This window comes from Neovison vison, chromosome 6 (genome assembly GCF_020171115.1).
Source record: "Neovison vison isolate M4711 chromosome 6, ASM_NN_V1, whole genome shotgun sequence".
NCBI lineage: Eukaryota > Metazoa > Chordata > Mammalia > Carnivora > Mustelidae > Neogale > Neogale vison.
This window is the reverse complement of record NC_058096.1, coordinates 143533302-143675368: the sequence shown is the minus strand read 5'-3', so window position 1 is coordinate 143675368 and position 142067 is coordinate 143533302. Positions and strand designations below refer to the sequence as shown.

The following is a 142067-nucleotide window of genomic DNA, read 5'->3' as shown; positions in this document are numbered from 1 at the left end:
GTGATATGGGTCATAATGTGCGTATTATCAAATTCTTTGCATGCCATGTAGCTCTTAGCCAGAGATGCCTTAAGGAATGTGCTTTTCCCTGGAAACATGTCCCTTACAGTCCCAATTTTCCAGTTAATTTTCTTTTTTTTCCCCCCAGATTCTCTGTGTTCTTTTGAGTGCAGAGTGGTGTGTTAAAATGAAAAATTAAAAGTTTGTGTATCTAAACAGCAACATTAGACAGCTACAAAATGAAATAGCCTACCCCAAGTTGAGTCCAGCCTGAAGTCCAGACTCTGGTCAGGTTTCATCAGAACAGTCTCCTGAGAGATTGGTATGCTTCATTTAGGACTCCTCTCTCTCTCTACTGAGGTTTTACAGATTATTAGCCATTCTCACCACACCAGGATGGGAATCTTAAAGGCTATGATCCGCTGATCAAAGTCTAACATCATGATGGTAGCAGCTATTGATAGGGGTTTGGGTTCCACATGTAGGTGTTTGTCAAACTGGTGGGATGGTCCACTTGAGATCTGCACATTTTACTGGATATGAATTTCCCTCAAATATTTTTTTGAAAGTTGGTAATACTAAACTCCAGTTCATGGGGTTCATGCTGAAAGTTTAGGGGTACAGTGCACTATCATGGTATCTGCAACCTGCTTTGAGATGCATCAGAAAAGGTAAATTCGGGCAGCTGGATGGTTCAGTCAGTTGAGCGGGCTGCCTCTTGATTTGGGCTCAGGTCATGATCTCAGGTGGTGGGATCCAGCCCTGCAACCAGCTGTGCACTCAGCTTGGGGATTCTTTCCCTCTCCCCCTGCCCCTCCCCCTGCATGTGCTCTCTCTTTCTAAAATAAGTTAAGTCTTTAAAAAAATTTTTAAAGATTATCTCTCTCCTTCTCCCTCTGCCCCTCCTCCCCTCCTCCCCTCTTTTAAAAAAAAAATTAGGGGCACCTACGTGGCTCTGTCTGTTAAGCATCTGCCTTTGGCTCAGGTCATGATCCTGGGGGGTCTTGGGATGGAGTCCCACATAGGGCTCCCTGCTCAGCAGGGAATCAGGGAGTCTGCTTCTCCCTCTCATTCTGCCCCTCCTCCTCTCCCTCCCCCTGCTCATGCTCATGTGCTCTCTCTCTCTCTCTCTCTCGCAAATAAATAAGTATCTTTTAAAAAATTGAAAATAATTTTTTTAATTAAAAAAAAAGACAAGGTATCTGTGAATGGACAAATAGGTAGGTGAACGGATTAGGTGATAAAGTAATCCATAAAATAATAATTGTATGTAGGTAGTGAGTGTAGGAGTGTTCACTGGGCAATTCTTCCAACTTTTCTGTTTGTTTGAAATTTTCCATAATAAAATGTTGGGGGAAAACCCTAGCTTCAATATTAACTCACCCATCACCTTCCCCCTGTGCAGCCAGCCTCAGAATTCAGGAGGCAGGCAACTGTTCCAGGATGTTTCGAAGTAGAAGAAAACAAACTCATTTCAGTCCACCCTGAAAACCATCACTGTCTGAATGGTGAATGGCTTGTGACATCAACTGAACATTATTTTTCATTATTTCCCTGCTCAGAGCACTCAGATGACACACTGCCTTAGGCTGTGGGCCCACAGTTTCAAGGCCTATTCAAATTGTGTTAAGAACACCAGGAAGGGACATTTCAAGGGCAAAGGATTCAGGAGGCTTGTTGCCTCTTCGTCATCAGGCTGTTGTGAGCATTCGGTAAGTTACTGTGTGCAGGGCCCTTTTACAAAGTGAGTACCAAGAAAATAAAAGGCAATGTTTTGGTTTATAAAGTATTTAACACTGTGAAAGGCTTTCAATCTAAAATGGAACCAGAGGGGGGCGCCTGACAGGCTCAGTTGGTAGAGTATGAGACTTGATCTCCAGGTTGTGAGTTTGAGGCCCACGTTAGGGACACACTTTACTTAATAAAATAAATAAGTAAAATAAAATGGAACTCGAGGATATGCAGTGGAGAATCTCCCACACGCATCCTCAAAAGAGCAGAACTTAAGAACAGAGGATGATTTCCTGTAAATGCCTGATTTATAAAAGACAAAGACTTATCTCCGGACCAATGAACACGCACTGAGAATCTCTTCCCATCTTCAAGCCGATGAACTTTCCATCTTCAAGCTGCTTGGACTCTGGCTACACTTCCTTCTTGCCCATAAATACAGCCCACCCCAAGCCCTCAATGGATTCACCTGTAACTTGCTACAGCATGTGTTTCCTGAATGGCAATTTTTTTGCTATTCCCAAAAAATTCAATTTCTGGTAATTTGAGATTGCCTCAGTTTACCTCTTTATTGAAGTGAATACAATTTAGTTAGATAAGGAAGCTCAATTAGAAAGTGAAGGGCTTGGGGAGTAGGAATTGTAGGGGGCAGTTTGACCACTGGAGTTTACTTCTGGCATATTAATACTATAGAATATTATTATGCTCCTGTTAAAAGAATGACCTTTATACAAATATAATAGCATAGCTAGATCTCCAAGAAGTATTGTTGAATGAACCTTGTACAGTAATAATACCACTCATATTAAAAACTGAAACACTGACAGGTAAGCCCAGTTTTGTATATGTTCAATAAGGACACGTAAAAATGTAAAAGCAAGAGCCACAGTCAGAAAGATACATGGCAAACTCTTAAATGTATTTATCTTTCACTGGGCATCCTTGAAAATGAAACTGATTTTTCTTGGGATGCCTGGATGGCTCAATCGGTTAAGTGTCTGCCTTTGGCTCAGGTCATGATTCCAGTGTCCTAGGATGGAGTCCCGCATCAGGCTCCTGCTCTGCTGGGAGCCTGCTTCTCCCTCTTCTTCTGCCCGCGCCCCCCACCCCCCGCTCCAGCTCTCTCTTTCTCAATCTATCACTCTAAAATAAATAAAATCTTTTAAAAATAAATAAATAAAAATAAAACTGATTTTTCTCATTTTTTAAATCCCTAGTTCCTCACTCAAAGTTCTTATTAAGACTGGTAGTTATTTCTACCTATAAACTCTATGTTCCATCTACTCATATTTCTCTTCATGGCTATCATCTCTTGCCCAGACTACTAATAACAACTTCCTAACTGGTCTCTCCGCTTTTACCCTGGCTCTATCACAATCCCCTCTTCAAAGCACGGAGTTCTAAAACTGTTAAGTACAAACCTGATCCCACAGTTCCCTGCCTGAAACCCTTAAACGGCTTTGCACAACTTTTTAAAAACAGTCTTGGGAATACCTGGGTGGCTCAGTCAGTTAAGCATCGCCTTCTGCTCAGGATCCCAGCGTTCTGGTATTGAGTCCCGCATGGGGCTACCTGCTCAGCGGGGAGCCTGCTTCTTTCTCTGTCTGCAGGTCCCCCTGCTTGTTCTCTCTTTCTCTCTCTTCCCCTGTGACAAGTAAATAAATAAAATCTTTAAAAAAATAAAATACAGTCTCAATTTCACCATGTGGTTGGCAAAACCCAACCTCTCCTAAGCCCTTCTCCCCAGCGATTGGCACACGCCCCCCAGCGATTGGCACACGCCCCCCAGCTCAGGAAGCTCTTTTCCTGCCACTGGCCACGGGGCTTTCCCATTGGCTCTACTGCCTGACGCCCTTCCCCAGACGCGCGGCTTGTCTCCGCGCATCTAGTGTGACTCGCTCAGACATAACTTCTCATCCGAGAAAGGCAAATTTTGTGACCATCTATTATTACTGCAACCCCCAGGACCTTTTTGCCATATTCTTTCCTACCAAGCCAACACGGCTTCTGTAAAGCACCAACAAGTGTGAAGGCACAGGGAGATTGAAACTGTCCCCGTGGAGGGTCAGGAGGTATCTGAGTACCTTCAGCCCAGAGTGAGGCCAGTGCCTGGCATCCTTTCCGACACAGCCACCTGTTTTAGAGATAACAGCTTGATAATGACTGTAAAATAAAGTCATGTGAGGGACACCTTGGGGCAATGTCCCCCTGGAAAGAGTGGCTGTAATTAGTGGACATTTGTTCTAATAATCTCCAAAATAAAATTTTTCCTTCTAAGGAAAAATTACTGGAAAACAATTATAAAATAATTCCTAGTGTTCGGAGACATAAATTATTTTTGCCTAGTTTTCAAGCATTTATGCAATCAAATCCTCATTTCTACAATGAGTCTTAGCCGTGCCCCAAATACCATTAGTGCCAACTTACTCATTTTTATTTTTAATTGTTCCTAATAACAACTTTCCATATTTAATGTGAATAGGCCTAAATGTGTTTGACCAAGCATTGCCCTTATAAACAGAGGTCTTTCCCCATTGTCATTGTTTTTGTCTTAAATTTTAACACATATGTTTGTTTTTCAGCCTTTCTACCATTTACAACAAAGGTACAAAGTAAAAGAAATGAAGATGTCTTTCTTCTGAATTCAGGCTCAGTGGCTGACTGCTTTTTTAGGGCAATATGTGAGTATCTATCTCTTTGAATAACTTGAAAATTATATTTAAAAAATCAAATTTTGGGGGCGCCTGGGTGGCTCAGTGGGTTGGGGCCTCTGCCGTCCACTGGGGTTGTGATCCCAGGGTCCTGGGGATGGAGCCCCGCATCGAGCTCTCCGCTCAGCTTCCTCCTCTCTCTCTGCCTGCCTCTCTGCCTACTTGTGATCTCTGTCTCTGTCAAGTAAATAAATAAATAAATCTTTGGAGGAAAAAAAAATCAAATTTTGGGGGAACCCAACTCAGTCAGTAGAGCATGCAACTCTTGATCTCAGGTTTGTGAGTTTGAGCCCTATGGTTGAGGCTATTAAAAAAAAATCAAATTTTCAAAGAACCAAACTTTGGTATGACCTAAATTTTCTATAACAATTTTCCGTATCAGAATAGAGTTATCCCCTCACTTTCAGAAAGTTCACATTCCAACCCTTCACCTTATGAAAGAACTAAGTTAGTGTGGTAATGGGCTTTTTAAAAATAAAACCAAAAAGCCTCTTCAGATTTTTTTCAGTTCGTGAAAACAGTTGCTGGGATATTTATTCTATTTTTTTTAGTAGACTTTAAAAAAAAAATCTTTTTTTTTTAAGATTTTATTTTTTTATTTATTTGACAGAGAGAGATAGTGAGAGCAGGAACACAAGCAGGGGGAGTGAGAGAGGGAGAAGCAGGCTTCCCGCCTGGAGCCCAATGCATGGCTCCATCCCAGGACCCTGGGATCATAACCTGAGCTGGAGGCAGACACCCAATGACTGAGCCACCCAGGCATCCCTAAGATATAACATCTATTAAGTGTATTAATTGCAATGGTCCCACTCAGCGAATTTTTTTATATGCATATACTTGGCCACTCACCATGCAGATTGAGATATGGAACACTCGCAAAACCCGGAAAGCCTCTCTTTTGCCCCTTTCCAGTCAGTACCCTAAGGCAGTCATTATTCTGGCTTTAATCATCATAGATTAGTCTTGCCTATTCTTGAACTTCATATAACTATAATCATATAGCATGGACTCTGGTTGTTAAGGCTCCTTTTTGAATACAACTATATTTATGACATCATCATGTTGTTCCATGTAACCATATGTCACTTCTTTTTACTGTTGCATAGTATTCCATTATTTGAATATACTACAGCTTATCCTTTCTCCTATTGATAAACATTTCCAATTCTTTACTACTATGAATAAAGTTGCTATGAATATTCTTTTGTTTGTTTGTTTGTTTTTAGAGATTTTATTCATTTTAGAAGGAGAGAGGAGCATGAGAGCAGGGGAGGGCCAGAGGGAGAGGCAGAAAGAATCTGAAGCAAACTCTGCACTGAGTGGAGAGCCCAGCATGGGTCTCAATCCCATAACCTTGAGATCATCACCTGAGCTGAAACCGAATCAGACCTTCAACCAGCTGAGCCACCTAAGTGCCCTTATATATTCTTACCATGCTTTTTTGTGCTCATATACACTCATTTCTCTTATACCTAGGAGTATGGTTTCTGGATCAAAGGGAAAGTGTACATTGAGCTTTAATACATGTTTCCAGTTTTCCAAAGTGGCTGTATCAGTTTATGCTCCCTGCAGTGTATGAAAATGACAGTGTTGCACATACTCATCAAACTTCAGTATCATCAGTTTCTCTTTATTATTTTTTTTTTTTAGATTTGTATTTATTTGACAGAGAGAGACATAGTGAGAGAGGGAACACAGGCAGGAAGAGTAGGAGAGGAAGAAGGAGGCTCCCTGCTGAGCAGGGAGTCTGAAATGGGTCTCGGTCCCAGGACCCTGGGATCATGATTCCAGCCAAAGGCAGACGCTCACCGACTGGACCACCCAGGTGCTCCTCATCAGTCTCTTTCATTTTCACCATTTTGGTGGTTGTAGAATGGTATCTTCTTGTGTTTTTTTATTTTTATGATTAACATAAAATTATTACTTGTTTTAGTCCTTGTGGCTTTAATTAGCATTTCCAACATGCATAATAATGTTGAGCACATTTTCCTTTGCTTATTGACATTTTGGATTTCCTCTTTTGTGAAATAAATGCCTGTTCTGTCTTTTACTCACTTAAAAATTAGTTTGTTTTTTTTTATGATTTAGTAGATTTTTAATGTATATTTCTGATTTGAAGCCTTTGGTGGATATTTATGTTGCAAATATCTTCTTTTAGTCTGAGGCTTGATCTCTCACTCTCTCTCTCTTTTTTTTTTTTAAGATTTTATTTATTTATTTGACAGACAGAGATCACAAGTAGGCAGAGAGGCAGGCAGAGAAAGAGGGGGAAGCAGACTCCCTGCTGAGCAGAGAGCCCAATTCAGGGCTCGATCCCAGGACCCTCAGATCATGACCCAAGCTGAAGGCAGAGGCTTAACCCACTGAGCCACCCAGGCCCCTGATCTCTCACTTTCTTAATACTATCCTTGATAAAGAGAGACTTATAATGATCTGATTTATTAGTATTTTCTTCTTTTATGTTCCACGTAAAAAGTCTTTGCCTAACCCAGTTAGTTCATGAGGATATTCTTCTAAGTGTTCTTTGGGTCTTTTTTTTTTTTTAATTAATTTATTTGACAGAGAGAGATCACAAGTAGGCAGAGAGTTAGGCAGAGAGAGAAGGGGAAGCAGGCTCCCCACTGAGCAGAGAGCCCGATGCCGGGCTCGATCCCAGGACACTGAGAACATGACCTGAGCCGAAGGCAGCAGCTTACTCCACTGAGCCACCCAGGCATCCCTGTTCTTTGAGTCTTAGAGAGAGAGAGAGAGAGAGCCCAAGCAGAGGGAGGAGCAAGCAGAGGGAGACGCAGGCTCCCCCCTGAGCAAAGTAGGACTCGATACCAGGACCCTAGGATCACGACCTGAGCTGAAGGCAGCTGCTTAACTAACTGAGCCCAAGTTTTATTTTTCTTATCTTTCACAGTTAAGTACTGTTGCATCTCAATCAGTTGCTGAGTCTAGTGTGAGGTAGTGGGCAGCATTCCTTGTTGAATGTTTGGAGCAGGGGTGCCTTACAGCATGACCTCATAGGTCTGTCATTATAGCAAGTTCACTGTAGTGCTTTTGAAGAACAGTCTGGCACCTCGTTAAAGATTGCATGTTCTCTAGTTTTTATTTTATTAATATGTCAATTATTTATTTGACAGAGAGAGACAGAGCAAGAGCGGGAACACAAGCAGGGGGAGTGGGAGAGGGAGCAGCAGGCTTCCTACTGAGCAGGGAGCCCGATGCGGGGCTCGATCCCTGGACCCTGGGATCATGACCTGAGCCGAAGGCAGACGCTCAACCAACTGAACCATCCAGGCACCCCTCTGTTCTCTAGTTTTTAAAGCAGCATTGCCCTTGGCCTTAGGCAAGAGGCCTACTCTGAGACCCATAGTTTATAGCATCTCTCATGTCATAAACACTCAAAAACAGAGTGGCAGAGGGGAATCTCTGTCACTCGTCACTTGGTATGAGCTCTAGACAGGACAACCCTGTAAACCTAGGCATTCATCTTTTTACCGAACCATATTATGCTCTAAGGAGACACACTTCCTTGCCTTCCTTGTCCTAGATCCTCAGAACAGAAGGAACCTGGATCAGAATATTAAGAAGTTTTGAGTATGAGAGAGCATAGTTTGTGCAGGGAGGATCAGAATGGCAGGGATGCTTAGGTAAGAGAAAAGACAGATTAACTTGTCAAATCCTCCTTCTTCGCATGAATGCAAAAGATTCTTGCCTACAAAGTATTGTTTCCCAGAGGGCCAAGCAGCCGTTGCCTTGCTTTTCCTGGGGCTCCAATTCATGCTTATGAAGATCTTCATAAATTATCACAAGTGCTCACTAACGTTGTAGTGTCTGAGGAATATTTTGTAGTATTAGACAATTTTTTACCCTTAAATGTGTATGTATATAGATCTAAACATTACATATGGGAAGAATGACAGATTTTTTTCCATTGGCAAATATGTGAATATTAAATGTGAACACTGAACAGTTTTATAAAATTATTTAAGACTTAACGGAACTTTCTGAAAAGCTAATATACCAAGCAACTTATTTTAATATCTTTGACTAGAAATTTGATAGAGATTGACTATAACTTGATTTTGCCATTTAGTTTTGGTAGGTCATTTTGACTATTTTAGAAGAAAGATAGCCTTTTTTAAAATGTGAAAAATTATTTTCTTTTTTTACATTTACATTCACATTTTTAGAAGAAAATACATTCAAAATATGTACACTTTACATACAATTACATTTGGCTATGTACCTGTATTACTTTGAATTAAAAAATTAAAAAGGGGCGCCTAGGTGGCTCAGTGGGTTAAGCCCCTGCCTTCGGCTCAGGTCCTGATCTCAGGGTCCTGGGATCGAGCCCCACATCAGGCTCTCTGCTCAGCGGGGAGCCTGCTTCCCCCTCTCTCTCTGCCCGCCTCTCTGCCTATTTGTGATCTTTCTCTCCGCCAAATAAATAAATAAAATCTTTTTAAAAAAATTAAAAAGAAGAGGGATGCCTCGGTTGCTCAGTCAGTTAAGCAGCTGACGCACTTGATTTCAGCCCAAGTCATGATCTCAGGGTCCTGAGATCAAGCCCTATATCAGGCTTTATGCTCAGTGGGGAGTCTGCTTGAGGATTACTCTCTCTCTCCCTCTTCTGCTCCCTTTCCCCACAACACATGCCTTCTCTACAATAAATAAATAAATCTTTAAAAAATAAAATTAAATTAAAAAGAAGAAAAAGGAAGTCCATGAAAAATAAAAATAATTTGTTTGGCAAATTGTGCATATTCAATAAATATTAGGGACCCCCTTCTATCACCCCATCTTCCTTCTCTTGCTTTTAACTTGACATCAGATTAAAAATCGTTTCCTTCTCTCTTTTCTTCCTTTTCTCCCCTGAATACAAACATACACCATCCTGTTAGAAATTTGGTTGCCTTATGGAAACAAGTCTAGAATTTGGGAGAAAAGAGCAGAACTGACAGGAGACATTAGAGGAATCTAGCTGTAGCCAAATAGAAAAATTAGATAAAAGTTCAATCATTTAAGATGACCAATACTTTCAGTAGAATTCTGACATATGACTATGTCAGGCACCTCTTGGCCCAGTGAGAAGTCAGGGACATCTTGGAAATGTGGGTATGACAACAGGGAATTTAACTGACTTTTACCAGCATTTTGATTTACAGGCTGGGCTGCTGGCCCTCATCAAAACAAAATGTAAGTTTAAGGAAGTTAACTACTGGCCACATCAGCATATCAGAAACATACCTGAAATGTTTTATTTATTTATTTTTTAGGATTTATCTATTTATTTGAGAGAGAGTGAGCGAGGGGAGGAATGCAGAGGGAGAGAATCTCAAGCAGACTCCTTGCTGAGCAAGGAGTCCGACCAGCCTCGGGACTAGATCCTAGGACCCTGAGATCATGACTGGACTGTAATCGAGAGTTGGCTGCTTAACCAACAGAGCCACCCAGATGCCCCCAAACCTGGAATGTTTTATAGCTGGAATCCAATTTTTGAGACAATTCATGAGAAATTAAAATTTGCTCTAGCACTTGACAATAATAAAACAAGAACAGCTAACAGTTTGGGGGTCCTTACTGTATCCTAGGCCCTGTGCTAAGCCTTTTGTGCAAAACATCCTAACTAATCCTTACCACAATGTTCAAGATACTATCCCCATTGTAGGGATGAAGAACTTAGGCCTTAAAGAAGCTATACAATCAGCACCAGAGTCTCTCCTGTTCTTAACAATGTTAACTTTTGGCCAGTAACAAGCACAGCTACCATTGAGAACTAAAGGCCTGAACACGTGTTCTCACTTAATCTTCGTAACAACTCTAATGGAGAGCACTTAGGGATCCTGCTTAGAGATGAAGAGCCTTCAGTGCAGCACCTAGAAATTACACATAATGGAGAAAATAATCGTAATGGCTGCAGGGCTTCTCCCTGGCCTCCTGATCTGAAAGCAGAAAGGAGAGTAAACTTCCTTCTTTCGACCTGCTGAGAATCCTGTGCTCTGTTTAGTAGAACTTTCTGTGATAATGGAAATGTTCTTCATTGGCACAGTCCAATATGGTAGCTACTGACCATGGACTTGTGAAATGTACCTGATGAGATAGATGAATGTTTAATTTGAAAAATTTTAATTGTATTTAGTATTAACTAGTTTCGTATATTTCTTCTATTTTAAGAGGCTCCACACCCAACGTAGGGCTTGAACTCTTGACCCTGAGATTAAGAGACCCGTGCTTTACCAACTGAGTGAGCCAGGTGCTCCTTAACTAGTTTGAATTTAAACAGGATGCATGGCTAGTGGCTACCATATTGGACAACTGGCATGGAGGGTAAGACTGCTTGGTGGCCAAGTTCTCAGCAGCAGAGTCCAAGAGCTTCTGATACCACATTCTCCTTTTTCTTAGTCCTGTCATTGGCCAACTTCTGGGGAATGTATCTTCAAACTAAGGCACAGCTAAGAATTGAGAAAGAGAGAAAATAATCAGGATCTTTTTTACTCCCTTTATTTAAAAACTGAATATTTAAGTGCTCAAACACTTATTTGTTCATTCATTTAACAAATACTTGTGGAACTCTCCTTACATGGTAGACCATCGACTATAAGTCTAAGCATTGGCTCTGGGGTTAAAATGGCAAGCAAGGCAGAAATGGAGAGACAGACATTAATTCATCACACAGAGACATCATTAGAAACTCTAATAAAGTATAAGGAGTTGAAAATGTGTTTGACAGGATGGAGGATTGTTTTTTTTTTAAGATTTATTTATTTGTCAGAACTAGAGAGCACAAGCAGAGGGTAACAGCAGAAGAGGGGGAACCCACCCAGGTGCCCTAGATGGAGACTTGATTTGAGGCCTCTGGAAACATCCTTCTGATGATGTTGAAGTTCTCCTCATAGAAGTAATGTTTTAGCTGAGAAATTAAGAATGAGCTAGAATTAGTGACAGTGGAGGGAAAAGCATTCCAGGTGGAGGGAATAGCATGTATAGGCTTGAGGTGGGCAGAGAGTGGACATGTTTGAGGAACTTGCAAGAAAAGGAAAGTGGGGAGAGATGAGACTGAAGAGCAGGCTGTAGAGAGCCCTGCTTGCTGTATCAGGGTTTTTGACCTTTATCCTAGAAGCGGTGACTAGCTACTGAAAGGTTTTCAGCTGAGGAGTGACATGATTAGAAAATAAACTTAAAAAACAAAACCAAACAACAACAACAAAAACTTGGCTTTTAACAAGGGCTTCATTGTTCCCTGTTCCTTCCTTCCTTCCTCCTCCAGCAGCCAGGCAGGTGACTTCCCCAGACACAGGGCTGCAGCTGGCTCCAAAGGGAGATCCTCAGAACAGACCGGAAGTGCTTGGTCCTGGGCCCAGAGGATGAATGGAGCTAAGCTGTGTTCTTTCCTCCAATGCTCTGTGTGCTCTCTCTGTGTGTCTCTACCATTAAATAAATACTGGTGTATTTTTAAAAACTTCAGCCAACCACCCACTCCATTTTCTCTGCAGCAAGCCCAGAAGCCCTCAAACAGTAATGAGCTATACCAGGATCTCTGTGATATCCAAAGAGATAGCTCCTAAAAGACTACTAACTCTTAACTCTTCCACTCAGGCTGGTGCCAGCTGCCTCAACTTGTACAAGCACAGTTGTGGAACATATAGGAAACTTGAATTAGACAGTTTAAGCTGAACCAGGGCAGCCCACTAGAGAGCTTGGCTTTCTGCATTTTCTAGTCTGTTCTTCCTGTTGAGCCACATGCAGCTGTTGGACCTTTAGCTGGGAAAATGACAAACTGAAGAATTGAGTCCAGTGGAAAGAAGGCAAGAAGAGTCAGTCTGAGACAAAAGTCTTGTGAATGTATTGGAACTTCAAAAGTTTCAAACCAGAATCCAACTTCCTGAAGCAACATGAATCACTGCTTCTTCCAAAGTGAATTGACTTTACCTCTGAAAGAGGTAAAGATAGAAAAGTCACGGATTTTGCTGGTCAACACGCTTGAGCTTGATCGTCAACTCTGCCACTTACCCTAAGCAAGTTAACTCATATTTCCGTGCTTTGTGTCTTTGCCTGTATAATGGGTTAATAGTGTCTGTTTAGGGGCACCTGGGTGGCTCAGTGGGTTAAAGTCTCCACCTTCGGCTCAGGTCATGATCCCAGGGTCCTGGGATGGAGCCCCGCATCGGTCTCTCTGCTCAGCAGGGACCCTGCTTCTTTTCCTTTCTCTCAGCCTGCCTCTCTGCCTACTTGTGATCTCTGTCTGTCGAATAAATAAATAAAATCTTTAAAAAAAATAGTGTCTGTTTACAGCATCATATGGTTGTAGGGCAATGTGATGAAATGATTAGAAATAGTCCCTGCACTGATATTGTTGTTATCCAGTACTGCACCTGTGTGTCTGTCTTCTTCATGATATTGACCTTCTCAAGAAAAGACACCTGCCATTGACCTTTTTGTCTGGTAGCTACTCTTGTAGGTGTTCAGTAGATAAAATGAAATAATTAATATAGCCATCTTATAGGAAAAGGAGCATCCTCTTGTATGGTTAGCCTTCCCAAGATAGTCTATCTTCTAATTTCCTACAACCTTTTCATTTGCTTTAGACATGAATTAGGAAAACAAAATTATTGGATACCTTTACAGAAAATTATTTTCCTAGAGTGTTTCTACTTATACACATACATTATTTAATTAGTAAAATTATTTTTTAGTATTTTTAGGATTACAGAAAACTTGAGCAAAAAGTGTAGATTTCCCATATACACCCTAACTCCCTTCTTCCCTTGATATTGTTAACATCTTGGATTAGTGTGATACATTTGTTACAATTGGTGAGCCAATATTGATACATTATGAACTAAACCCATAGTTTACATTTAAATTCATTCTTCACATTTTACATTACATAAGTTTTGGCAAATATATAATAACTTGTGTTCATCATTATATTATCATTCAGAGTAGTTTTACTGCTCTAAAAAGCCCCTGTACTTCACCCCTCCATCCCTTTCTTTTCCCAATTCCTGGCAACCTTTGATCCTTTTATTATCTCTATAGTTTTGCCTTTCCTAGACTGTAATGTAGCTAGAGTCATAGGATATGCAGCCTTTTTGGATTGGCTTCTTTCCCTTAGTGATACGCTTTAAAGATTCATCCATGTCTTTTCCTGGCCTGATAGTTCATCTCCTTGCATCACTGAATACTATTCCATTGTATGGATGTACCACAGTTTATTTATCCCTTCACCCACTGAAAGACTTCTTGGTGGCTTCTCAAGTTTTGGCCGTTATGGATAAAGTTGCTGTAAACATTCACGTGCTGGTTTTCTGTGGATTTCTGTGGTTTTCTGTAAGTTTTCAACTCATTTGAGTAAATACCTCAGAGTGTAAGTGCTCTATCATATAGTAACAGTACACATACGTTTTGTTTTGCAAGAAAACTGCCGAACTGGGTTCCAAAGTGACTGTCCCATTTTAAATTCCCACTGGCAAGAGGTGAGAGTTCCTGCTGCTCATCATCTTCTCTTTCATTTGGTGTCATCGGTGCTCTGGACTTTAGCCATTCTATTAAGTAGTGATAGTTTGTTGTTTTCATTTGTGTTTCTCTAATGGCATACAATATTAAGCCTCATTTTTATGTTTATCTTATTTTCCATCTGTATTTGCCATCTGTATGTATTTTTTTTTTAATTTTCTTTGGTGAAGTGCCTGTTCAGATCTTATGCCCATTTTTAAATCCAGCTGTTTGTTTGTTTTATTGTGGGGTTTTAGGAGTTCTTTCCATCTTTTGAATACCAGACATTTGTCAAATATGTGTTTTACAAATATTTTCTCCCAATTGTGGTTTGTCTTTCCATTCTGTTAGTGTATTTTGCGGAGTAGTTTTTAATTTCAATGAAGTTCAACTTACCAATTTTTTCTCCCATGGATCAAGCTTTTCATATATAAAAAGTCGTCCAAAGCCAAGATCACTAGATTTTCTTCTGTGTTAATCTTTTAGGAGTTTTAGAGTTTTCTGTTTCAAAAGGTTTTATTTATTTATTTGAGAGAGTAGTTTTCTGTTTTAAATTTAGGTGTTTGAAACATTTTGAGTTAATTTTGTGAAAAGTGTTAGGTCTGCCTCTAGATTTTTTAAAAAAACATTTTATTTATTTATTTGACAGAGAGAGAGAGCACAAGTAGGCAGAGCAGCAGGCAGAGAGGAGGGGGGGAAGCAGGCTCCCTGTTGAGCAGAGAGGCTGATACAAGGCTCAATCCCAGGACCCTGAGATCATGACCTGAGCCGAAGGCAGAGGCTTAACCCACTGAGCCACCTAGGTGTCCCTGTGTCTAGTTTTTTTGTTTTTTGTTTTTTGGGTTTGTTTTTTTTTTAAAGATTTTATTTATTTATTTGACAGAGAGAAATCACAAGTAGATGGAGAGGCAGGCAGAGAGAGAGAGAGGGAAGCAGGCTCCCTGCCGAGCAGAGAGCCCGATGCGGGACTCGATCCCAGACCCTGAGATCATGACCCGAGCCAAAGGCAGCAGCTCAACCCACTGAGCCACCCAGGTGCCGCATGTTTTTTGGGTTTTTTTTTGCATGAGGATGTCCAGTTTTTCCAGAACCATTGTTGAAAAGATTATGCTTTCTCCATTGAATTGCCTTTTGTCCATTGTTAAAGATCAGTTGATTATATCTGTGTAGGTTTATGTCTGGGCTCTCTGCTCTGTTCCATTGATCTCTTTGTTCTTTCACCAATACCACATTGTCTTGGTTACTGTAGCGGTCGTGTAAGTCTCGATGTTGGATAGTGTCAGTCCTCCAACTTTGTTCTTCTTCTACAGTGTGTTGGCTATTCATATATTTAAAAGTATGTTTATTGTTTTCAGAAAAATTTTACATTTTATTAAGAAGAAATAAACAACACAGAAAAGTAATACATATGTGCAAATTTACTATTATAGAAGATAGGTTTCTAATCAATTAAGAAAAAGGATAACAACACAGTAGGGAGAAAAGTATCTCAATCATCAGTTTCAGAGAGAGAAAGTATAGTGCCCAGTATTTGTAAAAGTGTCAACCTTCCTCTTAATTTAAAATGAAAATAAATACCAGTAAACTCCTACTTTTCTTTTTTTATGCCCATTATTAATCAGGGTAGAGGAAAGGAGACTCTCTAAAAATGGTGTAAATTGGTATAAAATATATAGGTGGCTATTTGGCAAAATTTGGAATATGTGTTCCTTGTGGGAAGAAATTCCTTTTCTTCAAATGGTATCCCCAGGCTAAAAACAGTGTCTGATACACAGTGTATCTTCAATAAAGGGTGGTTAAATAAATTTGAAGAATGCAAAATGCACTTTGTCATTGATAGAGGAATTTTACTCTTAGGAATTTATCAAATGGGTATATGTACAGGATTTTTTTGTTGCAGCATTGTTTTTTGTTTAGTGTTTTAAAGATTTTATTTGTTTATTTGAGAGAGAGAACACAGGAGTAGGGAGGAGGGGTGGGAGGGCAGGGAACAAGCAGACTACCTGCTGAGCAGGACCTGGGTGTTGGGCTTAATCCCAGAACCCTGGGATCATGACCCAAGCCAAAGACAGATGCTGTTGTCCAGGGGGTCTCTTTTTCGATGATGGACTGAGGAAGGAAGAAAAAAACATTTTCACTTGAGAATCCACTTACTTGCTTGCATTTTCCACTATAATAAGAACAAGTACAAGTTTTATGACTTTTTCTTTTAAATTGATTTTTTTAAAGATTTTATTTTTAAGTAGTTTCTATACCCAAGGTGGGACTCACAACCTCAAGATCAGGAGTCACATATTCCACAGACTGAGTCAGTCTAGAGCCCCAGATCAATCCATAAATCAATCTGTATTTATTGTTCAAGTATAATTTATTTTTTTTAGAGATTTATTTATTCATTTGAGAGGGAGAGAGAGAGAGCACAAACAGTGGGAGGAGGAGATGGAAAGGGATGGCCTTCCATGAAGAGGAAGAGCTGGAGGCTAAGTGGAGGGAGCCAGGACCAGCTGGAACCTGCCAGGCATCTCTGAATCTACTGGTCTTCTCACTGAACCATGATGGCATTCAGCTATGGTGCCTCCAAATTCCTTTCTTGGCCAACTCTAACCTGGAACCACACAGGGAAGAGGATTCTGTGAAACAGTTTCCAGCTTAATCAAGGTAATGCTAGGAGATTCTGGAGGAAATGTAGTGAGTTCCATTTTGGACATGTTAACTTTGAGTTGACTGTAATACATCCCCACGAAAATGTCTAGTAAGCTGTTGTCTTGTCTAAATTTCTTCAATATGCAAACAAATTGCTCTAGAACTTTAGTTTGAATCCATCCTGGGGTGAGAGGGTGGAATGCAGTTTTGAATTATAAGCCTAGGAACTAAAGGTATTGGCCAGGAGTGAAGACAATCTCAAGAAACAAAAAGACAGTTCAAACAAGGTCTGGGAGTCAGGTAATGACTTAGGGCAGTGAGATGGAGTGGGCAGACCTTGCAGGGCAGGTAGGAGGCAGCCTCCTGGAGGGATGGCCTGAGATACCTTACCTCCACCGACTGAGAAGAGAACTGGTGTATACATTAATCGTAGCCTTCTGGAATCAGTATTTTGAAAGTGCCATACTTCTAAGAAAAAAACTAAACTGGATAGGCCCTCCTCTTATTTTTTAATCCTAGGATGCAGGCATAAGACAGTATATTTAATGAATGATTCTCATTTTTGAAATTTCAAGCACAGGTTTGTTACTGAATACAGTTTTTGCCCTTCCACCTTCATAGTCCTTTAGAATCATAAAGAGAGTTCTGACCGAGGTTCCAGGTGATGTCGTGAACATTCCATGTGGAGAGGTCTCCCATCACATCTGTGGGACAACGCCCCCAGCGACCACCATCATAACCACCTCCAGCCATCACCATTACTATCCAAGTTGGAGGAACAGAGACTGGGGAAAGGTGGTAAAGAGAAGGCAAAGGGAGGTAACAATTCAAAATGAGCAAGGAAATTAATAGTGCTTTCAGGTAAATTTTCATTTCTATTGGATGACAAATGTAGTCAATGAACATTTAAAAAAAAAACTCAAGTGTAATTAACGTACAGTATTACATTCGTTTCAGGTGTACAATGTAGTGATTCAACAGGTTTTTTGGTAAAGATTTATTTATTTATTTATTTGAGAGAGAGAGAACATGAGCAGGGGGAGGGGCGGAGGAAGAGTCAGAGAGAATCTCCAGCAGACTCCACAATGAACACAGAGTCTGACCCCGGGGCTTGACTTCCCAATCCTGACATCATGACCTGAACTGAAATTAAGAGTCAGAAGCTTAACTGACTGCACCAGGCCCCCAGTGATTCAGCAGTTCTGTATATTAGTCAGAGCTCATCATGATAAATGTGCTCTTAACCCCCACCTTTTTTTTTTTTTGCTTGTTTGTATACAAGTTTGATGAGAAAGAAAACACAATTATAAGAAACCAGAATACAGCGGTCGCTCAGGCTGAATACACTTGATAACCCTCCTGGGCAGAGGGCTGAAAACTATTTGGCAGATTCCCTAAATCAGTAAATGTAATTGATCCCAATGTAAATGATCAAGGCCACAGACAGACAAGTAGGATCCCATGGAGAGTCTAGGAGGTGGGACTCTGTGAAAGGTCCCACCTGTTTCCCTCACCGCCCCTCAGGTAACTGTCGATTTATTCTCTATACTTAAGAGTCTGTTTTTTGGTTTGTTTCTTTTTTTCCTTTGTTCATTTGTTAAATTCCACATGTGAATCATGTGGTATTTATCTTTCTCTGACTCACTTCACTTATCATTATACTCTCCAGATCCATGTATGTTCATACAAATGGTGAGATTTCATTTTCTATGGCTGAGTAATATCCCAATATCCCAAGTTTTATATACATACATATACATATATATGTGTTTGTGTGTGTAATATCCATATATATGGTTATAAGTAATATAAGTAATATCTATAAGTATGTAGTACTTATAAGTAATATTTATAGCTATATATGGATATTACTTCTTTATTCACTTCTCTATCAATGGACATTTAAGCTGCTTTCATAATTTGGCTATTGTAAATAATGTCCTCCATACTGTTTTCCACAGTGGCCACAGCAGTTTGCATTCCCACCGACAGGAACAAGGGTTCCTGTTTCTCCTCATCCCTGCCAACACCTGCTTTTTCTTGTGTTTTTTTTTTTTTTTTTTTATTTTAGCCATTCTGACAGGTGCGAGGTGATATCTATCTCATTGTGGTTTTGATTTGCATTCCCTAACGTTGGGCATCTTTTCATGTGTCTGTTGCCATCTGTAAGTCAATAAACAATTTTATCTGCAATGTTCTTTTTCCTCCACTTTCTTAGTTATCAAATGAAATCTTGGCTTCCTGTTAGACTAAGTATATGAGGAAATGATATATTCTTCTGACTACCTTATACAAAAGAGGGCTTCCATCCCTCTCTATACTCTTATTCTGCCTTGTTTTTCTTTCTTTCTTTCTTTCTTTAAGATTTTTGTTTATTTATTTGACAGAGAGAGAGAGAGAGAGAGATCACAAGTAGGCAGAGAGGCAGGCAGAGAGAGAGAGAGGGGGAAGCAGGCTCCCCACTGAGTGGAGACCCTGATGCTGGCCTTGATCCCAGGACCCTGAGATCTTGACCTGAGCTGAAGGCAGAGGCTTAACCCATCTGAGCCACCCAGGTGCCCCTCTTGTTTTTCATGTTAGTACTTACCCCAGCTGGTATTACAGGTATACATGTTTCCTTTATGTATTGCCTTTGTATCAGAATATAAGCTTCATCAGAGACCATGCCTGTTTTGTTCACTGTTGTATCCCCAGCAAATAAAACAGTACTTAGCATATTGCAGACACTCAAGTATTTGTTGACTGAATGAAAGACACATTACACGCTAAGCATAGCTTCATGTGAGAGAGAACTGTATTATGGCTATTCCCCATATACAAGAAAATAAACTTCTGGAGTAAAGGATTGACTCTAAGTCAAATGACAGTAGTAGTGTGCCTTATAGATTGTCCCAACAGTTCATCAAGCCTCAGGAAAACTGCGACCTTTACATGAACATTGCCAAATAATAGCAAATAAAAATATTTGTAATACGTTTTAGCCAAAAGAGCTCAATAGCTTTGCCAGTACTCATTTCTCTCCATACTTCTCTGCTTGCCTGTCCAGTTCCTTCCCTGGGTCCTCTTCCTCCTTCCTCCTGCTAACTAGTCATTCCCTTGAATTTGCCTTGGACTCGCCCTGTTGATCTCTCTCCACTGTGAGTTTTTCTGGGTAGGCTGCTCAGGTGTCGTGATGCCACTCATAGTTAGATGAGCACTGTCCTGGACTTCATCTGACCTGTTTAATTCTTTGCATGAGCACATGAATGGCTCTGCAGACTCCTCCCTCGAAGCTTCAAGCCTTACCTGTCTGTGCGTCTTTAGCAACATGTGCTCACCGTAGGTGGGCTGGCGTAGGTGTTGAAGAAGTGAATGGAGGGGGTGCCTGGGTGGCTCAGTGGGTTAAAGCCTCTGCCTTCGGCTCGGGTCATGATCCCAGGGTCCTGGGATCGAGCCCCACGTCGGGCTCTCTGCTCAGCGGGGAGCCTGCTTCCTCCTCTCTCTCTCTGCCTGCCTCTCTGCCTACTTGTGATCTCTCTCTGTCAAATAAATAAATAAAATCTTAAAAAAAAAAAGTGAATGGAGGCTGATCAAATTTGTTTTTGAGACTGAAGTGTTTATCAGTGAAATTGATATAATTTTGGTTTTTGCTTTTAAATAGTCCCATAAAGATAATAGAATGAAATAAGACAAAGTTGAAACAAGAATGGAAAAATATTGATAATGTTTGAACCTGGTGGTGGGCATATGGGGGCTTATTATACTCTTCTATTTTTGTGTAGTTTTAATTTTTTCTGTTTAAAAAAAAACACACAAAAATTTGTTGTTGAGGGAAAGCCAGGAAGGCCTACAAATATGCTAATATTTTCAGAAGCATTTATGAGGTGGAAATTTGTAAATAGGGGTGTCTGGGTGGCTCAGTGGTTTAAGCCACTGCCTTCAGCTCAGGTCATGATCCCAGGGTCCTGGGATCGAGCCCCGCATCAGGCTCTCTGCTCAGCGGGGAGCCTGCTTCCCTGCACCCCCCCCCCCGCCTGCCTCTCTGCCTACTTGTGATCCCTCTCTCTGTCAAATAAATAAATAAAATCTTAAAAAAAAAAAGAAATTTGTAAATAAAATTTTACAATAGAAATGAGTTGCTATATTCAGTACAGTTGTGCCCTTCAGGGAATTAAATACAAATAAAGAAAGCAGCAAAACATTTTAAAATTTTCAGAGCTTTGCTTGTTTAATTTTAAATCATATTGCTATATGTAAGCCATAAATGAAGGTTGCTAAAGCCCATTGCCAATTACATGGTACACCATCTTATTTATCATAGAAAATTTTCATCCCTAGATATAAGACTTTTGCATAGCATATAGAATGAAAATTCTACTGGGAAAAAAATCTTAAAGATATTTGCCTATTTTCTATAGTTATTGTATTGCTTTACTTATGCATTCATTTTTAGTTTACATAAGTTTCTCAAAATGGTGTTCCATTTTCTTTTAAGTCTTCATTTATTTAATCTCTACACCCAACGTGGAGCATGAACTCAGGACTCCAAGATCAAGAGTCCCAGGCTCCTCCAACTGAGTCAGTCAGGTGCCCCTAAATTGTGTTCTGTTTTATGTGTCCAGTTTATTATTATTTGTTAAAGTGAGTAATCATTGTAGTAAGGCAATTATATATACAGTTTACCACAACATATTAATAAATACATATAACACAATTCTCAAACACTCAGATTCAGGTACTGCTATTAAAAAAATCTTCACCCAGGGCACCTGGCTGGCTCAGTCAGTAAAGCAACTCTTGATCTCAGGGTTGTAAGTTCAAGTCCCATATTGCGTGTAAAGATCACTTAAAAAAAAAAATTCCCATTGACTTACTGATTTTTTTTAAATTAGGGTTTTTTTTTTTAAGATTCTATTTATTCATTTGACAAACAGCGATCACAAGCAGGCAGAGAGGCAGGCAGAGAGATTGGAAGGGAAACAGTCTCCCTGCTGAGCAGAGGGCCCGATGCAGGTCTCCATCCCAGGACCCTGGGATCATGACCTAAGCCGAAGGCAGAGGCTTTAACCCACAGAGCCACCTAGGCGCCCCATTAAAATTAGTTTTATATAGAATATATTTTCCTCTAAGCGTTACAATTTCATGTGTTCATGTCATGTGATATGTTTTAATTTGGTTCAGTCCTAAGTGTCCCTTTTTGCTTAGAGTAGAAGGTGCAGGCAGTTTTTGAGCGTCCCCTATTGCCAATTGCTTCACCATTTATCTCATTTGATGCTATAAACAATCATGTTCATTTACAGATAAGAAAGCAGATGTTCAGAGAAACTTAATAACTTGGCTAAGGCCATATAATTTCTAAGTGACGACAGGCTTTTTTTTTTTTTAAGACAGTTCTTTTTTTAAAATCCAAACTCTACGTTGCTCATAGTATATTGTTTTGTCTGTCCATATTCAAACTTTCAGTATGAGACCATGACTTAGTATTGAGTAATAATGGCAGATTTTAGGATGGTCTACAAAATTTACATTTCAGAAAAGATGACAGATACATTTTATAGGTAAGTATATTTATGTAAGTTATGTTAATACTATTAATGTATTATTATATATTTAATTATTATGTTTAATATAATAACACATTATATACGTGATATAATTATCATACTTATATATTATTGATATATGATAATTATAAAATGACACATATATTACTAATATATTATAGTATATCTTATATATACATATTTCAAAAGACAGATAACAGGCCACTAACCAAGACTGGGATTTGGGAGGTGGGAGTGAGACTGGAGAAAAAAGGTGAAAGCTCTTTCATTTCTAGTTTGTCCTTCTGTCTTGAACTTAAAAATGATTATGTATTACTTTTATGCTCAGAGATACTATTTTGTCATCAGGACTAAATATATTCATTTCTTATTTTAACAACTATAAGCGTTCTTGAATACCTGTTACTATGCTTGGAATATTCCAAGTCCCTATGGACCTCAGACATTCTTATTGTTGTAGGCGTATCTAACACATTCAATGTACTAAGATCAAATACAACTTCTGTGAGTTGAGTTGAAGTTAAATATAACTTACATGAAGTTGAGTTGAAGTTAACATGTCATATGTCATAAACATTTAAAGCTACTAACTAGGGGCGCCTCGGTGTCTCAGTGGGTTAAGCCTCTGCCTTCTGTTCAGGTCATGATCCCAGGGTCCTGGGATGGAGCCCCACATCGGGCTCTCTGCTCAGCAGGGAGCCTGCTTCCCCCTCTCTCTCTCTGCCTGCCTCTCTGCTTACTTGTGATCTCTGTCGGTCAAATAAATAAATAAACTCTTTTAAAAAAATAAAGATTTTATTTATTTTAGAGAGAGTACACCAGCAGGGGGAGGGGTCGAGAGGCAGGCAGAGGGAGAGAATCTCAAGCTGACAGGGTGCTGTGTGCAGAGCCTCATGCAGGGCTCAATCCCCCCATCCTGAGATCATGACCAAAGCCAGAAAAGTTGGATGCTTAACCGATTGAGCCACCCAGGCACCCCTCCTATTCATTTTCCTGTGAAACCTTTAAGGAGAGGAAAAAAAAGTATTTTCAGCAAGATAAAATGGAGTACAAAAATAATTATGCTGAAATTTTAAATCAAATAGCTAGTTTTCAAGCATAAACCTTCACATGCCTGGGATACAAGCTTGTGCTGATTTCTCTGAGTATTTGTTCTTAGATTTCTAGTTGACTTCATAGAGACTTTGCCCAATTTTATTCAGGCATACAAAGTTCAATCACCAATTTTTTGAGTACTTTTTGTGCGTCTTTTTTTTTTTTTTTAGGAATGATAAAAAGTTGCATCAGAATATTCAATAGTAGGCCCGCATGAGAACCTAAAACAAATTCCAAAGACAAGGGTCTGCTTGCAAGGACTTTCAATGTGTTGGGGCACATGGGTGGCTCCTTGGGTTAAGTGTCTGACTGTCCACTTGGGGTCGGGGCTCAGCTCATGATCTCACGGATCAAGAGATCAAGCCCAGAGTGGGGCTCTGTGCTCAGTGGGGAATCTGCTGGAAGACTGTCTCCCTCTGCCCCTGCCAGGTGCTCACTCTCTCCAATTCTATGATACATAAATAAACCTAAAAAAGAAAAAAGCTTTCAATGTGTTTTTCCTGGCATGTCAATATCTTTTGTCCTGTTTGCAGAGTGTTTTGGAAATCAAGGGAATGGAATGAGGGAAAATCAACATTTGAATCAGAAAGTAACATCTCACTTTCATTGAGAAGAAGGTGTTCTAGAAGGAAGAAGAAGGACAGACCGTCAGGAGACTCTGAAGACCATGAAGAGAAGCGTGACCAACCGACGACAGTTCCCTGTTCCATATGCAAGCGCGAAATTGATCTACCTGATGTTTTCCTCCATAAAAAGCAGCATGTGGCTCTGGCCGCCCTAGGGTTTCAATGGATGAGTACAAAGAAACCAGCGCTTCCACTGGTTTCCATTCAGAGACAGTTTATGATCACTAAACTACTGTCATTTTCTATATTCACTGAAAAAGTCCTCCAGAGCATTAATAATGCTTTTGAGCTACTTTGGAAGAAACAAATACCAGCATACTATAAGATCATGGATAACATTCACAGGAGTTCCATATGTTCTCAAGCAATTTGTCATGGATTGATTAAAGGTGTAGCCATTTGTGAAGACAGAAATTCTACATGGAAAGCTGACATGAATGATAAATTCACTGTGGTGAATAACTTTGGCAATAAACCGGATGTGTGTTTTTTTGGTTTGTTTGATGGACATCATGGCGCCTCAGCAGCAGGCTTGACTTCAATGGAACTCCCAGTTTTACTTCTCCATCAACTTTCCAGATTTGATCCTTCCTACCAAATGACTCCTGAAGAGCAAAATGTAATCAAATCCTTTCACACAGTATTTAGGGAAGAATACATAGCTATAGAAGAACTTTTTTCCTCCATAAAGAAAAAGAGAAAAAAGGTGAAATGTGAGTATGAAAACATACACAAAGCCTTTGCGAAAGCGTTTTGGAGAATGGACAGGCTTTTACGTCTTGGAAGGAATGAAGTGTCCAGGGTTCGATGGAGTGGCTGTTCCGCAGTTACTTGTATATTGGAAGGCAATATTAAAAAACCCTATACTGAGAAGAACTGGAAAATCAATAAAGCTGATGACTTGGCAAAGAGTTTCCCTTCCCAGATGATGCCACGAATAACGTCTGGAGTACTCCATATTGCAAACACTGGTATGTACATGGAATAGTCTCATTACACCTTACAGTTATTTTTTATCCCTGGCAGCAAAACTCCTCTTGCTTCTGGAGCTATTTAGTGACCTATGATTTAGTGACCTACTAATCCCTTGAAATTCCATTGACTAAGAAATAATCAAGAACCACAGTTTTTTTTTTTTTTTTTAAGATTTTATTTATTTGACACGGAGAAAGAGATCACAAGTAGGCAGAGAGAGAGAGAGAGAGAGAGAGAGGAGGAAGCAGGCTCCCCACTGAGCAGAGAGCCCAATGCAGGGCTCGATCCCAAGACCCCAGAATCATGACCTGAGCCAAAGGCGGAGGCTTTAATCCACTGAGCCACCCAGGCATCCAAGAACCACACTTTAGATGCAGATTGCAGGCACAAAAATAATTGTAATTTTTATTTCCCCAAGAAGGAACATATATGTAATAATTTGACCAAAACATTAAATTTTCTAAATGGGGTACCAATATAGCTGTAGATAAAGGCAAAGCAAACATATGACATTTGCTTAGATCTGAATGAAACATAAAACATTTCCCATACTTCCCTTTTTCAGGAGAATGGAAAGTTTTTTGAGGATTGTTACAAGTCTGGTTGTTTAAACTGGTCAGGTATTCTGATAACACATTTTAGAGAAAACAATAGTTTGTGCCTTTACTTGTGCCTATACTTATAAGTTTATAAGTATATATTCCCTTCTCAAACATTTGACTGTGTTTTTAAAATTGTATTTCAAGAAGCAATCCTTTTAGGGCTAAAGTTCTACCTTAGGAGGTTGCCAAAATGGAAAGCCCATATGTAAAACATTTTTAGCAAAGTTAATCTGAGTTCCATGAGATGCTTAGTCAAGTTTCCACTACACCTCTCATCAACAGAATTATTATTATTTTTAAGTAAACCCTACCCACACTGTGGGGCTCAAACTCATGACCCTGAGATCAAGAAATCTCTTGGTCGGGCACCTGGGTGTCTCAGTGGGTTAAGCCTCTGCCTTCGGCTCAGGTCACAATCTCAGGGTCCTGGGATCAAGTCCCGCATCGGGCTCTCTGCTTGGCAGGGAGCCTGCTTCCTCCTCTCTCTCTCTGCCTACCTCTCTGCCTACTGATCTCTCTCTCTGTCAAATAAATAAATAAAATCTTAAAAAAAAAAAAAGAAAGAAATCTCATGGTCTATTGACTGAGCCAGTAAGGTGCCCCTGTATAGAGTTGTTATTATTATTTTTTTGAAGATTTTATTTATTTGAGAGAGCAAGAGAGAGCATGTGCAGGGTGAAGGACAGAGGGAGAAGCAGACTCCCAGCTGAGCAGGGAGCCTGATGTGGGACCGGATTCCTGGACTCTGGGATCATGACCTAAACCGAAGGCAGATGCTTAACTGACTTAGCCACCCAGGTGCTTGATAAACAAGGACAGTTTATTTATTATTTTATTTCATTTTTAAAGATTTTATTTATTTGTAAGAGAGAGCACAAGCAGGGAGAGTGGCAGACAGAGGCAGAAGCAGGTGCCCCACTGAGCAAGGAGCCCAATACAGGACTTGATTCCAGAACCTTGTGATCATGACCTGAGCTGAAGGCAAATGCGTAACTGAATGAGCCATCCAAGCATCCCTAGAGTTATTATTATTTTTTTAAAGATTTTTTTATTTATTTGAGAGTGAATGACAGAGAGCACAGAGAGAGAGAAGCGGACTCCCTGCTGAGCACAGAGCCGGAAATAGGGCTGGATTCCAGGATCCTGAGATCATGACCTCAGCCAAAGGCAGATGCTCAACGAACTGAGCCACCCAGATGCCCCTGCCCTAGAGTTATTATTAATAGTAGTGTCCACTTATTGAATAGGGAATATAGCCCAAGTTTTCATTTAGTCTTATGAGAACCCTGGTGTCTAAAGATATCCTCATATCTTCTAAGTATTTTTTAAAAAATGCATTCGATATATAACATGGTACAAATTTAAAGTATATTTATATATTGTAATATTGCCATTTGGGTGATAATTAGCACTTCTATAATGTTACATAATTATAATTTCTTTTTGGTGGTTGAAACAATTAAATTCTCATCTCAGCAAGTTTGGTGATTATAACAGTATTCTCTATATTCCCTATACTGTACTTTAAATCTCCAGGATTTACTACTTGCTCCAAGTTTGGACCCTTAAACATCTGTTCTATCTCCCACCTCCCCCTTTATATCTAAGTGTTGTTACCCTACTTTTCCAGAGAGAAATTGGAGCTCAGAGAGGTGAGATAATTTGTTCAGGGTCTCGGAGGTAGTAGGTATTGGAGCTGGAAATCAAGCCCACTATGTCATGCTGCATCTGAAGGGAATTGCTTCCACAACCAGAGGAGGCTGGATCCGAGCAAGTGGGATGTGTCTGAGATGGTTCCGAACCAAAACCAGATAATCACAAAGATTACCACAATGTCCAGGTCCCTGGATGTAAGCCTGTTTCTGATCAAGCTCTGGTTCTGAGCCCAAGATGAGTACTCCAAAAAAGCAATAAAAAGAAGCCAAGTCCAATGCCAGTTTCCTCAGAATTTTGTCATTTCTCAGACCTTATGCTGAGATGGCTTCAGAGCAGGTCTACTTCATGCACAGTTTTCGGATTTTACACCACTCTGGGAACTGACCCATATTCTTGGACGTGGGACCTCCATTAGAAAATGTCATTATAGGAGTGCCTGGGTGGTTTAGTTGTTAAGCGTCTGCCCTCAGCTCAGGTCATGATCCCAAGGTCCTGGGATCAAGCCCCACGTCAGGTCCCTGCTCAGCGGGGAGCCTGCTTCTCCCTCTCTTACTCCTCCTGCTTGAGTTCCCTCTCTCTGTGTGTCTCTCTCTGTCAAATAAATAAAATCTTAAAAAAAAGAAAATGTCATAATACATCAGGGTTCTTGTAAAATTGAAGGAAGAATTATGAGACAGTGAATAGACACTATCATTAAATGTCTAATTTCCTATGATTCACTACTTCCAGGATCACTGCTGTCCGGCTGGTTCTAATCTCCAGGTCAGACATTTGTTGGATCTAATTTTCAGGCTTACATAATTGTGTTAAACTCTTTTCATTTAGGCATCCTTTATTTTAATAGAAACAAATATGTAGGGAAAAGTTCCAATTTGTGAAAAGGAGGTCGTGATTGCTCCTGAGAGAAAATGATTTAAATCGGTTACAAAAAGTAAATTTTCACAGAAATTTATCAAGAGCATGTGTTGTATTTTATATAACAAGACCTATAATTATAGCACGGGAATTTACCTTTCCTGTATTTTTCTGTATTTCCTATACAAATTTATTTAAATTTGTAAAATACCAGGACCATCCCAACTCAGGAATTAAATAAAACAAAACAAAAACCTCACTATATAATGAAACATGAGTGCAGTAATGAAGCCACTGAATAAATTTTTGAATTCATGCATGTGGGAAAAAATATTTCCAAACTGACATTCTTGACTTTTTTATTCTTAGTGCTTCCCATTTATGTTTCATTTTATAGTTTCTCTTGGTGCTCTATTTTATTTCAATTAATCCTCATAGAATCAAAACACTAACAAATATATTTATACAGAATACATAATTATACTTTTCTCCTAACCTTAAATAAACCATAAATTTTACACTTCTAATTAACCACACTAGTTCCTTATAAACATAAGGGATTCTTATCTGATCCCTTTGTCTCCCCCAGTGTTTTTATTTTTAATAGCTTTATTGAGATATAACTCACAAAGCACACAATTCACCCATGTAAATTGTGCTGTCCCAGATGTGTGCAACCATCCCCATAGTCAATTCTAGAACATTTTTGTCCTCTTAAAAAGACACCCAGTACCCTTTAGAAATCAGCTCTCTAACCTGCCATTTCTCCAGGTCCAAGCAACCACAAATCTACATTCTGTCTCTATACATTTCCGTATTCTGGGCACTTCCAATAAATGTAATCATAGAATTTGGGCCGTTTTGTGACTGTCTTCTTTCACTTTGCATGTTTTGAAAGTTCATCCATGTTGTAACAGGCATGAGTACTTCTTTTTGTTGCTGGGTAATATTTCACTGTGTAATTATGCTGTATGTTGCTTATCCATTTATTCAGTTGAAAAACATCTGAGTTGTTTCTAATTTTTGGCTATTATGATGAAGAATGCAGGCATGGACATTGTACATAAATTTTTGTATGGACATGTTTTCACTCCCTTGGCTATATACCCAGGAGTGGGATTGCTGGGTCCTAAGGTAATTCTACACTAAACCATTTGAGGAACTGCCAAACTATTTTCCAAAAGGCTGTACCATTTCACTTTCCTGCCAGTAACCTATGAGGGTTTTAATTATTACACATTATCCCAATGCTGTTTTTCTGATTCTAGCCACCTTAGTGGGTGTGAAGTGGTATTGATTTGCACTTTTCTGTTGACTCATGATGTTGACTATCTCTTTATGTGCTTACTAGTCATTTGAATATCTTCTTTTGAGAATTGTCTACTTAAATCTTTTGCCCGTTTTTAAATTGGGTTACTTATCTATTGAGTTGCAAGATTCTTTTTTATATTCTAAATACAAGTCCCTCACCAATTGTATGGTTAGGAAATACTTAATATATAAATAAATAAATATTAATTCTGATAATTAATACTTATCTTCTGAAGCAAAAATTTAATTTTGATGAAATCCAATTTATCAACTTTTTTGTTTTGATAGTTGTAGTTTTGATGTCGTCTATGAAACCATTGCCTAAACCAAGGCCACAGAAACTTATACCAGTATTTTGTTCTAAGAGATTTATATTTTTATCTCTTACATTCTGGTCTATTATCCATTTTGAATTATATGTCATGTATATGTATATGTATATGTCATGGGGTAGGGGTCCAACTTTATTCTTTTCTTTGTTGATAACACAGTTGTATATTATTATCTCTTTTACTACCTTATTTTGAATTGATTTCTTTATTCCTATTTATCTCATTTGTTAGGTTGTTAGTTATAACTCTTTGTTATACAATTTTTAAAGTTTAACTTCTCAGAGTCTACCGTCAAATGATATATACCACTTTACATATAGAATAAAAACCTTACAACAGCATAATTTTATTTCTTCCCTCTCAGACTTTTTTGTTCATATGTGTGTGTGTATGTACATACACACACACATATATTTATGTTCATATATATATACATATATATATAAACGTGTCTCTTTTTATACAAGCATACCTAGGAGGTACCGTAAGTTTGGTTCCAGACTACCACAATAAATCAAATACTGCAATAAAACAGGTCGGATGAATTTTTTGTTTCCCAGTGCCTGTAAGTTATGATCACACTGTATTGTAGTCTATTGCATGAAATACATTATGTCTAAAAAGGCAATGTGCACACACTAACGAAAAGTATTTTATTGCTAAAAAATGCTTATCATCTGAGGTCTCTCTCAATAGTGAGTTGTACTTTTTGGCAAGTAGAGGGTCTTCCCTTGATGCTGATGACTGCTGGCCGATAAGGGCGATGGTTGCTTAGGTTTTGGGTAGTTATGGCAATTTCTTAAGTGAATAAAGTTTGCCATATCAATTGGTTTCCCTTTCATGAGTGATTTCTCTGTAGCACGTGACACTGTTAATATATTACCCACGTAGAACTTCTTTCAGAATTGGAGTCAATCCTCTCAAACCCTGTCATGCTTTATCAACTGAGTTCATGTGATATTCTAAATCCTTTGTCATCCTTTCAGTGATCTTCACAGCATCTTCACCAGGAGTAGATCAGATTCCATATCAAGAGAACACTTTCTTTGCTCATCTGTAAGAAGCAACTCGTCATCCATTTTGTTTGATCAGGAGACTGCAGTTACACAGTCCCAGCTGCAGGCTCCACTTCTAATACTAGTTGTCTTGAATTTCTACCATATCTGCAGTGACTTACCGCACTGGTCTCGAACACCTCCAAGTCATCCATGAAGGCTGGAATCAACTTCCAAACTCCTGTTAATGTTGATATTTTGACCTCTGCCCATGAATCATTAATGTTCTTAGTGGCATCTAGAATGGTGAATCCCTTCTAGGTTTGAACTTACTCTCCCCAGATCCATCAGAAGAGTAATTATCTATGGTAGCTATAATTTCATAGAAGTATTTAATGACTTGAAAGTCAAAACTCGACTCCTTGACCCATGGGCTGCAGGATGGATGTTGTGTTAGCAGGCATGAAAATATTAATGTTCTTGTACATCATTAGACCCCTTGGGTGACCAGTTGCATTGTCAATGAACAGTAATATTTTGAATCTTTTTTTTCCTGAGCAGTAGGTCTCAATAGTGGGCTTAAAATATTCAATAAACTGAATACACGCACGATCATCCAGGCTTTGTTGTTTCATTTATAGAGTATAGGGAGAACGGATTTAAGACCATTTTTTTTTTTTTTAAGATTTTTATTTATTTGACAGAGGCAGAGGCAGGCAGACAGGCAGGCAGAGGGAGAGGGGGAAGCAGGCTCCCCGCTGAGCAGAGAGCCCAACGTGGCGCTCAATCCCAAAACCCTGAGACCCAAGCCAAAGGCAGAGGCTATAACCCACTGAGCCACCCAGGTGCCCTAGGATTTCTGGGATGGTAAATGGGCACTGGTATGTGAATGGTTTACTTTATCTATTCAGCATCTGTCTAGTTTGTACATATTTGGGGTTTAAAAAAAATATTTTATTTGACAATGAGAGACACAGCGAGAGAAGGAACACAAGCAGGATAGGTGAGAGAGGGAGAAGCAGGTTTCCTGCCAAGCAGGTAGCCTGATGCGGGGCTTGACCCCAGGACCCTGGGTCATGACCTGAGCCGAAGGCAGATGCTTAATGACTGAACCACCCAGGTGCCCCTCGTTTTTTTTTTTTTTTTTTTAAGACTTTATTTTAGAGAGAGGCCGATCACAAGAGTGGGAGGAGGGGGCATTGGAGGAAGGTGAGGGAAAGCGAGAATCTCAAGCAGACTCTGTGCTGAGTGTGGAGCCTGATGTGGGTCTCTATCTCATGACCCTGAGATCATGACCTGAATGGAAACCAAGAGTCTGAGCCACCCAGGTGCCCCAGTACATATTTGTTATTAATAATTCCATTCAATGAGGCCCCAGAAACTACTTTTGTACTAGTGATGCAACCTTACATAATTGGTGAACTTCATTCTTCTTACGTATTTAAAACAAGGTATCCTTACCTTGAGGCTGTATTAAAGCAATCACTTGGTAACCTTGAGAAGAGAAAGACAGGAGCTTGAGGTGGTCAGCAATTAAGGAATTATGAATAGTAGAAAAGTATTGGGAAAGCTATGACTGGTCTCTGGATCTAGAATGAGCTCATTGGACAGAAAACTAGGGCACTAGAAAACAAAAGTAGTTTCTGATAATTATTTCCAGTTCCATCATTTTTCTTTAAAACCTAATTCAGGTGCTGGGATAGAGTCCCACATTGGGCTCCTTGCTCAGCAGGGATCCTGCTTCTCCCTCTGCCTGCCACTCCCCCTACTTGTGCCCTCTCCCTCTCTGACAAATGAAATAAAATCTCTAAAACAAAATCTCTAAAATAATAATTCCAGAATCACCTTACTCTATGCAGGAAAAGAAACCATATTCTTTTTTTTTTTTTTTAAAGATTTTATTTATTTGTTAGAGAGAGAGAGAGAGAGAGAGATACAGAGCGCAAGCACAGGCAGACAGAGTGGCAGGCTAGAGGCTAGAGGCAGAGGGAGAAGCAGGCTCCCTGCCGAGCAAGGAGCCCGACTCGGGACTCGATTCCAGGACGCTGGGATCATGACCTGAGCTGAAGGCAGCCGCTTAACCAACTGAGCCACACCAGGTGTCCCAGGAAACCAACCATATTCTTAAATAACACTGACTTTTTTATATGCTTTACCTTCCCTCTATCCTTTTTCTGGGTTATGTTGGTGGTGAACTCATATATTGTTAGGCTCTAGATGTACAATAGTGAATTTGAGTTTCATGGTCATACAGCTTACAAAATGAACAAAGGGATCTTTTAAATAATCGATGAAAACTGGCTCCCCATCAGCAAGGCTCTCATACTGATCATCAGTAGAGTCACAAACCTGGTGCCCATGCATACGAATTCAGCCTTTCTTGCCAAAATTAGTCTTGCAGAAAAACTGGATAGAAGTTGTTTCCCTGACTTCATTCACATAATTTCATTACGCTTCCAATTTAGGTACACCTCAGTTTGAATTTCCTGTTTGTTCATGCTCCTCCTCAATTGCTTTTTCTTTCCCCAATAACTATTTCATTTCTCAAGCTCTAAGTTATTGCTCCTTACTACTTTAAACCCATTAATCTACTTCATAAGAATTAGTTTTTTTGTAAATGTGTCTGAAATCAAGTATTTATAACTTCATCTCAATCTTTGGATTGCCTCTCTTCTGCTTTCCCCTTCATGGAACCCAAAGGGAAAAAACAAAACAAAACAAAACACCTTTATCAAGTTTCAACTTATTAAAATCACCTTCTTAAATCTTCACAGCAACAATGAAAAAATAACACTGCAGGTAGAAAACTCAACTCAGGGAAATAAAAGTGACTAAATGAAGGTCACACAGACATCAAGTTGGAATTAAAGCCCAACCAAGTGTGTCAGACTCCCAAGTGTTTCCAATTCTCCACGCTGTTTCTTCCAAACCAAGCTATTTCTGGGCACTCCTGTTTCTTTTTCTTCCACTACATATACTTTTTCTTCCACTACATATACTTTTTCTCCCATTTTCCTCCAGTTTTCTTAAAAATTTCCTATTATCTCTAATGGTGAGTGGCTTTATCTGAAAAAAAAAAATCTTGATCTTGCCCATTTAGATCTAGAATTCATGATTCTAAGGTCACTCCAAAGTTTACAGGAGTACTCTTCATTTTTGCAAGTTGAAGATAATTCAGCAATTAATTGCAGGAGGCAGTCACATCATTGTTCTCTGTATAAGGAATACTTTGCCTGACTACACATACCATCTTGAAAAGGGTTGAGTATCATCTCAAAGCAGTTTTTCTAATCCCCGTATAATTAATGTACCTCTTACAGTAATCCTGTTCCACTTTTGTTCTGATAATACTTTCTGAAGGGCACAATCTCTCCAAACTGCTGAAGCTGGTCTAGGAATTTGAAGTACTGATGCCCAGATTCACAGAAACTTTTGTATGAGAGTCTTCAGATCAGCTCACTGTCTGTTCTCCTTCCCTCTCGAGATGTTACACGAATGTTTCTTTAAAGCCAGTCTTTGGGACGCCTGGGTGGTTCAGTTGGTTAAGCGGCTGCCTTTGGCTCAGGTCATGATCCTGGATCGAGGCCATCAGCGGGGAGCCTGCTTCTCCCTCTGCCTCTGCTTGCCACTCTGTCTGCCTGTGCTCACTCTCTCCGACCAAAAAAAAAAAAAAAAGCCGGGCTTTAAAAATAACTGTTTCTTTCCCCTTTCGGTTCCCCAGACACGTGGACACAGAGTGTTATTTAAATCTTCCTCCAATTTCCCCTCTTCCTTGGGACTTTTTGTTCATTAGTCTCTTAACTTTCAGTTTAATGTAGTCATCTGCTTTCAACAATTCCACTTGCAGCTGATAGCATATGCAACGTAGTCTCAGGCAACAAGAAAAAATTATTAACTCTGCACATAACAATTTTCCTTCTTGTTTGTCCCAACAGTACTCCTCCAAGGCTTGAATCTTATTTACCCTCTACTTCTTGGACTATGCATGAATAGTTGAGTATAGTAAGCACCTCTTCCTCACGTTTTTCTTCATGTACCATTCACATAGGAAAGATGTGAATTATTCAGAAGGCACTATTTCCATTTACACCAGGATGAACAAACTGTCAACTAACTCAAAGCGAGACAGCAAGTAAATGGTAGAGTGAGAAGAGCAACCAGGATTTAATGACCCTTCTTCTAGAAGTTCTACTGTACTCAGTCCAAGGGATGTTCACAACAGTAAAATAAGCCAAAATGACACTTCCTACATCTAATGAGTAACTGGGAAATGGGAAAAAAAAAAAAAAAAAAAGGCAAATAGTGCATAAGGTTATGCTTACCAATTTCTGCAGAGGCAACTAAAATAAAGATACCAGCTTACCACTTTTCACTGTAACAACATAATTGTATTAAATTATTTTCAAATCATACAACAGAAGAACAGTACTTTTTCTTTTACTGAGTGGTCTTTGAATTGCCGCATGCAAATAAAACATTTAGGAAATCAGTCGATTTAACTATTCTGAGCCAAATAATGTCCCCTGGGTTTTCAGACCTATGGTCGCAACTATTTCTAGTGTATGTACACACACAACAGAAATTTTCTGAAATTTAAAAGAAAGAAATTTAAAAGAGGTATTGAATCATATGTCCTCCTAACAGAACATCTGACTACCCAGGTGGCATGTTCATTACCAATCCATGCTGTTTTGCTGGTACAGTAATAATTTACAATTCAGCAAAAGTCAAGAATTATTTTACCAATTTATCTTCTGCAGAGTTTAAGTAAAATGACCAGAAGAAAAGACAAGTTAATACAAAATAACCAAACTACAGACAAGTAAGAGGTCATGTAGTTTTTAGGACTATCACTTACACAGTTCTCTGGTTTTAAAAACATTTTCCAGGGACACCTGGGCGGCTCAGTTGGTTAAGCATCTGCCTTCAGCTGGGGTTATTATCCCAGGGTCCTGGGATAGAGTCCCACATCAGGTTTCTTGCTCAGTGGGGAGCCTGTTTCTCCCCCTCCCTGCTACTTCCCCTGCTTGTGAGTTGACAAATAAATAAAATTAAAAAAAAAAAAAAAAAAAAACAACAACAACAAAAAAAACAGTATCTTTTGAACTCCCATTACTTAAGGAGCCAACAGGTTCAGCCTATGTCTGACACTGATGCTTCATCAACTTAAACTCTTTAGATCCAACCATACTATAGTTGGGTAGACTTTAGCCTTCTGAAATCTCAATTTCTTTACCTCAAAAACAGGATTAGAATTGAACCCCTGTAGCAACAAAATTCAGATTCCAGGTATAGTACCATGCTTGAAACCAGATATTCTAATGTAAATTTTGCATGATCCCAAGGATTTTAATTCTCAAAGGTACTGTAATATTCAAACATCATTCAAACTCCATCTCAGAATAATTTATATACCCTCTTATAAACAATGATTCCTTATCAAGAAAAACTTGCTTATGCTTGAATATACAATCATGTTCCTGAAAACTTGGGGAAAATTCTTTTTTTTTTAAAATGATTTTTTAAAATAGATTTTTATTTATTTATTTATTTGATAGAGAGAGATCACCAATAGGCAGAGAGAGAGGGGGAAGCAGGCTCCCCGCCCAGCAGAGAGCCCGACATGGGGCTCGATCCCAGGACCCTGAGATCATGACCCGAGCTGAAGGCAGAGGCCCAAACCACTGAGCCACCCAGGTGCCCCGAAAATTATTTTCTTAATAAACTAAAAAAATTTTTAATAAACCAAAGGAAGTTTCAGTAGTACAACCATCCCTTAATCTGTTCAGATTATGTTTAGATTTTTTTAAGATTTCAATGAAGCACACATCACAAGTTCATCTGAACCATGATAAACTACAATCAACTTTTAAGACTTCAGTTTTTAATCAAAGGGTTTAATTTAATGTTGGCTAGCTATTTTCCATGTAATACATTAATAATACATATTTTTTCTTTACAGGGCTAATTGACTTAATTTCTCTTTAACCACACAACATGAAACTAGTAAGACTGACATTAACAGTGGCATTATAATTTTCTTCATCGCCCACACCTATAATGTGCTTAAGTTTTAAGTTTTACCAGGTACAAAACTATCAAACTCCACTTTTTAAAAAAAAAATCAATGCTTGTGTTTTTAATTAAAAAGGCATTTATTTAAACATTTAAAAAATGTCTACTCTATAGAATATATGCTGGTCATAAAAAAGTTCAACTTTTGGCTCTATAAAATATTCAGAAGCTGTTTCATAAAAAAATTAATGGTTATTTTGTATTTGTAGTTTTAGTTATTTTAAGTGCAGCATTTTAAACACCAAGTTACTTAAAAATGAGGGATAAACTGGCCTCTCAGTTTCAAATGTTAATTACCAGAAGTCACCTAGTATTATCAGTATTTCACATTACATAAAAAATATTTTAAAATGGCCTTTCTACTTATGCACTGAAACACAGAATAAAATTAACAGCATATTTTGATACAATTGGCTGTTAAATTTCTAAGATCAATTTTTTTCTAATAATCTTCTAGGTAATGTACAAGCAATCTTATGCAGAAATGGAAGAGGCTTTTGCATAACCAAAGAACACACTACGCGAAACATAACCGAAAGAAGACGACTACTTCAGAATGGAGCAATGATCAGTTCAAATGAACCATATGGGCTCCTAGAAGGGCAAATAAAAACCACACGAGGACTTGGATTTCATGGAAATCTCAAACTGAAAAAATCTATTATACCAGCACCTCAAACTATCTCTGTCCCTATTGATGATTTATGCCAATTCCTTATCTTAGCTACTAATGGACTCTGGGAAGTTTTGGATACAAAGGAAGTCACTGCACTGGCAATGACAATATTTCAAGTATATAAAGAAGCCTATTATTCTAACACACAAAATCAATCTTTACCATCCAAAGAGCCTTTCCCAATCTATGAACCAAGCAATTCTGTATCAGAAAGTAATATCCATATATTGTTTCAGTATAAACCTGAATCTACAGAATGTGTATCAACTATAAATTCAAAGGAAAATTTGTTTGACTCAACATGTTCTAACCTTAAAAATGAACAAAGATTTCTACCAGAAATGAGTAATCATGATCTTTACAGTGAAAAAGTAATCAATGGACCAACCAGTGTAGATGAAGTGTCCAAAAATTCAAGTGAAAAAGAACCACGCACTGAAAGTTTCTGTGAAGGTGCAGCCAAATATATTAGCCATGAACTTGTAAGTGCTGCTTTAGTGGCTGGCTCCAGAGACAACATTACAGTCATGGTAATACTTCTCAAGGGAATTGAGTATCAGTTTCTGACTGACAAAAGATAAAGTTCCAATTATCAAGAGTATAAAAATGTAAAGACAATTCTTCAAAGAACCAGATATTAGGATAATACTTCAATACCACATAAATAATTTTTAAGACTGTATTAAAGAAACTATAAAAGCATATTTTAGGTTACATAATAGCATTTATATATGTTCACTGTTCCATGCCAAAAAAGAGAAAAACAAGTACTTGCTTTTTTATACCACTTTATTCCAACCTGAGCACCTCAATATAAAACTAAACACTGGTGAACTGTTTTCCTTACTAATTCTGAATTACTGTAATGTACAAGTTCTGCTAGCAGTTCAACACTTAAATAGATTAAATCGTCTCTGACACATGGTAGATTTCATATAATGAAAATACCTAGAACAATTAGTGCAATATACTGAACTGATCAAAATAAAATGAACTTTGGAAAACAAGCCTGCAAGATTGTTACTAACATACTGCAATACTTATGTTACAAATTACTGGTACATTGTTTATTATGGTTCTATGCCATGTAGGAACAACAGAAGCCCCTTCCTTTCAAAGGGAGAGAAAAGGAAAAATTAGCTGTTTTAGTAACTGTACATTTTGTATACTTTTAAGTAATTCTTAAATATTACAGGAAAGTAATAAACATATATGGAGACTACAGTGCAGTACCCTATTTACAGTACAGCTGAAGATCGAATTTAAAATAATCAAGTTTGAATGTACATAATTGTTAGTGCATTAACTGTATTATGTCCAAAGGGAACAAAAGCTCCCTCCCTTCCCCCAAACAATAAAACCTATGTAATGGCCAGCAGTGATTAAACAGAAATCACAGACACCTGGTTCGTTCCACTTCTGCTGAAGAGCTCACATGTTTGAAGGGAACACTATCCATTAAGTTGCATTTATCAGTATTCATACTCTTAAAACAAGATGAGGTTACATTTGACTTTTTTTTTAACCCCACTAAAAATATCAGGACTGGCTATACTTCAGATACCACTAATGTTCGTATTTTCCCCCCTGAAGATGTGGGACTGTTTTCTTGTGGTTAACTTGTTAAAATGTGGAATGTACATTTTAAATATGCATACTAAGAAATTACCAGTTGCCTGAATACTGTAGCTAAGCATAAATATTTTTAGAACCTCCTTCTAAAAAAAGACTGTTTTTGAAAAGCCCAAATTAATAAGTTCCAAATCTTTTACATATAAGTGGCTGGTTAACTGTGGGTTTACATCATCCTTTGACTCTATCCCTGGTGACAAGAAATGATTCCCTAACCGTCCAAGGAAACAAGCGTACACACACAGCTCTCATTCCCCTCTTCTACTTCTGAAACATTAGTCAGAGGGTCACATGCATGTTATTAAAAATTAAGTTCAAAACACTTAAAATAATTCTGTATTAGAAACTTGACTCTATCATAAGTCTCTTCTTTTTGGAAGTCATACTGGGCTGGTTAAATGCTCCAATTCCACTGTCATTAACATTTAGGAAGCAGAAGAAAATTCCAGCAAGTTCAAACTGGAGGTTTAGTTACTACAACACTGACTCCTGGTTGGCTGCGTGGGTTCAGTAAGGTCTACTCCTCTTCCTCTTGCAGAATTTGCTCCTGGATTCTGTGGTTCATTCTTTGGCAACTTTTTAGCTGAGAGATAAATTATTAAAATACACACAATTAGAATATTCATGTTAGAATTATTTTCATCTGCTGACTTATGATCCCCCCCCCCACGCTTGGTTAACCCAAACTATCACAGAGCTATTTGCTCATTCTTTTGAAGTGTTTATTAAGTATCTACTAGATATTACCAAATACTATTCTTTGGTCAGTCCTTAGTGAGGTTAGTGGGTTGAGGGAAGGGTAAGATGAGGAACAGTTAGAGACATACAATTAAAACTTAAGTTGACTAGAGCTATATTTAATTCTTTATATTCAGTTAGTACACCAGAATAGTAGTACTTTATTTCATTATCATTAATACCTCTACTGTTTAAAGAAAATCTAAAAGTCAATAAAGATGATGGCCAGCCAATGTTTATAAAGAATCTTAGCTTGAATCAATGATCTCTGGACTGCTACATAAATACTTTTTCACCAGTAGCTCTGCCTACTCTAAGCAGACTTCATTCTGAATGGTCTACCTCAAAAAACTTTCCCAATTCTGGGCTGCATGATCCTGGCTTGCCACGTCTGGATAAAGTCCCCAACAAGCAGTTATAGTTTTAGCTCTGCTAAGCTCTATATAGCTAATGGCCATTCTCTGGAGCCTGGATTCCACTGATTTAAAAACATACCTGTTAGATGTAGTCTGCTTGAATCCCAAAGATTCTTCATATGCTGCATTCACTGAATATTAACTATCTCTAGGAGTACCAATTATAAAGGTGACCAAAAATATTGGTCTTATCAACCCTGGGCAGAGACTACTATGGTTGAATTCTAGCTTTACCTTAACCATGACTCAGGTTACCCAAAAGTTGAACATGCTCTACTTCAGTATCTAAACGCTCAGTTGCACTTTGGATCTTTTATTTGTTTTAATATTTCACATTAACATTAATCATCTTAAGAATCAAGGGAAATTCTGGAAGAAAAGCCTTCACCTTGGGCTAATTCCCTAGAAACGGTGCTAGGGATGGTAGGGTAAATGGTAATAAAGTGGCAAATTTCCAGTGAAATATATTTTCAAACAAAGGCTTATAGGGATGATAAAGAGTAAACTAGCATTTATAAACTTTACTATAATTAATACTCTTAGATTTTGAACTGAGATTTCTCCCTTTATCATACTTTTCAATGAGCTTTCTATAATTAGATCTGAAACTACAAGGCTGAAGGAAATAAAGTAGAATGAGAAACTTTTAAGCTTCTGCTGGTAAACTTTTACTGTGAGAAGATAAAATAAAACACAACTTAAGAGGTCACAGAAGCAGTCTTCTGTCTCACATCTTATTATTACTTATCATATTACTATAGTAAAGGTGATAATATTTGTTTGGTATATGGAAACTGGAGCTTACCAATTTGCCCCTAAATCAGGATTTTAAGAGGCTAAAAAATCCCAGATCAAGTTCATGAAGACGTACAATGAAAGCCATGTAAGCAAAATCTTACCATATTGAAAGCAGATGATAAATTTATTATAGACTTCCTCCCACTAAATAACTACTCCCTATAGGAAGTCATCAAGAGTGAAAATAACAAGTGCACTGTGTGATCTAAGTTACTAATCTGGTAAATGAAATAGGCCACAATTCAATTTAATGCTTGGTATTTCTTTAGAGGAAAGAAACATTGTAATTTCAGGAAAATAGCAAAGTTCTAATACATAGGTTACTTTGTGACTGGAAAAATATATTAGCACATCTGAATAAAAAGCACGAATTGAATCAAGTCCAAAAGGGGGTGCCTGGCTGGCTCCGTGTAACATGTGACTCTTGAACTTGGGGTCATGAGTTCAAGTCCCACACTGGGCACAGATTACTTAAAAATTAAAAAAACAAGCAAGCAAGCCCACCTGGTGGTGTCTTAATACCATTAGAAAAGTTTAAAAGTTCAGCCTGATTTGATGGACCTATTATTTTCTTGATTTCTGTTACTAGCTTTTCAGATATGATTTCTGGGTGTAATCTTGTGATCTATTTATAAAAAGAGCGTATTGTCACACAATCCTTCACAATTATTTCCCTAATAAACTTTGAGCCTGAGCTTTTCAGTAAAATATTTTAGTGTACAACAGTTAAGTTTTTTTCCTATTGAGCCTAAATGGGCTACCATTAATTTCTCTCACTTAGTGGAAGATATTCTAACAGTATTTGTAGCAATTCAGCCTCTGAACCAGCTGTTACTTGGTTAATTTGCATGACTTCAATAAAAGGAATATTTCTTACTTGGGCATAAGTCTGTGGGCACCCCAGTTAATAAAAATGTTTTGGAATGAGAAGAGTGCTTGGTGCATGAATAGTGCATAGACAATAAAATGCAAGAGCCACAAATGTAGACAACTTCCCGATGTAGGACTTGATCAATCCCAGAACCCTGAGATCATGACGTAAGCCAAAGGTAGATACTTAACCAACTGAGCCATCCAGGTGTCCCAATCACGAGTTTTTAAAAAGAAGACAGTTAAACCAAGTATGCCACAATGTAACTTGCTTACATCTACAGCTTGGAAAAAAAACTTACCTATTGCCATGAATATTTCATTTACATTCATCGATGTTTTGGCTGATGTCTCCATGAATAATAAACTGTTGTCATCTGCATAGGACTGTGCTTCCTGTTTACAGAACAACAACAACAAAAAATGATATACACCCTTTGCACATACCTGACTTATTTTTGTTAAAGAATAAGAAGCTTCTTTATTACCACTCCAACTTGATTACCTATAATCAGCAACAATGTAACAAGCAACTGTTACTAATGAAAGGTAAGAGAGGTAAGGGAACTCCTGTATGTACCTTTTCAAATTTCTTTTGCCTTAACTTCTTGCACTATCCCATTCTGATTCTTCCGGTCTCACATTAAATTTGATTTCAAATGGTAAGTTACAGAAGGTGGAAAATTAAAATTTTCTTCAATCTCCTGGGGGCGCCTGGGTGGCTCAGTAGGTTAAAGCCTCTGCCTTTGGCTCAGGTCATGGTCCCAGGGTCCTGGGATCAAGCCCCGCATCGGGCTCTCTGCTTGGCGTGGAGCCTGCTTCCCTCTCTCTCTCTGCCTGCCTCTTTGCCTACTTATGATCTCTGTCAAATAAATAAATAAATAAATCTTAAAAAAATTCTTCTTCAATCTCTATGGCACATTTTATGCTTATCATTTGCAATGAAATCAAAGGAATCCAAATATCTAATACTGGCCTCAATCACTAAATGGCTAACTATATGTTAATTTTGAATATGTCATAAATCATTCCTTTAAAAATATTACTACTCTATATTTTTGTCATGCTTTACAATTTACACGTATTATTGCCTTGATCCTCAAGTTGTTGTAAAGAGCAACCAATTACCTTTCCCATTTAATGAAAAAGAGGAGTTTCCTTTGAACTGTTCTGTGGGAAGGCCACTTCTGACTATAACTTAACTGTTCTGTCTCTCCCCTATGATGTAACCATCTTAGAAAGAATAGGTTATTATACCTCACATGATCGTAACCAGAATTAAATAAAATCACACGTGCAACATGCTCGGCTTACTAACTACTGGTGCCAAGAAATATTAGTTCCCTTTCTCAGCCCATGTACTCCATCAATAGCCATCATCAAAGACAATTTTCCCATCACTCATATTATATATATAAAATGACCACAACAGGGAGCCTGGGAGGCTCAGTGGGTTAAGCCTCTGCCTTCGGCTCAGGTCATGATATCTGGGTCCTGGGATCGAGCCCCACATTGGGCTCTCTGCTCATCGGGGAGCCTGCTTCCCCCTCTCTCTCTGCCTGCCTCTCTGCCTACTTGTGATCTCTGTTTCTCTGTCCAATAAATAAATAAAATCTTTTAAAAAAATAAAGATAAAATAAAATGACCACAACAAACTTTTCTGACAGAGAAGCTGAAGGGGAAGAGAAAAGAGAAAGTTTAAAAATGTCTAACTAGAGACATCTGTTTTTAAGTAATTGTACTTTATCTTGTAGTAGGGACCATTCTTAATTAGTTACATTAAATAACATATAAAACGGAATTTTTTTAGCCTTTGTTATTGAAGGATCTTTTTTGTTGGTTTATTGAAGATTTTTTTTTCATTTATTCATTTTGAGGGAGACAGTGAGAGCATGAGCAGGGGAGAAGGGCACAGAGGGAGAGGGGGAGAGCGAGAAAGAGAAAAAGAGGAGAGAGAGGTTCCCTGGAGAGCAGGAAGCCCAACATGGGCCTCAGTCCCAGGATCCTGAGATCATGCCCAGATCCGAAGGCAGAGGCTTAGGCAACTGAGCCACCCAGGCACCCTTTCGAAGGCCCTTTTAAGGACCATGTAAGTGAGGGGCGCCTGGTGGCTCAGGTCATGATCCCAAGGTCCGGGGACCGAGCCTCATGACAGGCTCCTTGTTCAGTGGGAAGACTGCTTCTCCCTCCCCCACTCTCTCTGTTTATGTTCCCTCTCTCACTATATTTGTCAAATAAATAAAATCTAAAAAAAAAACCCCACATAAGTGTAAGCTGTATGATGTCTGTGTGTATGTTGGTATGTTTATGTGTGCTGAAATAAATACTGGCAGGTAAATAAAAAAGGTTAGGAAAGATACCAAGGTATGTGGGGGGGTGGAGGGATTAGGTAAGAGCTGATCACCTTTTGCTTTATATATTTCGGCATTATTTGTCAACAATTACTTCTTTTGTAATTGTTTAGATCAACAAAATTTTTTAATTTAAGAGACGTAGGGAGGGGGAGAGAGGGAGAGAGAAAGAGAGTCTCAAGCAGGCTCCACACCCAGTGCAGAGCCTGATGTAGGGCTTGATCTCATGACCATGAGATCATGACCTGATCCAAAATCAAGAGTCAGATTCTTAACCAACCGAACCACCCAGGAACCCTAGTCAACAAAATCTTTGAACCAATTTATGTATTACAATGTGTCAGGATATCTAAAAATTCAGATTTATCGTGAGAAGCATTACATTACATAGAGTAGATCTACATTTGCTTTAAAAATTGTTTTCTATTATTTGCATGGTTTAAAAATTATAAATGTAATTGATATGTGGACACAGAAGAAAAATTTACAATACACATGTGCTTTCAAACATACCTGGAAATCGACAGCTCTTTTATTTGCAAGGTCAGCCTTGTTTCCTGATAAAGCTATTACAATGTTAGGACTGGCTTGCCTCTGAAGTTCTTTAACCCAGTTTTTGGCTCTGGCAAAGGACTCCTGAGAAACAAAGAAACAGCTATTTGGCACATGCTCAAAAAATGGTTAGGGAGCGCTTTTGTAACACAAGGCTTTGAAGACTCTTCAATGCGACTCTTGGAAAGAAATTCTTAGGACTATTATATTATTTGTGACACTTTAATCTCTCTTTTCTTAAAAATCAGCTCTTCTAACTCATAAAAGCTTTGGCAGAAATGTCGTAATTGGCTATCAAAAAAAAATGATTTTAAAAAATCTTGAATCAAAATTCTGAATACCAAAAATGTATTTTTAAACTATTCTCATTGTTGGATACATTTCTACTTACCTCGTTTGTGATATCATATACAACTATGGCTGCTTGTGCTCCTCTGTAGTACATTGGTGCTAGGCTATGGTATCGTTCTTGACCAGCTGTATCCCATATTTCAAACTTTACTGTTGTGTCATCAAGACACACAGTTTGGGTTAGAAAAGCAGCTGAAAGAAGAAAATGTCTGGAATAAGTTTATCATTCTTACCCTAATATTTTCATAATACAGAGAACACCTAGAAACATGATATATTGCATAGCACAGTCAATAGTGGCTTTAGATACTTGCATGATCTGGGCCTCAAAGTTTGATACCCATATATGCTTATGTAAGACTTATGTAAGAATATACAGATATTCTTGAAAAACTGCATGGACGGGGGAGGACACACAGAGGAAGGATTGGCATACCTATATAACTCTCATCTACACTGTCAACAACACAATGCCCCCTGCTCCATTCTCCTAGTAGTTATTGGCATATTTGGGAATTTAGTCCCATGCCTGTAACACTAAATATTTTTTGTTATAATCTCAATCTAGACTTAATGTGTTAAATACACTGTTATTATCTCCTAGCTGTTTCAATCCTTGTACAGATTTTTTTGCATTTGTGCTTTTTCATTAGTTCTTTTCTCAGATTTTAATAAACCCAATATCAAAAGGCACAAGCTCTACCGACTCAGCCAGCCTGACACCTCAAGAATGTATTACTTTATAGTGATATTTTTGCTTTTAGGGTTAAGAAGTTGTTATCCAATCTTGCAAATTATGATATCACTTATTCTCTGAACTGCTTGTTGACCATAGTATGAAGTAAAATGTCCATTATGATCCTCTTAGTTCTAAAAATAAACATCAGGAAAAACAATGTAATGGATATTTACAAAAAATGAAAATCCATCAATTTAATCAACAGACTTGAACTTTAAAATAGCAACTGTTAGACTAAGTTTCTAAGTGTTGCTAGCTGCACTAAGATACTTGGGAACAAGACCTACAACATGTAGCCATTTTTAGCAGCACACTGACACCTTAGTTCTTTTCCTTCATTAACTTTGGTAGTTAACCCTCTGCTGCTCTATAATTCATCATGGTAGTATGCCCCTCCTTTTTACTTTTTTACTTTACTTTGACTTTTTACTTTAGTTCAAGAGTGTGATGTTCAACTCATTCTCCCAAACTGGCATGGAATTAAAATTATAAATTGATTTTTTTTCTAAAACTCTGTCCTATCATGCAAGAGAATTATGATCCATTTCTGTAAACGGTAGTTTATCTAGTGATGTCAATATTTCATAAGCGATTCACTAGTTAATATCACAACTGCTGAATAAGCCAAGTCTAATTAGATTTTTTTTCTTTTTTAAGATTTTATTTATTTGAAAGACAGCCAGTGAGAGAAAGTGAATGAAAGGGGAGAAGGCCAGAGGGAGAAGCAGACTCCCTGTGGAGCCGGGAGCTGGACGCCGGACTTATCCTGAGACTCTGGAATCCTGACCTGAGCTAAAGGCAGTTGCTTAACCAACTGAGCCACCTGGACACCCTAATTAGGTATCTTTTACATTAAATATAACATTTATTTTCAACCGTATTTTTATCACCATGGTTGTTGGCTTTATATTAGCAAATATAACCTCAGTTTTGCAAACATCTTAATTGGAAATGTCTTTAAGCAGATTCTAATTAATAGTTCTGTGAATTCTCAGAAGTGGCCAGACATAATTAAAATGTATTTGAATTCATTGAACTTTTTAATATACAAAGTTAAGAAATATCCATTTTCTTAAATCCTGTATTTATGGTAAAGAATTCCAAAAAAGGACTACGTCACTTTTTCAGTCATGAAAGGTTCTCCTGCAGAGTCAAGAAAAACCTCTTAAACCCTTTAAATTAAACCTCTAAAACAGTACTTCTTCCATAAAATGAAAAGAAGGAAAAAATGGATGACAAAATAAGCCATTTCTCAAGTACAGTTTGATGCACCTTTAAAAAAAAAAAAAAACTGGATTACAATTTGCATTCAGACTTTGTTTTCTATGACCACAAAATATACTAGTAAAAACATTCATTTACACTTACATAAATCAACCTTAGGTTCAGAAACATAACTACTAGTTATACTGCCTCAAAGGAAATCTGATTCTCAAACACAAGACATCACAAAAGATTACCAGTCTTTTTTATAAATGTATATACAAAAATGACAAGTAAAATACACCCAAAGAAACTTCCACAAATACATTAAAAGAACAACAGCTATTACCAAGTAAGATTCAGAAACATAAAGCTATCACACCAGCAGGCTAAAAAAGAAAAATCATGTATTTAAATAAATTACAAAAAGGCATCTGAGGCAGTATCCATTCCTAATATACATGTAGGAATCTTCCTCAAAGTTTATCAAGTGTTCATTCTATCTGTAAGCCTGAAATTAGCATTTTGATAATAGTACAGCTCTTAAGCAGTCTAAATCTAGAAACAAGTAAGACTGTCCACTATCAGCATTATTTTTCATTATTTCAAATATCCTTAGACAGATTTTTGAAAAGAGATTACTTGTATAAGACTGACTAGAAAATGCAAAGGCATCAGCTAAAAAAGTGCAGATAATGAGTTCTTTAAATAGACCAGAATAGATTAAAGTCAACATCCTTAAAACACACAGCAATAACCAGGTTTTCAGTGTTATGCTGGGAGAATGAATTCCAATCATAGACAAAGAACAAGAATAATCAATTCACTCAACTCTTAGAAAGCATTCTTTATCACACCCTATTTTATAGCTACCACCTCTGTGCAATGAATATTTTCACAGTTTTTGTAATCACTGATGTATATAATCTTTTTCTTCTAGACTGGGCGTTTCTTGAGAAATTATTGTTAGCTATTCTTCATATGCAACATCTAATAAAAATCCCAGGTCATAAAACTATTCAAAATGTTCACTAAATGAAGTTCACAAAAGATATATGGCATTATTTTGGGGGTATCTTAGATAACATTTGAATAGACAGTTTCCAAATGGGGAAAAAATGACATTTCTAAAGGCCTCTACTCAAGTCATTATATAACTAACACAATCTCAAACAAAATACCATCAAGATCTTTTTTAACTTGATAATACCATAGTTTTGTTCATATGGTATGATAAACAGAGTATAAGGTTGGAGGAGGAGAAAAGGACCAGTATTTAGCGGCCAGGGGAATGGGTTTTAGGGTACCTCAAAAACACATTAAAACAATTAAAAGTGCTGTAGGGCCACAAGAACAGAAATATTATCTGTTGTGGGATAATCCAGTATTATTACTGATGCTATATACTGCAAGACCATCATGATTCCTTAAAGATCTCAAGTTTTCAAATACTTCCCCCATAAAAGTCAGTGCAGTATAGCTGACATCTTCATATTCAATGCTTCTAAAATTATACGGCTAGTCATTTATAAGGTTATAAAAATAAATTCTGACACTCAAAATATAAACTACTACATCAATACTGTTTTAACATTAACCACCACAAACTTACCTGAATCTGCACAACCACTTTAATTTATCCAAAACGTCTATTTTCTGGCTAAGAACCACCACTTTCTTAGACCTCTTCATTTTCTCTTCACTTCATCACCAGCACTAGCAGTTGGTTTTCTTTTCGGGCCCACATTTCACAAAGAAACAGCTTTTATCACTTCGAGAGTTACTGTGTACGCGACGACAAGTAGAGAAAAACAAAGCTGCGTTGAGATGTGGGTGCTGGCCTGTCTAATAGGCTCCCTCTATGAGCTACATGATCAGTTCCTAATGGAAAGGCTGGCAGCAAGCAAGTAACATTTCAGTCTCAGCAAAACTACAAATTAGCGATTCACAGACCTTGTAGTGAGCTGGTAATAGCTGAAACTGTAAATGTTAAATCTGCAAATACCAAAGGCCTGTAACGGGTAAGACCTTCATAAATAATAAGTACGGAAGAGACAATGTAATATACTGGACCAGAGAAAAAATATACAAAAGGTTAACAACTAAGAAACAAAAAGTTTAACCTAATAACTAAAATGAGTCTACAAGAATTAAATAGAAGGGCTTAAAAGAGAAAAATCAAGGAACCAATACCACCCCGACTTCTTTTCAAATTTTATAAGAATACCTTCTTAGAACTGACTATCCCATGAGACTATCAGTTCGATTACATAAAAAAATTGAGACTTTGTCTGCAAACATGTATCATTACTCCAAACACAGGAGTGAAGACATTTTAGGAAAATTTCTACAGTGGATACTAAGAGATTAAATTTTAATATATAGAGAGCTCATATAAATTTTAAAAAACTACAAAAGCATCAAGGATAAAAGTGTAAAGAAAATTTGCAACAGGAATAGAACATAAAAAGTCAATATCACTAGTAATACAGAAAATCATCCCTAAAGCAAAAAGTTGAAAAGAAAAGGGCCTTTTTTTGGGGGGTGCCTGGGTGGCTCAGTGAGTTAAAGCCTCTGCTTTTGGCTCAAGTCATGGTCCCAAGGTCCTGGGATGGAGCCCCACATCGGGCTCTCTGCTCAGCAGGGAGCCCGCCCCCCCCCACCTCTCTGCCTACTTGTGATCTCTATCTGTTAAATAAATAAAAAATAAAATCTTAAAAAAAAAGGCCATTTTTTACCTCCTATCTAAGCAAAAAGGAAAAAAAAAAGTGTGTCAAAAACATATTGCTGGTGACACTGTAGTTTTGAAAACAATTTTGCCAACACATAGCAAAACTATAAAAATGCTCATACTTGTTAATCTAACATCTCATGGAATCTCCAAAAGATGGTTATGGGGAGCAGGAGAGTAGGGAGAACAAATCTTTATGCTTAAAGAATTTTTGTATTTAACAATTAGAAGCAATCTAAGTGTATAAATAAAAAGAAAGCGGTGTCCTGGGAGGTATATTAAGTAGCAATTCAACATAAAAATGGTTATAAAATGACCTGTTTAATGGCCAAAAAGTAAAAAAGAAAAAAAAATTAATTAATTTAAAAAATATTTAATTTCCTGATAGAGATATGGTACATCTATGTAAAATCATGCCCAAAAAAGCACAGAAGTGGGGGGGGGGCACCTGGGTGGCTCAGTGGGTTAAAGCCTCTGCCTTCGGCTCAGGTCATGATCCCAGGGTCCTGGGATGGAGCCCCACATTTCTGCTCAGCAGGAAGCCTGCTTCCCCCTCTATTTCTGCCTGCTTCTCTGCCTACTTGTGATCTCTATCAAATAAATAAATGAAATCTTCAAAAAAAAAAAAGAAAAGCACGGAAGAAATTAAAAAAACAGTAGCGTCCTCATGTAGGATCATGATCGAATGTTCTCCCGTATGTAATACTTTGAGAAGCAGTAGATTGTGGCCTTTTAAAACTGAAAGGTAAGACTGTAATTGCCAGAGAAGAGCAGGGCCTTGGTTCAGTTTCTCAGAAGTAGATCATAAAATCCAAACTAGAGAGACTATTTGGAAGTGATTTACAGGAGAAACAAAGGTTTTTAGAGACAAGGAATTTAATAACTGAGTTCAATGGATCTGGATCAACTTCAAGATGAATAACCAATCAGGGAAAAGGATGGCAGGAATTAACCAAGTAGCATCAAGAACCACGTACCAAAATTATCAGGGTAGAAACTGGCTTTGGGAAATACCCACAGCAGTAATCTAATACAATGGATTTTCTCAGATGAGCACTGACTTCATATAAAATTATATATAGAGGAAAAAAATATGGATATTCTAGAGCTGACAGCAGACAAAATAAAAAAACTGCCCATTTTTACTTCCCATTAAAATCATATGTGCATAGTGAAGAATACCCAAGTTGACTACGGCAGCAAAACCATGTATTCAGTAAAGAGTTACAGTTCAATTAATGTGAGAAAGAGAAGGGTGATAAATACTAATTGCATAGGATTCATTTCTTAAAATTATCAATGAGCATGTGGTAAGAGATTAATATCTAGAATATATCTTAAAAATCCTACAATTCAGCAACATGAAACATCCACACAACACAATTAAAAAAAAAATAAGCAAAGAAATTTAACAGATTTTTGTCCAAAGAAGATATACAAATGAGCAAGAAGCAAAGATGCTTAACATCACTATCAGGAGAAAAATGAAAATTCCACAATGAGATACCACTTCACACCCATCAGGACAGCTATTAACACAAACAACAGAAATCAAGAGTTGGCACGGATATGGAGAAACTGGAACCCTTGTGCACAGATGGGAATATAAAATAGTGTACTGCGAGGGAAAATGGTAGAGATTCTTGAAAAATATCAAACAGAATCACCATACGACGCAGCAATTACACTTCTGATATACACCCAAAAGAATGTTCACAGCAGCATTAGAAGAGCCAGGAGGTGGAAGAAATCCAAAAATCCAAAATGAATATCAGTGAAAGATAAGCAAACTGTAGTATTATACATGTGACAGATCATTATCTTGCCTTAAAAAGGAAATCCTGACACATCAGAACATGGATGAACCTTGATGACATGCTAAATGAAATAAGCCAATTACAGATAAATACTGTATAATTTCCTTTACAGGAGATTCCTAGAGCAGTGAAATTCATAGATGGAAAGTAGAAATGGTATTTGCTATGGACAGAAGTGGGGAAGCATGGCTAAGTTATTGTTTAATAAGCAGAGTTTCAGTTGAGGGAAGATGAAAAGTTCTGAAGACAGGGAGTATTGATGGCTATACAAGGTTAATGTACTGAATGCCACAGAACTATACACTTAAAATTATGTTTAAACTGTAAATTTTATATTATGCATACTTTACAACAGAAACCATTTAGCAACATCTAAAGGTAACTTAGATGTTGCCAAATGAACTGCAACCTTGGAAAATATTAAAGGATACCTGACTATCCTAAGGGAATCCACTAACCAGGACATAAAGTAGTCACACCTCACCTGTCAAACATTACACTAGTATTTCTGATACTAAACTAATGCACATTCTTAAAAAATTAGTCTTAAGAGTTTGAGTTTAATTAATAATAAATTTGTGCCCCAAACCTGAATACCCTAGAATGAACTGATAAAACCAGGATCTGAATCTAAAGACTAAGAGCCTGTGCTTGCCCCACCACGGGCCCAAACCTTTAAAAATCTTTACTCAATAGACAATGATGCACCAAATAATAAATTGGAAGCAGAATGACTGCATTACAAAGAGGAAAGGCGAAAGAGATGGGAGAAAGGGGAGAGGCTGTTAGAAGTTATTAGGGGTGCCTGGGTGGCTCAGTGGGTTAAGGCCTCTGCCTTTGGCTCAGGTCCTGGGATCAAGCCCCACATTTGGCTCTCTGCTCAGCAGGAACCCTGCTTCCCTTCCTCTCTCTCTGCCGGCCTCTCTGCCTACTTTTGATCTGTCTGTCAAATAAAAAAATAAATAAATAAAAAAATAAATAAAAGAAGTTATTAAATAGTATCAGACAAATGCTCTCCAAAGAACAGAGAAAAAGTTAAGAAAATTACCTTAGCTTTACAGGGTATGTGTGTCTATGAGAGACTTTTTATTATGAGACATTTTATCTGTGGACAATGGATATTTTATTAAATAGTTTAAATAATACTTTATTAAATTCCCATAAAATTCAAGGAAAAAATGACTTCTGATTTCTAATTCTGCATGTATGGAGCTTAGAAGTCACCACCCTATCCTAACATGCAAGAAGATGAACAAACTGAAAAATCAACAATTCTTCTTAGATCTGTAAGAAAAGTGGGGTCATAGGGCAATCTACTGCTCCCAAAATTAGAAAAGTGGATATGGTAAGGACACATTTCAGATCAGAAGGCTGAGGAAAACCTGAACTGTAATAAACAAACTGCTGGAAATTAGTGTAGACAAGTCAGTTAAAAACTCTAGAGGAAGCAAAAATAAACAATTCAGACTACATCAAAAAAAAAAAAAAAAAGCTTTTGTACTGCAAAGGAAATCATCAACAAAATGAAAAGGCAACCTATTGAATGTGAGCAAATATTTGCAAATGATATATTCAATGAGAGGTTAATATCCAAAATACATGAAGAACTCCTAAAACTTGACACCCAAATAATGTGATTAAAAAATGGACAGAGGACCTAAATATGTTTAGAAGACATACAGATGGCTAAAGGACACATGAAAAGATGCTGGACATCACTCATCATCAGGGAAATGCAATTCAAAACCACAATGAAATATCACTTCACACAGTCTGAATGGCTAGTTAAGAAACAATAACAATTGTTGGCGAGGATGTGGGGAAAGGGCAATCCTAGTGCACTTGCTGGTCGTGCAGCATTGGTGGTATAGTGGTGAGCATAGCTGCCTTCTTAGTGCACTGTTGGTGGGAATGTAAACTGGTACAGACACTACAGAAAACATTAAACATTAAAAAAATAATTCAAATACTAAAAACAGTTAACAGAATTCAGTAACCCCACCTCTGGGTATTTACCTAAAGAAAATGAAAATGCTTATTTGAAAAGGGGGAAAGCTTGTACCCCACTCCCCACCCTTCTCTTTAGTGATATACCTTCTCAACTGGCTTCAAGAACCTAGCACTTAATGCTTCCTGAACAGAACTGCCCAGATCTTTAAAGGATCACTGGCTGTGAAAATGACTAATACTTAGCAATAAACCCATCCACTAAGTCAGCTTAAAGCGCTAATATATGAGAATTTTAGAACACAGGAATGGAAAAGGACAAGTTAAAGAAAGGACAAGAGGGGTGCCCGGGTGGCTCAGTTGTTTGAGTGTCTGCCTTTAATTCAAGTCATGGTCTCAGGGTCCTGGGATTGAGCCCCATAACAGGCTCTCTACCTCCCCCCCCCCCCCGGGGGCCTGCTGCTCCCCCTACTTGTGCTCCTTCCGTCGAATAAATAAAATCTTAAAAAAAAAAAAGAGCGAGCGAGCAAGAAGGGAGAAGAGACAAGGAAGACTTTAACTCTCAAGAGTAACTGTTACAGGAACCTGCAATCCCAGAATACAATTATGTAAGCCAAGCAATGCCTTAAGAAACTGAAGTATCTCCAAGGTAGGAAAAAAGTAATGAGAAGACTGAAATCCTTTTGATCCCACCATTATTTGATAAAATTACTTTTGGTTCAGTAACCACATCTAGAAACCTTAAAGAAGTACGTCCAGAGTGGAAAAAAATTCTCAGAAAATAGCCACAATTAGATGATTATCTGAAACAGCAAACAAAAATACAAACATTAAATGTCCAACAGTATGAGTACAGCTAAAGAATGTGAAATTACCAGTTACTAAAATAAATACGATATAACACAGAGATACTGAGAAATTACCATTAATAAATGAAATGGTATATAATAGCATGACTATTACAAATGAATTCAGATTATCATGGAGCTATAGTTAACACAGAAAGGAAACACAATGGACTCTAAAAATATAAGATTCTTGATCTCACTCATATTATGGGAAAAAGTACAATAAAAAATGCAGAATAGTAAAATCTACAAGTCCCTTGAGATCGTAAAATAGAGTAACAGACATTCTGTACACTGTTGTTGAAGGGCTGTCTGGAAAATTTTACCAGAATTAACAAATGTATGTAACCTTTGACAAACAAAGGCAATCAACTTCTAGAAATTTACATAATAGCAATACTTGGGATATATGAGAAATGACTATGAATTATTTACTGCACTTTGTGTTAACAGCCAAAAATACAAAACAATGTGCAAATCCAAAACTAAAGAACCGATTTAAATATTGATATGATTTAAACATTGATATGATCCGTGCAATGAGATACTGCTACAGCCAAGATAAATGAAATGCCCTTCCTAAAATGATATGGATAGATCTTTGACAGATTGTGTTTTCCAAGATGGCTTCAACAACATTTCCTACACCACATTCTTCTTACATGACACCTACACTCCTTTGAATCTGTGTGAGCCTGTGACTAGAACACAACTGATGCTATCTATGTGACTTCTTAGGCTAGGTCATGATAGGTCACCCAGCTTTACCAGGTACTTTTTGGGACACTCATTCTTGAACCCAGCCATCATGCTGTGAGGAAACCCAAGCCAGGTGGCAAGGACCACATGTAGGTGTTGTAGCTGAGGCCCCAACTAACAGTCAGCAGCTGCTGAGCTGATTCTAGCTCTAGCACCAACAGCAACCCATGAGAGATCAGAAAACCACCTACAAAGCCCACTCAACTCCCAGAACCATGAGAGAGAGAAAATGGTATTGCTCCAAATCATTAAGTTTTGTGGTCATTTTTTTCTGAGCAATTAATAACTAGGACAGTATTAGAGTAAAAAATACGATACAGTACAGTGGCCCTGATGTTTCAAATTCCACAGGATAGAGATTATATAGATTTAAAGTAACAGCAACCTCCCAAGGACATACAACGAAGTTACATTGTCTCTGGGGAAAAGAATTGAGTGGGGTAGGAGAATATAGAAGGGAGAGTTTTCAGTGTATTATCATATAGCTATGGTAAGGTCCATATGAAACTCGCAAAAACACTGAAAAATGCTAAAGGTGTCCAATTATTACATATAGACTTAGTTCCATATCAATAGATTATCCTCTTCTGAGTCCAAAAGCACCTGCTATCCAGGAATAAGTGGTCCCTCATCCTGCTTCTACTTATTCTTCCACATCTATATTACCTTGGAAAGAGGGCGAATGCTGTTCATCAACACTAACTTCAAAATAATTGAAGTAATTTTGTATATTTGTATATTCTGTTGTATAAAAGTAGTAAAACATGAGCATAATTCCTTATTTCCAAAATCCAGTATGTGACTTCAGTAAGCACACTCTCATCTTGAGGAATTTAATAATTTGTTTGCTAGAATTCGTATTTGTATCAAGATAGCCAATGATCAAAATTCCAAAACTTCTGGAATTATTCCTATTGCTTTTCTCACATTTACACATTCTTATCCTCCTCCACTAAGAGGCCTGTCATAAAAAGCTCTATGATGACTCCAAATTATGTCATCCTATAATAAATTCAGTGTGTACCACAAAATTGCATATAACATCAGATTATTATGGTGTAAGACACAAAAGGGGAAAAGAAACATTTTTCAACAACAAAACTTCCTGTTTATTTTTATCAAGTCAGAATTCTTATTCTATTAAAAGCAAATTTTAAAAAAGGTTCTCACCCCACCACACCCAATCATTATCCAGAACAAGTATCATTTATAGGTCCCTGCTGTCTACAAAAGGTCAATTATTCACAAACCTTACATGTTCAGAACAGAGTCAACAACAGAAAGGTAGCAAAAATAGACTGAATGCAGCCAAAATACATGTGATCAAGTCCAAGCATCAAAGCTTTTGAAAACTTACAGAGTTTTCCAGTATGTAACTGACAATACACTTCCTTTATATATACATATACGTCCTCTTTTGGAATATATAATAAATAAAACAGGAAGGCCAACTGGAAATTTAGACATAATTTACATAGTTTTATGTGGGAAGCCTGGGTGGCTCAGTTTTAAAGCTCTGCCTTTGTTTGGCTCAGGTCATGATCCCAGGGTCCTGGGATCTAGTCCCGTATCAGGCGTCCCTGCTCAGTGGGATGCCTGCTCCTCCCTCTCCCACTCCCCCTGCTTGTATTCCCTCTCTTGCTGTCTCTGTATGTCAAATAAATAAATTCTTTAAAATAAACAAACAAATAAATAAATAGTGGTATGTAATACCATTTTTCATTCCTTATGTGTACTCAATCTGTCTCCCATCCCAAACCATAAGGTCATCTTTAACTTCTAGTACTTAGCACAGTGTTAAGAGCTGAGTAAATTCATTGAGTAAATGAATTTTAAAGAAGTTTCACAATCTTACTTCCCAGTATGTGACAGAAAAAAAGCAGCAAATTAGTCAATCAATAGAGGCTGTTCACTATAGTTAGAACTAACTGGCAAAGATCCTATCAAACTGAAGTGCTTTGAGCACTTCAGCAGCATCAGAGGACAATAAATGAATTAAGTAAGATGGGACAAAATTTTTAGAAAGTTAGCTTTAGAAGGATCCTTATTTAGTTCAACCCTCTCATTTTACAAACGGGTCCCAGATAAGTGTTCATAGAAAGGTACCAGAATTAGAAACAAGCTTACAGACTCCTAACTGACAGCAATATTTAGTAGTCACATGTAACACTTTAAACTAGGATACTGGAGAATAACGATGTTTAGACTATTAAAAATTCATTTTTTAGGGCAAACTGGTACAAACTGATATAAAGTAGCAAATCTCTACCAACTTCTCGGAGTAATACAACTTATCTCAAAAATACACACTTTCTAGAAGTGAACACTATCATGCATAAGGATATTCTTCCACTTGAAACCAATGATTAACTTTGACAATTTTAATTCTGTGTTAGAAAGAACAACGAACACTTCACTGTTTTCCTCACCAATTGAAGACCATATGCTAATGGTCTATCTCTAGGTTTTCTGTTCTTTTTGAAAAGTTTTTTAAATTGAAGTGCGCCTGGGTGGCATCCAACTCTTGCTTTCTGCTCAGGTAATGACTTTAGGGTTGTGAGATCAAGTCCCACATAGGGCTCCATGCTTAAGATTAAGATTCTCTCTCCTTTTCCCTCTGCACCACCCCCTTACTTGTACATGCTTCTTTAAAAGAAAAAAAAAAAAAAAAAAAAGCACTTTTAATTGAGAGCAATGTGTGGATGAAAAAAGATAAAGGTAATAAATGCACAGATTATAGTACAGGTCTTCCTGGACTCCTGATGGGGTTATTCCCAATAAACCCATCGTCAAGTTGAAAATATGGTAAAAGTAAAAAATACAGCTAACCTACCTTAGTTTACATGTGCTCAGGACACTTATGTTAACTTACGGTTGGGCAAAATCACCTAACACAAAGACTATTTATTAACACAGTATTGAATATCTCATGTAATTTTTTGAATACTGTACTAAATATGAAAAATGAAATGGTGTTACCGGTACAGAATGGTTGTTTCAGTTATTTACCCTGTGATCTCGTGGCTGACTGGGAGTTAGGACTCCCAGCTACTGCAAGCATCACAAGAGTATTATACTGAATATTGCCAGCCTGGAAGATAATCAAAATTCAAAGTATAGTTTCTACTGTCTGTATTGCTTTCATACCATCATGAAGTTGAAAAATCTTAAGTAGAACCCCTGTGAACTGGGGATCATCTATATACAGACTGGTTTTTCTGAAGGCAAACAAGTGAAGGGCAACAGAAAGCTTACTACTACAGGAAGAACATGACTTACTCAGATTCAAATTTTCTGGCTAGGCTTTCTTTCCCAGTTTAGGAAGTAAGTTTAATATCCGAATACATTTAGTATTCTACTAAACAGTGTAATTTCTCCCTCTGAGAAAATTTCCACAAATAACTTGGTTCATGTGGGTGGCCTGCATTTAGTGTAATATACATGACTAACCACTTTTGTGAAAACCAATAAATGGAGGGGGAAAATTAGTAAGAATTTACCATGCAGAATTTTAAGAAACTTAGTTGTAAATGCTCATAGTATCTACTTGAATGAATCTGCAAAAACTTCATTTTTGGAAGGCTCAAATTTAATGCAAGTATTTGCTTATAAGGTTTTTAAAATCTTGGGTTAAGCATCTGCCTTCGGCTCAGGTCGTGATTCCAGGGTTCTGGGATCGAGTCCCACATTGGGCTCCTTGCTCAGCAGGGAGCCTTATCCCTCTGCAGTTCGTTCCCCCTGCTTGTGCACACGTGCTCTCTGACAAATAAAAATCTCTAAAAAAACCTCTGGTTTGTTCCTATAATTTTTTTTTTTAAAGGATTTTATTTATTTGACAGAAAGAGGCACAGTAAGATAGGGGAACACAAGCAGGACAAGTGGGAGAGGGAGAAGCAGGCTTCCTGTGGAGCAGGGAGCCCAACGCGGGACGCTATCTCAGGACCCTGCGATCATGACCTGAGTTGAAGGCAGATGCTTAACGACTAAACCATCCAGGCGCCCCTGTTCCTATAATTTTTACACCTGATCTTAGCCAAAAGGCCGAGAAGCGACTGTTCCTATAATTTTTAATCAGAGGGTTTGTCTTCCAATAAAAGAAAATCTAAACGTAAATTTTTTCACATTGTCAAATCCTAAATCAAACACTGTGCACTACATGGAATAGTTATGATTCCAAAATAAATGTCCTGTTTTGACAACAGAACAGTGACAAAAATGACTCAGCAAAAAGCAATGGTGGTGATGGTAGTGGTAGCAGCTAACATTTAATAAGCATTTTACTCTATGCTAGGCACAGTAGCCAAGAAATTTATATGTACTTTCATTTAATCCTCACCGAAACCTTTTCAAGTTAGGTACCATTATTTTCCTTTCTGTAAGAATAAAATAATGCTGAGTATAAGTTGCCTCAGAATATGCGCCATGTACTCAAACTATAATTAAAAAGGCACTTGTTTCTCTAACTTAGGGTATAATCAGTCCTTGATTACTTGTGACACTAAGGGGGAGCAGCATTGGTACAGATAACTGAAAACTCCAGATACTCTAAGTTCCTTAGGAAAGACAAGAGAGAGCAACCTAGATAAGACAGAGAAGGGGCCATATTCTCTTAAAGGGCCCAACAGGTTAACAGACTTGTGGAAAGGGTTTCCATACAAACAGATACAAATAATATATAATGTAACTGGACAAAATACTTATCTTCAAACTGGAGCAGTTGGATAAACAACTTATTTTTAGAAATCCTACCCAAACTACAGTTCCAAAAAAAAAAAAAAGGCAATTATTCCAAGAACCTCAGTGTAAAAGTAATATTGACTACTCAGAACACAAAAGCAGTTGTTCTCAAACTTCAGCACATATCAAATCACCTGGAAGACCTGTTAAAATGTAAGATCACTGGTTCCACTTCAGGATTTTGATTCAATATAGGATATAGGAATTTGCACTTTTAACACATTCTCAGGTAATGCAGATGCTTCTGGAACAGGGAACATTCTGAGAACCACTGCTCTAAACCCAAGTTCAAAAATTACAGTACCTGCAAAGAGTGCTGTTAATGTTCTCATGTATAGTTCTATAACCTAAACCATGTGTCTTCTATTCCTCTGATGACACTGCCTATAAAATTAAACTGTGGTACAAAACATTTATCTTTCAGGGGCACCTGGGTGGCTCAGTGGGTTAAAGCCTCTGCCTTCGGCTCAGGTCATGGTCTCAGGGTCCTGGGATCGAGCCCCGCATCGGGCTCTCTGCTCAGTGGGGAGCCTGCTTCTCTGTCTCTCTCTCTCTCTGCCTGCCTCTCTGCCTACTTGTGATCTCTCTCTCTGTCAAATAAATAAAATCTTTAAAAAAACAAAAAAACAAAAAACATTTATCTTTCAAAAGAAAAAAAGAGTTGAATGACTACATCTTATTTCACTGCATACCCTTATGCTGCTCTTACACTGAAGATCTATCTACTTGTTTATAAATAATACTTAAATGTGTTTAAAAACAAATTCTGGTTCTTTTTTTTTTTTTTGACAAGAGTAACTCACTTGAAATCTGTAAAGTCTTTAACTACTCAAGGTGTTAAGTGAAAGATGGCCAGCCCTATCCAACAAATATTAACTGAGTCAATACTAAGCCTTCAGATGAGATAGCAGGAAGGGAAGACAACCACCTGAGCCTTAATATTCCTTGCCAACCTTCTGGGCTTGTCTTAATAAGAATAAAAAATGTCATGCAGACTTTAAACCCCTATAAATAAGCTATAACTCCCCAAAGTGCTACACCCATCACCTAATGACCTAACCTCATTGTGAGTGTTACAGGATCAAGGGACAATTGTATGTGAAATTGAGAGACAACATGGATTCTTAAATCAAACTTCCATGTTTAGAAGAATCACATAAACTACCCTGATATTCTTTATGAATGTAAGGTTCTAGAATACACAAATTAAAGAGTACAACATATGATCCCCACTGTAAAACACAATCAGAAGAAAATTTTAATTGAGCTCTTCAGACCATAATGACTATTACCAGATATTAACAATCAAAAAATAAAGCACAGATGAAATGCAAAACACTGGGCCAGGTTCATCTGTTAGCTAAGTCTTATCTCACATCAGCCAAAACAAATACTTATTTCTTAAAAGTTACAGACCTGTGGTATTCATCATTAAATAGCTCAAACCTTGAAATTCTTAAATAGACTACTACTATAATTCCTAAGGGTGAACAGCACCCTTATGCTGTTAGCAAACAGCATAAAAGAATAGCACTCCGTTCTCTGACACATTTTTGTCACTGTTCTGTTGTCAAAACATGACATTAAATCCCTGTCTTATACCTTAATCTTACACAATGTTTTATGTCAGTAATGTCTCAAAACCAAACCAAATACCGGTGCTCACAGCTATAATAGTAATGGCACTTCATACCTCCTAAAGATATTACTATGTAGTCAAGGTAGTTAGAAAGTATCCAACCACCACTGGCACAGAAATTTGGGTATAAATTCCTTATAGAGTTGGTTTTAAAAACAAGATTTGATCTGTACAAGTAGAAAACATTAAGGAAGCTTTACATGTAGGAACAAAAAACCTGAAAAACTCATTACTGAAATGTAAATAATCTAATTTGTATTTAATGGAAATGCAGACTATATATATGCATACACACATATCAGAAAATATGTGTACTTATGACATTGATACAGGATTAAATTTTTCTTGTAAATGTCCTGCTTGAAATGTCTATTAGGAAAAAATACATTCGGATGATCATAATATTAAAAAAAAAAGATTCTCGTCTTAAGCTTCTGAGGCTCTTGCAGTTTCCCAGGAATTAAGTTCTTTACTATAGCACTTCAGTTTTTTTGTTATTTTGGTATGTATTGTGAAAAGGGGGAGGGTGGCATTTATCAATTCTATCTGGCCCATGTATTTATAGCCTCAAACTCATATGTACTTTGGGAAATGGTGCCACTGACAACCACTCGAGAATTGTTATTACCTTGCCTGATATTTCATTACTAAACCAGATGTGTGCGTCTGTGTGTGTGTCTACACATACATAAATGTATGTGTGTGTGTGTGTATATATATATATACACACATATATATGTACGTATATATATATAAATCTATTAACAAAGAAACCACAAGAATGTATATTATGTATATTACTCATTATTATTATTCATTAGATTTCTAACTCAAAAGCTCCATACCATGGACTACATTTTTCATGCTCATTATAAAAACACAAAACACTAGGAGCACCTGGGTAGCTCAGTCAGTTGAGCAGCTGACTTGATTTCAGGTCAGGTCATGATCTCAGGGTCCTGGGACTGAGCCCTGTAATGGGTCCCCTAATAGGCTCCATACTCAGCAGGGAGTTTGCTTGAGGATTCTATCCTTCTCCCTCTGTCCTTACTCACTCCCACCACTGTGTACACACTCTCTCTCTCTCAATAAATCAATCTTGAAAAACAAAATACAACAAACTAAAACATGTAACACTGTGTAACTTGACAGATGTACAAACAAGAGATTGACAATCACCACCACACTTCTCTGAGTCTACTGAAGTGGAAATATCACCTATGCAGGATGCTTCCTGTATACAGGGAAAGACCAGGAGGTAGTCTACTTTTATAAACTATTTTATTGTAAGGGTCTGAACTATGAACAAGATCCTCAAGTGTACTTGAGAACATACACTAAATGCAGGACAGGAAGTTCCACTTCTGAAAGATCTGAAGTTGCTATGTGTCAGTATCAGTCCTAAGTATCTCAAAAGTTTGACTTTTTATATGTAGGACATTAAAATATACTATGTATACCCTTAAAAATATAGTACTGCTTAATTATATACCCCTTGCAAAAATATTGTAATCTTAAAACCGTGTTTCCTCTGGTATACCCAATTCAAAAGCTTCATTTGACAGATGAAACAGGACGCTTGGAAAATGCTGTTCTGGGGGTGCCTGGGTGACTCAGTTGGTTAAGCCACTGCCTTCAGCTCGGGTTATGATCCTGGAGTCCTGGGATCGAGTCCCGCATCAGGCTCCCAGCTCTGCAGGGAGTCTGCTTTCCTCTCACTCTCTATCAAATAAATAAATTCTTTAAAAAAAAAAAAAAAGGAAAAGGTTGTTTTGCCCCACTGCTATATAATTGTGAATTTGATTAAATTCAATTTATCAAATTTCCTGTCTTCTATCCATAACACTGCACTATTAGCTGTTACCTTTCTCTTGCCTCTTACCTTCCCCTCATTTCAGCTCTACCACAACCACTGTATTCAGTGCACTCTACCTCTTAACCTTTCTTTTGTCTTTCTCTCCAGGTCCCATTTCCCTTTTTTGTCCCTCTTCGTTGATCATTGACTTTTTCTCTTCCTTCACCCTAGGAGCACTCTTAAACAAGTTTAATAAAATTTAATTAATTTTACTAATCAGTGTAATTTATAAATAGTCCAGTTATTTAGAATTAGAATTTTAAGGTTAACTTTCATTATTTACTTTTACTATTTTCTTACTCATCCTAAAGCACTAAAACATGTATTAATTTGAAAAAGCCTCTAATCACTATCAAGGAATAGGCATCAGATCAAATCTAAATACTTGGGATATTGACTCTCTTCATGCTTGCATCTGTATTCCAGCTTATACACAAAACCATCTTGGGGATAACCAGGAAATCAAAATATAGGAAGATACTATCTAAACAAAAATCAACGTAAGTTTTAAAGCCTGAAGTCTGCTGAACAGTTTTCTTCACTATGCAACCTATTTAGGTATTCATCATCAAACAACTAGAACCGCAAAATTTTTGCCAATGTGTAATTTAATTAAATGAAGGGAAAAAAGAAAATCTCACCCCCTATGGTACTCTCTTGAAATTCATGAAACTGGCCCTTCACAAAACGAAGCACTAGGCTTGATTTCCCAACAGCAGACTCTCCCAGAAGTACTAGTTTGAACTGGCATATTTTATTTCCAGTATTTGGCCCGTTGGGTCTTGTTGCTCCTCGATTAGCCATGTCCAAATTTGAAAGAAGTCCCTAATTTCCGTCTCTTAAATGAACTTCCAGGATGCAAGGTGTCAATTTTTTTCTTTCTAGATGTAGAGAAACCTGTAAAGAAAAATTAAATACACAAATCAGGAAACAAAACAAATTTAATGTTAATCACTTCAGCAAATTTTGCCTGTACCATATTATTGCATGATAATCTTAACATCGACATGACATTGAATGTCATTTAAATTAACTACCTTTGTAATAATATAAAGGTATGAGATTTAAGCCTAAAATCCTGCTGTAATTTTCAGAATTTTAAAAAAATTCTATAGCTAATCTTTATTAAAGACTTAACTTTGTGCCAGGTAGTTAAGTATTTAACATTTGCTCAACAATCCTATAGATACTACATCCCTTAAAAATGAGGAAACCGGGACAGAGAGGTTCAGTAACTTGATTGAGGTCATACAGTTACTGTGACAGAGTTGTGACAAAGCCATGAAAAAGCTACGTTTCAAACTCGTCAACCTGAGAGATGATTCAAGAGTTTAGGTTCTGGAGCCAGACTAGCTGGACTAGAATAGTTTTAGGGAAAATAAAGTTCATAAATGGAAAGTTCTTACAAAAGATCCTAGAATACAGTTAAGAGCTCAATAAATGTTGGTTATTATTATGGGAAGGCACCTGTAAAATTATACATTTTTTTTGTTTAACTAATGGTAAATTGGAGCAACAAGTATTATAAGGCTCTCAGGTTTGTGTGTCCAGTGGCTAAAAGACTTAGAATTGTTTCATGTGCTCAAGTACATTATACATGGAAGTGTTAACAGAGGTCCTCTATGTGGTAATCTTATTAGTGTCTTACTTTGTTAACGCTATTCTGTAGTTTGGACCTAACAATTAAATATGTCACTATTTTTTATTTAACACATCTAGAAGAACTTAGCCTAAATGGCAACTTCTCTTATCACCTAATGCTAATTTTCAATCTCAAAGGAATAAGGAAGGGAACATTATTCCAATCTACTCACAAATCACAATGGTTTCCTCCCATCTTTAGCTACAATCTGATCATGTGCTCCTTAAACCTGATGATTCCCTCCTTAAAGTAACTGTTAAATTTATTTAGGTACCTCATGTAAGAAATCTGCCATCCCTATGAAATGAGTTTAGATAAAAATCCCTTTGGACAATGAATTCATTAATAAATATCCAAGCGATCTTATGTTGGAGACAACAAAATCACCACTGACTTACCTAAACGGCAGCTTTGTAGAGTCCTTTTAGTAATGCATACCGAACTATTCACACTTGAAACAAGATGTTTGAGTCGCTTCCAAACAGTAGGGATGTAAATAAAACATGACTGGCCACAAAATAATTTAAATTGGCGATGGGTTCACTTTACTCTTCTCCCTATTTCTGTACATTTAAAAATTTTTCTGTAATAAAAAATGCTCCGGGGCGCCTGGGTGGCTCAGCCATTAAGCTGCTGCCTTCTGCTCAGGTCATGATCCCAGGGTCCTGGAATCGAGCCCCCGCATTGGGCTCGTTGTTCAGCAGGAAGTCTGCTTCTCCCTCTCCCACTCCCCCCTGCTGTGTTCCCTCTCTCGTTCACTCTCTCTGTCAAATAAATAAATAATATCTTTAAATAAGTTACATATCTACTGGAGAATTAGATGACAGAATCAATCAATCTACCTATCTATCCATCCAATACAGGGGCCAACACATAAAAGGGACTGAAAATTGGCAATTAAAGGGGCCCTCTGATGAAATAATGACCAAGTATCAACAGAATATCACCCAGAATGAACATGTACCAACACACTCAGATATTTCAATACCAACAGAAACACTTCCCAATTGTTTCACTACCTCCAAAACAGCAAATTCAAATACTTGTCAAGGACAACATGCTCCGAATTTCCATGGTCCAAAATTTCAGGAAAAACGACATTCCCATAAAAAAATGATGATTTTAGCTTTGCCTTCTAAGGGTTAAAGCTGTTGGACTAGAACTCCCTCCAACACTCTCTAGCAGAAAATAAATGTAATTATAAAAGATGCAGGCAGCCTAACATTAAGGTTAATGTATTCACTAGTTTTGTTTTGCAGAACAAAAATTTTGCATAAAATGCTTTTTAAATCTTTTGAAAATTAAGTGGTAGTATATAAAGGTCTCTAGGTATTCTTTAATGAAAAGAGTATTAACAACAGCAGCTAACATTTACCGCACACTTATGTGCCAACCACTATTCCATGAATTTTGCTTACAGCAACCCTATGAACTCATATTATCCCAATTTTACATTAAAAATAAGTTTCTGAGCCCTCCTGAATTATCACAGTGCTGTACACGTGTTTTTTTTTTTCTAACTGGTTATGACACTGACAAAAACCAAAATTTGTGAATTATGACGTTCACAGCGTACAGTCTAAAAGTCTCGGGAGGGTAACCAGCTTCTAAGGGAAGAGAACAGCGGGACAGGTTTCATAAGGTCTCTCTCTACCCACTGTGCGTGCTCAGCGGCCTAGTTGTCTTGAGTTCTTTAAAGTTGCGGTTCATCACCTTTCATAGATGAGACAGCCCCTAGGCAGACTATGTTGATGAGCCTCCTCCTCCCTTCATTACTGGTCTTTGGAAGTCGAAGGTAGGCGGAGCTCCCCAAATTCACACCTGCTGTAGGCCCCAGTTCCTCCTTGGAGAGCACCTGAGTAACTGATAACCAAACTCCGGATGGCCCGAACAAGCAGGACCCGCCAGGCCCCCTGGCCATCTTTCCCATCCTGCTTCCCCCACCCTGGCCAGGCTTCGGCTGGGACCACCCCCTCCAGGACTGCCAGGACAGGGGCCAGACGGAACCGCGGCCTCCAGCACTCTTTCACGGCGCCATCTTGAGAAGGGAAGAGGGTGACACCCGTCGCTCCCTCAGTCAGTCCACAAATCCCGATCCCCAGAGCTCTTTGAGGAATGAATCACCAGGGCCGGCAGGACGAGATGCCCAGCTCGACAGCTCTGGTCCAGGGCACTGGGGCCAGGTGAAGAAGAATGGGCAGGAGACACAGTGCCGGCAGGGCCGCGGACAGACTGAGAACAGCGCATAACCTGGGGTCCCGGCTGGCTCTTGGCAAGGGAGGGAAGGTTTGGTTACCTGAGACGGCAGCACGCGGAGCCGCGGGGCTGAAGCCTCCCGGCAGCAAGTCCCAGGCGTAGCCCGAGAAGAGGCTGAAGCTGTGACGGTGGCTTAGACGGTGGCGGCGCGTCTCCTCCTCAGGCCGCTCCCCTCAGACTGGACCGTGCGGGGATCGTGCCGTGGTGCCGCCCCCGTCCGGCTCCGTCTCCGCCTCTCTCCGCTCCGCCTTCCTCTTTCCTTTCTCCTCCTTCACCGCCGCCGGCGCTCGAGTTCCGACTAATTCTTCCTCCTCCTCCCTCCTCTGCCTCCTCCCCTCAGGCTAGCCGCCGGCTCTGCCCCGAACCAAAACACAAACACTCAAGTCCCAGCGCGGAAGCCACTTCCGCCGCTCGGCGCCGGCCTCGCCGCCACGTCGCTGCACGTCGCGAGCTACGCCCCTTCGTCACTTCCGCGGTAGCTAGCCCCACCTCTCCGTCCGCTCCCCCGCCCCTTCTCAAAGCCCTCTCAGCTGGGGCTGGTCTGCGGGGCCGGCTGGGGCGTGTCATGTGACCTCTGCGTTCAGCCAGGGGCGAGCCAGCCTTCTTCCTCCATCCCACGTCCCAGGCAAGCGCGGCCCCGCCCTTGCAGGCGCCATTGTCATCGGGGTGGCGGTCCTGGGCTTCCGGCGGTAGGGTGGGGGAATTCTTTTATGGCCTTGATTTTGGGGAAGCTCGAGAACAGGGGTTTGTTGGTTTCTGCCCATGTGGGGTGGAGAAATTCCTTTTGTGAATGTGAGCTCACAGTCCCAATTAACCCTACTCTGCAGCACCCCAACTGTGGTAATGCGGCTAGGGGGCTTTTTGGGGAGGACTTTTCTAGCCTGAGAGAGCCTCCCCAGCCCTCCGAACGTGTCCTGAGGGGAAGCCTGGGTCGTAAAGGTATTTACTCCTGCGAAGAGGATTAGAACCTCCCCATACCAAAAGTCTCTAGGCGAGAAAATCTTAAAATAATAAGCTTTTATTCAGTTTACCTGCTTGTGGTGGTGGGGGGGGGGGAGAAAACCTTAAAATAATAGCTTGCTTTTATTAAGGATTTTCCTTTGCGAGTTATCCTATTTTACTTTTACACTACAAGGTCTCAGTCAAATGAATATCTGAGACTAATTGCCTTCCTAAATTAGAGTATTAGCTCCCCAAAGTGGTCCTCAACACTGTGTAGCACAGTGCCTGACAGCCGGGATTCTCTAGTCATGGTTGTGTGATTAGTGAGTGAGGCGTGCCTGTTTTAAAGGTAAAGAATTTGAAGCAAAGAGATGGTGTAACTTGTCCAAAATCACCACTGCTAGTGAAATTGTATTCTAACCTGCAAGCTGGTCCTGAGTTCTTACGCAGGATTCCAGTAAAAAAACAAAACAACAAACCAAAACCTCAAAACATTATCCTCCGCTGCAGATCCACATAACACACTCTTCTTTGGTTAAATTTCATACAGTAGTTTCCGGCCAGGTATCTGAAACAAAACAAAATAATTCATTTTGTAATTTGGTAGAATGTTAAATTGACTTTCCTTCAGGGTAAGGGCTACTTTACGGTTTTGCATGTATAGCCCTGTTTTGAGAACATCAACATTGTCTAGGATGTATACTTAAGGCAAGGTATCCTGGGGATTCTCTGTCAACATTATGCAAGGAAGATGATTTGAACCCTTGAACAGCCAGTCTTCTAGATCAACTACCCAGTTACTAACCAGAAGAGCCTAATGTGTCATACCTAGATGGTATCTGTGGCACTTTATCCTCAAGAGCTTGTTCCAGTGTAATGTGTTAGTCATGTTAGCACCTCTTGGACAATCCAAGGAAGAATCAGGAAATAGGCTATGTCACATCAGTTGTGGCATGTTAACACTATATCCCAAACCAAACCTATTCCAGCCCAAACCTCCTGCTTAGTTGACTGGTATTAACAGACTTCCAGTCACCTGGACTTGAAAGGGGAAAATCATCTTCCCCCTTCCCACTTTCCTTCATAAACCATTTTCCATTCTAATGCCCCAAATTCTCTAATCCCCAAATCTGCAATCTAATCCCAACACCTGTGATCTAATCCTAGCATTATGGTAGTGTTCATATAAACTGAATTAATGCATAGTCCCATCTTTTCAATCATTTTTTGCATTTCAGCCAGTAACTCTCCTCAAAAATGTTCAATGATATCTCACTTGCAAAGTCCAAAGTTCTTCTCTAGGCCCAACCCACATTTCTGTCATTCTATTTCTATAGTTTCCCTCTCCCCAAACTCTTGCTTTGTACCCTAATCATACCAGTATACCCAGTGTTCCCAGAATGTTGCCTGTGTGTTCTCATCTTGGCATATTTAATCACTTTGTTCTCTCTCTCCCAGAACACAATTAATGTTCATCACTGCAGGTTTCACTTTCGCCAAGAAACCAAATGCTCTTGATCACATCTGAGAATATAGTTGACCCTTGAACAATGCAGGTGTTAGGGGAACCAACTCCCCACACAGTTGAACATCTGCATGTAATGTTTGATGCCCCCCAAAATTAAATTCTAGTAGCCTATAGTTGACTGGAAGTCTTACCAATAAAATATTTTATAAGTTATATTTATTACATATTCTACTCTTACAATAATATCTAACTTCTTAATTTTTTTTCTTTTGGTATTTCTGGGCAATATCATTTGCAAGTTTTTTTCAAAATTTTGCAGATCTCCAAAAAATCTTCTGATATATTGAAAAAAATCCACATATAAATGAACTAGCACAGTTCAAAACTGTGTTGTTCAAGGGTTAACTGTACTTCTACGGGATTTATCTTTTTCCAATAGTTTCAATACTTTTACTCCCTATGATGGTTCTAATATCTATCTGCTTTATTTTATAGTGCCTAGACTTTTCTCCTCACATTTTCATTCCCATTGGGGAATCTAAAACTCATTGGGGGAGGGGGCCCTGGATGGCTTAGTCGGTCACAACCTTAGAGTTGTAAGATCGAGCCCTGAGTAGGCCTGCTGACGCACTGGGCATGGAGCCTGCTTAAAATTCTGTCTCTCCCTCTTTCTCTGCTCTCTTCCAATAAATAAATAAATAAATAAAATCTTATTAGGATTTTAAAGTTCTTAAAGTTTAGGATTCTAAAGTTCTTAAAGTTCTTAAGTTCTTTACTGTCTTAAGTTCCAAGACAGTAATTTATTTATCATTTCAATTCCTCACAAAGGGTTTTTGACAATAGGGACCTCAAAATATTTGTGAACTTAATTGCATTTAAAATGATGAGCATTTGACTGAGGAAGTCCTCACAAATAACACATGGATACTGTAATTTATAAATTGTTAGGAACACCCCATTTCATTGTTCTAGGATAATGCTTCCTCACTTATTTTTTTCTACCAATTTTGTCTTTTAATTTACCCCCTTCATAAATACATTTCACAGTATTTTACAGTTTAGTCATAATGTTTGCCTTGAAGAGGGCTGCTCCCATGGCAGCACTTCTAAGTTCCACTGGCAGTTTTGGAGAGACTGATATGCCACAGTACATCTTTGCTCTTGGTGCTGCCACTCATAATATGCTTGTGTTTTCTTCCTCACCCCTAGGTAACTGAAGATAACAGATAATTGTATATTTTTAGTGTCAAATGTGGAATCCTATTTATTGATATAATTTGTTAAGGAAGCTACAAAGTGGATGGGCCTTAAATGAAGTTAACAGACTTGAACACAGCCCTTATTGCTTCCTTTGCTCTCAAATCTCTAAATACCCATTCACAAATTCCTAGTACTTTGCAACTATCATCCCCAGCACTCTTACCTATCTGTATCTTCTACTTCTCTTCTGGGAAATGTTTCCACCATTGTGTAGTTGAAGAATGAATCAAAGATGGTAATGTTCTTTTAACTGGGACTATCTGAGACAAACCTAAAGGTAATTCTAACTGAAGGAATTGCAGGCATAGTGATAAGGCAATGAGAAAAAGACTATGGGAACAGAGTTAGTCATGTTTAAAAAGCAGGGCTTAAAGCAAGCCTCAGTTCAAATAACTTCTAAGCCCACAAATTCTAAAGCAGCATCCCTTTATAGGAAAGTATTTTCTTCACTACGCTTGTCAGTATGTGAAATGATCTTATTTATTGGTTTACTTGATGGTTATCCATCCCAACTAGAAAGTTAAGTTCCAAGAGATAGGGATTGGCTTGTATTTCACAATATTCCTAGCATTGACACAAAGTAAGTACTTAATAGTTATTTGTAAAATGAAAGAATTGAATGAATGCTTATCTATAGACATACCTTCATTTATATGCTATCAAGTCATTTAAAATGCTTAAGGGGAGAAGAATATTTATATTAATTATCTGAAAATTACAGTATACAAATTTTTTCAAATATGAAATAATATCTCCTAAGCATTTTTTTTTAATTTTAAATTTTACAAGTCCTTCATAGTTTCTAAAAGACTGGAATCCTATAAATTCTGTTCTGATTCCAAGCTAGGTGCTGTATTTCCCATGAATGTGTAGAACATTACAAATATTCACCAAATAGACTTTCATTGACAAAGGGGGCTGCCTGGCTGGCTCAGTCTGAAGAGTATGCAACTCAACTTTGGGGTTGCGAGCTCAAGCCCCACCCTGGGTGAAGAGAATATGTAAATAAATAAGTGTAAAACCTGACAATATAAAGAAAATCCCATGCTGGGGTTCCTGGGTGGCTCAGGCTGTTAAGCCTCTGCCTCAGGTCATGATCCCGAAGTCCTGGGATGGGTCCCTGCCTAGGGCTCCCTACCCAGCAGGGAGTCTGCTTCTCCCTTAGTCCCTCACCCTTCTCTCACACACACTTAAAAAAAAAAAAAAAAAAAAAAATCCCGTGCTTAAAACGAGTTTGAGTTTGCCACAGTATTTTAAAAAGTCAGTATGCATTACTGTGTAACACATCTCAAACTTTATTTCAATGTTATTTAAAGCTTGGTTATTAAAGTGTAAATGTTCTCAAAGACTTCGTTTCTTTTTTTTTTTTTTAAGAGTTTATTTATTTATTTGACAGAGAGAAATCACAAGTAGATGGAGAGGCAGGCAGAGAGAGAGAGGGAAGCAGGCTCCCTGCTGAGCAGAGAGCCCGATGCAGGACTCGATCCCACGACCCTGAGATCGTGACCTGAGCCGAAGGCAGCGGCTTAACCCACTGAGCCACCCAGGCGCCCGTCAAAGACTTTGTTTCTGTACCACAGTTACCAAATATAATAACAGAATTCAAGATAGTTCTTTAGGCTAAAAGAACTACATGCAGTACGCATGTTCTTGCATTACGAAGGACCTAAAATTAATGGTCACCACCAGAAAAATGGCTACTTATTCCCTGTTCGCCAGTATAATTAATAGGCAAATGGCCAGGAGGCGGCCCGAGGCTAAACTCATCCTAGGGAGAGTGAGTTGCTTGCAAAACGGAAGAGAAGTTGGTGAGCATTTTCTCTAGTGCCCAAGACCACATCCTTCAAGTTTTCTTGCCCTTCAGATCTAGTAAGGAAGGAGGAAGAAAAGAGAAGAGAGGGAGGGAAGGAGAGAAAGAAAAAGAGGGAGAGAAAGGAGAGGGAGAGAAACGGACCGAGACAGAGGGAGAAATGGGTAGAGACCAGCCTGATGAAACAATTGCGCGCCAAGCCCCGCCCCTGTTTCCTAGGTAACCCGGTAAACAGACCCTCATCTGCTTCTCCTCTGTGAACTCCTCTACGCGTAAATTGGTAGCCAGGAAGCTGTGGGCAGGGAGTCCGAGTGGAGATGTGTTCTTTCGTGAGAGTGGGGTTCCCTAAAGGGTTGGGGCACCCCAAGGGCTTGGGAACTTCCGTTGAGCCAGGTGCAGTTTTCCCCTTAGAGATGAGTGCAGCTGAAGGAATGAGGGTGGCTGAGAGGAAATGTCCCCAGAGTATGGAGGTTGGTCTCACAGACGAAGGAAAGGATGACTCAGGAGAAAGGGGGTTCCTCATGGGAACAAAATCTCCCACGGAGTTAGGGTTCAGAGTGGGATTAGGAAAAGAAGATTCCTCATGTAGGGAGAGCCTCCTGGATAGTAATAAATTTGAGGAGAGGATAGCATCACCAGAAACAAAATCTCCATTGAGCAAGGAGCTTGAAATGAAATTTAAAATACAGAATCTTTCTAGGACCCTCCCGGAGAGGAGTAATTTGGGAGTCTATGGGGTCTCAGCCTCCCAGGAAACAAAATCTTCTCTAGGTATGTTACCAGGACGAATGGGGTTAGAAAATGACTGTCTTCTGGCAGGGTGGTCTGGAAGAATGATACAGCCTCACTTGGGCATGGTATGCGAAAATCCACAGGCTCTAGGGAGCACGAGAGGTTCTGTGGCTGGTTCCTATGGAGGAGTAAGGGCTTCACTGGGGAAGCAGCCTACTTTGGATATAGAACCTAGACAGGAACTGGGAAAAGAGACCTGTGTGGTGATCAAGCCCAGTGCAGAGATGAAGCCTCCTGTGGAGGTGGACACTGGTCTACCCAAACTAGAAGAGCCAGGGCCCCAAATAGGTTTGGTGATAGAACCTTCTGAGAGCCAGTTTGCCCAACAACCTGAAGAGAGAAAGGAGGCTGAAAACACTGAACCAGGAATAGAACCTCCAGATCGCATCAGACCCATATACTCTGGGAAATTTTTTGATCGGATGCGTTGCTGGCCAACTGTAAGTTTTTTTCTAGTACTTTCCCTAAGAACTTTGTATATCCATGTCTTTATCAAGATGATAAACTGATGAGACGTGTTTGGATTCATGGAGTCAAATTGCAAAGATTTTGCTGAGCTGCTGATAATTCCTTGTCCCATTGGATTCTTTCAAGCTTTCACTTTGATATTTTCTCATTCTTTGCCTCCCTTCCTAAATGTCAGCTTTGTTTTCTGTGTGTACCATACCGATGGTTCCTCCTGACTTCTCCTTTGACCTTCATTTTATTGATCAATCTTTTCACCAAGATACATGTTGTATCTTATTCGTCATATAATGAAAGAAAAAATCCCCATTGATTATATATTCTGTGATTATTTATTCTTCCAGCAAAGACTTGTGGTGGTGGTAGCCATTTTGCTGGATACAAGAAAATATACAAGAAAAACCACATTATTCATACACTCTAGGTTTAGACACTCATTCTAATGTTAGAGACTGATAACTGAACAAATGTTATATAGGTTTCCAAATGAGTAGAAAACAAATTTGATTCTTCCTTAATAGATATATACTCTAAGCACAGAGCTCAGTGGAAAGATTGGGCAACTCTGTTTGAAGGAGATGGGAAGGCTTTGCAGAGCAAGTAATATTTGAGCTAATTTAGAAATATTTATTTAGAAATATTTAGAAATATTTGAGCTCAGGGAACCTGGGTGGCTCAGTGGGTTAAGCCTCTGCCTTCAGCTCAGGTCATGATCTCAGGGTCCTGGGATTGAGCCCAGCATCAGGCTCTCTGCTCAGCAGGGAGCCTGCTTCCTCCCCTCTCTCTGCCTGCTGCTCTGCCTACTTGTGATCTGTCAAATAAATAAATAAAAATCTTTAAAAAAAGAGAGATACAGATGAAAACGAAATATGTGGAAGAAATCTAAACATCCAGAACATATGGAAACAGAAGCAATGGTGAATAAAATTTGCCTTTTGGAAAGATAATTTTGATATCAGCAGTAATGGTGGAAGGCTTTATCAAAGTAATTATGGATGAAAATTCATGTAGAGTTAGGATAGAGAAGAAAGTACAATTTTGAAGGCTTTGTAGGAGATATTGTTAAAAATTGCCATCCAGGGACATCTGGGTGGTTCAGTTGATTAACCCTCCAACTCCTGATCTCAGTTCAAGCATCCATCTCAAGAGTTGTGGGTTCAAGCCCTGTGTTGGGCTTTGTAGTTGGTGTGGAGCCTACAGAAGAGGAAGGAGAAGGAGGAGGAGAAGGAGGAGGAGAAGGAGAAGAAGGAGGAGGAGAAGGAGGAAAAGAAGGAGAAGGAGGAGAAAAGGAAGAAGAGGAAAAAAAATCTTTAAAAATAAAATAAAATAAATAAAGTTCTTAAAAAGAAAAAAAAAAAAAGAATTGCCTTCCAGTTGTTCTTCTATGTGGTGAAAGAAAGGAAAGCTGATGGATGACTTAGGGGTTTCTAGTTTGATAATGATCTCTTCTGGTTTGGTGGCAAATGAATATCTGGTGTTGGCCATCCTGAATTTGAAATATCTGCAAGATATCAGATGAAGAATCCAAGGTTATGGTTGGTAATGTGAGACAGTTGGAGCCATGGGTAGGATAGGAGAAGAATCTAGGCAAGAACCTTGGGAAACATATTTATGCAGTGGTCAAAGAAAGAATTGTCAATTAGGAGCTTTTGAAGAGTGGGTCTTTACCTTATTTATTGTGCAGCTTCATGGCATATCATAATGCCTGGCATATAGTGGTCATTTAGTAAATATATGATGAAAGAAGGCAGGATGATTAAATTGGAGAATGAACAGAAGAAAAAAGTGAGTCCAAGAGGGTGGTATTGAGGAACATAAAAGAAGCATCCTTGAGGTATTCTGAGAATAAAAGACTCCACACACTGAGATTTGACAATACAATTCTGCTGAAAGTGGTCAGAGGGATTCTGCAGAATTTTTTCTATGTCTACAGACTTTTTGTTCCCCTTGGGACTCAGAGTGTTTGTTCTTTTGTCTTGGACCCACTTTGCTTTCTGGTTCCCTTATTGGATTTCCCTAGCCACAGTCTTTCATTTGACCACACCTGCTTCTTCTTTCTGGATTGGTCCCACAGTCTATGGCTTCAGACCTGATCTCACACATGGGCAGATACCAGCTTCTGGTTTCCAACAGAGGCAATTCTAAACCTGTGTTTCCTCTTCCTCTCACATCCTCCTTTCTGTGTGTGATAGGACAGGGTAGACAGTTTCAAGGAGAAAGTGACTAGCAGTATTAAAACACCTGTGCTAGGGTAAAGAGGATACAGATTAATTAGCTTTGGACATTAAGGAAATTAGCAACGTTGGTAGAATGGCATAATGGAGAGAATTCATATTCCAATATACTGAAGAGTGAACAGGAAATTCAAATTGAAGAAAATTATTGTGAATTTTGTTTTTTCCTTAAGTGTTGACAGTGAAAAGAAGGGAGTAAAGACTCCACTTAGGAATTTTTTTATTTATTTAGTGAATCAGTAGAGAAGTTTAAGATAATACAAAGGAAATAATGGGTGGAACCAGATCCTAGATAAACAGGAGGAAATGAAATCAGGGTACAAGTCAAGAGAAGTCAAGATTAGTGTGGATTAGAAATAATAATTTTAATATTTAAATATCCATTTTTACTATAAAACAAAAATAACAATATTTTAGAAAACTTAGAAAACAGGAATGAAAACACCCAGAATCTTATTACCCTCACATAATGCCTACCAGTATTCTGCGGCATTCACATGAATGTTTACTAGCAGTTTACCATATCAACATCACTACTCATGGAGCTTTGCAGGTATAAATTCTTTGGCCTCCATAACGAAACTATGAGACAGCTGATATTATTAAATTCCATTTTACAGATGAGGAAACTGAGGCAAATTAGATAATTTGGCAAAGGTCATATAGCTAGGAAGTGGTAGTCTCAGGATTTGAAGTCACAACTTCAGACTCAAGAGTCTGAATTCTTGACTATACTACATTTCTTGTGACACTTTTTTCCAAATGTGTTTTTAGGTAGTTGTTATGCCAAACATACAAATTGTTTTTCTTGGTTTTTCAATAATTATCATTTAATACAACTTCAGTGTTAATACAGAGACCTTAAAAGATCTTTCAATGCTAAAAAACAGTATTTCTTTAAGCTAATATATGATTTTTAGCTAATTTACTCTCGTGTTGGACATTAGATTTTTTCCATATTTTTCTATAAAAATAGCCTGTGAACATCTTTATGTATATATCTTTTTATATATCTTGGAATATTTCCTTAGGATAGAGTTTCAGCAGAAGCCAAAGGATGGATCTTTTTCTAGTTACTGTTGCCAAATCCCTCTCTAAAAGATTGTACCACAGAATTTTAAAAATTAATAATGATTTGTAAGGGTGCCTGGGTGGCTCAGTGGGTTAAGCCACTGCCTTCGGCTCGGGTCATGATCTCAGGGTCCTGGGATCGAGTCCCGCATTGGGCTCTCTGCTCAGCAGGGAGCCTGCTTCCCTCTCTCTCTGCCTGCCTCTCCATCTACTTGTGATTTCTCTCTGTCAAATAAATAAATAAAATCTTTAAAAAAAATAATAATGATTTGTAAGACATTGTTTTAATTCACATTTATTGGATTTGTGATGAGACTGAAAATTGTTCCGTAAGTTTGTTTCATTGTTATTCTTATATCTGGTCATCTTGGTCAACTCCTGTTTGTCTTAATTGCTTCTCATTATGAAGTGACCTCAAGGGGTTTGCTGCTTGGGGTACATCAAATTGAGCACAACCCAAGGAAATATTGAAAGCAAAGAACTTTTTATTGTTACAAGAAAGAAGACAGGGAAATAGCTCTCAAAGCACTGTCTCCCTTGGGGTTAGTATAGGAAGCTTTTATTCAGTGTATTAGGGGTGGGGACAGGGAGTTTGCATGCGCACTGCATGCATTGTATGTTCGGAAAATGACAGAAACTCTGCTCATAGGAAAGGAACTTAATATTATAATGAACTAAAGGTATCCTTAGGACAGCTCAGAGGGGTTTTCTGCACAGGTTCTCACCTCCATCCAGTTCAGCTCAAACTGGCTCAAGGTGTTACCATGCAGGACCCACCTAGCAAGGGGCTAGCTGGTGAAACACCTAGTTAAGCATCTCCTTGGCTGGAACTGTTGGTTCTGCAAAACAAAACACATTCCTTTCCAGCTTTTGTCCCTTCCCCTCCTCCCTTCTGCTGATAGTTTTCAAACCTCTTATTTGAGTAACCTCCCATTGGGTCCTACCTAACAATTATTTCTTTTGGATTTTCTAGGTAGGCAATCATATCGATACTTTCTTTCCTTCTTCAGTATGTACACCTCCTATCTCTATTTCCCATCTCATTGCATTGCTTATGACCAATAAAGCAATATTGAAAGTGAGGTCTCTTTTCAAATTTTAATGGGAATGATTTTTACGTTTCAATGTCAAGTATTATTTTTGCTGGAGACTTCTGATATAGCAAATTAAGGATACCTATATTCATTCCCAGTTTGCTAAAAGTGTTTAAAAATTAGGAATAGAGTTTGAACCTTGAAGAGCTTTTCCCCACATTTGCTGAAATATGTGTTTTCTAAATTAAAACCATTAATTTTCTAATAGCAAACCATCTTCATATTTTTGAGCTAAGTCCTACCTGGTTTTAATATATTACTATTATAACATATTCCAGGATTTGATTTGCTCGTATTTTGCTAGCATTTTTGCGTCTATGATCCCATGTAAGATTGAACAGTAGTTTTCTTTTTGTACCATATTTCTTTGAGTTTGGTATGAGAGTAATGTTGGTAAAAGGATTTGGGAAGCCTTCCCTATTTCCAGTTGTCTTTATGCTTGTAACTGTTTATCCATTATGTATACTACCTATTTCTTGGTAGGCTTGGGTAGAATTCATATAGCTGAAAGGGGAAGGACAGGAGATCCCTCAACATCCTCACCAAGGGATGAGATGGTTACCTGTTTGGTGACCCTGAGTTCATACAGTCTTAACAAAGGAAGGAAGTGCATATGGATGAGTTCAAAACCCAGTTTCACGCACATGACTGTGAGGAGTGTTCAGATGGAAATTCCTATTGTGAAGAACCTGCTAAAAATCCTTGAGGGCAATTGCTTTGCATTAAGGTGTATTCAGGGAATTGGGGAGCTCATCTTAGTCAGAGGCCTTTCTGGTGTTGAGGGAAGGGGAGCAGACACATCCCATGGGAAGGACACTCATCCTGTTGTTGAAGTTGCTGCCCAAAGTTGGTGTTGAGCTGTATGTGAAGGTCTGCTCTGATGGATTTATGAGACCCCCATTAAGCCTTCTAGTCCTGCTAATAAAACAGTCATTGGTGTAGTACAAGGACCTGTATTCAGGAAAAGTTTCCAAGAAATGGTGGCCTGTAGAGAGATTTTTAGAGTGTCCTTCAAGAACTGAAAAGGTTCTGATAAAGAGAGGTCCTCTCTGTGCAGCTCATAAAAGGGCTCTTGGCTCTTAGCACTCTGGTAGAGATCAAAATCTCTATAATGGTTATTTCTCCAAGACATCCTGAGACTGTCCCTTGATCACCATTAATGCACTGACTGTGACAGAAACATTGAGTTATTAGACAGAACTGAACCTTACAAAGTGCCTTGGCAAACGGTATTGAGCCCTGAGGTACAAAGGGGAAAAAGGAAGGAAAGGTTCAAATAAAGGTTAAAAAAACTATATTGTCTACAATGACTTGACAGTATTTAGGCATTGTAGCTACAAAAATACCTGCTTTCAAGGAACTTAGAGTCTATGGACCTGAGATTGACAAATGATTTTATAATATAAATGTCATGTGATGGGGGTGCCTTATTTTTCATATTCACTAAGAGTACCTCATAGCTATTCACAGAAAATATCCATTTTGTTAGAATTTGCAAAGAACCAATGTCTGTAGAAATCTGAGAAGTTGGTGGTTTCATTTGCATATAGGTTCAGGGCCTTCTGAGCAGAAAGAAATTAATGTTATCACTCCTAACTTTTTCTCTAAGAAATTCAGAATTAGGGTTATCTCTGGGTAAAACAGAGTGATCTTGACCAAGGCCCAGCGGGAGAGATGGGACATTATGCTAGCCCACACTGAGTTTGGGAAGAGGAAGGTGGTGTGATGATTATGGGTCAGTGGGTCTTCAGTAGTTAAAAATGTCTTATATCAATCTTCCTGAGTTGACCTGAATCTTTGGAACCAGTCACATGAAATGATCACTGAAAGCTGTAATAATGGGGACTGACTGGGGTGGTGGCCAAATGAGGCTGGACTGGTGTGATTAGGAACTGAGAAAGGGGGTGGCTGAGCGAGGAGTTGGTCAGTGCAGTTGGGAATTTGGTTACATACAGAAGGCTGAGAAAGTAAGTGGGTATATTGAGGACAATAGGAGCCAGGTTTCTCACTGAGAAAAAAGTTGCCCTAATATGAAAAGGAGAAGGATAAAAGGAATCCTGTGTATTGGATTGTATTTGGATGTATTGGTACAACCTTATGGTATGTGTCCATGTCCAAAGCCATATCTATGTATCTACATGTACTAACAAAATAGAATATTATAAAATTGATAAAGATGCTAGTATGTGGGGGAGTGTATATACACATACATTTCTTACCTCTGTCCTCTAAGAGGACCTAGAAGCAATGTTTATCTGGTAGCAATGAACACACCAAAACCAGATCTTGATTTTTTAATACCATTCTGTATTAAAAGGAATCAAGACTCTGGAGGAATGGCTGACTCTGGGGTTGGTGCACTACGGTATGATCTTGAAACACTTTAAGAGCCAAAAACTAAGAGAATTTTCAAAGAATAATTCAAATGTGTTAAAGGGGCACAGAAATAAGCTTGAAAGAGCTCTTAGTAGACCAAACTGTTATATTTGGGACTCAATTGCCATTGAGTTAAATAGACATCCATGAGCCCAGACAAATGTAAATACATGAATGATTGAATAAATAGCAAGAAAAGAAAGCTTCCTGGTAGCATAATGCCAATTAATAAAAGTGGATGGAATGTTAGAATTAGAACATCACCATTTGGCAATCATCTCATAGTTATGATGATTTAGGCAAGAATTATCAATGGATATTAAATAGTAGGTGAAATTTTGGTGAGGAACTAGATATTTACATGAATAATTATTAATTACAAAGGAAACATAACTTTATAGAAGAGAAACCTAGCAGGCATCACCTTCATTTAGTAACTGAAGTTAACATTATCAGTAATAGGACAGATTAACAGTGTGTCCTCCCTGACAGAAGAATACAGCAATGTTTCTGTGATATCCCAGACAAAAATGTATAACTTTAATCATAAGAAAACACTAGCAACCTAAACTGAGGGACATTTTATAAAACAATTGGCCTGTCTTCAAAAAATGTCAGGGTCGTGAAGGACAAGGAAATATTAGGAACTGTTCCTAACTGATGGAAACAAAAGAGACATGGCAACTAAATGCTTTGCAGGTGTGGTGGCTATGCAGGTGCGGAGGTTCCTGGCTCCTAAGTCCCTTCAAGAGGACCTGCTGTGGGGAGCCTGGCCAACTGATAGCTTCCTCCTGCTGCCCCCATGAAGCTATTGCCACACTGATGCTCCCAGTGACTGAACGTGACAGGGATCCTAGGACTGGACTCTTTACCCAACCGGATTTCTTCAATGGGAAACTTAGTCTCAGAAACCACTCAGTGGGCTGGCCCAAATTTTCTCAGAACTGTGAGGTAGTCTGAAGCTCTTCTTCCTCCTCCTCCTCCTTTTTTAATATTTATTTGAAAGAGAGTGAGCGTGCACACACATGAATGTATGAGCTTGGAGAGAAACGGAGGGAGAGGGAGAGAAAGAGAATCCTAAGCAGACCACTGGGCCAGACGTGGGGCTTGATCCCAAGACCCTGAGGAGAAATCAAGAGTCGGTCACTCAGCCAGCTGAGCCACTCAGGTGCCCTTCATGCTCTTCCTTCTTAACACTTCCTTCTCTCGCTCCTTTCACAGGGGTATCATAGTCTGAAAGTTCTCCCTACTCACTCCTCCCCTGTTATCTTTCATTGGTGTTTTCCCTAATAAATCTCTTATATGCCTAACCATGGTATCTGTTGCTCAGAGGAACCAAACAATCACACTGTACTCTTGGGTTTGTTCCTTTTGTTATAAAGGACAATATTGGAGCAATTGGTGATATTTGAATGGTGTCTGTAAATTAGATACTAATGTTATATCAGTGCTAATTTTTTGATTTTTGATGCCTGTAATAGTTTTTTTTTTAAGATAATAAACCATAAGAAAAAGTAAAATAGGGAAGAGAGACAACAGTTAAGAAATTTCAGTAAACTTTAGGGGCACCTGGGTGGCAGAGTTGGTTATGCAGCTGCCTTTGACTCAGATCATGACTCAGTCCTGATCCCAGGGTCCTGGGATCGAGTCCCATGTTGGGCTCCCTACTCAGCGGGGAGTCTGCTTCTCCCTCTCCCTCTGCCCCTCCTTGTGTGTGCAATTTCTCTCTCTCCCTCTAACAAATAAATAAATAAAATATGAAGAAAAAAAGAAATTTCAATAAACTTTAGAAAAGAGGCAATGGATATATGACAACTGATTTTGTAGCACAGAAGAAAATGAAATTTTAGGGAAATGAGGTGGTAATTTCTACCATGTATGACCTAGTTTGCCTGGAATAATCCCTGAGAAGCTCAGGCTTTGGAAGAAAGGGTAGTAAAGCTTGGATCTGAAAGTCAAGATTAGTTGAATGTTCATATTCAGCACAGTTTGGTTTCTAGGTCCACTTTTCCATCCTATGCTGTCCTGACTTCCTACCTCTCCACACCAAATCTGATTCCCTCCCTCCCAACAAATCTGTGGATCTATTTTCTCAAAACAGTTTTTAATGTCAAAGATGCCAAGGCCAAGGGAAGTCAGGGGTATAGGTCTATGCTGAAAATGGGATATTATTTCTTAAAGATTTTATTTATTTATGCCAGAGAGAGAAATCACAAGAAGGCAGAGAGGCAGGTGGTGGTGGTGGGTGGCGCTGTGGGGAGGGGAGCAGACTCCTTGCTGAGCAGAGAGCCTGATGCGCGGGGCTAGATCCCAGGACCCTGGGATCATGACCAGAGCCAAAGGCAGAGGCTTAACCCACTGAGCCACCCAAGCTCCCCAAAATGGGACATTAGTAAGTCAAAGTGTACTTTCTTTAATGCAGTTTCCCTAGCTGCTTCTCCCAGTGGGCTCCAGGAGGGCCAACAGCGAGGAGGAAAGTCAGCCCTCTCACCAGTAGGCAGTGCATAGAGGCAGTGGAGGATCATGAGTAAGAGGAGAGATTTGAAAGCCAGCCTGCTTTGGTTCAAGAATCTGCCAGTATATTAAGTAGTATAATTCTGCCACTCAGCCTCTCTGTGCCTCATTTGCACACCTACTTTGTGGAAATAATTGAGTACTAAATGAATTAATACAGGTAAAATATACATGCAAATAAATACATATAAAACACTTAGAACAATGTCTAGCACATTGCTATGTGGTCTGTAATTATCAGCTCTTATTACCATTATAACTATTCTCTGGAAGTTCTGAATATTCTAGAGGGAAAAAAAAATGATACTGGGGATTCCACCAAAATAAAGGCTGCCTCATTATCTGATCACCTTATAGGAAAACCCAAGACTCAACAAATCCTGCAACACACACACAGAGCTACTAATCATCTTTGTAGTGCTTAACTTTTTAATATAATGATCAGACTTCGACTTGAAAGCAAGGGGCCAAAACAAGGTAATAGGAAACACACAAACACAGAGGGAACAGAAGAAAATGTAAACAAAAGAGATTACTTGAGAGATAAAGGATTTTGCATCCATACAATGAGATGGCAACTTTTAAAAGGACAGAACTTTAAATAAAATCTTTAAAAAAAAAATAAAGGACAGAACTTTTCAGAACTAAATATAGTCTAACTAAAAATTCAATGAAATCAGGAGGATAAAAAAAGGCATTTCCCAGACATTAAGACGAAGATTAGAAATATTCAGATACATTTGATTAAAAGTAGGTCCAGAAGGAGGGGTGCCTGGGTGGCTCAGTTGTTGGGCATCTGCCTTAGGCTCAGGTCATGATCCCAGGGTCCTGGGATTGGGCCCGAAGTCCGGCTCCCTGCTTGGCAGGGAAACCTGTTTCTCACTCTCCCACTCCCCACCCCCCTGCTTGTGTTCCCTTTCTTGCTGTCTCTCTCTTTGTCAAATAAATAAATCTTTAAAAACAGCAATAACAAAGAATTATGTACAGAAAGAGAAAATAGATAAAATGAAGTAGAGAAAGTTACCAAGGAAATACAGCAAAATTTCTTTGAATTTAGGATACAAATCAAGATTACAAGGAGTTAATTCCAAATGAAGGAAAGAGAACCCATAGCATGCATCATTGTTACAAAATTTCTGAAAACTGGGGATACAGAGATGATTCTAAATACTTCCACATGGAAAAAAAAAGTCACACACAATGGAACAAAATTCAGAACTGTATTAGACTTTGTGTTTTTTAATGTCTGTTTTTTTTTTTTTAAAGATTTTATTTATTTGACACGGAGAGAGCATAAGCAGGCAGAGTGGCAGGCAGAGGGAGAGAGAGAAGCAGGCTCCCTGCTAAGTAAGGAGCCTAATGTGGGATTTGATCCCAGGATCCTGGGATCATGACCTGAGCCGAAGGCAGCTACTTAACCGACTGAGCCACCCAAGGTCCCAGAACTGCATTAGACTTCTAAACAGCAAGACCACCTCTTTTTTTTTTTTTTTTTCCCAAGTAATGTCTTCACCCAGCCCACTATAGGCCTTGAACTCAGAATCCCAAGATCAAGAGTTGCATGCTATACTAATTGAGCCCACTTGGTGTCCCAGATCACTTTTTTTTTTTTTTTTTTTAAGATTTTAATTATTTGACAAGCTGGTGGAGCAACAGGCAGAGGGAGGGGGAGAAGAAGGCTCCATGCTGAGCAGAGAGCCTGATGTGGGCCTTGATCCCAAGACCCTGGGATCATGACCTGATCCTGAGCTGAAGGAGATATTTAATTGACCGAGCCATCAGGTGCCCCCCACACCACATCTTAAGGGACATTGGATAATGCCTTCAAAATTGAGAAAATTGTTTGCGACTTTGTGTTTTATACCTAGCCAGACTATTAACCAAACATAAGGATAGAATAAAGATATTTTCAGGAATCTGTTAAAAAATTCAACTGAATAAATTGGAAGATCTAATGGGCTTTTTGCAACAAGTCATGAACTAATCAGCATCCCCTTTGGTAAGTGGAAAAGAGCTCCCAGGAGCTGTACAAAAGGGAAGGTTTTTATGAGCAGAAGGGGTGGGGACAAGGAAGTCATTAATAAAGAGAAAAGATTATTACAGGCAAGGTCACCTTTCTTTGGGAAAGGGTGGGGTCTATCAAGCAGATGACCTTAATAATGTTGTTCAGGAAATTCCAGAGTGATTGATTTAAAATTCCATTCCTGGGACTGGCTGAGACTGCAATTAGGTTAGATATCAAGTCCTAGTTTGCTGACATGGGCTAAACAGAAGTGGCTCCATTTTGAGCCCATTTTTTTTTTGTTTTGTTTTGTTTTTTACAGATGGAATCAGAAGTTGACTTTTCATGTATTCTTTCTTGGTCAATGACTAAAGAAATTACTTCAGTGAAATGGGGGTATACACCCAAAAGAGTAATAGTTGGGTTTTAGGGAATGGGCAATTTAGCTCTGAAGAATGGCAAAAGAAAAATTCCCAGGACAAGAGCTGTGCTCCAGACCTAAAAGTAACCAGCTAAGATTAAACCAGGAGGAGGAAGGGTTATAGGAGAGAGTTTATTTAAAAAACAAACAAAAGTACTCTGGAAATTTGACAGATCAGTTGGAGCATTTGGAAAAATTTAGAAATAGACATGTTAACAAAACAAATGCAAAGGCTGTGACTAGGAAAAATAATATAACATGATATAATATAATATATATAATATACTTTCTTGGTACAGGAGTGAACAGTTATGATAATATAAGCACCATTGGATTTATTAAAAAGTATATTGTACCCATATTAAGGATGAGAGAAGGGAAGTAGTGGTGGTGGAGGAGAGCTACAACCTTCTCCATCATAAAAGGGTAGCAGTTATCTGAAATTAATCTGATTTTTTTTGATTATCTGAAAGTAACCAATATATAACAGTATAAGGGTTTAGAAACATGAAGATAAGTATCAGAAGAAATGGCTTAAAGTATAGAAGATAGCTAGCCCTAGAAAGTAGAACTAGGTACAAATGGAGCAGAGAAATGCCATTTTTTATTACAACCCTTTGATTTTTGAGCAAAGAACGTGTATTACTTAGACAAAAGTTAATTTTGAAAGAGAAAAAGAAAGAAAAGAAAGAAAGAGAAAGAAAATAATAACAGGCTTTCATTTTTCTAGTGCTTTTGAACCAGATGTCATCCTCTCTGTATCTGTATTATGTATAAATGTTTGACTTGAAGTTGGGGGTACATGGGCTTATCCTTCTGGGTGATAGGTGCTAAAACAATGCTATATGGAGGTGAGTGATAATTCAGGTGGGGAGACCTTTCTGCAGGAACCCCAAAGATGTAGATAAATATTTCTTATAAAACAGTTTCTCTTATCTTCCCTGGGTTTGAGACTTTATCTACCTCTCTCTCTCTCTCTCTTGCCTTAGAAAAATCTACCAGTAATTGTTAAAGTATTTATTCCAGGCTGGCCTTAGTTATATTGTGCGGCATTAATGTAAGTTTGAACCCAAGAGTTAAGGGTGCAGCACCTCTTTCTCTAAAATCAATCTGTGGTCGAGATGTAGTAACTGGAAGAAACCTTTAAGAGAAAGAGGACAAGATTTATGTGATTGAAAACCCATTGTCTTGCCTATATGGATATTTTTCTTTGTTTACCAACCTTGGAAAATATGACTTATTTTTATAAATGAGGTCAGTAGTAGAAACACTGAGAAAAATGGAACTCCAGCTGGGGTTTCCTATATGACTTTGCATGCAAGGTTAGTTTCATGTCACAGATAAATAAAACCTCCAAGGTCAAATTAGTGGAAAATCACTAAATGATCCTTCCTTTCGAGATTTAAATGTACATTACTAATCCAGCATTTCTCAAGTTTTTGCCAGCAGAATTAAAATATATATATATATCCATTAATTATAAGTGTTCATGGGACTAAAGTTTGGGAAACACAGTGCTAAGGAGCTCTACCCATCCCTGGCAGTGCAAGAAGAGGTCCCTGCTAGGAGTTCACAGTAGAAGAGGGTGTGTTTTTTGGCTTGTTGGTGGGTAGGGTTACACTTAATATTTGGTTACATTTCTTGGCTGGATTCTAATACCCCCTGTGGCTACAAAAAGTCTCCAGGAAGATAATTTTTCTTCTCAGGTTAGGGAGGTCCTTAGGATCACTCTAAACCACCTTTTAGAGTTCAGGAAGTAAAACGTAAGATGACCATCAAAGCTGCTCCTAAATTCTGTCTTGGGTCTGAATGTACTTGATTATCATTTTTAGTTTCCAGTGCTCTTGCTGCTATTTTTCTTCTAGTTGATGTTGGTTATAGACTTTTTGGTAATTTTATTGCTTTCTTTTGCCTTGTAAAAGAGCAATACATAGTAATAAAATATTGAGAATAGTACAACCAAAATAAGTCACTTGTAATTTCACCTCTCACGCAGAATCACAACTAGCAATTTTTGTCTATGTATTCTGTACGTACTGCTGTGTATTTGTATCATGCAAATTTACATCTTTGTTTTAATTCCCATTTTGCCATGAACATTTTTATACCATTCAAAATTATTTATATACATCATTTTAAATGATTCTACAATAGTATATCAATTGAAGATACTGTAATTTATTCGCTTATTATATTTAGTTTGCTTAATTTATTTAGTGTGTTTAATTTATGTGTTTACTAATTATATTTAGTGTTTAATTTATTTAGTGTGTTTAATTTATGTGTTTACTAATTATACTTAGTGTGTTACATTTATGTCTATATAGATAAAACACAATTTCATTGTTTGCCACTTAGTGGACCAGAATGAAAAATGACACAACAAATTTTCACCAAACTTGGAGAGTATGTTTGGAATAGCTAGATTCAAAGTGTAGGCTTTGAAGAAAAAAAAACACATTTATGTTGTGGGGCTTGGTAGAGAAACTATAGGGGAGGAAAAATAATTTTCTTTCTATTCTTCTGTGTTCTTGGCTGAAACCCTCTGTTATAAAAGACAGATTAGAAAGAGTAAAACAAACAGAAGTTTTAAAATATATATACCTCATGAATACATGGAATATACCCAGAAAGACTGACTAACTCCGCGAGGTGGCCCAAGCTACCTCCTTAAATACCATCTTAAGTTAAAGACAAAAAAAAGATGTTGGGGCAAAGGGAAGTCAAGTTTTGGGGAGTTGCCAGGAGAACACTGGTAAACAAGGGTAAAATTTGTTAAGCAGATTTAAGTCAGCCTTCGCCATTGATACGACTGGAGACTTAGAGTCATTCTTTTCTTCCTGGTACAGAGAGGGAGATACCTTTACAAATAATTTCCTTTGTAAAATGTAAATATCCCTTATGAAAGGGTAACTTCTACTCTTGTTTTCAGCACTTCTTTCTCATCTGCTATTTCTTAGAATAATCAGCTCACAATAATCTTTATTCTGCTACCCTTCATACCTCAAATTGGTGAATAGGCCTTTGAGAACAACTGAAATAAAAAAAGATCCATGACTGAGGTGGGCTGAGGGAGAGTTGTCAGACATATTATGACACTCTAGATAGAAATCAGACAGGTGGCTCCGTAGCGCAATGGATAGCGCATTGGACTTCTAGATAGAAATCAGACATAATGGTTTCCATTTTTGTGTCTCCAGTCAAATGGCATGAGGACATCTGATGTCCTGCTGATTTGTAGTCAAATTGCTTTCATGTGGGCAAGTCTGTGAGGAATTCTAAGGGCATTTCTGTCCAAAAAACGTTTACAATGATGAAAACCGAGATTGTCTACTGTCAAACATTTGGAAGGGAAGCCAGTGAGAGCCAAATAGAATTACCCAACAGGCCACAGACTGATTGATCCATCCATCAATCCATCCTTCTTTCTATTTCTCTATCACTCACATAAATAGCTGCCTGAGTATCCCCATGTTCTTTAGCCTAATGAGGCCATCTTTCCATTGAATATTTAAAAGAATGGCTGGAGCTCCCATAGCTGGTATAGCAGGAGAGACTTTATGTTTCATGATATTTCTGAGATTTCTTACAATTTTTAGCTGAATTAAAAAATCACTTGTATATCTCTTCCCTTTTCTGTACTCTGCTTTAACCCAATTTACAACACAGTCCCTATCCTTTTTTACGTAAGTTTTTTTTCACATAGTGTACTTTATGAGTAAAATTTACTTAAGATTTGGCATTAAAGCTGGACTCCTCCTCATTGGCTGATTTCTTGTCTTATGCCTCCTGGCCTCTCACTAGCTGCAAGATCTTTTCTTCCTCCCACCTTCTCCTCAGTCTTACTTATTATTTCCTTTAACCCTTCCTTCCTTAGTCTAGCCCATCAATAGTTCATATATTTTTTTAAGATTTTATTTATTTATTTGACAGACAGAGATCACAAGTAGGCTGAGAGGCAGGCAGAGAGAGAGAGAGGAGGAAGCAGGTTCCCCGCTGAGCAGAGAGCCCCATGTGGGGCTCGATCCCAGGACCCTGGGATCATGACCTGAGCTAAAGGCAGAGGCTTTAACCCACTGAGCCACCCAGGCACCCCAATAGTTCATATTTTTACCTACTTTTTAGCAAAGCAGTTAAATTCTCTGTCTAGTCGTGTCTGTGGGCTTCCTCTTTTATATCCGGAGATGTTATCTAGATACTCTCTCAAACCGATGGTTCTCCCCCTAGAGGAATTCTGCACTCAACACTTAACATAATAAAAACCTTCCACAACCCCATCTATATCCATGTGTCTCTTTATATAGTTATTTTTTTTTTAAGATTTTATTTATTTGTCAGAGAGAGCAAGCACAAGCAGGGAGAACAGCAGGCAGAGGCATAAGCAGTCTCTCCATTGAGCAAGGATTCCAACGTGATCCCAGGACCTTGGGATGATGATCAGAGCCAAAGGCAGGCGCTTAACCAGCTGAGCCACCCAGGTGTCCCTATACAGTTTTTAAAAAAGATTTATTTATTTTAGAGAGAAAGAGAGAGCATATTCATGGTGGGCGAGGACCAAACAGAGAGAGAGAGAGAAAGAATCTTAAGCAGACTCTGAACTGAGTACAGAGCCCAATGTGGGGCTGGATCTCATGACCCTGAGATCACCACCAAACCAAAACCAAGAGTTGGACATATGCAGACACCTCATGTGTCTTTATTTTCATCCAGCCATCCATGTATTTAATATATCTGTCCCCGTACCAACATCTACACATTTATCCATCCACCCAACTGTTAATCTCTCTGCTTTTTTCCATCCTGATTTCTCCATGCTCCTCCGAAGATCCAAAATACTCATTATGGGAAGTTTTTTTCCCTTAGTTTTTAATTTTTAAAATTTTATTTATTTATTTGAAGATTTTATTTTATTTTATTTTATTTATTTGAGAGAGAGAAATTGAGAGAATGAGTGGGAGGAGGGGCAGAAGGAGAAGCTGACTCCCTGTGGAACAGGGAGCCCAATACTGGACTTGATCCCAGGACCCTGAGATCATGACCTCATGATCATGAGCCAAAGGCAGACGCTTAACCAACTGAGTCACCCAGGCAACCTATTTTATTTTATTTTTTTGTTGCTTGGCTATCAGAGTATTTAAAAATTCTTTATTTAAATTCAATTTAGTTAACATATACTTTATTATTAGTTTCAGGAATAGAATTTTTTAAAAAAAGGAATAGAATTTAGTTGTTCAGCAGTTGCATATAATACCCAGTTCTCATTACATCAAGTGTCATTCTAATGCCCATCATTGAATTATTCCTTCCCCTGCCCCACCTCCCCTTCAGCAATCCTCAGTTTATTTCCTACATTTTATTTCCTACATAAACATCACTTATACTCCCCCCCATTTTCATCTTATTTTCTCTTCCCTTCCCCTATGTTCATTTGTTTTGTTTCTTAAATTCCACATGAGTGAAATCATATGGTATTTGTCCTTCTCTGACTTATTTCACTTAGCGTAATACCCCCTAGTTCCATCCACATTGTTGCAAATGGCAAGATTTTATTCTTTTGATGGCTGAGTAATATTCCATTATAGATTCCGTTATATATATATATATATATATATATATATATATAACATATATACACATATATGACACACACACACAGGAGAGAAAGAGGAAACTTCTTAAACTGTTGGTGGGAATGCAAGTTGGTGCAGCCACTCTGGAAAACAGTTCCTCAAAAAGTCGAAAATATAGCTACCATCTGACCCAGCAATTGCACTACTCAGTATTTACCCCAAAGAAACAAAGGTGGTGATCCAAAGGGGCACTTGCATCCCAATGTTTATAGCAGCAATGTCCGCAGTAGTCAAACTATGGAAAAAGCCTAGATGTCCAACAACCAATGGATGAATAAAGAAGATGTGGTGTATACATACACAAGGGAATACTATTCAGCCATCAAAAATGACATCTTGCCTTTTGCAATGATGTGGCTGGAACTAGAGGGTATTATGCTGAGCTAATTACTTAGCTTAGTAAATCAGAGAAAGAAAATTTTATATATCTCACGGATTTGTGGGATTTAAGAAACAAGGCAGAGGATCAAAGGGGAAGAGAAGAAAAAATAAAATAAGGTGAAACCAGAGAGTGAGACAAACCGCAAGAGACTCTTAATCCTAGGAAACAAACTAGAATTGCTCGAGGAGTGGGGATGATGGGGTGGAGTGGCTGGGTCATGGACATTGGGGAAGGTGTGTTGTGGTAAGTACTGTGTGTTGTGTAAGATTGTTGAATCACAGACCTGTACCCCCGAAAGAAATAATACATTATATGTTAATTAAAAAAAAACCAAAACTTATCCTTTCCAGAAGTAACAATCAGCTGCCTCGAAATGACAAAGGAGAAATAGATAAAAAGTGCGCTGCTGGGAATAATTGTAATCTTTGCCTTGGGCAAAGGAAGGACAGATAAGACCCAAGTTAAATTAAGTGAAGGAGAGCACCTGGGTGGCTCAGTGGGTTAAGCGGCTGCCTTTGGCTCAGGTCATGGTCCCAGGGTCCCTGCTCTGCGGAGAGCCTGCTTCTCCCTCTTCCTCTCTCTCTCTCTCTCTCTCTGTATCTGATGAATAAATAAATAAATATCTTTTAAAAAAAGAAGTCTAAAAAACAATTAAGTGAAGGAAACCAAGTGCATTGGGGCCATTCACTGAAGGAGCTTGGCCAGAAATGACATATTTGCCTATGTGAAAAGTTAGGGTGTTGGTGGAAATACACTCATATGCTAACATACCACACACACACACACACACACACACACACACTCAGAGGTACCTAACATTTTATCTTGAATTTACCTTGAACACAGCCATACTCCCATTGTACTGATGACCTAGTACAACTGATAAACATTATTTCTGAAAGTTGACTCCCTCAGCATGTCACAGAGACCCCATAACTGGATGGAATCACTGACAAAGCTAACACTGTAAAAAAGGTATACTTATATATATTTAGCTTTAATGTTTGTATTATAAATCAGGATTACTTTAGATTTGATGTATTGCATACTTTTCTTAATTGTGCTAAACCATTGAAAGTAACTTTCTAGCATTAGATGCATAGGCAAGATTCAAAATAAATGCCATTCTTCAAAATACTCCCCCTCTTTCCTGACAATGACCAACTACTTGTTTGTTTGTTTGTTTCTCCCCTTAGGCAGGAAAAGTTATTCCTGTTGGAGACAGAGTTGCAACCTGTTTGACTGAAAAACTTCCCAGGGTGAGCATTTTCAATAGGCATTTTTGTAAACCCTTAGGTTTGTCTCTTAAGTTGTCTCAAGACAACTCTCAATGCTCTTTAAGAAAGCTGTATGAACTTAATGTGGTCAATTTTGATTCTTTACTGCACTTTGAGAACTTCTTATGATTTTGTTCAAGGAAGTGAAAACTCCAGGCTTACAATTTTTAGCTCTATAAAAACCATTGGAGATACCTTTTATTTCTATAGAAAATAGTCATTTATGGTATGCTTTTTAACCTGGGTACTTCTTGGTTGTTTTCTAGATATAACTTTTGAAATATGACATTCATTTCTATAAAACACATTTTAGGAAGTTTCATTATATGGGTCTGTAGTTCCCCATGTACTTATTACACTCATGCAATGGTGTTCACTGATTGGGATAGATTAATCCTAATATTTTAAAAACTGTTCTTAATTTTATTTTCTTGTCTCACTATAGCTAATTACTCCACCTGAGGCAAAAAAATTTTTCAACTATAGATATCCACCTGCTGGAGCTGAGAGAGTATTTTATGGTAGAGCAAAGGATCCCCAAATTGCTCCTTATTTGACACATGGAATAAGATCTAAAATTTCAATACCGGTAACTTCTTTTCCTTTTTTCCCTGTACATTATTAACTTACTAAGGTGAAAATGCATGAATGAGGTATTAATGAAATCATCAGTTCCAATTTCCTTCCCACTCTTACTTTTGAGTAGTAAAAAAAAAAATCCAAGCAGCAACAGCCACAAGACTGTAAAGAAATTAGATTGTAGAGACAATCTACATATTTTCACCTCAGATAATACAAGCCAAGTTGCATTCCATTTTCTCAGGGTAAAGAGAAATGCTGTCAGGCTTTGTTAGAGAACAGAGAGGATGAAGGCTGGGTGATAGAAACTCGAGGCCCAGTGGAGTGCTTGTATAGAATTTGGGGGAGTGGGCTGACTGTTACCTGTGTTAATTGGGCAGTCTAGATTCTGAAGACCCGATCTATACCTCTGGAGAGCGCTTGTGGCAATCATGTGATTCTTGTACTTGTCATTTCCTCTTTTCTAGAATCCGCATCAAATAACCAGGGCATTCTTCTTATAAACCTTAGGGCCTCAGTGAAGTAAGTTCACGTAGGGCATGTTTCAGCTACATAGCTCCAATGCTGACAGTTGATTTGAAGAGATGGGAAAGGCAAGGATAATTAAATATTTTTCCACAATCACTTTCTCTTCTCCCCAGCTATTTTAGTATATGTGCTGCCGAAGCGAGCACTCTTCTCCCCAGCTATGAATTAGTTTCAGTTTTCAGATTTTTGCTTTTTTTTGTTGTTATATCTGTGCTTTATATGATTTCTTTAGGCAAAGGTATTGATCAACCCACAGCCTATAACAACATTTCAACAGAAACTTAAAGATAAAAAGGAATCAGTATATTTTAGCAATCAACGGGCACCCCTAGGAAAATCTCATGATCAAACACCAGGATTACCTAAAGGCCTGGATGTGCTCAATACAACATTTGGGACAACAGTCATCAGAGGTAATAAAAAAGTGATGGGGACCTGGATGGTAAAATGTATTCTAAAAAAAAAAAAAAGAAAAAAAAAGAAAAGGAAAATCAATGTCTTCTTAGAAAGCAGGATTAAATATCTTGTTGATGCGGCACTTGGTGGTGGTGTAAATGATGATTCATAGCAAGAAAATGACTCTCAGATCCAGAATCCTTAGAGTTGATGTGTACCAAGGCAGTAAAAATTCAGCTTTTGGAAACAGATGCAATGAGTATAATAGAGATGGTATAAAGAGACAGGAGAGAGATTCAAGAAAGTTGATACTGGAGCCAGCTATGAAGTCCTCAATCCCTTCTCCCTGGACATGCATTTGTGTGTTTTATCTCCACCAATGCTTCTGATGTGCTCATAACTTTTTTTTTTAAAGATTTTTATTTATTCATTTGTCAGAGAGAGAGAGAGAGAGAGAGAGTGAGAAAGAGCGCACAGGCAGGCAGAGAGGCAGGCAGAGGTGGAGAGAGAAGCAGGCTTCCTGCCGAGCAAGGAGCCTGATGCGGGACTCGATCCCAGGATCCTGGACCCATGACCTGAGCCAAAGGCAGCAGCTTAACCGACTGAGCCACCCAGGTGCCCCTGATGTGTTCATAACTCTTAACTCTATGAAGCAGACCACAGAACTATTAAGTTTGTCAAATGCTGTGGACTTTTCTCCATCTGAGCAGATCCACAGTGTCTACCCACAGTGCTAAATGCAGGCAGCTTGTAGAGCAGAGCTTCACTCTCATTATGAGAGGAAGTAGAGTGCATCTTTCAACGAACAACAACTTATAATGGAATTGGTCACAGGCCATTGTTTCTTCTGAAGCCCCAGCCTTCTGCCATGTTGTTGGGCATTTTTCCTTCCACCTGTTTCACATTTATCTCCTCCTCTCCTTTTCATGTCTCTTCCTCTCTCTCTCTCTCTCTCTCTCTCTCTCTAGTGGTCTTACCAAAGGGGACCTCAACTTCCATTTTTATTAATCCTGGAAAGAAATTTGGTTCTCTTTGTTTTTCTGCACCCATTAAGGCTCTACCTCAGGAATCTTACATTTTTTTCCACCAAAAGGTCCATTAGATTATATTCTTTAACACAGTATCACCACTGTGGAGATAAATTATGCCTCTCTATCGGGATGTAAAATCTTCAAAGTCTACAGCTTGATCATATCAGATCTGAAGTTAAAATTAAAGTTCAAAACTTTAAAAAATATATTTTAGAGCAGATGATGTATCCTTTTATTTTATAATAAGATTTAAAAATTGTATTTATGTAGACATGGCATTACAGCATTACAGTAATTGTATCATAACTGCTATCTAGGATTGGACCATTTAATAAGAAAGTACTGTCAAGGTGTACCTCATTTAAATATACAATAGAAGCAATGTTCCAAAACGTGTATCTGTCTATTCATAAGTGTAATATTTCATATATCAGACAAAAAAAATACTGCTTTACAGGATTATTTTGAGTGGACCCACTTTCTAGTATTCTTAATTATTTGTTTACAGACCCCAAGTCTTAGCAGAAGTCCAAAAGAAAGAAAACTTCTGAATCTATGTTATCAGGTTGAAAGAGAAGAATGAAATTATGAATGGAATTATATTTAAAAATCATTACATAAACAATAAAAAAAAATAATTCACAGTTTATAAAACTGGGGTCCACCAGTCTTGGGAAGGCAGCTATTAAACAAGTAACTTATTGCTCTAGGTTTGGGATCAGTAGGAAGAATTTCTTCCCGATTCCAGTGCTTTCCCTAGCACTTTTGGCTACTTTGAAGATGGATACTCAGATCAAAACAGACTTAGGGTATATGCTTCAATCTACAGCTGTCACCAAATTTATTCCCACAAGGCATCAGGGATTCTGAAACTGACTGTGATTAAAATTTGCTTAGAACATTTTGGGAAGTTTGGAGCAAACTAAAATCAAAATTGTCCTGAGCATCTCAGAATCAGAAAATTTAACCAGGCTTGGAATACAGCTCAGAATAATCTAAATAGTTAGCCAATGCACAGTTGGGATATTCTTTAGAATTTGAGGGAATGACAGGTCAAGTGGGAGTCCCTAGGACAGTAACACGTAGGTGGTGTCCTGTCTTTCTTGCTAAATCTTCATTTGTGTTCTCAGAATGCCCATGTAGTTTGTGTCATTGGCATACCTCATTGTCATTTGTTCTGGTCAATTTAAATATGTTATAAATAGATAAAAGCTACCTTAAAACTGATTTCATTAATTCTTCCTTCAGACTCACCTGCTAGAGATGTGGTGAATCCACCAAAATCCTACGAAGAAGTATTTAAGGAAGGAAAGGAAGGACATGATTTGTATATTGTTTCTCACAATGATTATTATGTGGGTAAGTGTCTCCCTGTGTATAATAGACCTGAGGACTCTCAGATTTGCGAAGAGGAATAAAGGAGATTATGTGCATAAAGTAATGCCTGGCATATAGTAAGTGATCAGTAAATAGTAACTTATTCATAAGGTCATAAACCCTCATAACTAGGAACACATATATTTAGACATTTTGTATATCAGATGTAGAAATGTATGTATTATTTAAAGGAAAAACATCTAAGAAAGGTTACATTTAGTTTTAGGCTTAAAAAATACTGTCCTTATTCAAACGTCGGGATTACTCTAAGGACTTAGATTGGGTAATGGTCAGTACACAATTTTTTGAATCACATATAATAGCTTCATATACTTGCTTGTCCATTAATCTCTTAAATGGGGATAATAATATTGTGAGGATTAGGTGAATACCCACAAAATGCATCTGTAGTGCCTAGAACATAGTAGGGGTTCAATTACTACTACTACTACTACTACTACTATTATGTGATCTTGTCTAATGTAGCTCATTACTAGAAGTGTTCTATAGCACAACTAAAAGGCATTAGATGCTTTGAAATTTAGGTGCTATGAAATACAGCTTAGTTGTTGACATGCTGATGTTAGGTGGAATCTTGATATAATAGATTGGGAATTGGACTCTGATGTATGTCCTGAGAAAGCCTATGGATTGTATGTGATTGATTCATGAGCTCAATCCTCATTAACTAGAAGCAAGACTTACCCTTTACTGCAGCCACAAGGACCCTCTCATCCTTCCTTTCTCTAATTCTTTACTTTTTCTCCTCCTCCTCTATCCTCTCACACCAACCATAGTTCTTCTCGGGCCCTTCCTCCTAATTCTGCTCATAGCTGGTGCTGTATCCTCTGCCCATTGCTCTGCTGTCTGGAATCTGTCATTCTCTTTTTTCATGGCCAGTCTCTGCTGCTTCCCCTACACTTGAACACATCCAGTCTTGAGATTATCTCTGCCTTCCCATTCATGCTGCTCCTGCTTCCCTTTACTCCATCACCAGTCACTGGTACCCCATCTACTTCTCTGTCTCTCTCCTTTTCTTCCTTTCCTCCTTCCGGTCCTCCCTTCCCTTATTCCTCCTTTTTTCTCTCCCTCTCTTGTGAAAATCTTATTCATTTTTTGAAAAAGTTTAGTATGTATTGCACAATAAAATCCAATAACTTTTAATTGTTTTCAATACAACCTGTAAAATACAGGTAGACCACCTGTAATTAGATATCTTATATGCATTTAGCAGTTGGAGGAAAATGAGTATAGATTTTTTTTTAATTTTTAAAAGAGCTCTAATAGACTATAAAATGATTGAAATTACCTTCATTTGCTGATTTTTATGGAAGTCTCATTGACCTCTTGAAAAGGCACAGAATCCAATCTCTTTAATATTGTCCTTATTTTTTCTCCTAATGAAAGTAGCTTTATTTTTTTTATTAAAAAGCACATAATAATTGTAGAGAATTTAAATATCTCAATAAAATGGGGCAGGCATCTATCTGGCTGATTCAGCTGTTAGAGTTTGAAACTCTTGATCTTGGGGATGTAAGTTCGAGCCCCATGTTGGGTGTAGAAATTATTTAAAACAAATCTTTGGGGTGTCTGGCTGGATCAGTTGGAAGAGCATGTGACTCTTGATCTTGGAGTCATGAGTTCGAGCCCTACATTGGGGGGTAGAGTTTACTTTACTTAAATAAGTATTAAAACAAATATACACATACACACACATACATACAAATCTCAAAAAAATGAGAAAGTAAATATAACATTGAGATTCCATTATCCAGAGATAACTATATTTGATATATTGAACATCTTTCTAACCTGCTTGCAATAAGCCATCTACCTTTCCTTAAGAGGGATGATATTCCTAATGCTTTTGGGGAACTTGCTTTATACATTAAATGTTTTTTATTTAAAAACTATGTCAAGAGCACCATTCAATAACAATAAATATATAACATCTTTTAAACACACTTAATTTTATTCATTACAAGTAATTAAAATACAAAGAAAATCTTCTTTAATTCCCAATCTTTCACAGATGATACTGTTTTTTTTTTTTAAGATTTTATTTATTTGACAGACAGAGATCACAAATAGGCAGAGAGGCAGGCAGAGAGAGGAGGAAATAGGCTCCCTGCTGAGCAGAGAGCTCAATGTGGGGCTCGATCCCAGAACCCCGGGATCATGACCTGAGCCGAAGGCAGAGGCTTTAACCCACTGAGCCACCCAGGCACCCCCAGATGATACTTTCATAGATGTCTTTCTTTGTGTGTTTGTATACGAGAATATACATGTGTTTTGTTCCCCACTGCATATACTTTTTTCTATTTCCTTTTCCCCCATTTAATGAAATACCTTAGTTGCATTTTCATGTCAGTTATCTATACCATATTTTTCAGTATTACAAGTAACGTTGCCTATATATCTTTGTGAATATGATGTATTTTTTAAGGATATATTCCTAGATTTATGAGCATTCGAAATATTTATTCTTAGAGTTAAACTATTCACTCAAATAGCTGCCCCAATTTGCCCTCACACCCATAGTATATTAGAATTTGCATTTCTCCACATCCTCCTTAATAGTGAGCTTTCCCATCCTCTTTATTTTTACTTAACTGAGAGACAAATTATGATTTCACATATTTTTTGTTTTTATTTACATTGTTTGGGTTACTAGTGAGGCTGAATCTCCATCATTTCTTTATTTCATTATTTGACAGAGAAAGACACAGTGAGATAGTAAACACAAGAAGGGAGAGTGGGAGATGGAGAAGCAGGGCCTCGCTGAACAGGGAGCCTCATGCGGGGCTTGACCCCAGGACCCTGGCATCATGACCTGAGCCGACGGCAGACGCTCAATGACTGAGCTACCCAGGCACCCTTAGTCTTACTTTTCTTATCTAGAAAATAGAAAACTGGGGCACCTGGGTGGCTCAGTGGGTTAAAACCTCTGCCTTCAGCTCAGATCATGATCCCAGGGTCCTGGGATCGAGCCCCACGTCGGGCTCTCTGTTCCGCAAGGAGCCTGCTTCCTCCCCTCTCTCTCTCTGCCTGCCTCTCTGCCTACTTGGGATTTCTCTCTGTCAAATAAATAAAATCTTTAAAAAAAAAAAGAAAATAGAAAACTAATACTACATCATGATTTGAAAAAAGTACATTATTAGATCTTAAATATAAAGACCTCCCTTTGGATTCTCAGGCTTCAGTTCCTAATATGAGATAAGTGATTATAATGAAAAAGGGAGGGTTGCAATGTTCTGATGATCTCACCAAATGTCTGTGAGAACAAGTACACAACAACAGCCTCTCAGATCTTAGCAGAATGGAAAGGACAGCTGGGGTCTCAAAGCACTGCAGTACCTCCCCTGATCTTCACGATTTCTGTAACATTAATGGGGCCTGAATTTTTCATCATTTATATGTCTTTCTCCTACATAATTTCTCGACTTACTTAACCAAGTATTAACACAGGAACTCTTGTCTTGCCAGTCTCCCAGCTAACATAGGAGGGTGCTTGTCCTCTGTAGCCAAATCTGTGCAATCCTGGCACTGTTACAATTGCATTTAGTTCCCACTCCCATTTTCAGCGTTAGTGAGAGCATAATGTGCTTCTGGCAAGATAAGGTTATTTGTGTTGCTTCCTCTTTTTTCCACAGGAGAAGCAAAGAATCGAAAGTATAACCCATCAAGTTTCCATAGGTTTAACTTGTATGGGGTTCCAACACCACATTTTAATGATGGAAGAGCCATGGCAAAAACTTTATATTGGCTCCATGAGCTACAGATGTAAGTTTAATTATATTGGGTCTTGAAACAGGTATTAAATATATGTCACATAGACTTTAAAGAAGAGTTGTTGGGGCGCCTGCGTGGCTCCATGGGTTAAAGCCTCTGCCTTTGGCTCAGGTCATGATCCGGGGGTCCTGGGATTGAGCCCCGCATCGGGCTCTCTGCTCTGCAGGGAGCCTGCTTCCCCCCGCTCTCTCTGCCTGCCTCTCTGCCTACTTGTTATATCTCTCTCTCTGTCAAATAAATGAATAAAATCTTAAAAAAAAATAAAGAAGAGTTGTTGATTAGATTTATTTTTTTTCTCCAATTTATTTATATTCAGAAAAACAGTATTCATTATTTTTTCACCACACCCAGTGCTCCATGCAAGCCGTGCCCTCTATAATACCCACCACCTGGTACCCCAACCTCCCACCCCCCCGCCACTTCAAACCCCTCAGATTGTTTTTCAGAGTCCATAGTCTCTCATGGTTCACCTCCCCTTCCAATTTACCCCAAAGCACATACCCTCCCCAATGTCCATAACCCTACCCCCCTTCTCCCAACCCCCTCCCCCCAGCAACCCACAGTTTGTTTCGTGAGATTAAGAGTCACTTATGGTTTGTCTCCCTCCCTATCCCATCTTGTTTCATGGATTCTTCTCCTACCCACTTAAGCCCCCATGTTGCATCACCACTTCCTCATATCAGGGAGATCATATGATAGTTGTCTTTCTCCGCTTGACTTATTTCGCTAAGCATGATACGCTCTAGTTCCATCCATGTTGTCGCAAAGGGCAAGATTTCATTTCTTTTGATGGCTGCATAGTATTCCATTGTGTATATATACCACATCTTCTTTATCCATTCGTCTGTTGATGGACATCTAGGTTCTTTCCATAGTTTGGCTATTGTGGACATTGCTGCTATAAACATTCGGGTGCACGTGCCCCTTTGGATCACTATGTTTGTATCTTTAGGGTAAATACCCAGTAGTGTAATTGCTGGGTCATAGGGCAGTTCTATTTTCAACATTTTGAGGAACCTCCATGCTGTTTTCCAGAGTGGTTGCACCAGCTTGCATTCCCACCAACAGTGTAGGAGGGTTCCCCTTTCTCCGCATCCTCGCCAGCATCTGTCATTTCGTGACTTGTTGATTTTAGCCATTCTGACTGGTGTGAGATGATATCTCTTTGTGGTTTTGATTTGTATTTCCCTGAGGCCGAGTGATATGGAGCACTTTTTCAAGTGTCTGTTGGCCATCTGGATGTCTTCTTTGCAGAAACGTCTGTTCATGTCCTCTGCCCATTTCTTGATTGGATTATTTGTTCTTTAGGTGTTGAGTTTGTTAAATTCTTTATAGATTTTGGACACTAGTCCTTTATCTGATATGTCATTTGCAAATATCTTCTCCCATTCTGTCAGTTGTCTTTTGGTTTTGTTAACTGTTTCCTTTGCTGTGCAAAAGCTTTTGGTCTTGATGAAATCCCAATAGTTCATTTTTGCCCTTGCTTCCCTTGCCTTTGGCGATGTTCCTAGGAAGATGTTGCTGCGGCTGAGGTCGAAGAGGTTGCTGCCTGTGTTCTCCTCAAGGATTTTGATGGATTCCTTTCTCACATTGAGTTCCTTTATCCATTTTGAGTCTATTTTTGTGTGTGGTGTAAGGAAATGGTCCAATTTCATTTTTCTGCACGTGGCCGTCCAATTTTCCCAACACCATTTATTGAAGAGGCTGTCTTTTTTCCATTGGACATTCTTTCCTGCTTTGTCGAAGATTAGTTGACCATAGAGTTGAGGGTCTATTTCTGGGCTCTCTATTCTGTTCCATTGATCTATGTGTCTGTTTTTGTGCCAGTACCATGCTGTCTTGATGATGACAGCTTTGTAATAGAGCTTGAAGTCCGGAATTGTGATGCCACCAACTTTGGCTTTCTTTTTCAATATCCCTTTGGCTATTCGAGGTCTTTTCTGGTTCCATATAAATTGATTAAATTTATTTTTTAAGGGGAGTAATACATTGACATGGTTCAAACATAAAGCTAATAGGAAAATATATATAGTAGTATGTCTTCCAAAATGTCTAGTTCTTCCAAAATATCCAGATATAACCATGATACTGTGTGTGTCATTCTAAATTACTTCATGCCTTTATAAATAGCAGATGTGAAGATATATGTATGTTTTTCATCTACAGAATCAAACCTATTCATGTTTTTTTCTTTTCTTTTCTTTTTTTAAAGATTTATTTTAGAGGGGGTGGGCAGAGGGAGAGGGGAAGAGAAACACAGGCAGACTCTGCTAAGCGCAGAACCCAATGTGGGGCTCGACATGGGGCTTGATCTCATGAACCCAAGATCTCGCGACCCCAAGATCACAACCTGAGCTGAAACCAAGAGTCAGATGCTTAGTCCACTGTGCCACCCAGGCACCCCAACCCTATTCATGTTTCTTAAAGATACAGCTTTCTGATCTCTATAAGACAATCTTATCACATATAATTGTACTGTCATTTATCATTCGTTTTTTTTTTTTTAGTAGTTATTGGGCACCTGAGTATTTGATTCAACTCTTATAAACTGACCTTTTATGGCTTAATTCTATATATGACTACTTACCTAGAAAATTAAAGTTCCTTAATTTTTTATTTTCTGTGTTATATTGTATATATAAGCCGATATTTAAGCATTGAGAGGTTAGCAATAAAAATTTGTATTTCCTACTATGCTTAAAAAATCAGAAGATTGGAAATACTGAAGTAGTGGCTTGAATGGTGCCCTCCCCCCCAAAAGACACATATTTATTCTAATTCCTAGAACCTATGAATGTTTCCTTATGTATGAAAAGTGTCTTTGTAAGTGTAATTAAGTTAACAATCCTGAGATAAAGAGGTCATTTTGGATTATCTGTATGGACCCTAAATCCAGTGATAAGTGTCCTTATAAAGGAAGGTGGAGGGAGATTTGAGAAAGAAAAGGAAAATACATAGAGAAGAGGTGATAGAGAAGTTCATGGAGGAGATTGGAGTGATATGACCTTAACACAAGAAAGGTCAAAGAATGCCAAATAACCTCTAAATGTTGGAAGAGCAATGAATAGACACTCCCCTAGAGCCTTTGGAAAGAATACAGCCTTGCTGACATTTTGACTTCTGACCTTTGGCCTCCAGAGTTGTGGGAGAAGATTTTTGTTGTTTCAAGTCACTGGTTTGTGGGAATTTGTTGCAGCAATCACAGGAACCTAATACCTTGCACTTGCACTTCTACACATCAGTGCTGGGAGTGGATTTGTTTTGCCCTCTGCCCTCTTTAAAGGAGACACTGGCCATCCAAGACTCCATGGGTCTCAGTGTGTGGGTAAAGTTTGCATTCCCACAGATACCCAAACTGCCTGGCTCATTTGTCTGGTCCCGGTGATAGGAGCTCCCTATTACAGATGCGGAGGGCTAAGTGCTTTACATAGTAGTGAATTAATCCTACCAATAGCTCTGGGAGGTAGGTGCATTATAGTTTTTATCCTTTCCATTTTACAGATGAAGAAACTGAGGTCCACAGAAGTTAAATCATTTACCCAATAGTGTGCAGCTAAGAAGTCCTAGGGGTAGGAATAAAACCCAGGCAGTGTGGCTCCAGAGACTGCCCCTTAACCACTATACCAGGTTTATAGCCACTGGATGCTGTGATCACAGAATATCGATTTCCATTCCTCTTCTACTTTTTTATTAAATGAGTTTCCAATACTTGAATTATTCAAAAACAATAAAGGTAAAACACAAACACCAAATAAGTTCTTATAGTATTCTATTAAACCCATATGGGAGTTTTCTTTGGAATACAAAAGAGGCCATACAACAAATATTTGTTAACATTAATATTAAAGCAGTTAAACCACATATAAAGGAAAAATGAAGAAATCATTTAAGTATTTATTTAAATATTTAAGGACTGCTGATAAATATCATTAAATATAATATAGAAATTAATGCTTAGTGAGTGATAACAAAATATGGTTTATCCCACTTAGAAACCTGCTATCAATTTATAAAAAACCCGAAATAAACACATTAACAATAATACGGTTCTTTTCTTTTCTTTTTTTTTTTTTTAAAGATTTTTATTTATTTATTTGACAGAAAGAGACCACAAGTAGGCAGAGAGGCAGGCAGAGAGAGGAGGAGGAGGAAGCAGGCTCCCCGCCGAGCAGAGAGCCCGACGCAGGACTCGATCCCAGGACCCCGAGATCATGACCCGAGCCGAAGGCAGCGGCTTAACCCACCGAGCCACCCAGGCTTTTAATAGATTTTATTTATTTATTTGAAAGAGAGGGAGATAGAGAGCTTAAGCAGGGGGAGTGGCAGGCAGAGGGAGAAGCAGGCTTCTCCCTGAGCAGGGAGCCCAATGCAGGACTTGGGCATCGTGACCTGAGCCACCCAGGTGCCCTGATAATGTGGTCCTTAAGAAAATCTTAAGAGCAGAACCATTAGATTATTAACAAGGACATATTTATCAGTGTTTTGGTGGGATAGTCATAGAAAAATACACTGAGTATACCCCAAACTAATGCAATCTTATATGCCAATTATATCAAAATTTAAAAAATACGCTGAATTTGTAAAAGCAGGTAATATTCAGGGTTCATTTTCTTCCAACTTGTTTCTATCCCCAAGGAAACGTTGTTACTGGAACTATGCTTTATTTGATAATACTTCTTATATTTCAAAACTTAATTATTGCTAAAACTATAATTTTTTATTACTTTGGTTTGCTGGATTTTAAAAAGGACTCACTGGGGCACCCTGGATAGCTCAGTGTGTTGAGTGTCTGACTCTTGGTTTTGGCTCAGGTCATAATCTCAGGGTTGTGAGATCAGGTCATGACCTCAGGGTCATGGGATTGAGTCCCGTAACAGGCTCTAGGCTCTGGGCTCCACACTCAGTGTGAAATCTGCTTGATATTCTCTCTCTCTTTCCCTCTCCCTCTGTCCCTGCCCCTCCCACTCTGTCTCCATCTTAAATAAATAAATAAATAAATAAAATCTTAAAAAAAAAATCTTTAAAAATCTTTAAAAAAGAACTCACTAATTCACCCTTAAGTATGTTTACATTTTAAGGTATCTCAATTTTATATTTTTATGTAAACTTGGTTTACACTCAACTTTTAAGGGGCATATTTCCTCTGTAAAGCTACCTCTATCTGTATTCTTCTTACGACCTTTGGTTTCATAAATCAGAATCTTCATGTGATAGGTGAGTGTGTGTATGTGATTGAAATAATTCACATGGAAGCCTTTATTTCAAGTTGTTTAGTGAACGCTGTGAGGCTGTGCAATGATGTTGCAGTTATGGATATTTAGACATAGATGACTGCTTGCAGATACTTCCTACTTTTCCCAGAAACATAATCCAGGCAATTTTAGGGCAAAAGGAATAGGCTTTGTGACTTATATTCCTTCCCCGCTTCATCCCCGCATGTTCTTAATTATGTTTTTGGAACTGGTTTTTAGAATATCAACTTTATTTGTTCAAATTATGGACCTTAAACTGCCATTGATTTATTCCGACTATACCATATTGTTCTTTTTTCCCTTTTTTGAACTCATGGGAAGTAAATGAAGACAGAAGAGATGAATTACTTTGTATTTCATCTTTTGTTTCTCCACAGAGTGTCACTCTTCTCCAGAAATTTATTCAGCTCAGTATTTCTAGTACAGGAAATAGTTTTAAAAGCAAATGGAGTTTAAGAATTAAATGTTCATTGTTTTTAGTCTGAACAACAATAGAGAGTTTATTAATTTTAATGTTATTAAATAGTAGTGTTGTAATTTTCCAGTTCTCAAAAGAAACCTTGTTCATTTAATCACAGTGATAAAAGTAATGAAATTATGTTACAGAAAATTGGCAAAATAAAATCACCCATAATCTTGTCACCAAAATTCAACCACTATTATCTTTCTAATGTATTTCTTTCTAGTGTAGCTTCCTGTGTAAAGGCTTGTATAGCTTTAATCAGACCACAATCCTATTTTATATCCTTCTTTTTCACTTAACATAAAATAATTTTATATTGTGGTGTATTCTTAATAACTAACATTTAAAATGTATGTGAAGTGTATTCTTGTTAATGTGACATAATTGCCCTCCTTGATCATTTATCTTCTTTTTTTTTTCCTTTATAGTCAGTGAGGCTACAATCATTTTTATATCTGTAACTTTCCCACATTTAAATTATTGTGGATTATCTTCCTAGGACTGGTTCCCAGACATAGATAAAAGGGAATGACCATTTTTATGCTTTTTGAATCATATTACCAAATTATTTCCAAAAGGATTATAGAAATTTGCACAAGCAATCTACCAAGTGTTTTATCATACGTTGTGCCAATCAGTGTTGGGTATTCTCTCTTTCTGTCTGTCTGTCTGTTTCTATTTGCTTATGTACTGTGTTCAAAGTACCACTTTCATATTATTTTATTGTAGTTTTATTAGTCTCCATATATTTGCTTACTAGATGTGAATTATCTCTTTATATCCTTCTGTTATTTACTTATTTGGTGCTTAATTTTCTTCTAGAAATTTTAGTAGTTGCATTTTTTTTAAAGATTTATTTATTTATTTGACAGACAGAAATCACAAGGAGGCAGAAAGGCAGGCAGAGAGAGAGGAGGAAGCAGGCTCCCTGCCGAGCAGAGAGCCCGACGCAGGGCTCCATCCTAGGACCCTGAGATCATGACCTGAGCTGAAGGCAGAGGCTTTAACCCATTGAGCCACCCAGGCGCCCCAGTAGTTGCATTTTTGATGATGATAACACCTTGGTTTTGTTTACTGAAAAATTAAAATATATTTTTTTAAGATTTTACTTATTTGAGAGAGAGAGAGAGAGAGAGAGAGAGAACGAGCATGAGAAGAAGGAGGGTCAGAGGGAGAAGCAGACTCCCCACCAAGCAGGAAGCCTGATGCGGAACTCCATCCTGGGACTCCAGGATATGACCTGAGCTGAAGGCTGTCGCTTAACCAACAGAGCCACCCAGGTGCCCCTGTTTACTGAAAAACTTTAAAATCTGCTTGTCTTATTCTTTAGACCAAATGTTTTATTCAATTGTAAACTTATCTTTATAATAGAATATAAGTGATAGAAGAATGAGCATACACAGCTTTTTTTTTTTTTTTTTAGCATATAACTTTTCTTGAAATTATGTATATTTTGATGGACCGAATGATATCCCAAGGGGTGCCTGGGTAGCCCAGTTGGTTAAGTGTCCAACTCTTGATTTCAGCTCAGGTCAGGATCTCAGGGTCTTGAGTTCAAGCCCCATGTGGGTCTCCATGCTGAATATGGAGTCTGCCTAAGATTCTCTCCCTATTTCTGCTCTCTCCCCTCCCTTCTGGTGCTCTTTCTTTCTAAAGTAAATAAATAAATAAACAAATAAATAAAATAATAATAATACTTAAGAAAAAGAAAAAGAAGAAACGACACTTGGATATTCCTCATTGTATATATGTATTTGGCTGCCAGGAATACTTGGTAATAGAAAGCTTGACAGTTTTCTAATTTTATAGGAAAAAAGGAGCTAAGATCATATCCAAAAGAGTTGATGATTTCAAAGAAAAGTTTCAGCATAAACTTGGAAGAGTTTTAGACCCGTAAGTTAATAATTCTTTAAATTGATAATGTCTTTGGAGGAAGCACTCTTGGGGTAAATGTTGGTTTGTTTTCAATTAGGTTCTATCCATTAAGTAAGAAAGTCATCCCTTTGTGTTCATCAGGGAACTCTCTTAGCTTCTCTAGGGCCTGGGGTTCTAGGAAGGTCCTGAGTCCTCTGAGATGAAGAGGGCATTCAGAGAAGGAGGGCAAGAGAATTTTATGTAAAGCTTTATTTCTGGGGTGTTAGAAATTTAACTTACCATGTTACATTTTTTCTCTCTTCCCTGTCTCTTGTCTGTCTTCCTATCTGTCTTTATTTCCATATTCTGCTTTGAGTGTGTTCTTAATTTTCTTTTTAAATCCGGGCTTTTGAAAGCCAGGGAAGGTGTTTAAGCATTGCCTGTGCAGTGGAAGATTAGACGGAAGATGGGCAGGAGAACTTCTGTTTGATCTTCATAGTTTAGTTACAGGAGAAATACAGGCTATTAAAAACATATGGCAAGCATATTTTAAATTCCAGAGATGCCATGTGGTGAGTATTTTAACTAAAGGATTTGTTTTCTTTGATAGCATTGCAGAAACAATGAATGTTCCCCCAGACCACACATTTGGAGCTTGTCTTCGTGCTGAGGAGTATGGTAAATATACAAACTTTCTCCTTAAAAAAACCAGTAACATCCTCACAAAGTTATGTGGTTGAATTCACCATCTCCTTCCTTCAAACTTCTAATTTTAAAGGCTTCAAGTGTTACATTAACATTAATGAACAGTTTGTAGCACAAAAAGAAAAAAATGTTCATATCGTGTTTGAAATAGGTACAATTTAAAGCTTTCGTGAATGAATACCTAAAGTGTAGTCAAGGCTCAGTGTAGTCAAGGCTTTATTTAGAAAATAAATATGGCTTGTATTAAATAAGCCAAGGTGATTTGGGGCAGCTTTTTAATGAATTCCAGCACTGTACTAGGCCTTTGTTACTCAGAACGTGGTCTGCAGACTGGCCGTGTTGGTGTCCCCTGTAAGTTTCTTAGCATTGCAGAATCTCAGGCTCCACACCAGACCTCCTGAAACCGAAACTGCATTTTACGATATTCCTGGATTAATTCTAAGCACATACAAGTTGGAGAAACCAATGTACTCTTCGATCACAGAATTAAGAACCACTCCCTTCCTACCAGCCAATCAATTAAGCTATAAATTGGCAGAAGAAACTTGCCAAGATTTTGTCTTTATTTCTAAGCAATCTATATGGTAGACATCCAAAGGAAAGACTATGCTAAAGCTTATCAGGATTGGGTTGTATATCGGTGGTTTTCAAAATATAGTCTGTAGTCCACCTGCATTCAAATCATCCAGGGAATTTATTAAATATGCAGGTTCTTTTTTTTTTTTTTAAGATTTTATTTATTTATTTGACAGACAGAGAGTACAAGTAGGCAGAGAAGCAGGCAGAGAGAGAGGAGGAAGCAGGCTTCCCGCTGAGCAGAGAGCCCGATGCGGGGCTCGATCCCAGGACCCTGGGATCATGACCTGAGCCGAAGGCAGCAGCTTAACCCACTGAGCCACCCGGGCGCCCCTCAATATGCAGGTTCTTGATAGCTGTGCCCAGACATTCTAATCCAGTAGGCTCTTGTGTACGCTAAGGTTTGAGAACCGCTACTGAAAATGTTTTAGCTGAAGCCCATTCACTGACAAAATATATATTTATTGAGCTTATGAAACAGTATTTTAGACTATCATAATTGCATTAATTAGGAGATTGTATTTCAGTTCTGTCTTCAGATGAACTGTTGCATGTTTGATGTATGCCTGTTCATCGTAGAGGCTGTCTTACCGGTAAGAGTGGTTAAGAGATGATTTAGGAAATCCATCAACTGGCCTAAAAAAATAAATAGATAATCGTGGTAAATACTGCTTACTTGAGGGAGGCTCCATGCTGGTGTGTGCTCTGTCTTACTGTCTGTTGGATCCTCAGGGTCTAGCACACAGTACATTTTTCACAAATATTTATGGCATGAATTGGTGAATCCAACACATGGTTTATCATTTTGACAATTTGACAACATTGACAAATCTTCCAATAATGGATCGAAGTTATCCCTACAAATGGAATGAGATAGTGTTACAGAATGAAAAGGAAGAACACTGACATTAATAATTTTAAAAAATATATAAGTATCAGTAGCAGCACTGGTGCTGCATAGTTTAACTATGAAAGGGGACACTGAGACCTCTTTGGACTTTTCCTGGAGTTTATGGATTGGTGCAGATTAACTCCAGGTTCTCCCCTTTTGTGACTGTTATTGGGGTCAACTGATAGCATTAAAAAAAAAAAAACAAAACCTGATAGCATTTATTCTGTAGAAAGCTGTTGCTTCTAGAAACATCTTGATTTTTTAACTGGGCCTTAATTTCTCCTTTACACTTACTTATGGAAATAAAGGCAGCAGTACAAGGAATCTCTTAGGCCTGTAGTTATTGGTTATGTTAAGAAACCTCCAGGAAGAGTGCAAGGGCTGTGGCCTGCTCCTAGGATGCACCAGAGCAGAGGCAAGTAAAAGGAAAATCCAGGACTGGTGGACAGTGCTGCTGAATGGGAATTGGTTGCAGGCAGAATACAATTAAAGAGCTTGCTTGGCTTTTCTGACAGCCATGGTGTGATAGCTAGGTCATAGGTCTCCCAGGGCCAGAACTTGTGCTCTTGATTTTAGCTATAGAGAGATGACTTGAGTAATTACAAGTGATATGACAGGAGCTTCAAACATATTCTTTCAGGGCAGAGCCAGAAGAAGATATCAGCATACATTTCACTCAACAGAAGTTACACCTAGTGGGATAATGGTGGGAAAACCCGTGGAGTTGAAAAAACAACCAATCAGATGGTTATTTTTGCATGTCAATAGAGAGGGAAGGCCTCTGAAGATAAAAACTCAACCAAGAGCCACCTTGTGGAAGAAGGAAGATCTCCATTATATACAAGAGCCACCCACAGTGTTTATGTCAGAGGCAGGAATGTGGAGGAGGAGAGGAAGCCATGCTTATTTGTCAAAAATCAGTCTCACTGTCTTGATTTCCTCTCCCAGAGCCTTGCTTGTGTTTGGCCCACTTCAGGATGATCGGATGGTAGCTGATTTCATTTCAGATGTTTTGGTCTGAGGCACTTGCCCAGTTCCTGCAGCCAGCATTCTTGAGGGCTTCTGACCCCTATCTACCTGTAAAAATGTAACTTTTATCAGAATATGTGAGATAAGCTCCTGATTTTATAATAAGTAAGAATCTTAGAGGTGCAATGGGTATCTATTAAAAGAGACTCTTGACAGAGCCTAATACAGGGCCTTACACAGAGTAGGTATAAATATTAGTTGCCGTAAACTGCAACAAATGTACTGATTTAAATTATTCCATCTAAGGACGCCTGGGTGGCTCAGTTGGTTGGGCGGCTGCCTTCGGCTCGGGTCATGATCCCGGCGTCCTGGGATCGAGTCCTGCGTCGGGCTCCTTGCTCGGTGGGGAGCCTGCTTCTGCCTCTGTCTGCCATTCTGTCTGCCTGTGCTCGCTCACTCTCCCTCTCTCTCTCTGACAAATAAATTAAAAAAAAATCTTAAATTATTCCATCTAGAATATCATAGCCAACGGCCAACATAATCCTGCCCCAAGAAAGCAGAAAGGGAGGAGTATAGGCCAGGAGAAAGTGAACTGAGGCAAAATGTTCCTTCTTGTGACATCTACCAAGCCATAACATCTGAAGCAACGTGGTCAACTCTAGTCTGATCGCTGTCACCATTAACATCCAAGGAATGTTTCCCAAAAGGGAGTGGCAAGGAATGCTTATAGGCAGTGTCTATGTTTGTACTTTCTTTGTGTCATAATCTGGGGAAGTTCCCCTAAGTCATTAATGATAAATGGAAACAAGGGCCAGGCCTAGAGGGATGTAGCAGGTGGATTGGAGAGTTTATTACTTCCAGATAACTGAGGGGTTGTGGGTCGGGACTCAGTTAATAGAATTGTGGGTGAGGGTCGGTGTGCAGGTTGTGGTTCTCAGGAAGCAGGGCTGAGAAATGGGAGCTTGATAGCTATACTGGAGGCAGACTGGAAATTCATATTAGGAGGGAATAGGGTTTTTGAGTTCAATTTTTGTAAGGGATCCCAGAGGTTTAGTAAACTTCAAGGCATATAGTGTGGTCCCCACATGGACTCTTTCCTAGCTTTCAGATCCTCAGCATTGTAGACAAATGTCTGCAAAGAGGTAGAGACAAGGGCTTAAAGTCCTAGGAAAGATAGTCAAATAGGACTGATGATTTGCCACTCCACCTACCCCCCGCCCAAATTAATTTTGTTAGAACTTTTTCACTGAGCTGAGAAGTCACATAAAACATAAATATTAAGCCTTATCAATTACTTTATGTACTTTTTTATACATAAGGGTTTTCTGTCATGCTGCATAATAATGTCAGATTTAGGCACGAGGTTTTTTTTTTTTTTTTTTTTTTCATTCACAGACTTTGCTAGATCTCTCTTTTTTTAGGATCAGAATAATATTAAAAGACTTTAAATTGAGATAAAAGACTCCCCCTCTCCCCTTTAATAGGAGCTGGTGATCTCATCCATAACAGACTTCCGGGTGAATATCTTCGAGGAAAGGATAGACAGAGAGCTCTGATTGCAGCTGTGCGACATCACTTGAAGAAATTTAACTGCCAAAACTTTGACACTTTGCTGGCAGCCTTCAGGCACTATGATAAGGCCAGTATTTGAATGGAGTTTTTTGGATTATGCATGACTTATAGATCCTGGCAGGTTGGTGTAGATCAGGGGTCAGCAGACTATGGCTGGAGAGCGTCAAATCCAGCCCACCACCTGTCTTTGTAAATAGTTTTACATGGCAATTTGTTTTAAGTATTTTCTGTGGCTGCTTTTGCACTACAAATGCAGAGACTGAATGGCCTGCAAAACCTAAAATATTGATTTTGGCCCTTGACAGTAAAAGTTTGCTGATCGCTGGAGTAGATCAGTGGTTGCCAAAGTGTGGTCCTTTTATCATCACCAGGGTTACTTGGGAACCTGTTAGAGATGTCTGTTCTAAGGCCCACCTACTGAATTGGGAACTCCAGGTTGGGGCCTAGCAATTGTGTTTTAACAAGCTCTGCAGGCCGTTCTGATACAACTTGAGAACCACCGTGGCAGAATGAACTGTGGTGTGCTGGGAGCAAGGGGGTGGTGGGGGGGGGAGGGGCAGGCATCATAGATCCTCAGGGAAGACTCCTGGGTCTAGGCCGGCTATACCTAAAGCTGAGTATGTACATGTAGGGCTGACAGTCTGCATTCAAATCAAGCTTGGAATGCTTCTCCGCAGGGGGAGCAGGATGTAGTTTCAGTTTTGAGAGAGTAAGATGATTCCATTCCCAACATACTCTAAGTTGTGTCCTTTCATAAAGTCAGATCAATCTGGGCCTGCATAATTACCTCACACCATTTTAGGCCATCACAGATTTGCTTTCACAAAGCTGCACTGCCTTTAGCTATAGTAAGGTACACTATTGTATCAACCTCTTGTGAAACATCACACAATTTTGTTTCTATGCCCATGGTGGTGTTATTTATTTTTGTCACACGTATCCTCTTATTAAGAAACCCAGTCTTCCTAAAGGAAATAAGTATGCTTCATTTATGTATCTGGTTTGTTTTTACCTCATAAGCAGCATGAATTTTGTACTGATTGTGAGTACCTTTTTGACTTGGCCACCAGGAAGCTCAGAGCCAATTCAACAAAACACATCTAGTTTGTGAACATTATCTTAACAGCACACATTTTGTGTGCTTCTTCTTATTTTATTTTATCTTGATTTTCTCTTTGTCCTGATTTCCTCAATTTTGAAGCTCTGTTTAATGGTACTTATTTTTCTAGGCAGCCTGAAACTACTTTAGAATGAGTCTAATTTAAACAAATAAAAGCTCATAAATAAACCTGCAATGATGCAGTGCATCATAATCTTGATATGAGAAGGGGGAAAAAAGTAGAATAATTTTATTTTATCTCAAAAAGAAAAGATAATATTTGTATCCCCCTTCCAATGTTAAGCACAATTTTAGAAAAGTTATACTTCACATTTTTTATCTTAAAATAATCTTGATTACTCATTGGCTTATTCAGTTTAATCCATTCATTTTATTTGTTTTTAGATTAGAGGCCTGTGTGCATGTATTGTACTGATGAATAAAAAGTGGGTTAAGTATCTCATTTAGGCTTGTACCAATTATGTAGGGACAAACACCAATCAGTCACTCACTATATGCCTCACAAAGTTGTGTTTAAAGAAAATGTAAGTATTCAACTGTTTCTCTGGTTTTTGATAGAGACCAATTGCTATTTACAGGTAATTTAAAAATGAATCTTTGGAATTAAAATATGTAAGCTCAAATAAGTACATTTTAAGCTTTATATAAATACAAGTATTTTACAAAGATGATAGATGATAGCGGGATAAATTTAGATAGTAGTGATATGAATCAGAGAACTTACCACAATACATAGTGCTCTGCTTTTTAAAAATTTTTCACTTTAAATGTAATTATAGGCAAGATGATCATCTTAATAGCTGTTGATTATCTTAGTGAACCACCAGGCATATTCCTTATGATAAAATTAAATTAAGCAGGGAGGAAATTACTGAGAATTATTTAATATTGATATACCTTTTAAATAGTTAACTTTTAATATGCACAATGCAGTGCTCAGTGTCCTCTAGGAGCCTTTTCTTTTTCTTTTTTTCTGAGAGGGTAATAAGATGTGGGTCTTCTAGTACAGCTGTAGGATAATTTTTGATTATTTGAATATTTTATTATTGAATGCCCAGATTTACTTTAATGAAAAACACAAAACAAAACAGAATAAGTAAGCCATGATTTCCTAAATGAATCTTCTTGGCTTAGAGGATTAATTCTGTTATTTATTGAACACTCAGTGTACATCAAACATTATTTCAGATAATGTGCAGTCTTTCCACTTAGGAAATTTAAAATCTAGAGAGGAAATAAAAAGACTCATCATGTCAACAAGTGGTCACAGTAGAGTCCCAAATTTTCAAAATAAGTATATTATTTTAATTCCTTTTATTATTTTTTTGAAAATTTTAATTTCTTTTTATTTATTTTTTTTCCATCACCCAGTTACCCCATCCCTCTCCCCTCCAGTAACCTTCAGTTTTTTTCCTAGGATTAAAAGTCTCTTATGGTTTGTCTCCCTCTCTGGTATCATCTTGTTTTATTTTTCCTCTCTTCCCCTATGATCCTCTGTCTTGTTTCTCAAATTCCACATATGAGTAAAGCCCTATGATAATTGTCTTTCTCTGATTGGCTGATTTCTGTTAGCATAACACCCTCTAGTTCCATTTGTCATTGCAAATGGCAAGATGTCATTTTTTGATGCGTGAGTGGTATTCTGTTGTGTATATCTATACCACATCTTCTTTATCCATTCATCTGTTGATGGACATCTAGGCTCTTTCCACAGTTTGGCTAATGTGGATATTGCTGCTGTAAACATTTGGGTGCAAGTGCCCCTTTGGATACTACCTTTGTATCTTTGACATAAATACCCAGTAGTGCAATTGCTGGATCACGCGGTAGCTATATTTTCGACTTTTTGAGGAATCTCCATACTGTTTTCCCGAGTGGCTGCACTAGCTTGCATTCTCATCAACAGTGTAAGAGGGTTCCCTTTTCTCCACATACTTGCCAACATCTGTTGTTTCCTCACTTGTTAATTTTAGCCATTCTGACTAGTGTGAGGAGGTACTTCATTGTGATTTTGGTTTGCATTTTCCCGATGCCAAGTGATGTGGAGCATTTTTTTCATGTGTTTTTTGGATGTTTTCTTTGGAGCAATTGTCTATTGATGTCTTCTGTCAATTTCTGGATTGGATTATTTGTTGTTTGGGGATTGAGTTTGACAAGTTCTTTATAGATTTTAGATACTAGTCCTTTATCTGATAAGGCATTTGAAAATATCTTTTCCCATTCTGCTCGTTGTCTTTGAGTTTTGTTAACTGTTTTCCTTTGCTATGCAAAAGCTTTTTGTCTTGATGAAGTCCTAATAGTTCATTTTTGCCTTTGTTTCACTTGCTTTTGGAGACGTGTCTAGCAAGAAGTTGCTATGGCTGAGGTCCCAGAAGTTGTTGCCTGTGTTCTCCTCTAGGATTTTGATGGGTTCCTGTCTCATATTTAGGTCTTCCATTCATTTTGAGTATTTTTGTGTATAGTGTAGGGAAATGGTCCAGTTTCATTCTTCTGCATGTGGCTGTCCAGTTTTCCCAACACCATTTGTTGAAGGGACTGTCTTTTTTTCCATTAGACATTCTTTCCTGCTTTGTCAAAGATTAGTTGCCTAGAAAGTTGAGGATCAATTCCTTTTATTCTAATCATTATCCAGGAAGGAGCTGAGATGAGATTATTCCTTTTTGGAGACAGGTACATTCCGTGATAAAACTGGTTGTGTGAGCCAGAAGCTGGTGAGGAAGTTAGACAATTTTTGAAAGTTTTTTTTCCAAAGCTCAGTCCTATCAGGTGTCTGTGGATGGCTGGGTGTAGGAAAGTTTCATTGAATATCTTGACTGACAGCTCATTGTTGAGTAACACTTTGGCTATAAGACACACCATTGTCAGGCAGAGAATGGTCCAGAAAGCAAAACACATGAGTTAGATTAATTTCATGGGCCATACGCTTATGCTTGGAGTGGGCTGATAAAATTGGGATAGCAATTCCATAGAGGTTTTGTGTAGTCAGTATGCCAGGAGCATGGAGGCAATGTCTTATGTGGATGTGTCCTCCCCCCATGAGACAAACTGGCCAACGTTTGTCAGGAGTCACAAGTATGGCATATGGTGTGGTAGCCTTTGCCTCCAAAACATAGTGTGATTTACTTTGTAATGATTAGTGTGTTACCATGTCTGGTACAACAGTGGATCCAAGCAGCAAAGGTGGTAATATGGATGGTTTAAGTTCAGTCAGAAGCTTGATTTCTATCTGAGAATGAGCAGAGAATGGACCCTTATCATGTTTTCAATCCATACAAATGGCTATATTGGGCAATGAAGCCATCGTTGTTGGTACCATCTATTACAGTTTTGAGAACCTCTTGATTCAACTGCCATATCCCATGTAGCTTTTCAGCTAGGGCTATGGAGTTTGCATTTTTGGTTGAGTTGGGCTTGTAGAAGAAGTTTTCATAAAAGAGTCTATAGTCCAAGGCCTTTGCAACCCCTTATCAAGATAATATGTTTAAAATTCTCATTCTATTTCAATATAAGCATCAGGGATGTTTTCTAGGCCTACAGATCTGACTGCAGGAATTTATCTAGAATTTGTTGGGTGAGTTCCTCATTCTCCAGGGATCACCTTCATAAGCATTTTAAAACTAATCCTGAGCATAAGAGCTGAAACACTAGTCAATGAGTCATTTATCTTTCCTCTTGGAAGTTTGTCTCAGAAACTTCTCTGAGAAGGCCAAAGCTCCCTTAATAGCCGGGGGGCGCCTGGGTGGATCAGTGGGTTAAAGCCTCTGCCTTCAGCTCAGGTCATGATCCCAGGATCCCAGGGTCCTGGGATCAAGCCCCGCATTGGGCTATCAGCTCCGTGGAGAGCCTGCTTCCTCCTCTCTCTCTCTGCCTCTCTACCTACTTGTGATCTCGGTCTGTCAAATAAATAAATAAAATCTCTAAAAATAAATAAATAAATAAATAAAAAAGCAACCGGGACCCACTGCAAAAATACTAAGATCTTTCACTCTCATCTCCAAGTGGGTTTTAGATTTGATAGACTCCAGGAGGGGCTGAGGGGTAAGACACCTCAGGTCTTGCCATTCTTTCTTAACAAGCATTACGTGGGGCCCCGGGGTGGCTCAGTCTGTTAGGTGTCTGCCTTCAGTTCAGGTCATGATCTTGGGTCTTGGGATGGAGCATGACTGCTGAGCAGGAAGCTTGTTTCTCTCTGCCCCTCTCTGCTGCTCTGCGCTCTCTCTGTCTCTCAAATAAATCAATACAATCTTAAAACAGCAAGCATTATGTGTTTGGCCCCTTTGTCTCCCATCCAAGTGCTAACCAGGCCTGACCCTGCTAAGCTCCCAAGATCAGATGAGATTGGGAGTGTTCAATGTGGTTTGGACATAGACTACCTTTTTATCTCCCAAGTGAACCAACTAGTTCCTGCCCAGAGCCTTCATAAATTTCCCTCCTTTTTCACTTAGTGTAGGTGCTCCTGTCTTTAACTGTTGTCTGGAAGAAGGTGGAACTTCCCCTGCTCCCCATACCAGGATGAATTTTAGTGCTAATTGTTACACTGTGGCCAGATTGCTAGCATGTCCCTCTTGCCCACAGGAGTGTTGACAACAAACAGGCAATGGTCTTCGAGTCTACCTCCCTGTGTTTGGCCTATAACTACTTCCCCAATTTCTCCTCATTATCAGACAAAAGAATGGAGGACCATTTAGTGCTCAGTTGGAACACCAGAGGTGTTAAAAACTTTGAAATCATGGGAAAATGTAGAAACCTATCAAGAGTTCACAATGTTGGTTAAATGAAATGTCAAGCACAAATCATGGTTACACCTGCCCTGCCACAGTGTAAACAGCATGATTCAAAGAAAAAAAATGTTAAAGTGGAATGAACAAAGATTCTGTGTCACATCCTGCTTCAACCAGGGTTCAAATTACTGTGTGTATATCAGGTTAACACAATGAGGAACTCGCTTAGTATTTGACTGCTCTTATGTAAAAAATAAGACAAATTCTTTGAATTTATGTGATCTCTTTCTTTTTTCTTAAATGAGATAATAGATGTTGCATACTCTGCTCTTAAAGACAATGCTTGCTTCATCTTTTTCTGCTTTGTGTCTAACAGAATGGAGATGGGGTGATAGATAAAGCCGAGCTTCGGGAGGCTTGTGAACAGGCCAGCTTACACTTAGATCAGAAGCTCCTGGACCAACTCTTTGACTACTGTGATGTGGATAATGATGGGCAGATTAACTACCTAGAATTTGCAAATTTTCTTAACTGGAAAGATAGAATGCCTCTTAAAGAGCATGAAGAGAGGGTCATTATTAAAGGTATTTAATTTTTGAAAGTTTGCTGAATTCTTACATGGGCTTTTATATTTTCAGTTTTCTAGGAGCTTGACTCTTGTCAACTTTAATATTTTATATTAAAAAATATGCACATAGATACATATTATTTGCTTGTTTATGCATAGAATATCTGTGGAAGGACAGGAAAGAATTTGATGATGTTTAAGGGGAACCAGGTAGCTAGGGAACAGGGTGGCAGCAGACTCACATTTTAATTCATGTGTTTTATGTCTTTGAATTTGGAACCATGCAGTAACCTCTTCAAAAAAAAAATTATAAGCAAAACAGTTTACACTGAAATCCAAAATATGAAAGATAGTTCCTCAGAAAGCTGTTTGAAAAACCATTGTCTTAGAGTAATTAGCTCCCCTCCCCCAGGAAAACTCAGTAGTAGTTATAGGATTTGACATAAGAAAATTTATTCTTTTGCATTTTGTAAGAGAAAGAAAAGCAATCTTTACCTTTATTTAAATATTTTCCTGTTTCCACGTTGACTTCCTGCATCACTCTGTGTGTGTGTGTGTGTGTGTGTATGTATATACATACACACATAGATGTACTCTCTCTATATAAAATCACAGTGAATGTACCATTTTTATTTGGCTTTTTAAAATTTAGTTTTCAAATTTCTATGGAATTAAGAAATAATTTTATGGTAAACTTTTTTATGAACTTCATTTTCAGTTCCCTCATGCAGATGTAAGATGAATTACTAAGCTATTTCTTCACTCTTTGAAATTTAGGTTATTTCCAGATATTTTAAAAGTAATATCAGTAACGCTATAATGATTATCATCTCTCAAAAATCTTTGTTTCTAATTATATCTAATTTCTTATGAATGTTATTATTGTCCCAGAAGTAACTATATTTTCATTTTGCTTTTCTAAATGATTGCACCAATTTGCAATTTTATCAGCCAGATCTGTGAGGTTTTATTCTAATTTTGTTACCACTGAGTATTATTCCAATCATTCTTGTAATTTAGTTATTATTATGACACTTTGTTCACTTTAATGTTCAAATCTTGATTATTAGAGAGGATTAACTTTTTAAAAAGATTGTTTACATTTCTATCTCCTCTGGAATATTCTCCTCTAAAAAGTGAAGTTATTACTGTTTTTACTTTTATTCCTGGGTCATGCCTTTCTGCAAGGCCAAAACCAAATTTGGGGCCTTATTTATGATGGGAGCCCTTATGAGTTTCTGAGATGGTCTTTCTGTTCAAGCAGCTAGGACAGTAGGGGGATTTTGTTTGCCTAATGAAGATTTTATAGAAAACAATTCTACCCTAGTCCTTTCAGAAATACAAAGGGGTGATAGAGTTTTTTCTTCTTGGCACAATTCTTCGAGTAGTGGGGGAAAGTAGAAGCCTGTTTTCAAACCAGATCATTTTTCAAATTGTTTCTAGTGTTTGGGTTCTGACTTCATCATTCGCTTTCAATGGAGTCCTTGAGATTTTCCATCTTCCAAGACAGTGGCCAGTGGTTCAGTCAGGGGCTCAGGAAAGTTTTGCCAGGAATTTTTCTCATATCCAATTCCACTTTCAGAGGAAAGAGGTTAGTATTCTTTCTTTTTTTTTTTAAAGGTTTTATTCACCTATTTGACAGAAATCACAAGTAGGCAGAGAGACAGGCAGAGGGAGAGAGGGGGAAGCAGGCTCCCTGCCAAGCAGATAGCTCTATCCCAGGACCCCTGGGATCATGACCTGAGCCAAAGGCAGAGGCTTTATCCCACTGAACCACCCAGGTGCCCCAAAAGGGGTAAGTATGCTAAGGCAGTGGCTTTCAAACAGTTTTCTGAGACACTGTTTCTCATACTGGTCCAGATTTCTGCTTTTTGGGGGGCGCAGGGAGGAGATTAGAAGTTTTGGAACACAAGGCCTGAATGTGTTCATGGCAGATTTCCAGGAGCTGAATGGGGGCTCCAGATTTTAGATAGGCATGTCTTTTCTGGTTTGCCACAGTTCCCAACCCAACCGGATACTGGGGCACCAATTTGCCTTTATAATCCTTGCTTGGGCTTTCCCCAAACCCCGAGCGTTCGTCAACAGATTGAAAGACCACAGCGCCCTCTAGTGATAGCTGTGAAGCTCCCAGCTCCGTGAAAAAGGTGTGCCAGGAATTTACTCCTAAATTTCAGAATGACTCAACAAAGCAGATCTTCAAAAGGACTGAGTCTTACAATTCGAGTTTTACCGCAGGGTTTTCTTTTATACACCAATGTGAAGAAGGTTATTTATATAATCGGTTTCTGAGCTCACACTGTGTTCTCATTGCCTTGCCGAATGTTGCAATATGTGGGGCTCCTCCTCACCATCAGGTATGTGTGGAATTTACAACTCCACATGTGTCTTCTCCAGTCTCTCCTTGGGGCACAACTCTGGAAACAACTCTGCTAATCCTGTAGTTCAAGTTAAGTATAAAAATAAACTGTTTTTTTTTTTTTTTTTTTTAAAGGGAAAAATAGGTTTCATTTTTTCATCTGGTCTCTTAGATGTAAAAGCTTTATTCTAGACTAAAGTGGGTGGAGTGGTGAGAAGAAACAGGCCACATTCAGATTTCCTGGTGTATGACATTGGCCTGCCCTTGCTTTTCCACAGTGGGGTGCTGGCATCAGTGACCACAGCTCAGTCTCAGTCTCTACCAGCAAGGAGAAACTAACCAGGAAAGCTGATTTTGTTGCAGAGCAGCAAGCACCCAGTAGTGATTTCTTCCTGTAATTTGCCCCCCACCCTCAACTCTTTGCTTAAAGGTAAAAAACCAGCTTGTGCAAATCCTGATGAGGCTAATGTTGAAGAATCTGAACCAACTCTCCTGATAAAGCCGGAAGATATTGTCTTAAAAGAACCAGGGAGCTCAGAAAAGACTCTCCGGACACTTCTGAGGCCAAGTGATAAAGTTTCTAGTCACTATAAGACAACTTCTTCTGAGATCAATGCAGTTGTAGGGGCTCTTCCTTCTATTTGTGAGTATGTCACATTATTTGCTGAGTTTTTGAAGTACGATCAGCAAACAGAAGTGTCCTTTGTCTGTCCTTGTATTGTCCCCAGCTGCTACCTTCACTAGGCTTTTCTCAAAGCCTAGCACCTTTCATTCAGTTCTGTATTTGAACCATCCAGGAGGTCTCAATAAATGCAGGCTGAATGGAACTATTGCTAATGATGACCCAAGTAAGATGATTTCCTTAACACTGAATGTTACACAGACTATGCCAAGTGTTAGGAGATTCATAAGCCATGTGATTCTTAGCTATACGCAGATTACCTTCAAATATTTGAAGAGCTTTTGCAAAACAATTCTCTGTATCCACATTCTCCATCTGTTAGTTTGCTAGGGCTGCCATAACAAGTACCACAAACCTGAACAGAAATTTATCATCTATGGTTCTGGGAGATGGAAGTCTGAGGCCAGGGTATTGGTAGGGTTGGCTTCTTCTGGGGCTGTGAGGGAGAATCTGTTCCGGGCTCCTCACCTAGATTCTGGTGTGTTGCTGGCAATCTTTGGTGTCCCTTTGCTTTTGCTGCATCACCCTGATTTCTGCCTTCAACTTCACATGGTGTTTGTTGTGTGAAAGCCTGGGTCCAAATGGCCCCTTTTATAGGGACTCCCAGTCACATTGGTTTAGCGACCTACTCTGTTCCAGTGTGACTTATCTTAATTAATTACAAAGACAATGACTCTTTTTCTTTTGAGTAATTTCTACACCCAACATGGGGCTCTAATTTATACTCCCAAGATCTACCAACTGAGACATCCTGCAGTCGCTCTTTTTTTTTTTTTTTAAATAAAGTCACATTTAGAGGTACTGGTGATTAGGATTTTAACATATAAATCTGGGGAGAATATAGTTCAACTCATAACACCTCATATCTTATTACTTGTTTATTTATTTATTTGTCAGAGAGAGAGAGAGAGAGAGAGCAAACGCGGGCAGAGTGGTAGGCAGAGGCAGAGAGAGAAGCAGGCTTCCCACTGAGCAAGGAACCAGATGCGTTACTCGGTCCCAGGACCCTGGGATCATGACCTGATCCAAAGGCAGTGGCTTAACCGATTGAGTCACCCAGGCATCCCAACTCATATCTTATTATTGAGCATGATGACTCTTGGTTAGTTAGAGACTATTTTGTGTTGGCTAAGATCACTTCCTTAGACTAAGGACATGATTAAAGTTTTATGCATTTTTCTTAACTGGATTTTATAGACATGTTATATATGTTCTAGTATAATGAGATCTTACTACTCCCTTTAGAATAGTGTTGTCCAATAGAAATATAATTGGAGTTCTATGTATTTAAAAATTTTTAGTAGCCACATTAAGCAAAAGAAACAGGGGAAATAAATTTTAATAATATATATACTTTATGTATAGTATATAGATCTTCCAAATATTTTTCAACAATTAATCAATATAAAATGATTAAATATGCCACTTTTTTGGGGGGTACTAAATCTTTGAAATTCAGTGTGTATTTTATACTTATATCACATCTCAGTTTGGACCCATTTCAAGCATGTACTCAATTGCTCCATGTGGCTGGTGACTACTATATTGTACAGTTCAGTTTTAGAATGGTTTTTTTCCTTTCTCATTGTTGTCTTAGGTTATCCCATCTATGGTGTTCCAACCATTCGGTCTGATATTCCTGCCCCCCGAATTCGTCGTGTCAGTGATAGAACTAATTATGGCGAAGAGGGCAATGCCTATTCCTTACTACATCCTACCATCTTTGGCCAGAAAGGAGTGTTTGAAAGAGACTTCTTCAAGACCAGATCAAAAAAAGAGGTACAGCATATTATTTCATAAGATTTGGAAGAAATGTCAGCTTCACACAAACACACAAAGATGAAAATGTTTATTTATCAACAACTATTTAATTTTAGACTGTTTAAAATGTGAGCTTTGATATTACAAAAGTCATCAGGATCCTCAAATACGGGATTTTTTTTTAAAGATTTTATTTATTTATTTCACAGACAGAGATCACAAGTAGGCAGAGAGAGAGGAAGGGAACAGGTTCCCCACCGAGCAGAGAGCCCAATGCGGGGCTCGATCCCAGGACCCTGGAATCATGACCTGAGCCAAAGGCAGAGGTTTTAACCCACTGAGCCACCCAGGGGCCCCCAAATACAGAATTCTTGAGGATAATGTTCAGTTTGGTTGTTTTGGTTGATGTTTTCATACGATTCTTGGAGCAGTTTTTCTTCTATCATAGGAAACATTACATTCACATTATATATCCACTATGACCTACACATAAAAAGAAAAACATTTTCCTGAGGAACTCAACACTATTCTTAGTTGAGAAAAAGCAAAAGAGATTGGTCCCTTCCCTGTGTAAGTATCTTATGGTTTTGTATCTCCAAAACCAAGGAGTAAGTATGAGAAGGGCCACTCTGCGCCCTCTTTATGTACTGTGGCTATCTTCTTTCTTAGATTATCTGTGAAAGCACTGATTTATTTATTCTGTCCTGTTGCCACACCATTTGTCAACCCATGTATCTGGTTTTTGTTTGTTAGAAAACATGGTCCTCATATTGTAGGTGATTTTTTTCCTACATGGGTTATAAAACAGAAACAACCGGCTAGGTCAGAATAGCCACTGAGGTTCTAAGAGCCAAAGATGAATAGCAATGCTTGGCCAACCTGCCTTGGTCTGCACTCATAAAAAGCAGGGTGTAAACTAGGGTGCAACTGCTTCTTCAGAATTTTCATATTCAGAACTAGGGATGGTTGAGGAGACAGTCATATGGTACCTTCTGGCACTTCAGATGGAGGATTGATGGCTTGAAAACTTACTAACTACTACCTTAATTATAATACATTCATCCCAACATTTAATCCCCACTGAGGTAGGGGACAGAAAGAAGAAGGGAGGAGAAACTCAGAGAAGATGCCTGCTGGGTGTTCCCAATGAAGGAACTCAAAGTCCGCTCAGGGGTCAGAAAAGGGACACTCTTAAAGTGTTTCACTTCCCTTGATTACTCTAAAGGGTCTATGAAATAGTTGCCAAAAGAAACAAAAATCATGCTTGTTGCATGATACCTAGAATTCTTTTAACTAGGAAGTCATCCTTAATTCACACTTCTAGAAAAAAAAAACCCAAATGAGTGGTTGAGTAGTAATGCTAACTTGAGAGTGGATGGACTTCTGGAAAATAATAGCAAATCGGTGCACTGTGATGGAATAGGGAACTAGGGGAGGGATGCCTCCTGAGGAGCCGGGAAGGAAATGGAGGTGGAGGTTTGGGATGCTCAAGACTAACTTGGGCTATTTCTGAAATTCGCTCTGTTGGGACAGTCCTTACCTGCCCGTGGATGGGGGGGAACCACAGCTCTGCCCTTGGGCACTGAGATGTTTTTGTTGTACAACCGCAGCTGCTTGCAGCTCTGCTTTTCTGAATTTCAAATGTATTTGATTATACTGTTAATTACCCATGAGGGCACATCATTTCTAGGGGATCTTTTAATTTTGTTAAGATTTTGTTTAATAGATGTATTCTGCAGCACTTGTATTTCTTTGGCTTTCCTATTCACCAACCTTTCTTTCCATTTCCCTCCTGGCTTTTTTTCTGTATGTCTCAAAGTAAATATTTTTCCTCTTTTAAATTTAATTTTGGGGCACCTGCATGGCTTAGTCGGTTAAGTGTCTGCCTTGGGCTCAGGTCATGATCTTGGGGTCCTGGGATAGAACCCCTACCCACTGCATCAGGCTCCCTGCCTCTTGCCTCGCTCATGTGTTTTCTCACTTTCTCACTCAAATAAATAAATGGAAAAAAATCTAAAAAAAAATAAATTTAGTTTCATTTTTTTCCCCACACCTTTTATTTCCTCTCCTCATTCTAACATTTCTTTCCACTGCTGGTTCTTATCTTTCCTTTCTTAAATTTTCCCTGGGGTGTAAGAAATATGTTTTCCCATAATAATTATCATTGCAGAAAAATTACTAATAACCAAAATTTGCTGGTTTTCAATATGCTCAAATTTTAGTTTGCTCAGTTATTCATGCATACTCTATCTTTCTGACATTTGCACACCTACAACTATAAGGTTTATAACAGGCCAGTAAGAGACAGTTTATAAATGATCATATTTTAGAGAAGAGAAACTAATTTTCAAGGGGTTGACATGACATATACAAGATCCTAGTGATAAGAAGTGAGATAGAACTCAGATCCAGCAAGTCTTCTTTCAACCAAAAACAGAGTTGGAAGCAATTTTGTATATGGGCTAGTATAGGTGAATATTCTCATCTTCATATTAACAAAATGATTCCTGAATTGAAAATACTGGGATTTTTGATAACTGATTATTATTATATATAACAGGCACACATGTACACACACATGTTGGTGCACAATTTTGGGGGGATAAATATCCATAGTATTAGATATTATAAAGATATTTTTAAAATTCAAATTTAAAGGGGTGCCTGGGTGGCTCATTGGGTTAAGCCACTGCCTTCGGCTCGGGTCATGATCTCAGGGTCTTGGGATCAAGCCCCGCATTGGGCTCCTTGCTCAGTGGGGAGCTTGCTTCTCTCTCTGCCTCTGCCTGCCTCTCTGTCTGCTTGTGCTCTCTCGCTGTCAAATAAATAAATAAATAAATAAATAAATTCTTAAAAAAAAAAAAAATCTGGGGCGCCTGGGTGGCTCAGTGGGTTAAAGCCTCTGCCTTCGGCTCAGGTCATGATCTCAGGGTCCTGGGATCTAGCCCCGCATCGGGCTCTCTGCTCCTCGTGGAGCCTGCTTCCCTTCCTCTCTATCTACCTGCCTCGCTGCCTAGTTGTGATCTCTGTCAAATAAATAAAATCTTAAAAAAAAAAACCCACAAATCTTAGTCTGACCTTCAGTTTTTTTTCTAGATTGCAGAGATATTATGTAATATTGGTGTCAAGCTTTCTGATGAAGAATTTGAAAATGTATGGAATCTTGCATCAAAAAAACATCACAGAGGAGAAGTTTGTGTTGAGACCATCAGAAATGTTCTGGATGAGATACAACATGCAGACCGGGTCAAGTGTAAAACAACCATGTGATATTTTTGGAGTTCATTCATTTAAACAAAAGAATTGTTAAATCTGAATTCATCAAAAATGTTCAGTCCATTCTAGTTTTAGATATTATGTTAGAATTCAGCAATCACTGTAGTAGGACTACATTTATATGGCTAATAAATTTGATTTTGGATTTTAAGATTTATTTTTTATTCTATAAAACACCAAGAACTTGACAAGCACTTAGAGTTAACGTTTTACCTTACCAAAGGTAAGGTATGTTTAGAATACTTAAGAAGTCTAGAATTTAAGAAATTCTATGACTGAATTTCAAAGTCTAGTTTGTGATACCAGGTTGACAAAATTTTGCTTTCAACCTTTTGTTCTTTTTCTCTTTAGGTGTCACTATAACAGAACGTAATAAGCTTAATAATAAGTTTAGTAAGCTTTCCATCTCTGTTAGCGTCTGAGGAAAAGAAACAAGTACAGGAAGCAGGAGCTAGAGAACAAAATGTGGAGTTCCATCAGTGACATAATAGCCATTAGTTTTGCTATCTCCCTATGGCCATTTATAGCAGCATTATCAACAATATCTAAACTATGGGAATAGCACAGGTGTCCCTCAACTGATGAATGCATAAAGAAGATGTGAGATATGTGTGTTGTATTCATATATTATGAATAAAAAAGAATGGAATCTTCCCATTTGCGGTAATGTGGATGGAGCTAGAGAGTATTATGCTAAGAGAAATAAGTCAGTCAGAGATAGACAAATACCATATAATTTCACTCATATGTGGAATTTAAGAAACAAAACAAGCAAGCATAGGGAGAAAAAATGAGAAGCAAACCAAGAAACAGACCCAACTATAGAGAACAAACTGAGGGTTACCAGAGGGGAGGTAGGAGGGGGAATGGGTTAAATAGGTGATGGTGATTAAGGCATGCACTTGTGGTGATGGGTGCTGGGTGTTGTATGTAAGTGTAGAATCACTAAATTGTACACCTGAAATCAAGATTGCACCCACTGGAATTTAAGTAAAAACTTAAAAAAATCTATTTTCTATGGGCAAAAAAAATATCGTCCTAAAAGAGGGCACAGCTGACCCACCATTACAGGTAGCTTTAGAAATTATCAGTGGCAAATTGTGTTAACTCATTCCCTCCCTCATGCCTTGGCCCTTTGGTGGGAGGGTGTGACCTCAGTATATGTGTTCTATCTACTACATCAGAAGCTTCAGGTATGGGTTGAAGCCACCAATGAAGCTTGATTAGTTATATAACTTGATTAGCATGTATTCTATCAATGTTTCTCTGTGATAGACCTTGAACTTTGTGGTTCGTTGTGTACTGGTATGAAAAATTACTGTTTAACTTAGATATTATGGTTAAAATATGGTCTACCATTACTTAGAGAGAGAGAGAGAGACCTAATGCTTAAAAAATGCTTTACCCAATGTCTAGAAAAAGTAATTTTATAATTCATTTATTATATAGGTAACTTATATTAAAAATTGTTAACTTTGAATTCTGAAATAATTTCAGACTTAGAGTAGATTTGCAAAATTAGTACAAAGCATCAGGCAGTGGTGTGCTAGAACTGCTGTTAATGGCTCACTATAGTCGATTGTGAGTATTTTTTCCCTCTGCTGCATCCAGTGACTCCACACTGATAGTTTGAAATTGCCTACGGTGCAAGTATTTACACTAAGGAAACAAACAAATGCTATGGATCATGGATTTTTTCCCTTCTGAAGAGTCAGTTATTAAACATTTACAAACACATCTCTATCCATCCATCTATCTACCTACTTATCCATCTTTCTGTTTTTGTCTTTACTGAGCCTGCATTGCTCAGTTTTTTTTTTTAAGATTTATTTATTTGTCAGAGAGAGAGAGAAACTGAGCTCAAGCAGGGAGAGGGGCTGAAGGAGAAGCAGGCTTCTTGCTGAGCAAGGAGGCCGAGGCGGGATTTCCTAGGATCCCAGGATCATGAACTGAGCTGAAGGAAGACACTTAACTGACTGAGCTACCCAGGGCCCCTGCATTGCTCAGTTTTAGTAAGAATCCTGCGAAATCCAGAGTGACTCTTCCTACTCTTGATATCTGATTACCCTCCCTACCTTTATGTCTGATCAAATTCCTCATCCCCCATCTTTGATGTATAAAACCTTGGTCTGTCTTTAGAAAAAATTCTTAAGTTTATTTTGCAAGAATTACTCCTACCCTTATGTCTTCTCTTAGTAATTTTCCATGCACTGACCTCCCCCAACCTGCTTCTTGGCTATAATTACCCACTTTTCTTTGTTATTTTTAGAATTGAACCCAGTTCTTCACTGAGGTCTCTATCCCCCTGTTGCAACAGTTCTGAAGAAAGCCTGTCTTTTATTGCTTTAACTACTGTCCAGTCCTGTTTTCTTCAACTCTGCCCATTCATCCATCCATCCATCCTCCTACCCACCTACCTGCACATTCACACTGTACTTCCAAGTACTTGGGTATGTCTTTCCTGAAAACAAATGTAGTCTACTATCCAAATATAGTACAATTTTCAAAATCAGGAAATTATGATTACTATGACATTATTTTCTAATCTGTAGACCGTATTCAAATTTCTCCCCAAATTCTTTGTGATGCTAATGCTTTTTACAGTGAAAAATATTTTTTTTTGGTCTAGCTTGGATCTAATCAATGATCACATGTTGCATTTAGTTGTCATGTCTCTTTAGTTTCCACTCATCTGAAACAATTCTTCTATATTTAAGCTTCGTGACCTGTGATGTAATCCAAGCCTCAAGGGACTAGAGGTAATATAGATGCTATATCACAGCCTATTGTCAATATTCTCTTGTGAGTGGGTTCCTGCAATCTTGTGCCCAAGACTGTTTCCCTTGCTCCTTGGGTTGGAGTTGCTTAGGATTCAGAAAACTACGTTCTATGAAGGTTTTCCCCCCCATGAATTAAATCATCAGAGTCAGTGGGGCACCTGGGTGGCTCAGTGGGTTAAAGCCTCTGTCTTCAGCTCAGGTCATGATCCCGGGGTCCTGGGATCGAGTCCCGCATCGGGCTCTCTGCTCAGCAGGGAGTCTGCTTCCTCCTCTCTCTCTCTCTCTGCCTGCCTCTCTGCCTACTTGTGATCTCTCTCTGTCAAGTAAATAAATAAAACCTTTAAAAAAAAGTCATCAGAGTCAAAGTGGGGCAGATGGTTGAACTGATCCTTGAGCCACGTGAATCCAAGTTAAGCTGATTGATAATTTGCTACCTGCCTTGAATGCAAGGTAGCACTGGGGTGATGGACCTAGTGATGTCTAGTTGGGCAAGCCTTATTTATTTATTTATTTATTTTAAAAAAGATTTTATTTATCCATTTGACAGAGAGAGATCACAAGTAGACGGAGAAGCAGGCCCCCTCCTGAGCAGAGAGCCTGATGCAGGACTCCATCCCAGGACCCTGAGATCATGACCCAAACCGAAGGCAGCAGCTTAACCCACTGAGCCACCCAAGCGCCCCAGGCAAGCCTTATTTAAAAGCTAGAGACTCAGAGGGTGCCTGGGTTGCTCAGTAGGTTAAGCATCTCTCTTGATCTCAGTTTAGGTCTTGATCTCAGGGTTGTGAGATCAAAGCGGGGTATGGAACCTACTTTAAAAAAAAAAAAAAAGCCAAAGCCTCACTATAAAAGTGTCTGAATTGAATTGAATTACAGATTCAGTTTCACTACCTAATGTCCAAAGGATTTATGTACATGGAAAGATTCTCTTTTCTAGAACTGAATCTTTTTTTTTTAAGATTTTATTTATTTGACACAGAGAGACACAGTGAAAGAGGAAACACAAGCAGGGGGTGTGGGAGAGAGAGAAACAAGCTTCCTGAAGAGCAGGGAGCCGGATATGGGGCTCGATCCCAGAGTCCTGGGATCATGACCTGAGCCGAAGGCAGACGTTTCAAGACTGAGTCACCCAGGAGCCCCTAGAATTGAATCCTTGACTTACTTGCTTCTTACTGGGCCCTGGCAATTCATTATCAGCCGAGGCCACTGCCACTCACAAGTACATTTAGTGTTGTAACTGAAATGTACAATGAGGTGGTAGCAGGCTATACTCTGAGGCTGCCTCTGCCTATTCCAGGCCTGCTGGCTGGGGTTGACTTGCCAGATGTCTGGCTGGGAATACCCCCATGGCTTATGATACCACCAAGATCACCTTGTTGCTTTATAAAGGTTGTCTTTCCTAATTTCTGAGCAGTTAGAAACTTTCCAGTTTTATCTTTTGTGAAGACCAACATTTCCTGTTTGCTGTATAAACACTGTCACTAAAGAAGCAGCCCTTATTTAATTGTTTGTTTGTTTATAGCTCCTGAAGAGGGGCAGAGAGAGAGGGAGAGAGAATCTTAAGCAGACCCCATGTCTAGCATGAGCCCAAAGTGGGGTTTGATTTCACACCCTGAGATCATGACCTGAGCCGAAATCAAAAGTCAGATGCTTAACTAACTAAGCAACCCAGGGGCCTCAAGAAGAAGCCTTTAAAGACTGCTGGGAAGGGGCGCCTGGATGGCTCAGTAGGTTAAGCCTCTGCCTTTGGTTCAGGTCATGATCTCAGGGTCCTGGGACGGAGCCCCGTATCAGGCTCTCTGCTCAGCAGGGAGTCTGCTCCTCGCTCCCTACCCCACTGCTGCTCTGCGTACTGTGATCTCTCTCTCTGTCAAATAAATAAATAAATAAATCTTTAAAAAAAGTCTTCTGGGAAGATGGCAGAGTAGGAGGCTAGGCTTATCTCGTCTCAGTTCCACAGACATACCTTGTAACAACTACATCAGAAAATGATCTGAAGAGTGGCAGAACAAACTTTCCATAGTTAATCATAGAGAGGAGGCCATATCAAACAGGGTAGGAGGGGCAGAGACAGTTGGGAACCAAACTCCCAGGGAGACTAACTGCAAATGGGAGGGACATCACAAGCACAGAGAAAGAAGAGACCCCAATACCCCATACCAGGCAAAATAGGCACATGACATGAGAGACCTTCACTGAGAGGACTAATCCCCACATTTGGTTTTGAAAACCAGTGGGGCTTAACTCCAGGTATTTTAAAAATCAGCAGGCTTGCCTCTGGGAGAGCCAAAAGGCAATAAGAAACAGTCCTCACCCTTAAGAGACTGCAAAACAAACACCGCCCCCTTCCCTGCCTACACACACAGCAAGATAAGAATAGAAGCACAGTTTGAAAAGCACCTGGAGTGTAGGTAGAAGTTTTTGTTTTTTGGTTGGTTAAGAGGATTTATATACTAATCTCAGAATGTGTGCTGGAGGGTCAGGGATCTTTGGGAGACTTCTCCATGAACAGAAGAGCTGGTGGATGCTATTTCCCTCCCCACTCCTCAGCCTAGAGAGTTGAATATGTGTGGGAAGCTGGCAAACACTACCTATCTTGGTAACACTGTGCACTCCTGTGTTCTCCAGTGGATCCACACCATCCAACCTGCCCTACTCATCAGGAGTCCCTCCAAAGTGGCTTGGGACATAATCTTGCAAGCAGCCCCAGCAGGGACCATCACCACTGCAAAGCAACTCCTGCCCTGGGGAGAGGGGATGATAACTACACACACCAGTTCAACTGCAGTCCCAGCAGCTGAGCTTTATACCTAGCAGTGCAGAGAGTGCTCTGCCGATCTGCATGTCTGCAGCCCCAGTAGATGGTTAGGGGCAGACATGTGGTCTGACTGTGGGCCTCACCCACCAATAAAAACATCTCAGGGAGCAGCACAGGGAGATGCTCTGCAGTTTGGGGTCGCTGCAGCCCAGGCAGATGGACTGGGGGCAGGCATATACCCTGCTGCTGACACCACCCACCAACAAAGGCTTCTCAGGGGACAGGCAGGAATAGCATCCTGCAGGGTGGTGCTACTGCAGCCCCAACAGATGGACTGGGGGCAGGCATCTGATTTGTCTGCTTGTCCTGCCCACCAATGAAAGCTGCTCCAGGAACAACACAGAGTGCCCTGCAGTTCATTGTGACTATGGCCCCAGCAAATGGGCTGAAGGCAGCCCATCTGATTTGACTGCTGACACCATCCAACTATAAGTCCATGACAATCCCAAACTGGCCTCTTAACAGCATAGGAACTGAACCTTGCCCCCAACAGGCAAAGTGGGCCATTGCAACTGACTTGACTGAAGGCAAAGGTAGTTTAGACACAATTGTAGGGCACATACAACCCCCATAGGACACACCTTTGCAGCTCCTGGTTCTGGTGAATAGGGAACATTGTTATGTATAGAATACCATGGGACATCTTCCTCGTAAGGTCACTAGTTTCAAGATTAGAGGACATAACTGACATTACTAATACATAAAAACACAGGAAGTTAGACAAAATGAGATATAGGAATGTGTCCCAAATGGAAGAACAGAACAAAACCATAATAAAAGAGCTAAGTGAGGTGAGGATAATATGCCTCATAAAGGATTTAAAGCAATGGTCATAAATATTCTGGAATTGAGAAAAGAGTAGAGGACCTCAGTAGGATCTTCAACAAAGAGAAAATATAAAAAAGAACCAGTCAGAGCTTAAGAACTTAGTAACTGAAATTAAAAATACACTGGAGGAAATCAATAGTTGTTTAGAGAAGGCAGAAGGATGGACCAGCTCGCTAGAAGACAGGATAATGGAAGGCAACCAAGCTGAATAGCAAAAAGAAAAAGAATAATTATAAGAAATGAGAATAGGTTAAGGGAACTCAGCAACAAGTCAAGTGTAATAACATTCACATTATAAGGATATCAGAAGAGAAAAGAGAGAATACATGGTAGAAAATTTATTTAGAGAAACAACAGCTGACAACTTCCTGAATCTGGGGAAGGAAACAGAAATCCAGATCCAGGAGGCAGAGAAAGCCCCCAGCAAAATCAACCCATGGAGGTCTACACCAAGACACATAGTAAAAGGGGAAAAAATAGTAATAAAGAGAATTTTAAGAGCAGCAAGAGAAAATGTTTAAATACAGGGGAACCCCAAGAAGAATATCAGCTGGTTTTCAGCAGAAACTTTGCATGACAGAAGAGAGTGCCATGATATATTCAAAGTGATGAAAGAAAAAAACCTTCAACCAAGAACACTTCACCCAGTGAGTTGATCATTCAGAATAGAAGAAGTGATAAAGAGTTTTCCAGATGAAAGTTAAAGGAATTCATGACCAATACGTCAGTCTTACAAGAAATGTTAAAGGAAATTTTTTTGAATAAAAAGAAAGGGCTATAATCAGAAGCAAGCAATTATGAATGGAAAAAATTTTAGATGAATACAAACATAATAAAACTAGATTAATCACTTACAAAACCAGTATGGAGGTTAAAGCACAAAAATAGTAAAGTCAATTATACATAAATCAGTCAAGGAGTTCACAAAAATAAAAGGTTATAAAATATACCATATATATAAAACATGGTGCTGGGGGGGTAAAAATTTAGTGCTTTTAGTGGGTTGAAACTTAAACGACAATCAATACAGACTGCTATATGTATAAAATGTTGTATATGGCCCTAATGATAACCACAAATCAAAAACATGTAATAGATATACAAAAAATAAAAAGAAAGAATCCAAGCATATCACTAAAGCCATCAAACCAGAAGGGAAGAGGAAAGAAGAAAGGACTACAAAACAACTGTAAAACAAGTAACAAAAGGACAATAAGTATATACTTAGGAATAATTACTCTAAATGTAAATTGACTAACTGCCCAAATCAAAAGACATTGGGTGGCTGCATGGATTAAAAAGCAAGACCCATCTGTATGATGACTCATTTCCGACCTAAAGACACATGTAGATTGAAAGTGCAGAGGAGGAAAAACATTTGCCATGTAAATGGAAGTGAAAAGAAAGATGGGCTAATAATACTTCTATCAGACAAAACAGACTTAAAAACAAAGCTTACATGTTGGGAAAACTGGACAGCAACATGCAAAAGAATGAAACTGGACCATTTTCTTACACTGTACACAAAAATAAATTCAAAATGGACTAAAAACCCAAAAGTGAGACAAGAAACCATCAAACTTTTATTGATTTATTTATTATATTTTATTTATTTATTTGACAGAGATCACAAGTTGGCAGAGAGGCAGGCGGGGCGGGAGCTGGGGAGCATTCTCTGCTGAGCAGAGAGTACAATGCAGGGCTTGATCCCAGGACCCTGAGATGAAGACCTGAGCCAAAGGCAGAGACTTAATCCACTAAGCCACCCAGACATCCTAACTATCAAAATTTTAGAGTACACAGGTGATAAACTCTTTGACCTCAGTTGTAGCAACTTCTTATGCCACAAGGGGCAAGGGAAATGAAAGCAAAAATGAAGTATTGTGACCTTATCAAGAAAAAAAGTTTCTGCACAGTGAAGGAAACAATCAACAAGACAAAAATGCAACCTATGCAAAGGGAGGAAGTATTTACAAAGACATATTGAAAAAGGGTTAGTATCCGAAACATATAAAGAACTTAGAAAACTCGGGGCACCTGGGTGGCTCAGTGGGTTGAAGCCTCTGCCTTCGGCTTAGGTCATGATCTCAGGGTCCTGGGATCGAGCCCCACATCGGGCTCTCTGCTCAGCAGGGAGCCTGCTTCCTCCTCTCTCTCTGCCTGCCTCTCTGCCTACTTGTGATCTCTGTCTGTCAAATAAATAAATAAAATCTTTAAAAAAAAATAAAAGAACTTAGAAAACTCAACACCCAGAAAATGAATAATCCAATTAAAAAATGGGCAGAAGACATGAATAGACATTTTTCTAAAGAAGACATACAGACAGCCTACAAGACACATGAAAAGATGTTCAGGATGACTCATCATCAGTGAAATACACATCAAAACTAAAATTAGATATTACCTCATACTTGTCAGAATGTCAGAAAATCAACAACACAAGAAACAATAGGTGTTGGCGAGGATGTGGAGAAAGGGGTTCCTCTTATACTGTTGGTGGCAATGCAAACTGGTGCAGCCACTCTGCCAAACAGTATGTATGTTCCTCAAAAAGTTAAAAATAGAACTACCCTACAATTCAGCTATTGCACTACTAGGTACTTACCCAAAGAATACAAAAATACTAATTTGAACAGATGCATGCACCCCAAAGTTTATAGCAGGATTATCAACAATCGTCAAATTATGGGAAGACCCCATGTGTCTACTGATTCATGAATTGATAAAGAAGAAGTAAATTACTCAGCCATAAAAATGAGTGACACCATCTCATTTGGAACAACATGGATGGAGCTAGGGCATACTATGCTAAGTGAAATAAGACAGTCAGAGAAAGACAATACCATATGATTTCACTCATACGTGGATTTAAGAAACAAAACAAAGGATCATAGGGGAAGAAAAAGGGAGAGGCAAACCGAGACACAGACAACAGACTCTTGACTATAGAGAACAAACTGATGATTACCAGAACGGAGGTGGGCAAGAGTATGTGTTAAATGGATGATGGGGATTAAGGTGTGCACTTGTGATGATGGGCACTGGGTGTTGTATGTAAGTGTTGAATCACTAAATTGTACACCCCAAACTAATGTTACACTGTATGTTAATTAACTGGAATTTAAATAAAAATAAAAAAACAACAAACCCAAAGCCTGTAACAAGAGACAAAGAAGGATAATGATAAAGAGAACAATACAAGAAGAGGATATAACAATTATAAATATTTATATACCTAATATGGGATTACTTAAATACATAAGGCCACTGTTAACAGACAAAAAGGAACAAATTGATGGTAAAACAATAATAGTAGGTGTCTTTAACACCTTACTTACATCAATGGACAATTCATCCAGACAAAAAGTCAACAAGGAAATACTGGCTTTGAATGACATATTGGGCCAAATGGACCTTATATATATATATCTCAAAACAGCAGAATACACATTTTTTTTGAATGCACTTGGAACATTCTCTAGAATAGATCACATGTTAGGCCACAAAACAAACCTCAATAAATTGAAAAATATTGAAATTGTGTTATGCATCTTTTCCAAACACAATGATATGAAACCCAAAATTGACCACAATAAAAAATGTGGAAAAAGGGGCACCTGGTTGGCTCAGTCACTGGGTGTCTGTCTTTGGCTTGGGTCATGATCCTGACATCCTGGGATAAAGCCCCACATCAGGCTCCCTGGTCAGTGAGGAGCCTGCTTCTTCCTCTCCAGCTCCTCTGTGCTTATGTTCCCCCTCTCATTATCTCTCTCTGTCAAATAAATAAATAAATTTTTAAAAAAAAATCTGGAAAGAATACAAATATATGGAGGTTAAATAACATGCTTCTAAACAATGAATGGGTCAACCACGAAATCAAAGAGGAAATAAAAAAATAAATGCAGACAAATGAAAATAAGAACACAGCAGTCCAAAATCTGAGATGCACCAAAAGCAGTTCTAAGAGGGAAGTATATAGCAATACAGGCCTACCTCAATAAGTAAGAAACATCTCAAATAACTTAACCTTATACCTAAGGGAGCTAGAAAAGGAACAACATGCAAAGCCTAAAACCAGTAGAGGGAAGAAAATAATAAGGGGGATTAGAGCAGAAATAATGACATACAGACAAAAGAAAACAATAGAAAAATCAATGAAATTAGGAGCTGGTTATACCAAAACCAGATAAAGACACTACAAAAAAAGAGAATTACAGGCCAATATCTCTGATGAACACAGATGCAAAAATTCTCAACAAAATATTGGCAAACTGGGGCACCTGGGTGGCTCAGTGGGTTAAGCCTCTGCCTTCGGCTCAGGTCATGATTTCAGGGTCCTGAGCTCGAGCCCCACATTGGGCTCTCTGCTCAGCGGGGAGCCTGCTTTCCCCCTCTCTCTGCCTTTCTCTCTGCCTGCTTGTGATCTCTCTCTCTGTTAAATAAATAAATAAAATATTTAAAAAAATTGGCAAACCAAATCCAATAATACATTAAAAAAAAAAACAACTATTCACTACAATCAAGTAAGATTTATTCCAGAGATGCAAGGGTGGTTCAATATTTGTGAATCAAGCAATATGACACATCACATTCACAAGAGAAAGGATAAAAATGGTACCATTCCAGTATACGCAGAAAAAGTGTTTGACAAAGTACAACATCCATTCATGATAAAAACTCTCAACAGAACAGGTTATGTTTATATACCTCAATGTAATAAATGTCATATATGAAAACCCAGAGCTAACATCATAATGGTGTAAAACTGAGAGCTTTTCCTCTAAGAAAAGGAATAAGACAAGGACTTCCATTCTTACCACTTTTATTCAACACAGGACTAGAAGTCCTAGCCACAGCAATCAGATAAGAAAAGGAAATAAAAGATATTTAAATTGGTAAGGAAGAAGTAAAACTTTGACTATTTGCAGATAACATGATATTATATATAAAAAAACCCTAAAGACTCCACCAAAAAAGTATTAGAACTGATAAATGAATTCAGTGAAGTCACAGGATATAAAATTAATGATAGCAATCTGTTGCATTTGTATACACTAATAATGAATTAGCAGAAAGAAAAATTAAGAAAATAATCCCACTTACAATTGTACCACAAAATAATAAAATACCCAGGGATAAACTTAGCCAAGGAAGTGAAAGATCTGTACTATGTAAACTATTAAAGATTGCTGAAAGATATTTAAGAAATAACAAATGGATAGTTCTGTGCTCATGGATTGGAAGAAGAAATATTGTTAAAATGTCTATACTACCCAAACTAATCTACATATTTAACACAGTCCCTATCAAAATACCCACATTTATCACAAAGCTAGAACAAATATTCCTAAAATGCATATGGAACCACAAAAGACCCTGGATAGGCAAAGTAATCTGGAAAAAAAAAATAGACAAACTGGAGGTATCACAATCCTAGATTTCAATATATACTACCAAACTGTAGTAATCATAACAGTATGGTACTGGCAAAAAAACAGACACATAGATAATAGAACAGAATAAAGAATCCAGAAATAAACCCATGCTTTCATGGTCAATTAATCTATGACAAAGTAGGCAAGAATATACAGTGGGAAGAAGACAAATGGTATTGAAAAAACTGGAAAGCTACATGGAAAAGAATGAAACTGGACACTTTCCTATGCCATACACAAAAACAAACTCAAAGTGGATCAGACCTAAATGCGAGACCTGAAGCCACAAAATTCCTAGAAGAAGATATAGGCAGTAATTTCCTTGTCATCAGCTATAGTTACATTTTTCTAGATACATCTCCTCTGGCAAGGGAAACAAAAGGAAAATTAAATTATTGGGACTACATCACAATGAAAGCTTTTCCATCAGTAAAATGGAAAAGGCAACCTACTGATTGAAAAAAGATATTTGCAAATGATATATCAGATAACGATAAACATCGTTATCATTTGGGTTAACATCCAAAATAAATAAAGATTTTATAAAATTTAACACCAAAAACATTAATAGGAAAATAAAATTTAAAATATAATAAAAGTAGTCCAATTTAAAAAATGGGCAGAGGATCTGAATAGACATTTTTCTAAAGAAGAAATTAGGGTGGTCCACAGACACATGAAAAAATGAGCAACATCACCAGTCATCAGGGAAATGCAAGGAAAACCACAATAAGATATCACTTCACACTTGTGAGAATGGCTAAAATAACACACACACACACACACACACGCATTGGTGAGGATGTAGAGAAAAAGGAACATTTGGGTGCACTGTTGGTGGGAATGCAAATTGGTTTAGTCACTGTAGAAAACAGTATGGAGGTTCCTCAAAAATTAAGAAAATAGAAAAAAATTAATAAAACAAAAAGAAGGAAAAGTAAAATAGGATAAAAACAAAGAGGGAGAAAAACCATAAGAGACTCAACTATAAGGAACAAACTGAGGGTTGCTGGAGGGAAGTGAGGGCTGGGGATGGGGTAATTAGGTGATGGGTATTAAGGAGGGCATTTTTTAAAAGTTTTTTTTTTTTCTTAAATTTCATTCATTCACGACAGAAAGAGTGAAAGAGGGAACAGAGGCAGAGAGGAGCTGGAGAAGGAGAAGCAGGCTACCCTCACCCCCAGCAGGGAGCCTCATAGGGAGCTCCATCCCAGAACTCTGGGATCATGACCAGGCACATGCTTAACGACTGAGCCACCCACGGGCCCCAAGGAGGGCATCTGATGTAATGAACTTGGTGTTATATGCAACTGGTGAATCACTAAATTCTACCCTGAAATTAATAATACTTTGTATGTTAACTAACTTTCAAATAAAACAAAAAAAAATTTAATTGACAAATGCTGAAAAAATATTATCCTCAGGTAGGTTTCCTATATGTTCCTATCTCCTTCCTTCTTTCCTTCCTTTCATCCATCCTTCCTTCCTTCGTCCTCCCTTCCTCCCTTCCTTCCTTTCACCCGCCATGTGACTAACAGTGCCTTAACTGAACTCTGGTTAATATCGTTTTCCGGAGAATCCTATTCTTTGAATGGAGCTGCAAAGAAATATGCGTCCTCATTTGTTAACGGTAGGGGGCACCCTAGCATTTCCAAACTTCAGAGCTTTAGCCCACAGTGCAAAAGGGCGGCAGAGGCTCAGTAATATTATGAGTAAAAACAAGAATGTTAAACTGGAGAGAGAAGACTGTTTCCCACTGCACTTTCCAAAATCCAGGGTAATCCACGCAGCTTCTCCTTTTGTTATTTTGTGGCAGTAATTAGGTTGGAAAGGAACATTTTAAAATAGTAAGCTAGAGTGGAGACTCCTTTGGATTATAAAATGTCATCTCTTAGTGACACGAGTAAAACAATGTGAAATATTCAAGTGAGATAAAAATAAATATCCAAATATATCACCATGTTCTCACCTGAATCCATGTTTCTATAGTGTTCAGGATAGTCTTGTTATTGGTAAAATATATTAAACCCATAACAACTGTTATAGGCTCCCTAGCCCAGGTAAATAAACTTAATACATTCTCTTCACAACATAGCTGACAAATAGAGAAACTCGTTGGAAATATTATGTGGACCAATAAAAGGTAATTTTATTTTATGTAGTAAAAATATGAAAACTCACAGTGGCTTGAGGTGAAGAGCTGGGCTATTTAGAGGTTAACACCTCAATCATAAAACAGCAATGAGGATAGACTTGAAGGGTGTTTCTTCTATTATGAAACATTTATAATAAAAACCTTGTAAAAAATAATGGGATCTATTTAAAGCTCATTTATTTCTCAGCTAAGTGGCAATTTCCCATCACTCAAAATGCTAATACTCCCTCCTGAAACCCTAGGGATAATCCAATTCATGTGTGTTCATTAAAAATATCTGGTTAAAATAAGCAGGTGATTCTGTTTTAATAATATCTGTCCTGCCAGCAATAAGACAGTCTCAGGTGCAAATAAATATATCAACAAACAGATTTTCTTTAAAGCACACAGGGTCTCATATCATTTCCAAATTAGCCAATTAGCATGATGCTATTGGAAGAGCTAATTAAAAAGTGCATTTAGACTCAGAAATGTTTCCTGAGAGTAATCTGGAGCTTATAGTCCTTATTCCACGTGTAATTACTCTGCCTAATTTTCCACTCTGTAGATTGAGGTGAACACATCTTCACCTGGGTAGAGGAAAAAGCCTTCTCCCTTTTCTTTTGGAGTGAGCTTGTGTATATCAATACCTTGAACTGATCAATACACGC

The 142067-nt window shown here is 38.4% G+C and overlaps 3 protein-coding genes across 3 annotated transcripts; 2 read left to right on the top strand and 1 right to left on the bottom strand.

Moving 5' to 3' along the window:
• The first annotated feature begins 23698 nt into the window (after nucleotides 1-23698).
• On the top strand, nucleotides 23699-37893 carry PP2D1 (protein phosphatase 2C like domain containing 1). The gene is made up of 2 exons (XM_044252533.1): nucleotides 23699-24806; nucleotides 37094-37893. Exons 1-2 carry the CDS (start codon nucleotides 23699-23701, stop codon nucleotides 37891-37893), a joined length of 1908 nt encoding a protein of 635 aa, XP_044108468.1.
• Nucleotides 37894-38083: 190 nt separating this feature from the next.
• RAB5A (RAB5A, member RAS oncogene family) lies at nucleotides 38084-67563 on the bottom strand. The gene is made up of 6 exons (XM_044252534.1): nucleotides 67234-67563; nucleotides 63937-64192; nucleotides 45061-45212; nucleotides 44631-44753; nucleotides 42069-42162; nucleotides 38084-39527 (listed from the first exon to the last, which is right to left on the bottom strand). The coding sequence occupies exons 2-6, from the start codon at nucleotides 64097-64099 to the stop codon at nucleotides 39412-39414; spliced, it is 648 nt and encodes a 215-aa protein (XP_044108469.1). The 5' UTR covers nucleotides 64100-64192; nucleotides 67234-67563; the 3' UTR covers nucleotides 38084-39411.
• A 5381-nt stretch (nucleotides 67564-72944) lies between these two features.
• EFHB (EF-hand domain family member B) lies at nucleotides 72945-127528 on the top strand. The gene is made up of 13 exons (XM_044255188.1): nucleotides 72945-73905; nucleotides 92851-92913; nucleotides 93377-93520; nucleotides 94271-94451; nucleotides 96714-96824; nucleotides 100496-100625; nucleotides 108159-108242; nucleotides 108814-108881; nucleotides 112830-112984; nucleotides 119135-119342; nucleotides 122113-122325; nucleotides 123962-124143; nucleotides 127222-127528. The coding sequence occupies exons 1-13, from the start codon at nucleotides 72991-72993 to the stop codon at nucleotides 127393-127395; spliced, it is 2628 nt and encodes an 875-aa protein (XP_044111123.1). The 5' UTR covers nucleotides 72945-72990; the 3' UTR covers nucleotides 127396-127528.
• Nucleotides 127529-142067: the final 14539 nt, after the last annotated feature.

Bases quoted from the DNA above. Each gene is read 5' to 3' on its own strand.
- PP2D1 (XM_044252533.1), top strand. From the start codon at position 23,699: ATGTGTTTTTCCTGGCATGTCAATATCTTTTGTCCTGTTTGCAGAGTG. The intron at 24,807-37,093 runs GTATGTACATGG...ATAATCTTCTAG, and splicing joins ACTCCATATTGCAAACACTG to GTAATGTACAAGCAATCTTA.
- RAB5A (XM_044252534.1), bottom strand. From the start codon at position 64,099: ATGGCTAATCGAGGAGCAACAAGACCCAACGGGCCAAATACTGGAAAT. The intron at 45,213-63,936 runs GTGAGATTTTCT...TTCTTCTTTCAG, and splicing joins TCAAGAGAGTACCATAGGGG to CTGCTTTTCTAACCCAAACT. The intron at 44,754-45,060 runs GTAAGTAGAAAT...TTTGTTTCTCAG, and splicing joins TATATGATATCACAAACGAG to GAGTCCTTTGCCAGAGCCAA.
- EFHB (XM_044255188.1), top strand. From the start codon at position 72,991: ATGTGTTCTTTCGTGAGAGTGGGGTTCCCTAAAGGGTTGGGGCACCCC. The intron at 94,452-96,713 runs GTAATAAAAAAG...TTCTTCCTTCAG, and splicing joins TGGGACAACAGTCATCAGAG to ACTCACCTGCTAGAGATGTG. The intron at 112,985-119,134 runs GCCAGTATTTGA...TGTGTCTAACAG, and splicing joins CCTTCAGGCACTATGATAAG to AATGGAGATGGGGTGATAGA.